This window comes from Protomyctophum parallelum (genome assembly GCF_964188405.1).
Source record: "Protomyctophum parallelum genome assembly, chromosome: 11".
NCBI classification, from domain to species: Eukaryota; Metazoa; Chordata; class Actinopteri; order Myctophiformes; family Myctophidae; genus Protomyctophum; species Protomyctophum parallelum.
Genome location: NC_139707.1, coordinates 46,102,610 through 46,239,501, shown reverse-complemented (window position 1 = coordinate 46,239,501; position 136,892 = coordinate 46,102,610). Strand labels below are relative to the sequence as shown.

At 43.4% G+C, this 136,892-nt stretch overlaps 7 protein-coding genes and 1 long non-coding RNA gene across 10 annotated transcripts in view; all 8 read left to right on the top strand.

Moving 5' to 3' along the window:
• Positions 1 to 2,559, top strand: part of sympk (symplekin) — a 34,314-nt gene extending 31,755 nt beyond the window's left edge. Inside the window, exons 26-28 of the mRNA XM_083777067.1 lie at positions 26 to 193; positions 741 to 989; positions 2,203 to 2,559. Coding sequence (XP_083633193.1) covers positions 26 to 193; positions 741 to 989; positions 2,203 to 2,373 — 588 coding nt within the window. The 3' untranslated portion in view covers positions 2,374 to 2,559. The remainder of the gene's footprint in view (positions 1 to 25; positions 194 to 740; positions 990 to 2,202) is intronic.
• A 2,898-nt stretch (positions 2,560 to 5,457) lies between these two features.
• Positions 5,458 to 13,565, top strand: LOC310866598 (glucose-1-phosphate adenylyltransferase-like; the record flags this gene model as incomplete). Its single annotated transcript, XM_083776258.1, has 9 exons — positions 5,458 to 5,505; positions 6,725 to 6,926; positions 8,191 to 8,280; positions 8,391 to 8,470; positions 9,040 to 9,155; positions 9,826 to 9,923; positions 10,829 to 10,897; positions 11,429 to 11,487; positions 13,445 to 13,565. The coding sequence occupies exons 2-9, from the start codon at positions 6,735 to 6,737 to the stop codon at positions 13,563 to 13,565; spliced, it is 825 nt and encodes a 274-aa protein (XP_083632384.1). The 5' UTR covers positions 5,458 to 5,505; positions 6,725 to 6,734.
• Positions 13,566 to 16,151: 2,586 nt separating this feature from the next.
• LOC310866754 lies at positions 16,152 to 26,785 on the top strand. The gene is made up of 3 exons (XR_014569952.1): positions 16,152 to 16,257; positions 21,970 to 22,067; positions 26,543 to 26,785. It is a non-coding gene; the product is annotated as an uncharacterized lncRNA (long non-coding RNA).
• A 318-nt stretch (positions 26,786 to 27,103) lies between these two features.
• LOC310866409 (NACHT, LRR and PYD domains-containing protein 3-like) lies at positions 27,104 to 51,628 on the top strand. Its single transcript, XM_083776014.1, has 13 exons — positions 27,104 to 27,188; positions 28,497 to 28,610; positions 29,952 to 30,065; positions 30,979 to 31,092; positions 32,346 to 32,459; positions 33,713 to 33,798; positions 39,381 to 40,654; positions 41,741 to 42,246; positions 44,778 to 44,951; positions 45,742 to 45,915; positions 45,997 to 46,152; positions 48,564 to 48,604; positions 50,608 to 51,628. Exons 1-13 carry the CDS (start codon positions 27,109 to 27,111, stop codon positions 51,174 to 51,176), a joined length of 3,516 nt encoding a protein of 1,171 aa, XP_083632140.1. The 5' UTR covers positions 27,104 to 27,108; the 3' UTR covers positions 51,177 to 51,628.
• A 5,361-nt stretch (positions 51,629 to 56,989) lies between these two features.
• Positions 56,990 to 71,794, top strand: cyp4f3 (cytochrome P450, family 4, subfamily F, polypeptide 3). Its single transcript, XM_083776191.1, has 15 exons — positions 56,990 to 57,056; positions 57,585 to 57,638; positions 57,749 to 57,895; positions 58,443 to 58,587; positions 58,719 to 58,772; positions 59,290 to 59,417; positions 61,407 to 61,528; positions 61,856 to 62,002; positions 63,451 to 63,580; positions 64,682 to 64,748; positions 65,729 to 65,858; positions 66,505 to 66,638; positions 68,720 to 68,784; positions 70,664 to 70,746; positions 71,508 to 71,794. Exons 2-15 carry the CDS (start codon positions 57,621 to 57,623, stop codon positions 71,755 to 71,757), a joined length of 1,620 nt encoding a protein of 539 aa, XP_083632317.1. The 5' UTR covers positions 56,990 to 57,056; positions 57,585 to 57,620; the 3' UTR covers positions 71,758 to 71,794.
• Positions 71,795 to 73,079: 1,285 nt separating this feature from the next.
• Positions 73,080 to 87,799, top strand: LOC310867201 (uncharacterized protein). 2 transcript variants are annotated; one of them, XM_083777078.1, is made up of 12 exons: positions 73,080 to 73,469; positions 76,088 to 76,240; positions 77,157 to 77,288; positions 78,106 to 78,275; positions 79,067 to 79,175; positions 80,366 to 80,467; positions 81,105 to 81,125; positions 84,599 to 84,619; positions 84,771 to 84,794; positions 85,463 to 85,507; positions 86,566 to 86,616; positions 87,072 to 87,799. In XM_083777078.1, exons 1-12 carry the CDS (start codon positions 73,382 to 73,384, stop codon positions 87,104 to 87,106), a joined length of 951 nt encoding a protein of 316 aa, XP_083633204.1. In that variant the 5' UTR covers positions 73,080 to 73,381; the 3' UTR covers positions 87,107 to 87,799. The 2 variants fall into 2 exon arrangements, with proteins under 2 accessions (XP_083633204.1, XP_083633203.1); XM_083777077.1 differs by having other exon boundaries at positions 76,085 to 76,240.
• A 16,247-nt stretch (positions 87,800 to 104,046) lies between these two features.
• Positions 104,047 to 121,323, top strand: LOC310866829 (uncharacterized protein). Its single transcript, XM_083776584.1, has 11 exons — positions 104,047 to 104,258; positions 108,960 to 109,264; positions 110,087 to 110,210; positions 110,829 to 110,981; positions 112,470 to 112,673; positions 114,248 to 114,321; positions 114,745 to 114,942; positions 116,063 to 116,200; positions 118,130 to 118,219; positions 119,337 to 119,480; positions 121,156 to 121,323. Exons 2-11 carry the CDS (start codon positions 108,983 to 108,985, stop codon positions 121,288 to 121,290), a joined length of 1,542 nt encoding a protein of 513 aa, XP_083632710.1. The 5' UTR covers positions 104,047 to 104,258; positions 108,960 to 108,982; the 3' UTR covers positions 121,291 to 121,323.
• A 5,920-nt stretch (positions 121,324 to 127,243) lies between these two features.
• Positions 127,244 to 136,892, top strand: part of poglut2 (protein O-glucosyltransferase 2) — a 17,492-nt gene continuing 7,843 nt past the window's right edge. Inside the window, exons 1-6 of one of the 2 annotated variants that reach the window (XM_083777073.1) lie at positions 127,244 to 127,879; positions 130,981 to 131,186; positions 131,781 to 131,986; positions 134,177 to 134,254; positions 135,519 to 135,691; positions 136,417 to 136,654. In XM_083777073.1, the coding sequence (XP_083633199.1) occupies positions 127,605 to 127,879; positions 130,981 to 131,186; positions 131,781 to 131,986; positions 134,177 to 134,254; positions 135,519 to 135,691; positions 136,417 to 136,654 (1,176 nt within the window). In that variant the 5' untranslated portion in view covers positions 127,244 to 127,604. Of the gene's footprint in view, positions 127,880 to 130,980; positions 131,187 to 131,780; positions 131,987 to 132,194; positions 132,244 to 134,176; positions 134,255 to 135,518; positions 135,692 to 136,416; positions 136,655 to 136,892 lie in introns of those variants that run through there. The other variant, XM_083777074.1, reaches the window with a different exon arrangement.

The following is a 136,892-nucleotide window of genomic DNA, read 5'->3' as shown; positions in this document are numbered from 1 at the left end:
ATTGTGTCGTTTGCGGTGCGAACAGCAAGCCCACATCCCGACCTCCATCATGTCCGTCCTGGAGGCTGACAGGAAGGCCCAGGAGCCAGAACCCACGCCGTCCGTGGTGGAGAGAGAGGTGATGGAGGAACACGTCACGGAACATATCAGAATACATCAGAAACCTGCTCCTGCGCCTCGCCCTGTCCCAACGGTATTCATCAACAGATACTCAATACTCACAGTTCGCAGCCACACAATTAATTAACACTTAAACATCGAATACATGAACATTAGGGTTGGGATCCTTTAGGATTTTAACAATTCTGATTCCTTAACCCATTTAGACCTGAAGACGATTCTACAAAGTTTTCTGAAAAACCAATGTTTCTAATGTCAGTCGTTCTCAAACATTTTCATGTCAAGGAGCCCCAAAAATATATGTATTTGGGCACCGACCCCCATCTGAAAATATGAAATATGTAGATCGGCTATTTTCAGCAAGTGTCATTTTACGACGGCATGAAGGCCTCGCCAAAACACATTTTGTTCGACTAAATCAACTGTAGGTTTTGTCGACTAAAATCTTATGACATTTAGTCGGCTAAAACTAGACTAACACTAGAACATTTCCAGGTGACTTAAAATGTGACTAAAACTAAATGAAAACTATTCATTCGAGAGACTACTACGACTAAAACTATTAAAAAAATCCAAATTTGCTGCCAAAAAACAACCACTGATTCATGCCTATGTGACAGGTTACGGCTCCGCCCCCCGCGGCGCCTATCCCCGTGGCTTTAGCCCCGCCCCCGGTGGCGGTGGTCGTGGTAGAGAAGGTCGTGGTGAAAGAGGAACCGCCGCCGCCGGTCCAGCAGCCGCCACCGGCGGCCGCCAGTAGCCAGGAGGAGGAGGAAGAGGAGGAGCCTGAAGCCATGGAGCAGCAGCAGGAGGAGGAGGAGCCTGAAGCAGCTGGTCAGGAGGACGCCAGTCACACGGTGACACCACCGGTACGTACTGGACTGTCTAGGGCTGCTGTCACCGTTACACATTTAAGTTGACGATGATGATGATTAAAGTTTCTTTATTAGGAAAAAGACCCCTTGAGATGTACCATCTCGTTTTCGAGGGGCTCCCAACACAGATACATGTCACAACATTATTGTACATGTAAACAGTAAAACAAAACAAATGACATACAACTAACATGGACAGGACAAAACACTAAACATTGAAAACCTTACAACCTCATTACGGCTTTGAATCCAATAATATACTGCAGCACATTATGTAAATTCTATGTCCTGTGCAAAAAATAAAATAAAATAAAATAATGATAATAGTAATACAAATACAAAATAAAATAATGAATTTAAGGAATAAACATGGTGATATAATGGCATATTTACCGAAAGCAAGAACATAAGACTTTGAAGTAGGAAGAGAAGACAGTGCACTTTTGAAAACTGGGAATGTTGAGATGGATCTAATGTTATTTGGTAAAGTATTCCAGTCTGTAGGGGCTTTAAAGGAAAAGGCATATTTACCAAATTCACGATTAACCCATTTTGGGCGGGACCCCTTCTAGTGTTTTAAGCATCATGTTATACTTTAGCTATTAAAAAATAGCAGATCTACAAGCTCGTAGCGCGGCACCGAGTGCCGCACTACAAGCTTGTAGGTCTTCTATTTTTGAAAATTTGTGAAAGTGTCGTACAAATCTTTGAATTATATATTATATATATATATTCATTCAGAGCGAACGTTTTTAACTCAAAACATTGCTTCTGGAGGAGTCCCTGGAACAACATATTTTTAGATGGGGGTCGGCGGCCAAATACATATATTTTTGGGGGTCCCTGACATGAAATAGTTTTCTGAAAAACCTATGTTTATGTCAGTGGGTTCTCAAACTATCAGGATTTAGAAGACATTTGTAGAATCGTTCCCAGGTCGAAATGGGTTAATTTAATTGTCTCTCAAATCATTGCGATTGACGATTTAAATTCTGTTTTTGGCATTGAACAGTGGAACATAATGAATAAAGAATGCATTTCTGTTTTCCTGGTAATCAAGAAATGCACAGGGAAGATATGACAAATAACTGAAATGTACAAAGAAATTACCAACATAAAAAAAGGGGCAATATCTGATCTACAAGTTTACAACGCATCACAAAGTGACCACAATCAGAAAGCGTGTGTTTGTGTATCATACATACAGGTGGAAAATACGCCGTCGCCACAAGAGCAGAAAGCTGAGGAACCAATGGAGACGTCTCTCCCCCCCGCCGCCGCCACGGACTCCCCGGAAGCAGGAAATGATGTCACACAGGAGGAGCAGAGCGCCGAGCCCGAGGCTGACGCCGACCCCGGAGCCGAGGAGGCTGACTGAAGAGGAATGCATACTGTCGCTCTACTCTGGTTTTTGTTTTGTTTTCATTTTTCTATTCGTTCAAATTAATAAGAGTAAATGTATTTGTTTTTGTGAGGAAAGACGAAAAAAAGATTATGTGCGTGGAAAGCTTAAGCATTCCATTTGAATTAAGTCGGAGAATCAATAAATAAAACGTCAACTGTGTTCTCTCTCTTTTAAGTTGTGCTAGTTCTGTTGTTCCACAGCTCAACTTGGTCTGATTTTCAATGTCGGTAAAAAAGTATTTTCATTCACGCGTCGCCGATTCTGCGAGTTGATGGCGAGCTCAGACAGATCTGTCATTTTGCTCTCTTCTGGTGTTGGAGCTCAGAGGAATTCACTGTGGAGCCGTTTCTCACACACCTGTTGTATACCCAGATATGATTGTATAATGAGACAGAAGACCAGGTATGGTTTAGCCTCGGTCCCAGGCTTACTTATCTGCGAAAAGAAAAGCCTGGTCACAACCTAAGGCAGAGAAGCTATCGGCGGTTGTATCCTCAGGAACAGCCGTCAAATGTATTTCCCCCCGGATACGATATTTTCCCGACCAATCACAACACTTGTTTCATTCACGGAGAATGTAAACTGATTTGTAAAGCATCAACGATTTCACATCCGCTAAAATCCCGCAACTTCCGCTGATAGTCTTTTCAGCTTAGGTCTTGCCCAGGGTGGGTATGGTTGCACTGTAGCTTCACCTTTGCTGTCAACATAAAGGTCCTTTCAAAGCGGGCAGTGGTTTAACGCGCCTATAGTTCATTTTCACTGAGACCTGCGTTTTCTTTCTGTACGCGCGGAGAAGTCGCGGGGCAACAACACAACGCAAGCGTATTTACCTTGTTAAATTGTCCCGCGCGTGCTCGTTTCGTGCACACACACGGCCGCGACTCACCAGACCTGGATTCTGTTTAGCTTTTCTTTTTTTTAACGCTTTTGTTGTCACGCCCCTCTTGAGCAGAGCTGGAGCAGACCTGTCGTTGATCCAGACGACAGACAACGTCTGCGTTCATCGCTGGCCGTTTGGAAAGTACCTTTTAGACATGCAGGTACAAGGAATGGAACAAAGGACAGGGAGGCATGACCGTAGCTCAGGGCTGCCCAAAAGGTAGACCGCGATCTACCAGTAGATCACAAAGGCTGTGCAGGTAGATCACATGACATGCCCCTAAATAATATTTAATTTAAAGGTATATTCAGTGATTTCACTCAAAAAACCTTAGGTTTCGTTTTTGGCTGTGGGACCCAGCCTTTCGTCCAATCAGGATAGAGAGTCAAAAACGAAACCTAAGGTTTTTTGACCCCCAGGGGTTAACTGGGGACAGGGAGGAACTCCTTATATGGCCAGCACACTCTATAGTAGGGAGGATTATCACAACAAAACAAAAAAATAAGTGATATTTGAATTAAGTGAAATCACTGAATATACCTTTAAATATAAAAGAAAACTTGATTGATTGACATCAAAAGGGGCCTGTCAGCTCAAACCCATAATGCAATACTTGCACTTGCTCACAAATGTCAGTATAATTACAAATTAAATCCAAAACCCTAATACCTATTCCATTTTTCTCCCTCTATTTACCATTCCAAGTGCATTTGTCTTATAGGCCTACTGTACGCAACGCCAGTGCCACTATTCCAAAGCCGCCCCAGCTAAATTTTTAGCTACTGTATTTTCAGCAATGGAATTATATTTTTTTCGGTGAGTAGATCTTGTCTAACTGGTCATTTTCAAAGTAGCGCTCAAGTCCAAAAAGTGTGTGCATTGTAGCATCAGGTACAAACTAGGGCTGTCGATACACAACACACCACACATGTGCTTCATAACTACTACTGTAGTTGAGACAACAAATGGCCAGATTACATTTTGATCCACGGCACCCCAAATTACATCATTACTTTAAGACCCTACTATGTGTATCATTATGATCCTGATTATTTCAAAACGATAACAGCATTCAAATGAAGGCACACAGTTTAATTTAAATCATGTCCACTCATTATATTATGCCCACTGTCTTATTTTTGAGGGGTGCTAGCTAGCCCCTCCTATGTCCAGCTTGTAGTGTCCACAAACTTTGTCCTGTACAAACATTAAATCCCTGTTGACAATGACTGGACAATTTTACGTCAAGCTAATTGTGATTGGCCGGAATGAGATGATGTATGATAACAGCGTCCCTCACTTCACACGTGTGTGATTTGTTTTTGAGGGTCGCCCCTCCTATATACAGGTTGTTGTCCTTCACTCGATCGTGTCACATTTGTCATTGACAATGAAAGGATAATTTACATTTAATGTGGATATGCAAATCGGCTTTTCTAAACACTGAAACTGTTTTAATTGGGGCTTTCATATAAAACTCAGCTTTTCACCATGATCATGTAAGACAAGTTAGACAACTGAATGTATACGATGTATAAAGAGTTTTTTTAAACATTGTATCATGGTTAAAAAGACATAAGTTGACAAATTAATATTAGTATATATTTTTTTTTATGGGATGACAAGAGTGCACCTCACTTCACACGGGTGTGATTTTTGAATTTCAACATTTGTCTTAATAAAAATGAATATTATTTTAACTTAAAATATTCAATGTCTTCGGACAGTGTCTTGTGTATGACGTCACATCCAGGTCACCAGTCCGTGATGCTGTGTTTGCAAACTTTGCTGCCAGAGAAACAAGTCAAGTTTATTATTTTTGTCTTATTTTGTAACATTGTCTTTGACAAGCAAGTTGACCAGACTCCTGAAGCAATCTAACCAATCAGCGCTCTCATCGTGCCAGCGGGGCGTGGTTTGCTCACTTGAGGAAAGAAAACGAGGCGTTATATTTACATTGGTAACCTATAGAATATTGTGACGCTCGGTCTCTTTTTTTAATTTTTTTATGAAATGATTAATGAATGAACGCAATGCATTGTGAAACGCTACCCAATCACGATTAGTTATTTTTCATATGGTTTCGTGCTATAAATGAAACATTTTCTTTATAGTTATATAGTTAATAGAATAGAGACGTAACCGCGACCGGATTCAATAGGTCACCAATTCCGCCAGACCCGCTACACAGAGAGGATAGGCTGAAGTCCAACTTTGGGTTTGTATGTTTTACCAATAACAGCTAAATAGTGTCTAATATTTGTCTACGGCAGTTAGTCAGAGAATCTCTTTATTGTAACATCCAGGATGAATGAAACCCGTGGTTCTGGTTGAGGAGGTCGGTCCAGTGGGTCCACTCTAATAGCTCTAGGTACCGGTAACTTCTTCTGATCCTGTTGTGAATGTGTTGTGTTAACTTGTATAGTGTGAAAGCTGTGTTGCCACGTCTGCTTATTATAAGCTACTTAGTGTTTGTTTTAAAGTTGCTTGTAAAGTAAATAGTAAAGTAAATATTTGTGATTGTGAATTTGTGCGTTGCTGTTTTTGGGGGCTTTATTGTTTCTAAAGTGTAGGTAGGGACAGTGCTTCCTAATGCATTATGATGTTTCTTTGAGTAGGCCTATTAACAATTTGCAGAATTACAGTACATTTCAAGCACAACTCAATATCAACACCATAAAGCATTACACTTAGGGTCCACCATTTTCAATTCATCAGAACATTTAGAGACGTACAAATATACACTTAAATACAGGAAATCATCATAAAAGGAGATAAAAAGGGGAAAAGAGTTGTGCTGTCCACGTATCACCTTCTGAATCTAATTTGTCCCAGGATTTCCCAGGTTTAAAGTGTCCTTGTTCTCATTCTGGTTCAGGCGAGTTGCTTATTTCTCTCGCTAGACATGGCAACACTGTCTGGCTGTGAAGTACAGTACAGTACAGTAGCCTACAGTACAGTACAGGTGTTACAATGATATCTGTGATCCTAGCTGATAACTCTTGTAGATGTATTTCTCTGTGAGAGTTATTTATATATATATATATAATATATATATATATATATATATATATATATATATATATGAGAGAGAGAGAGAGAATACCAAACGACTCGCCCCCACTTAACAATGATAAATTCATATGATAATACCTTTTATATAATCACCATTCACCAACATGAATTATGTTTATTTACAACTAGGTAGAGTAGTGGGGCGAGATGGAAAAGGGGCGACCGTACCTGTTACCGTTTCAATGACGTACACATCTATCATTGACGTGTACGGCCAGGTGTTCCGTTATGAGAGCTGTGATCCTATCATTGACGTGTACGGCCAGGTGTTCCGTTATGAGAGCTGTGATCCTATCATTGACGTGTACAGCCGCAGGTGTTCCGTTATGAGAGCTGTGATCCTATCATTGACGTGTACAGCCGCAGGTGTTCCGTTATGAGAGCTGTGATCCTGGCGGCGGGCTATGGCACGAGGCTGCAGAGGGACGTGGAGCGGGACGCCAGCGGTCAGTTCAGCCACCTGTCCGGCAGAGCCAAGCCTCTGCTGCCCGTAGGACACTGTGCTCTGATATCACACTGGGTGCACGCGCTGAGCGCGTCCGGCTGCGTGGAACACATCTACGTAGTTGTAAGTATTAACACGGTTTCTTCTAATAGGTCTGTTTAAACAGACTATAGTTATTGTCACACTTTCTTTTCCTTTTCCAGGAGCAACCTACCTAACTTCCGCTGTGATTGGCCGAGCTTTGCATAACGCTGTTTTACAAGGGGCGGTGGTGGCTCAGGGGGTAGAGTTGCCGGATGGCAACCGCAAGGTTACCAGTTCGAACCCTGTGGGCTCCCCCAGAGTTAGTGTCGAAGTGTCCTTGAGCAAGACACTGAACCCCTCCTCCCCAGCTCCTGATGTGCTGGTTGGTGCCTTGCATGTTTCCGCCACCATCGGTGTGTGGATGGGTGAATGTAATGCACAATCTATGTAAAGCGCCTTGGATAAAGGCGCTATATAAATGCACCATTTACAATCGTTTATAGAGACATAAATTCCCTTGCAGAGGCAGAAGACCAAACTATTCAAGCGTTATAGAACATAACAAATTTGGGGCCTATGTAAGCGACTGCAGCAACCACACTTTGCAATTTTTCAAAATTGCGACTTTTCTAGTTATATACGTTCTAGTACGTTCTAGTTATAAGTTGGTTATTATAACTTATTAGACATAAAACATATATTTGTGTATAAAGGTAGGTTCTGTTTTTATTTTTGGCCACTAGATGGCAGTGTCAGTCTGGAGACTTATACTAGCTCAACTTGTATCTGCTGCTGTTATTTCATGTCTCTTGTGCAAATACAAGAGACTGTGGAACTCTCACACTATTAGTATGTATGGAACTCTCACACTATTAGTATGTATGGAACTCTCACACTATTAGTATGTATGGAACTCTCACACTATTAGTATGTATGGAACTCTCACACTATTAGTATGTATGGAACTCTCACACTATTAGTATGTATGGAACTCTCACACTATTAGCATGCATTATGTTTCTGATTGTGTCTGATTTTGATTATAATGGATTTGTTTTTAAATAAATAGCTCTTCCAGGACGGGCCTCCTCAGAGGCCTTGGCTCAGATCTGAACCCATTTGATTTTGGCGTTACTACACTAGGGTAGAAACTTTAGATTTATACTGATGTTTAAATATATTTATATATTTTTTAATTTGTTATTATATTATTGTTTCTTCCATTTAGAAAAGCCACTGGACAGGTGTTGGCCAATTACATAGGTTAATTAAAACATGAGGTTTTTCAGAAAACTGTCAGGATTTAGAAGGCATTTGTAGAATCGTCCTCAGGTCTTAAATGGGTTAATGTGACGTTCTACAGACCAACAGTGTCTTCCATGCTGCGTTCGAGGAGTGGGCGGCCGGGTTCTCCATGGTCCACATCCTCAACGATCAGACCCGGAGTAACGACGTAAGAACCACCGTTTAGATCACATTTAATTCATTGTGAAACGTTAACATAGTGAGACTTTAACGCAGCTTTTATCTGTTAACAACTACGGCCATTTCTTACCACCTCAGGAGCGTCTTGGAGCCGTCGCCTGCTTGCAGCTGGCAGTGAAGCACTTTGAGATAGAAGATGATGTCATGGTGATTGGAGGGTAGGTTTTTACTATGACCATCCATTTTCATAACCTTTATGTGTGGTGTATGTATGGAATTACCAAATGTCCTACAATGGGTATCGATAAAGATGATGATGGAAGCTTTTCTAATGATGATGATGATGATGATTAACCGATTTTGACCTGACATCGAAATCCTCTAAATCATGACAGTTTTCTGATTCTGAAATACCTATGTTTCTACCTATCAGTGGTTCTCAATATTTCATGTCAAGGACCCCAAAAATGATATGTAATTGGCCGCCGAGCCCCATCTGAAAATATGTTGTTCCAGGGACCCCCCCAGTAGCAAGGATTTGAGTTAAAAACGTTCGCTCTGAAAGAATATTATATTCAAAGATTTGTGCCACATTTTCATTCACGATTTTTCTAAAATAGCAGACCTTCAAGCTCGTAGCGCGCCACTCGGTGGCGCGCTATGAGCTTGTAGATTTGCTATTTTTCAATAGCTAAATGATAACATAATGTTTAAAACACCAAAAGGGTACTTAGTTCCCGCCCCAAAATGGGTTGATAGATGAACCCTCTCTCCTCTGTATAAACAGGGACACGCTGTTCAGAGAAGACTTCAGTTTGGGTCGGCTGAAGGAGAGGTTCTGTGAGCTGCAGGCGCTGAGTGACGCCAACTGTCTGCTTCTGTCCTACCAGTGTAAAGATGAAGGTATCCTTATTATTATTATTATTATTAACTGTCTGCTTCTGTCTTACCAGTGTAAAGATGAAGGTATCCTTATTATTATTATTATTATTATTAACTGTCTGCTTCTGTTTTACCAGTGTAAAGATGAAGGTGTCCTTCTGAATGTTCTATTGAGATATTTATCCAGTGTAAAGATGAAGGTGTCCTTCTGAATGTTCTATTGAGATGTTTATCCGTCCCACTTGGATATTCAATGTGTCAGGATATTGTCAAGTTTCCTCAGAACGTCACAGCTCCCAGCGACCGACAGTACAAGACTGTGGTTGTACTGGTCAGCTCCCCGCGACCGACAGTACAAGACTGGTTATACTGGTCAGTTCCCAGTGACCGACAGTACAAGACTGTGGTTGTACTGGTCAGCTCCCAGTGACCGACAGTACAAGACTGTGGTTGTACTGGTCAGCTCCCAGTGACCACAGTGGGAGACTGTGGTTGTACTGGTCAGCTCCCAGTGACCCAGCATTTAAAATACTTTCTAAAATCTACATCTGTCTTTCCCCACACAGAACCAATGGTTTACAGTAGAATTATGTCTGTCTCTCTCCCCACACAGAACCAATGATGTACTCTCTCCCCACACAGAACCAATGGTTTACAGTAGATGTTATGTTTTGTCTTTTTCGCCACACAGAGACTCATAAATATGGGATACTGGAAGTGGACGAAGACCTGAGGGCGATCTGCATGAAGGAGAAACCACTTCCTACAGACACCACGTCTAGGAGAGCTGTAAGCCCTCTTCTAACACATCTACGTACTGTACATGTACTGTACATGTACTGTACATGTACTGTACACGTCTAGGAGAGCAGTAAGCCCTCTTCTAACACATCTACATGCTGAAATGCTGAAGTGCTATTCTGGAACACATTTTGTAAATATTTGATAGTTTTGGCCTTTAATGTCTTTGTGAGATTAGCATTGCCAATAGTGTCAGTCCCGCCCCCCTCTCGAGAGACCCGGAAAATAAATCCTGTTCATTTTCCTCATAGACTTTTCAGAAAGTCGTTTACGCCGCGGACAAAGCCAACTCTTGTCGTGACAAATCATGACAATAAACGCAATGTTTCGGGCCAAACAAAGAATTAGAAAGTAGAAAAAAACACTTTTTTTTGTTGTTTTTCTTCTTTGTAATTATTTGTTTCGTCCAAAATAGTCATGATTTGTCATGATTTGTCACGACTCGAGTTGGCTTCATGCGACTCTTAAAAGGTCTTTAAACCATTTTGGGGCGGGAACCCCTTTTGGTGTTGGCATAACGTTATGCTTTAGCTATTGAAAAATAGCAGATCTACAAGCTCATAGCGCGCCACCGAGTGGCGCACTATGAGCTTGTAGGTTTGCTAATTTTGAAAAATCGAAGAATGACTGACATAGAAACATAGCTTTTTCAGAAAACTGTCATTTTCAAACGGACATTTTTAGAATCTCAGGTCAGAATGGGTTAAATAAATACTTTTTGAAATGTCTATGGGAAAAATGCATTGGGATTCATTTCCTGGGCTTGGTGTTGTCATGAAAGACTGTAATTTTTGAGAGATGCTATCAGTCAGAATTCTCTAATGGGAAATCAATCAATCATGTCTGGATGAAAGCTCTGGTAACAAACCAAGAAACTGTCCCTTTGTCCTCAGTGTCCCTGTTTCTATGTGTTTTCCAAGAGAAGCCTTCCACAGTTAGACACCTTTCTAGAAGAAAACAGGGTAAGTTGCCATTCGTCAGTGTTTGAATGTAATTTTCATCCATAGAACAGGTGGTTTGCCTGCAGTTTTACCAGAGCCCTTAAACTGTACCTGTATGTGTTCTTACTCTGTGAGCCCTATTGTTATCCTACTGTATGTCATTGTAGTGAGTGAAAAAAGTGAAGTGAAAAAAGGTAGTCGACGAACATTTGTTGTCATAGTTTTAGTCGACGAAAACAACACTGATTGGGTAGATGTTTTGGCCTGGGGGGAGGCTGGCATGAGCATCCTTACATTCACAGAGCTAAAATATCCACCCCCCCCCCCCCCCCCAGTTGGCTAGCTAACACCTCATGGCATGTGCATTACACACCCACGTCTGTATTTTGTCAGGGCCATCTTGTTTTCCCCTCTAGACCAAATATCATTGCTTATTATGACATGCCCTGAATAAGGATGCGTTCTATACGTTTAAAAGAGAAAATAAATACAATAAAATATACATTTTGATATACCACATAATTTTAATAGATTTGTTTGACTGTCGTACAGGAAGCTCCTATAGAACGGAAAGATGCTCCAGGAAACTTTGTATCTTGGCTCATTCCAAGGTAAGATGTTTGTTTACCTTTATCTATTCTACACATTTGGAACCTGTCCATTAATACCATATCTAGACATCTGGAACCTGTCCATTAATACCATGTCTATACATCTGGAACCTGTCCATTAATACCATATCTACACATCTGGAACCTGTCCATTAATACCATGTCTACACATCTGGAACCTGTCCATTAATACCATATCTACACATCTGGAACCTGTCCATTAATACCATATCTACACATCTGGAACCTGTCCATTAATACCATATCTACACATCTGGAACCTGTCCATTAATACCATATCTACACACCTGGAACCTGTCCATTAATATCATATCTGTTTCTATGTCAGTCGTTCTTCGATTTTTCAAAAATAGCAGACCTTGTAGATCTGCTATTTTTCAATAGCTAAATCATAACAATGCTAACACCAAAAGGGGTTCCCGCCCAAAATGGGTTAATACCACATCTTCTGTATACCACATCTGTAAACCCATATAATATTGACCTTAAATGAGTGTATGTTCAGTAACAGAAGTTTCCCTGTCTCTCCATCCCTGTCTTAATAATTGCTAGAGTCTATAGAGCTTTAAACTTTTAACAAAACGCTTTTTTTGAGACGACATCATATGGCAGCCGAGTCTATGGCATTTTTGTTCAGAGCTTAACTTGTGCCGTAAATAGTTTGCCAGCCAAGTCTATGGACTTTGAGGATATTACAATGTTTGTTTAGAGCACTAAATGACGATGTAAGAAAGCATGTGGCTGATATAAATACAGTGGGCGCCCCTCTCTTCACACGAGTGTGATTTTCTATTTATTATTTTCATTTCCATTTCCATAATATCCCTAACACTACACGTTCAATGCAATGTATATAATTTACGTGGGATTTTGCAAGGAATGCTCATTTCCATCTGTAGTCCCCAAACAAACAGAGAACAGGCAACAAAACAAAACGAGTACATGAAGTAATGACCTTAAATACAAGGTACAAAATACAAGACTTAGGTCACATTCATACCAGAGAGCTTTGCTGCGATTAAAACGAATCCTGCCGCGCATTTTCAGAAAGTGCACTTCGTTTGGCAGGTGTTAAGGCTCATTCGAATCGTAATGCGTATCAAAGAACCGCATTATACTCCGAGCAAAAACGGGGGTTTCGCTTCGCTTCCAATCGATTCGGTGCAGGTGTGAATGCAATCCGCAGTAAATAAAGGAAATTAAGCAAACAATTCTCAATAAACGTGTAAACATCTTGCGCTGCTGTCTGTTATATCAGTGCGCTTAGCGCTGTGCCTCCATGCCCAAAAGAACAGTGTGTGGCTGCGTGCGTATAGTGAGAGAGCGAGAGGGGGGGTCCAGTCCCAGACGGCACGACACATGCACGTTATGAGTATAATTTTATCACCATAGATGTCACTGTGTAGGCTAGTTTATGAATGGAACACATTGATAAAGGTCCCCCCTGCTGCGTTTCCAATTGCTGCGGATGACAGCTGTGTGGAAAGGAGACACACCTGCACACCGCCACTAGCTGGGTTATTTAAGAATAAGGTGGCGGTGTGCGGGTCTCTCTCCTTTCCACAAAATACAAGACAAAATGCAAGACACTCAAGAATAAAAACTATATTTTTGCTTACTTTCAGCGCCACCTGGTGGTCACCAGTTTAGGCTCTGAGTGCCAATTCTCCCATTATAAAGAAAGAGAGAATTTGTAATTATATTATGCATGTAATGTGCATGTCATCACCTGTACACCAGATTAGAGGAATTTTAAAAATATGGATGAAAAAAAAAAAGAATTTTGAATTCCCAAGGGAGAGACGTCTTGACGCCCGTGGCATCCATTACTTAATAGGCAATTAGACGTCTTGACGTTTTTGGCTACTAAACAGTTTAAAAGCGTGTCTTGTTTCAGTTGTTTGAGACATGAGTTTTTGCTGTTGTTTGATTTCAGGCAACCGGTGTACGTTCAAGAGATATGTGGGCGTTTCGACGTTGGCAACTTGGCCTCCTACGTTGAGTGTGACCAGTACTTCAGAGCAAAGCTTCAGGACGTGACCTCATACATGGTGTAGAATCAGAACAAAGCTTCAAGACGTGACCTCATACATGGTGTAGAATCAGAACCGGGTTCTATTCAAAAAGTGCTGAATTATTTTCAGTGCAGGAAGGAACCCTTTAGCTGAGAGAGAGAGAGAGAGAGAGAGAGAGAGACAGATGAAACAGGGACCACTACATATTGTATACAATTGTTGTAAATACAGTTTTCATATAGTTCATAGACTTGTTTCACAGCACTATCATATTTTTTTTTATTTTTAGTCATTTAGACCTGAGACCAGATTCTACAAATGTCTTCTGAATCATGACGTTTTCTGATTTATGTTTATATCAGTCGTTCTCAAACTAAACCCTATGTTTATACCAGTTGTTATCTATTTCATGCCAAGAACCTAAAACAATAATATTATATGTAATTGGCCGTGGACCCCCATCTCAAAATATGTTGTTTCAGGGACCCTCCCAGATGCAAAGATTTGAATACAAAATGCCTGCTGTGAAAGTATATATTGTATGTTCAAAGATTTGCGACACATTTTCACGATTTTTCAAAAATAGCAGATCTACAAGCTCGAGTGCCGAGCTACGAGCTTGTAGATCGTAGCTTGTAGATTGTGTTATTACGATCGAAGGTTGCAGTTAAACTAACATGATGTTAATTATTTCTCGAATAAACTACACAATCATTCCATTCTTATTTAAACAACCTCATGTCTCCTCTGAGCATTAGCCTACTGTGTGTGTGGGTGTGTGGTGAACCATGCAAATAAAAACAGGGCAATAATATAATGATATGCCAGCCAGCCTAGCATATTTTCCGTTCACAAAAAGTATTGCTATAGCTAAGCTGGTTTTGCATCACAGACGAGAGAGGTAACTTCATACATATATAGGGAAATGTAAAAATGTGTTTTTACTCCCCGTGGGGTATTGCCCACGGGAAACTCTGATGTTTCCATCAGAGTTTAGAAGCACTCGTTTTCTGTAAAGCAACGTCCTGCTTCAAAACAGGTGGTACCCAGGGGCAGTTGAGTGATAGCCTATCTAACGAGCGCTTCCAAACTCCAGCACTTAGAAAAAGAATCAGCTGCAAGGACCCAAAGTAGCTCATAACATGTCTACACAGTGGACTTTTATGAAACAAACACTTTGAGAGAAAAATTCAAGCTTTCCCTACAGCTGCAATGTAGGTGAGTTTGATGTTGTTTAAAGGACCTATAACATAAAATTCAACTTTTTCAATTTCTTTTGTGTTTTTGGGGCTCCCATGTGTGTTTTCTATCCCCACAAATAACCAATTTTGAACAATCAGGCCTTCATGTCATATGGGTGTTTTAATGGAAATTTCTCTCAGAAACAGCTCGACTGATTTTGGCCTCATCGTGATGTCATCAATGTCACCCTACTTTGTATAATTCCTCCTTTTCTTCAGTCTTCAGTTGCAAATTTGCATTTCCACTTTGTTTACAATGTCCACCATTGTTGATTTTCCAAGCTGGCATGGAATGGAAACAAGCCTGGTTTTATCTAGCATGAGTATTATAATGACTCAAATATTAAATAATCTGCATATCAGCACCCTCTCCACCTCAGGACAGTGTGGTACTGCAGCTAAAACTGCTTTCAAAGTCCAGAAAGAAATGACAAGGCCTGGTTATATCAGAGTGGTGATTGAGGCTCAAACCATTAGAAATAACTTTGAGGGACATAGACAATATGATTATTACATATTAAAAGCAGTTTTAAAATGCATGTTATTTGCACTTTAATACAATCAGATAGGACTTTTCTGTTTGGATGAATGGGCTGCCATTGCACCTATAGGTAGCACCTTGCCATTAATGGTAAGATGGACGCGGTCTGCAAGCAATTTGCATTCTCTCTGTCACCAGGCTGGATTGTCCTGTTTTTAAACGTCGCAGCCATCAGATCTACAAGCTCACAGCGCGGCGTGATGCAAGCTTGTAGATCTGCTCTTCTAGTGTGGGAGGAACAAGGAAGTGTCTCGTTCCCTCCCCCCAAACCAATACTCTATGCCCCAAACAGTCAGAAGATCATTTGGGCGATCTTTTCCCTCTGTGCTCTCCTGCTCTGCTCTGCTCAACAAGGTGTACAGGTATATATAAAAGCTACTTTATGCCGTTAGTATGTTGTGTTTACACTTACAACAATAAGCCTACTGTATACATGTATCTCTGAATATTGAATACTTTACTTTTTCTAATACTAAATTATTAAGCAACAGCTACCTATCCTTAAATATTTTTCAATATTATTAGCCTGCACTTGTATTATGTCTTCTGTAATCTCAGCATCATTGAAAATGAAGACTTTGTCCTTTTATAAGAAAACAAATAAAGGTTAAATGTACTTTTCTGAGTTTAAGTTAGTGACAGTGCAATATAATTTGTATTAAGCCTATACACCAAAGACAAGCCCCTGTTCAATTAATCTAAACATTAAAGACATGACATACAAATACACACTTCTATGAAAAAAGGAATAACAGTTAAATAAAGTGTCTGTCTGTCTCTCTGTCTCTCTCTCTGACCCTCACTCTGTCTCTCTCTGTCTCTCCGCCCATCTCCACTTTATCTAATCAGGACACAGAAGTCATTTTATTATCCAGTCCAAAGTCTACAGTACAGAACCAGAACCAAGGGTGGTCTACAGTACAGGACCATGGGCGGACAGGATTCATGACAGGTAAATAGGCCGTGTTGGGACCCCAGAAAAAGTGCCTAGAAAATGAATTTCGTTCCCGCGTCATGGGCACTACTCATTCAATGCATTTTTTCAAAATCTTGTGCTGCTGTTTTTGCTTGTAAAATGTGTTGATTTTGGCAACACAAAATCTTTATATGTCATAAATACATATACCTAACATCTGTAACAAGTACTGGTGCCTTAGTTTACTCATACGCTAATCTATATCATGAAATGTAGCAAATTTGTTAAAGAAAAACGCTTCAACTAACGTTATTGGCACCCAGCACACTGAAACATACATATGCTTATATTTCATAAATTAAAAATTTCACAAACTACTGTGTAATGATGGGTAGAAAAGAAAAGCAGCACACCGTGGCCCAAAATGGCTGGTCTATCAAAATGTTACCACGCCCCCCTAATTTGGAATAATGCAAAAAATGTGCAAGACTAAAAATAAATGCAATAAAGGTCAGAATTATTTCAACATATTGTATGCAACATCTATTAAAGTACCACAAACTGTCACAGCATCTGACATTTCAGCAATAGTCCCGGGCCTTACGGATATTTCCATGGCAATCAATATTAAAGGGACCAAATTTGGCCCTGATGTAGCCCAGGGCATGCTCTAATGATTAAGCTAGGGCCAATATGGCTGCCACCTAAAACAGTTTTGGCTATAACATTTGAACCAAATGAGCTACAAATGCGGTGTCTATTTATTTAGTTATTTGACCATTACAAACATGTTGGACTACTTATCATTACAATGGGGTGTGTCTGGTACCCTAATTTGCATTTCCATGTGAAAACGAGTTATAACTTAACTTTTGACACTTTCAGTCAAGTCGATGCATGTATTTTAATCATTAGAAACACATTGGAATGTTCCAATAATTCATGATTAAATCTATCTAGAACACTCAGGTTTGCCATTATGGTAAACCTGCTTCATCGCTGTATGCACCTAAACCATCCACTCCATGTGAGCTCCCCACGACGGAGCCCGCGTCTTCCTCACCAGCCATTTGCAGCATCTTGTTGCATACGCTAAAATATCTGAGCATTCGAGAAGAACACATCATCAGTGCATCAGAGTAGTCAGAAACGGGTCTCATGGTCGCAGCTTACGTATTTCCTGTAGGCGGACTCGACATAGCTGCAGGGTTTAAACCCTCACCAGGCGCACCTCTTCTACTACAGTGAACGGTAGAGTGACTGATGTTAGTCTGCCTCAAGTCAAACGTTACTCTTTTACCTGCTTTTTACTAACACTAACATTACAAAGATCAAAGAGATTAACCTGTTTAGTTTATGGCTGCTCGAACAGCAATGGCAACATTCCAAAAAAAACGGATTGTCAAAATATCCACCGTGGGGTCTGAGACCAGAGCCATTGAGTAATGGTTGAGGCGAAGCAGTGAAAGGTCATACTAAGCATTTAAAGTAGCATTTAAATGACTCAATGGCTCTGGTCTCAGACCCCGCGGTGGATATTTTAACATTCCGTTTGTTTTGTTTTTTGGAATGTTGCCACTACTGCTGGAGAATAAACTAAACAGGTTAATCTTGATGTAAGCTGCGACCATGAGACCCGTTTCTGAATTCGTCTATAGGGTGAGCAGTTAAGGTGGGGAGTGCCTGTGATGTACACCAGCACCTCTGAACAGACGACCCTGCAGTCTCACATTGGCTTAGATAGCATTTGACACAGACTTATAGCATGTTATGTAGACAGCACTATAATTGTATTGTATATAGTCATAGCACGCCATAGTACATATGTATAGCATAGTAGTGAATATGTATAGTTTATTATGTATAGTGTATGTATAGTTTCATCATATAGATATTCCACTGTTACCTTCTTAGCTTACGCATGTTTCATGATAAATGCTTTTATGTGATGTATTCCCATGCTTTTGTTCTTGCTTAAATGTAAGTCGCTCTGGATTAAGAGCGTCTGCTAAATGCCTAAATTGTAAATTGTAAAATACTGCAGTCTGCCCCAGAGATTCTTACATCTTAGATCCATGCCACCAAACCAAGCCCCCCTCCTCCCCCCATCAACTCAAGCTTCTGCAAGCAGCTGTGTCTGGATAGTTTTGAAGACATTGGAGAAGTTTAAAAAAAAGCATGATTCTAACTGTATTGCCCAGGGTGTCAAGGTGTATGAATGCCTTAATAGCATGTAGAATAGATGACATCATCAAACATCAAACCCAATGTCCACCTATATGCAAACTGAAGGGGGCCAATGTAGTCACTCACCATCGGTGAGTGACGATTTTATACATGTGGGGAGCTCAGAGTGGAAAGTAGGCTTTCTAATAACACAAGCCGCCTTTGTATTGGTGAGTATAGGTAAAACGTATTTATATTTCCGTAACAGAGGAGAGGCTGGTCTGCATTTCATGCGAGAGCAGGAAGACAACAGTCCCATAGCTCTAATGAAGGCATTAGACTAGATCTATACTAGATCTATATTATTACTGTACTGTACTATACTATACCATACTATACTATACTGTTACGCCAACACCTATGTATGGGCTACCTATCCAATCAACTCGACATCGGACATAAAAATGTACCTGGAGTAAGCAGCAACGCACATGCCGAGTTTGAAGTTGGTCGGTTGAACGATTTTAGAGATACGTCTACTAGATGGACGTGTATATGCACGTACAGAGATTTTGTGCATTCATTATTTAATACTCCTAAATGTATCAATAGGAATGTGTATATTAGAGTGTTCTAGATAGATGTAATCATACATCAGAGCATTTCACTGTGTTTAAAATAGACACCACGTTTGTCAAACATTAAAAAAAATCACTCATATTCACATAGCCATAGGGTTCCAGACACACCCAATCATAGTGATAAACATTCCAACGTGTTTGTAATGGTCCAAGTGGACTAAACTTGTGATGCTTGTTTACAGCCACACCCTGGCCTGCTCTAACATTTCATGTTAGGGGTTCATGTATCTCTGAATATTGAATACTTTACTTTTTCTAATACTAAACTAAGCTACCTATAGCCTAAGTTTAAGTTAGTGACTGTGCAATATAATTTGTATTATACACCAAAGACAAGCCCCTTGGCATTTTATCTGTTGAATTATCCTCCATTTTCAATTAATCTGAACATTAAAGACATGACATACAAATACACACTTCTATGAAAAAAGGAATAGCCTAATTACAATACAATAATTATTGCAGATTTACAGTTTGTCCACACAGCCTTACATGATCCTGCCAAAACATTTATGATGAATATAACATAATATCAATTAAAGGAAAAAACTAATACTTGTGACAGGAATTGACATATTTTGCAGCCAAAACTGCACATTCTTTCTGTTCCCCCAGAAGGAGTGGTAATTTCTCCCTTTCTGTCATTCTGGGAAATTTGGGAAAAACTCCTCTAATATTTGTGTAGTTTTTACATTGTGTTAAGAAGTGTAGCTTCGTCATCATTTTACAATGGCTGGGGGGGGTAACCTGAGACCTCTCGTGACTTATGAGGAAGTGTCTCGTTCCCTCCCCCCCCCCCCCCCCCCCATCGCCCCAAACAGTCAGAAGATCATTTTGGATCTTTTCCCTCTGCTCTCCAGCTCTGCTCAACAAGGTTTACAGGTATGAGGTATATATATAAAAGGTACTTTTATGCCGTTAGTATGTTGTGTGTACACTTAACCTGTGGTTAACAATAAGCCTACAAAGCAAAGCAAAGTTCTTTGTTTACCAAGGAAAGTGGACTAAACTTGTGATGCTTGTTTACAGCCACACCCTGGCCTGCTCATAGAACATTTCATGGTAGGGGTTCTGGGTTCATGTATCTCTGAATATTTTTCTAATACTAAACTAAGCAACACCTATAGCCTTAAATATTTTCAATATTATTAGCCTGCACTTGTATTATGTCTTCTGTAATCTCAGCATCATTGAAAATTAAGACTTTGTCCTTTTTATAAGAAAAATAAATAAAGTTTAAGTTAGTGACAGTGCAATACAATTTGTATTATACACCAAAGACAAGCCCCTTGGCACTTATCTGTTGAATTATCCTCAATTTTCAATTAATCTGAACATTAAAGACATGTATGACATACAAATACACTTCTATGAAAAAAGGAATAACAGTTAAATAAAGTTACAAATTACAATACAATAATTATTGCAGATTTGCAGTTTGTCCACACAGCCTTATATCCTACCAAAACATTTGAACTGATGCTGGAAAAACATGCAGGGAAGATGGCCCATTTTTAGCATTTCAATTAATTCAGTGAGTGAGAGAGACAGTCATTTGAATGCTTAGCATAGTAGCCTAAACCCACCATCACAACTTGTTTAGAAGTCAATTCAAATCATTAGCATCTAAACACTCACTGGCAGACAGTTGATCACAGCCTGACAGAAGTGGTTATGGGTAAGGGAGGCAGTGCTCCACCTTGTGGTACCAACTGGCATTGGCTGTGCATCGAAAACTGAAACTGTGCTCACAGTAAGACACACATAGAGACAGATGTCATTGAATTGAGCATTATCTATACACAACAAAGTGTGAATATCTAGCTATAAAGCAAGTCTTCTCACTTTGTGCTATCTAGATCTAGCATAGTAAGACAAGACACAACACAACAGATACAATGGTTCTTCTCAATGAAAGGTCTTAGTATAAGACAAGACACACCAGATACAACCATTCTCAATGTGTGAAGGTCTTAGTTTAAGACAAGACACACCAGATACAACCGTTCTCAATGTGTGAAGGGCCGTCGTTTGGCTTGTTGTCATCAACATTCTGTGTAGACGTGTCATGATCAGTTGTTTGTGTGAACCAGGTAACCAACCAGTTTGACAACCTCTTCTCTTTCCTTGTCTGTCTCTCTGTCTTTCAGTCTCTCTCTGTCTCTCAATTTTCAACAGGCTTTATTGGCATGACATTTTACAAGTGTTGCCAAAGCACAATCACAGATATGACAAACAACATTATAACAACATAATATCAATGAAATGAAAAAAATAATATTTGTCACAGGAATTGACATATTTTGCAGCCAAAACTGCACATTGTTTCTGTTCCCTCAGAAGGAGTGGTAATTTCTCCCTTTCTGTCATACTTCGGAATTCTGGGATTTTTTTTTACATTTTGGGAAAAACTCTAATATTTGTGTAGTTTTTACATTGTGTTAAGTGTAATTCTGTCTCTATAGCTCCGTCATCACAGTGTGTAGTTTTTACATTGTGTTAAGAAGTGTAATTCTGTCTCTATAGCTCCGTCATCACAGTGACACCACAGCCTCTCCTCTCTGGGCAGCCAGAGAGGAGTCTGTCTGTCTGTCTGTCTGTCTGTCTGTCTGTCTGTCTGTGCACATTGTCAAAGTCTTTCTCAGGTTTGTATCAGTTACTGTGGTTAGGTAGTCTGCCACAGTATACTGTCTGTTTAGAGCCAAATATGTTTCTAGTTTGTGCTGTTATTGTGTGAGTTCGTTCCAATATGTGATGCATTTATCTTTTTCTTTAGTTATAATCTAATAGTCTCTGTCTCTCTCTGTCTCTCCTCTCTCTGCCTCTCTATCTCTGCCTCTCTCTCTCTCTCTCTCTCTCTCTCTCTCTCTCTCTCTCTCTCTCTCTGTGTGTGTGTGTGTCTCTGTCTGTCTCTCCGCCCATCTCCACTTTATCTAATCAGGACACAGAAGTAATTTTATTATCCAGTCCAAAGTCTACAGAACCAGAACCAAGGGTGGTCTACAGTACAGAACCATGGGCGGACAGGATTCATGACAGGTAAATAGGCCGTGTTGGGACCCCAGAAAAAGTGCCTAGAAAAAGAATTTCGTTCCCGTGTCATTCAATGCATTTTTCATAGATAATACCCTTCTGAACTTTGGGTTAAAAGTTCTACTCATAATATCCTGCAGTATTTTGTCACAGGCCAGAAATGTATAGAAAAGTATATAACCAAAAAACGAAAATCTTGTGCTGCTGTTTTTGCTTGTAAAATGTGTTGAAAATGATTTTGGCAACACAAAATCTTTGTCATAAATACATATACCTAACATCTGAAACAAGTACTGGTGCCTTAGTTTACTCATACGTTAATCTAGATCATGAAATGTAGCAAATTTGTTAAAGAAAAACGCTTCAACTAACGTTATTGGCACCCAGCACACTGAAACATACACATAGTAAATTTAGCCAAAAGCTTATGTTTCATAAATTCAAAATTTCACAACCTACTGTGTAATGATGGGTAGAAAAGAAAAGCAGCACACCGTGGCCCAAAATGGCTGGTCTATCAAAATGTTACCACGCCCCCCTAATTTGGAATAATGCAAAAAATTTACAAGACTAAAAATAAATGCAATAAAGGTCAGAATTATTTCAACATATTGTATATATTAAAGTATCTATTAAAGTACCACAAACTGTCACAGCATCTGACATTTCAGCAATAGTCCCGGGCCTTACGGATATTTCCATGCCAATCAATATTAAAGGGACCAAATTTGGCCCTGATGTAGCCCAGGGCATGCTCTAATGATTAAGCTAGGGCGCCCGAGCCTGTGACCTTCGGGGTCGCCATGGCGGACAAATCCAATATGGCTGCCACCTAAAACAGTTTTGGCTGTAACATTTGAACCAAATGAGCTACAAATGCAGTGTCTATTTATTTAGTTATTTGACCATTACAAACATGTTGGACTACTTATCATTACAATGGGGTGTGTCTGGTACCCTAATTTGCATTTCCAAGATGGTGGCTATGTGAAAACGAGTTATAACTAAACTTTTGACACTTTCAGTCAAGTCGATGGATGTATTTTAATCATTAGAAACACATTGGAATGTTCCAATTCATGATTAAATCTATCTAGAACACTCAGGTTTGCCATTATGGTGTACAGCTTCATCGCTGTATGCACCTAAACCATCCACTCCATGTTTATTGTTTATTGAATGGATCCCCATTAGCTGACGCCGTGGCAACAGCTAGTCTTCCTGGGGTCCATATAAAATACATACAAAAAATACATACGGTAATTACAAATACATTCAACGAAGGTAAATTCATGAAAATACATAATAACAATTTATTCTATAAAATGAATTGCAACATAATGAGAATAACATTATGGTCACGTGGTCAGCTGTAGCAAGTGTTCCTTTAAAGCATATTTGAAAGATAATTTATGTTGTGTTATATTAATGTGAGGTGGTAACATGTTCCAAAATGATATTGATCGATACATAACAGTTTGTTTAAGGAGGTTCGTTTTTGGAGCAGGGAGTGATAAATGACCGAATGTGAGCTCCCCACGACGGAGCCCGCGTCTTCCTCACCAGCCATTTGCAGCATCCTGTTGCATACGCTAAAATATCTGAGCATTCGAGAAGAACACATCAGTGCATCAGAGTAGTCAGAAACGGGTCTCATGGGGCACGGTGGCACAGTTGGTAGTGCTGTCGCCTCACAGCTAGAAGGTCCTGGGTTCGATTCCCGCTCGGGGCGCTGTGGGTGCTGGCGGCGTGTTTCCTCCTCCGCGTCATCAGTGCCCATACCCGAAGGCGGGGTTGGCGAAAGGGCCTTTCTGTGTGGAGTTTGCATGTTCTCCCCGTGTCCCCTAGGGTAGATACCCTCACAAAAACATGCAGTAATCCTGGTCTCTAAACTGCCTCCCCCTGGCCAGCCGGGGCACCTGATGGAGGGGAAAGGAACTGGTTGGAATAACGTGTTCCTTCCACGCGCTACGTCCAACCAGGGAAACTCCCCCCTGTCAGGTGTAAAGGAGCAACTTGGACACTCAAGCATGAAGGAAGCATGAGTTAAGTCCGTTGCTCTCCCCAGGTTGGCGGAGGGTGTGTAGAGCCCAGGATCACATTAGATGATTGACACAGGGGTGAAAAATGGGTTACAAAATTGTGGGATAAAAAATATATATTAAAAAAAGAAACGGGTCTCATGGTCGCAGCTTACATATTTCCTGTAGGCGGACTCGACATAGCTGCAGGGTTTAAACCCTCACCAGGCGCACCTCTTCTAGTACAGTGAACGGTAGAGTCACTGATGTTAACATTACTAACATTACAAAGATGCCCAGAGCATCGAGATGAACCTGTTTAGTTTATGGCTGCTCGAACAGCAATGGCAACATTCCAAAAAAAACGGATTGTCAAAATATCCACCGTGGGGTCTGAGACCAGAGCAATTGAGTAATGGTTGAGGCGAAGCAGTGAAAGGTCATACTAAGCATTTAAAGTAGCATTTAAATGACTCAATGGCTCTGGTCTAAGACCCCGCGGTGGATATTTTAACATTCCGTTTGTTTTGTTTTTTGGAATGTTGCCACTACTGCTGGAGAATAAACTAAACAGGTTAATCTCGATGTAAGCTGCGACCATGAGACCCGTTTCTGAATTCGTCTATAGGGTGAGCAGGTAAGGTGGGGAGTGCCTGTGATGTACACCAGCACCTCTGAACAGACGACCCTGCAGTCTCACATACTGCAGTCTGCCCCAGAGATTCTTACATCTTAGATCCATGCCACCAAACCAAGCCCCCCCCCCCCCCCCCCCATCAACACAAGCTTCTGCAAGCAGCTGTGTCTGGATAGTTTTGAAGACATTGGAGAAGTTAAAAAAAAAAGCATGATTCTAACTGTATTGCCCAGGGTGTCAAGGTGTATGAATGCCTTGTTTAGCATGTAGAATAGATGACATCATCAAACATCAAACCCAATGTCCACCTGGTATGCAAACTGAAGGGGGCCAATGTAGTCACTCACCATCAGTGAGTGACGATTATATACATGTGGGGAGCTCAGAGTGGAAAGTAGGCTTTCTAATAACACAAGCCGCCTTTGTATTGGTGAGTATAGGTAAAACTTATTTATATTTCCGCAACAGAGGAGAGGCTGGTCTGCATTTCATGCGAGCGCAGGAAGACAACAGTCCCATAGCTCTAATGAAGGCATTAGACTAGATCTATACTAGATCTATATTATTACTGTACTGTACTGTACTGTACTATACTATACTATACTATACTATACTATACTATACTATACTATACTATACTATACTATACTATACTATACTATACTATACTATACTATACTATACTATACTGTTACGCCAACACCTATGTATGGGCTACCTATCCAATCAACTCGACCAATCAACTCGATTATCGGACATAAAAATGTACCTGGAGTAAGCAGCAACGCACATGCCGAGTTTAAAGTTGGTCGGTTGAACGATTTTAGAGATACGTCTACTAGATGGACGTGTATATGCACGTACAGAGATTTTGTGCATTCATTATTTAATACTCCTATCTGTATCAATAGGAATGTGTATATTAGAGTGTTCTAGATAGATGTAATCATACATCAGAGCATTTCACTGTGTTTAAAATAGACACCACGTTTGTCAAACATTTCAGAAATTCACTCATTTTCACATAGCCATAGGGTTCCAGACACACCCAATCATAGTGATAAACATTCCAACGCGTTTGGAATGGTCCAAAAACATGACAGACACAAAGTTTGCATGTGTAGCTCATCTGGTTTTACAGCCAAAACAGTTTTAGTTAGCAGCCAAAGGTCACCAGCTGTACATTAATGTCAGATGCTGTGACACTTTGTGATACTTGAATAAATGTTGAATAAATGTATGTTGTAATAATTCTGACCTTTATGAGAGTAATGGTGCTTTCCCCACTGAGGACAGGGCCAAGTCTAGTCAGTCACATTTATCATACACCATTCCAACTAACTGTCTTTAACCCATTTTGGGGCGGGAAGCCCTTTTGGTGTTTTAAACATTGTTATAATTTAGCTATTTTTGAAAAGTCGTGAAAATGTGACGCAAATTTGGAATTTTTATGTTTTTAACTCAAATCTTTGCTTCTGGGGGGGGGTCCCCTGGAACTACATATTTTCAGATGGGGGTCCCTGGAACTACATATTTTCAGATGGGGGTCCCCTGGAACTACATATTTTCAGATGGGGGTCCCTGGAACTACATATTTTCAGATGGGGGTCGGCGGCCAAATACATATAGTTTCTGGGGTCCTTTACATGAAATATTGAGAACCACTGATATAGAAACATGAAGTTTTAAAAATATATACTTCCTAGTTTAATGTGTTTTAAATTCAGAGTGCTACAATGTAAGAGATGTGTGACCAGTGGCTGTAGATTCAACATGGATTATAATGATTCACTAAATATTGTTCATCCTTTCTTTTCTACCAGGAGTCATCAGGAGATAAGCCGCCATCATTTTCAACAGCACTGCATGGGGCCAGAAGAGAGTGTCCCATTCATTTTGCTTCATAGATAGATAGATGGATAGAACATTTTAAAAAATCCTTATATTAAGAGTTTGAAGGCTGGAATCAAGCCAACCAGCGAGCTGCTAAATTATCTCGTGACACATTTGATTCCATTCACAAGAACTTTCCATCCAGGCTCATTCATTCCAATGTAAATATCATGGATTTTACACATTAAATACTGGTTCATTTTTGGAACCAGACCATAAAAATCTCTTCCAAATACAACAACAAGGCCTACCATACTGTATGCACTGGAAAAATATGTGCATGGCATTTATTTTTTAAAACAATGTTTTATCATATAGGAAAACTATTGGTGGAGAGGTTTATCTAACCCATGATATGCTTAGCTGTGATTGGACCATAGCAGTTTGGGGAGGGGCTTGGGATAGGTCTATTACTGTCAATGGTGTGACGTCAAGTTCTCTTTCTAAATACTGGATTGTTACGTCATTTTACTGTAGCTGATAATACAATATCTCTATGGAGAAAATGAGTGGGAGTTCTGCTTCTGGCATGTCATCGTTGACCTCTAGTGACGGAGACGACCCGACCGATGAAAGGTTTGAATTTACTCATTTCTCGTGCGTGTTTACAGATGCGTGCATGTTGTTACCGATCTAGCGCGACGCTGCTTTCAACCACCTTATCGCAGACGCACCGCTCTGTTCCTTATCGCAGACGCACTGCTCTGTTCCTTATCGCAGACGCACCGCTCTGTTCCTTATCGCAGACGCAGTGCTCTGTTCCTTATCGCAGACGCACCGCTCTGTTCCTTATCGCAGACGCACCGCTCTGTTCCTTATCGCAGACGCACCGCTCTGTTCCTTATCGCAGACGCACCGCTCTGTTCCTTATCGCAGACGCACCGCTCTGTTCCTTATCGCAGACGCACCGCTCTGTTCCTTATCGCAGACGCACCGCTCTGTTCCTTATCGCAGACGCACCGCTCTGTTCCTTATCGCAGACGCACCGCTCTGTTCCTTATCGCAGACGCACCGCTCTGTTCCTTATCGCAGACGCACCGCTCTGTTCCTGCAAAATACACTGAAGCATCATTAATCTACTCCATCGTGCAGCCGTGTTGCTCGTCAAAATAATGAAAAAGTTGTCAGGAGGACAGACGAGTGATGGATGTAAATAGATTTACAAGCTTACACTGACTCCGACTCATAAAACAATGTTTTCTCATAAAACAACGTTACATATGATTTTAACCGTTTTAAATTGTAATGTTGTTGTGTATATCCAAATAATAATAATGGATTATTTTTTTTATTTAGCTGGCAATATTAAAACTTAAAACACAACTATAGTTTTTTTCAACCAAGGTTGATGTTTTAGGTTGTTATTAGATAAAGTAAAAGATGAGTGTTTTCATTTGCTGCTTTCTTTCGTTTTAGGGATTTTAGCTGATTTTGACAGGGGGCGGGGGCATTCGAGCATGGGGCTAAATATGTATTTTCTTTTACAACATTTTATAGCAATTTATTTTTTGATTATTTATATTTATATTTATTTATATAATAAATTACATCTGGCCACAAAAGATCACAGGATCTACTGAAAGGGAAGGCTCACTGTGTGTATAGGCTCAATATGTCAGTTTGACACATTCAGTAGATCCTGTGATCTTATGTGGCCAGATGTAATTTCTTGGGGTCTATAGTAAATAAATAAAAAATACATCGCTATATATCTTTTTAAATAAATACATATTTAGCCCCATGCTTGAATGCCCCCGCCCCCCTGTCAAAAACAGCTAAATTCCTAAAACAAAAAGCTGCAAAATAAAAATATATATACACTCATCTTTTACTTTCTCTTATTTATAAATAAACTAAATCCTGTTGATCCTCTCTTTGTAGCAGGGTTGATCATCACAGAGCAGTCTCTCCTGTACCCAGCTGTGTCTCCATGAAGAGTGACTCGTCCATGCATGGACTTATTGATTTCAAAGATGGACACCACTCTACTGATCAAAGGTTGAAACATGAACTCCATTACAACGAACAGCTCCATCTGGTGTCTGAATTGTGTACTCCAAGTCAAATCAAACTTTATTTCTAAAGCATCTATCAGAGCAGATCTAATGGGGAGGGGCAGAAATGGCATCTATCTTAGCAGATCTAATGGGGAGGGGCAGAAATGGAGTAATGTGTTCACGTTTTATAGTGCCGGTGAGAAGGCGGGCAGCTGTGTTCTGCACTAGCTGTAAACGCCTAAGTGACGCCTGGTCGATGCCAATATACAAAGAGTTGCAATAATCTATTCTTGATGAAATCAAAGCGTGGATAACCATCTCCAGCTGTTTTTAGGGGAGGTAGGATTTGACCGTGGCGATGATTGGAAGAAGAGAGTTTTAACGACGGAGCTGATTTGTTTATTAAGTTTAAAATCTTTATCAAAAATAAAACCAAGAGGGGGGACAGTGGGACAGTCGGTAGTGTTGCCTCACCGCTAGAAGGTCCTGGGTTCGATTCCCGCTGTGGGCGCTGGGGGCGTGTTCTCTCCTCTGCGTCATCAATGCCCATACCCGAGGCGGGGTTGGTGAAAGGGCCTTTCTGTGTGGAGTTTGTATGTTCTCCTCGTTTCCCCTAGGGTAGGTACCCTCACATGTTCTCCCTGTGTCCCCTAGGGTTGGTACCCTCACATGTTCTCCCCATGTCCCCTAGGCTAGGTACCCTCATGTTCTCCCTGTGTCCACTAGGGTAGGTACCCTCACATGTTCTCCCCGTGTCCCCTAGGGTAGGTACCCTCACATGTTCTCCCTGTGTCCCCTAGGATAGGTACCCTCACATGTTATCCCCGTGTCCCCTAGGGTATGTACCCTCACATGTTCTTCCCGTGTCCCCTAGGGTAGCTACCCTCACATGTTCTGCCCGTGTCCCCTAGGGTAGGTACCCTCACATGTTCTCCCCGTGTCCCCTAGGGTAGGTACCCTCACATGTTCTCCCCGTGTCCCCTAGGGTAGGTACCCTCACATGTTCTCCCCGTGTCCCCTAGGGTAGGTATACCCTCACAAAAACATGCAGTAATCCTGGTCGGAATGTGTTAAGGAGATAACTGTTACAATTGCTCAATTCAACAGACCCATTCAGGATTCTAAAAACGCCTTCTCAATCCTGACCTAAATTTGAAGTGTTTAGAGAGGCACTTGTCTTTATCTCCTTGGGCAAATCATTCCATTGCACCGTTTGTACTACATGAAATACAAGCTACTGTTATGCTAATTACTGTCTGTTATTTACTTAGTAGTATTTCTAGTAGTATTATTCACTGTCTCTGTTGTTTATGTATTGTTATTTCTGTCTGTATGATTCCAGAAGTGTCCACCACAGAGCAGAGTCTCCAACTCCCAGCCTTCTGTCTGTGAAGAGTGACATGTCTAAAGGAATGCCTCCTGAATTCAGTAACGAACCTGGACCTCCTGATTCACAGTATGTCAACCCTCCTATAAATATATACAACACTGTAACACTATACAATATACACTATAACACTATACAATATACAGTATAACATATTTTATATTGCCGGTGAGAAGGCGGGCAGCTGTGTTCTGCGCTAGCTGTAAATGCCTGAGTGATGCCTGGTCGATGCCAATATACAAAGAGTTGCAATAATCTATTCTTGATGAAATCAAAGCGTGGATAACCATCTCCAGCTGTTTTTAGGGGAGGTAGGATTTGACCGTGGCGATGATTGGAAGAAGAGAGTTTTAACGACGGAGCTGATTTGTTTATTAAGTTTAAAATCTTTATCAAAAATAAAACCAAGAGGGGGGACAGTGGCACAGTCGGTAGTGTTGCCTCACCGCTAGAAGGTCCTGGGTTCGATTCCCGCTGTGGGCGCTGGGGGCGTGTTCTCTCCTCTGCGTCATCAATGCCCATACCCGAGGCGGGGTTGGTGAAAGGGCCTTTCTGTGTGGAGTTTGTATGTTCTCCTCGTTTCCCCTAGGGTAGGTACCCTCACATGTTCTCCCTGTGTCCCCTATGTAGGTACCCTCACATGTTCTCCCCGTGTCCCCTAGGGTAGGTATACCCTCACAAAAACATGCAGTAATCCTGGTCGGAATGTGTTAAGGAGATAACTGTTACAATTGCTCAATTCAACAGACCCATTCAGGATTCTAAAAACGCCTTCTCAATCCTGACCTAAATTTGAAGTGTTTAGAGAGGCACTTGTCTTTATCTCCTTTGGCAAATCATTCCATTGCACCGTTTGTACTACATGGAATACAAGCTACTGTTATGCTAATTACTGTCTGTTATTTACTTAGTATTATTTCTAGTAGTATTATTCACTGTCTCTGTTGTTTATGTATTGTTATTTATGTCTGTATGATTCCAGAAGTGTCCACCACAGAGCAGAGTCTCCAACTCCCAGCGTTCTGTCTGTGAAGAGTGACATGTCTAAAGGAATGCCTCCTGAATTCAGTAACGAACCTGGACCTCCTGATTCACAGTATGTCAACCCTCCTATAAATATATACAACACTATAACACTGTAACACTATACAATATACACTATAACACTATACAATATACACTATAACATATTTTATAGTGCCGGTGAGAAGGCGGGCAGCTGTGTTCTGCGCTAGCTGTAAACGCCTGAGTGATGCCTGGTCGATGCCAATATACAAAGAGTTGCAATAATCTATTCTTGATGAAATCAAAGCGTGGATAACCATCTCCAGCTGTTTTTAGGGGAGGTAGGATTTGACCGTGGCGATGATTGGAAGAAGAGAGTTTTAACGACGGAGCTGATTTGTTTATTAAGTTTAAAATCTTTATCAAAAATAAAACCAAGAGGGGGGACAGTGGCACAGTCGGTAGTGTTGCCTCACCGCTAGAAGGTCCTGGGTTCGATTCCCGCTGTGGGCGCTGGGGGCGTGTTCTCTCCTCTGCGTCATCAATGCCCATACCCGAGGCGGGGTTGGTGAAAGGGCCTTTCTGTGTGGAGTTTGTATGTTCTCCTCGTTTCCCCTAGGGTAGGTACCCTCACATGTTCTCCCTGTGTCCCCTAGGGTTGGTACCCTCACATGTTCTCCCCATGTCCCCTAGGGTAGGTACCCTCACATGTTCTCCCTGTGTCCCCTAGGGTAGGTACCCTCACATGTTCTCCCCGTGTCCCCTAGGGTAGGTACCCTCACATGTTCTCCCTGTGTCCCCTAGGATAGGTACCCTCACATGTTATCCCCGTGTCCCCTAGGGTATGTACCCTCACATGTTCTTCCCGTGTCCCCTAGGGTAGCTACCCTCACATGTTCTGCCCGTGTCCCCTAGGGTAGGTACCCTCACATGTTCTCCCCGTGTCCCCTAGGGTAGGTACCCTCACATGTTCTCCCCGTGTCCCCTAGGGTAGGTACCCTCACATGTTCTCCCCGTGTCCCCTAGGGTAGGTATACCCTCACAAAAACATGCAGTAATCCTGGTCGGAATGTGTTAAGGAGATAACTGTTACAATTGCTCAATTCAACAGACCCATTCAGGATTCTAAAAACGCCTTCTCAATCCTGACCTAAATTTGAAGTGTTTAGAGAGGCACTTGTCTTTATCTCCTTGGGCAAATCATTCCATTGCACCGTTTGTACTACATGGAATACAAGCTACTGTTATGCTAATTACTCTCTGTTATTTACTTAGTATTATTTCTAGTAGTATTATTCACTGTCTGTTGTTTATGTATTGTTATTTCTGTCTGTATGATTCCAGAAGTGTCCACCACAGAGCAGAGTCTCCAACTCCCAGCCTTCTGTCTGTGAAGAGTGACATGTCTAAAGGAATGCCTCCTGAATTCAGTAACGAACCTGGACCTCCTGATTCACAGTATGTCAACCCTCCTATAAATATATACAACACTATAACACTGTAACACTATACAATATACACTATAACACTATACAATATACACTATAACATATTTTATAGTGCCGGTGAGAAGGCGGGCAGCTGTGTTCTGCGCTAGCTGTAAACGCCTGAGTGATGCCTGGTCGATGCCAATATACAAAGAGTTGCAATAATCTATTCTTGATGAAATCAAAGCGTGGATAACCATCTCCAGCTGTTTTTAGGGGAGGTAGGATTTGACCGTGGCGATGATTGGAAGAAGAGAGTTTTAACGACGGAGCTGATTTGTTTATTAAGTTTAAAATCGTTATCAAAAATAAAACCAAGAGGGGGGACAGTGGCACAGTCGGTAGTGTTGCCTCACCGCTAGAAGGTCCTGGGTTCGATTCCCGCTGTGGGCGCTGGGGGCGTGTTCTCTCCTCTGCGTCATCAATGCCCATACCCGAGGCGGGGTTGGTGAAAGGGCCTTTCTGTGTGGAGTTTGTATGTTCTCCTCGTTTCCCCTAGGGTAGGTACCCTCACATGTTCTCCCTGTGTCCCCTAGGGTTGGTACCCTCACATGTTCTCCCCATGTCCCCTAGGGTAGGTACCCTCACATGTTCTCCCTGTGTCCCCTAGGGTAGGTACCCTCACATGTTCTCCCCGTGTCCCCTAGGGTAGGTACCCTCACATGTTCTCCCTGTGTCCCCTAGGATAGGTACCCTCACATGTTATCCCCGTGTCCCCTAGGGTATGTACCCTCACATGTTCTTCCCGTGTCCCCTAGGGTAGCTACCCTCACATGTTCTGCCCGTGTCCCCTAGGGTAGGTACCCTCACATGTTCTCCCCGTGTCCTCTAGGGTAGGTACCCTCACATGTTCTCCCCGTGTCCCCTAGGGTAGGTACCCTCACATGTTCTCCCCGTGTCCCCTAGGGTAGGTATACCCTCACAAAAACATGCAGTAATCCTGGTCGGAATGTGTTAAGGAGATAACTGTTACAATTGCTCAATTCAACAGACCCATTCAGGATTCTAAAAACGCCTTCTCAATCCTGACCTAAATTTGAAGTGTTTAGAGAGGCACTTGTCTTTATCTCCTTGGGCAAATCATTCCATTGCACCGTTTGTACTACATGGAATACAAGCTACTGTTATGCTAATTACTCTCTGTTATTTACTTAGTATTATTTCTAGTAGTATTATTCACTGTCTGTTGTTTATGTATTGTTATTTCTGTCTGTATGATTCCAGAAGTGTCCACCACAGAGCAGAGTCTCCAACTCCCAGCCTTCTGTCTGTGAAGAGTGACATGTCTAAAGGAATGCCTCCTGAATTCAGTAACGAACCTGGACCTCCTGATTCACAGTATGTCAACCCTCCTATAAATATATACAACACTATAACACTGTAACACTATACAATATACACTATAACACTATACAATATACACTATAACATATTTTATAGTGCCGGTGAGAAGGCGGGCAGCTGTGTTCTGCGCTAGCTGTAAACGCCTGAGTGATGCCTGGTCGATGCCAATATACAAAGAGTTGCAATAATCTATTCTTGATGAAATCAAAGCGTGGATAACCATCTCCAGCTGTTTTTAGGGGAGGTAGGATTTGACCGTGGCGATGATTGGAAGAAGAGAGTTTTAACGACGGAGCTGATTTGTTTATTAAGTTTAAAATCGTTATCAAAAATAAAACCAAGAGGGGGGACAGTGGCACAGTCGGTAGTGTTGCCTCACCGCTAGAAGGTCCTGGGTTCGATTCCCGCTGTGGGCGCTGGGGGCGTGTTCTCTCCTCTGCGTCATCAATGCCCATACCCGAGGCGGGGTTGGTGAAAGGGCCTTTCTGTGTGGAGTTTGTATGTTCTCCTCGTTTCCCCTAGGGTAGGTACCCTCACATGTTCTCCCTGTGTCCCCTAGGGTTGGTACCCTCACATGTTCTCCCCATGTCCCCTAGGGTAGGTACCCTCACATGTTCTCCCTGTGTCCCCTAGGGTAGGTACCCTCACATGTTCTCCCCGTGTCCCCTAGGGTAGGTACCCTCACATGTTCTCCCTGTGTCCCCTAGGATAGGTACCCTCACATGTTATCCCCGTGTCCCCTAGGGTATGTACCCTCACATGTTCTTCCCGTGTCCCCTAGGGTAGCTACCCTCACATGTTCTGCCCGTGTCCCCTAGGGTAGGTACCCTCACATGTTCTCCCCGTGTCCTCTAGGGTAGGTACCCTCACATGTTCTCCCCGTGTCCCCTAGGGTAGGTACCCTCACATGTTCTCCCCGTGTCCCCTAGGGTAGGTATACCCTCACAAAAACATGCAGTAATCCTGGTCGGAATGTGTTAAGGAGATAACTGTTACAATTGCTCAATTCAACAGACCCATTCAGGATTCTAAAAACGCCTTCTCAATCCTGACCTAAATTTGAAGTGTTTAGAGAGGCACTTGTCTTTATCTCCTTGGGCAAATCATTCCATTGCACTGTTTGTACTACATGGAATACAAGCTACTGTTATGCTAATTACTCTCTGTTATTTACTTAGTATTATTTCTAGTAGTATTATTCACTGTCTGTTGTTTATGTATTGTTATTTCTGTCTGTATGATTCCAGAAGTGTCCACCACAGAGCAGAGTCTCCAACTCCCAGCCTTCTGTCTGTGAAGAGTGACATGTCTAAAGGAATGCCTCCTGAATTCAGTAACGAACCTGGACCTCCTGATTCACAGTATGTCAACCCTCCTATAAATATATACAACACTATAACACTGTAACACTATACAATATACACTATAACACTATACAATATACACTATAACATATTTTATAGTGCCAGTGAGAAGGCGGGCAGCTGTGTTCTGCGCTAGCTGTAAACGCCTGAGTGATGCCTGGTCGATGCCAATATACAAAGAGTTGCAATAATCTATTCTTGATGAAATCAAAGCGTGGATAACCATCTCCAGCTGTTTTTAGGGGAGGTAGGATTTGACCGTGGCGATGATTGGAAGAAGAGAGTTTTAACGACGGAGCTGATTTGTTTATTAAGTTTAAAATCTTTATCAAAAATAAAACCAAGAGGGGGGACAGTGGCACAGTCGGTAGTGTTGCCTCACCGCTAGAAGGTCCTGGGTTCGATTCCCGCTGTGGGCGCTGGGGGCGTGTTCTCTCCTCTGCGTCATCAATGCCCATACCCGAGGCGGGGTTGGTGAAAGGGCCTTTCTGTGTGGAGTTTGTATGTTCTCCTCGTTTCCCCTAGGGTAGGTACCCTCACATGTTCTCCCTGTGTCCCCTAGGGTTGGTACCCTCACATGTTCTCCCCATGTCCCCTAGGGTAGGTACCCTCACATGTTCTCCCTGTGTCCCCTAGGGTAGGTACCCTCACATGTTCTCCCCGTGTCCCCTAGGGTAGGTACCCTCACATGTTCTTCCCGTGTCCCCTAGGGTAGCTACCCTCACATGTTCTGCCTGTGTCCCCTAGGGTAGGTACCCTCACATGTTCTCCCCGTGTCCCCTAGGGTAGGTACCCTCACATGTTCTCCCCGTGTCCCCTAGGGTAGGTACCCTCACATGTTCTCCCCGTGTCCCCTAGGGTAGGTATACCCTCACAAAAACATGCAGTAATCCTGGTCGGAATGTGTTAAGGAGATAACTGTTACAATTGCTCAATTCAACAGACCCATTCAGGATTCTAAAAACGCCTTCTCAATCCTGACCTAAATTTGAAGTGTTTAGAGAGGCACTTGTCTTTATCTCCTTGGGCAAATCATTCCATTGCACCGTTTGTACTACATGGAATACAAGCTACTGTTATGATAATTACTGTCTGTTATTTACTTAGTATTATTTCTAGTAGTATTATTCACTGTCTCTGTTGTTTATGTATTGTTATTTCTGTCTGTATGATTCCAGAAGTGTCCACCACAGAGCAGAGTCTCCAACTCCCAGCCTTCTGTCTGTGAAGAGTGACATGTCTAATGGAACGCCTCCTGAATTCAGTAACGAACCTGGACCTCCTGATTCACAGTATGTCAACCCTCCTATAAATATATACAACACTATAACACTGTAAGACAATACAATATACACTATAACACTATACAATATACACTATAACATATTTTATAGTGCCGGTGAGAAGGCGGGCAGCTGTGTTCTGCGCTAGCTGTAAACGCCTGAGTGATGCCTGGTCGATGCCAATATACAAAGAGTTGCAATAATCTATTCTTGATTAAATCAAAGCGTGGATAACCATCTCCAGCTGTTTTTAGGGGAGGTAGGATTTGACCGTGGCGATGATTGGAAGAAGAGAGTTTTAACGACGGAGCTGATTTGTTTATTAAGTTTAAAATCGTTATCAAAAATAAAACCAAGAGGGGGGACAGTGGCACAGTCGGTAGTGTTGCCTCACCGCTAGAAGGTCCTGGGTTCGATTCCCGCTGTGGGCGCTGGGGGCGTGTTCTCTCCTCTGCGTCATCAATGCCCATACCCGAGGCGGGGTTGGTGAAAGGGCCTTTCTGTGTGGAGTTTGTATGTTCTCCTCGTTTCCCCTAGGGTAGGTACCCTCACATGTTCTCCCTGTGTCCCCTAGGGTTGGTACCCTCACATGTTCTCCCCATGTCCCCTAGGGTAGGTACCCTCACATGTTCTCCCCGTGTCCCCTAGGGTAGGTACCCTCACATGTTCTCCCCGTGTCCCCTAGGGTAGGTACCCTCACATGTTCTCCCTGTGTCCCCTAGGATACGTACCCTCACATGTTATCCCCGTGTCCCCTAGGGTATGTACCCTCACATGTTCTTCCTGTGTCCCCTAGGGTAGCTACCCTCACATGTTCTGCCCGTGTCCCCTAGGGTAGGTACCCTCACATGTTCTCCCCGTGTCCCCTAGGGTAGGTACCCTCACATGTTCTCCCCGTGTCCCCTAGGGTAGGTACCCTCACATGTTCTCCCCGTGTCCCCTAGGGTAGGTATACCCTCACAAAAACATGCAGTAATCCTGGTCGGAATGTGTTAAGGAGATAACTGTTACAATTGCTCAATTCAACAGACCCATTCAGGATTCTAAAAACGCCTTCTCAATCCTGACCTAAATTTGAAGTGTTTAGAGAGGCACTTGTCTTTATCTCCTTGGGCAAATCATTCCATTGCACCGTTTGTACTACATGGAATACAAGCTACTGTTATGCTTATAATTACTGTCTGTTATTTACTTAGTATTATTTCTAGTAGTATTATTCACTGTCTCTGTTGTTTATGTATTGTTATTTCTGTCTGTATGATTCCAGAAGTGTCCACCACAGAGCAGAGTCTCCAACTCCCAGCCTTCTGTCTGTGAAGAGTGACATGTCTAAAGGAATGCCTCCTGAATTCAGTAACGAACCTGGACCTCCTGATTCACAGTATGTCAACCCTCCTATAAATATATACAACACTATAACACTATACAATATACACTATAACATATTTTATAGTGCCGGTGAGAAGGCGGGCAGCTGTGTTCTGCGCTAGCTGTAAACGCCTGAGTGATGCCTGGTCTATGCCAATATACAAAAAGTTGCAATAATCCACTCATGGACCAATCATGATCTCCCACTCCATATAAGGCCTCCTGAGACACTCCTCTGGTGCTTTTTGCCTCTGCCCAGAAGTCAGGGAATATACTGTGGTAAAACAAGAAACAAAAGTCATAACCTTGATACATACAATGGTAAATAATAAAGACAAAATAACAATACATTTGGAAAACAGCACAGGGACAATGTTAATACCGGTTTTAGTGTGTGCACCCACCAGACTATTGAACAAGGCCCCTGGCTATTGTCTCTTGGTGTATTGTAGTGGAGTGTTATGACTGTGATGTGCTGTTAGTGCCGTTAGTGGCACGGTGAACTGCCACAGTTGTCACTGTACAATACTTTAAAACAGTTGTCATGTTGCACACATGCCTAAAATTGCTGTTATTTGCGCCGCCCAGCTTGTCACACTCCAGGCTGCATGAACAGTGCTGCTCGGGCGCTGTTTTCTGCCCCCTCAATGTCCCAAAGTTCTCTGTTGTACTCCGTCTCCCCACACTGGCACGGTTAGCCAAGTTAGCCATGTGCTATCCATGTTTGAGGGTTTTCTCTTCAGTGAAAAGTCAACAAACAGAACACGGTGACATGCATGCTGATCTTCCTTAATAATAAAAGAAAGGCTTAGCCCGTCCAGTGGCTTTATAGTTAGGCTATAGGCTGCTCAGATCTGGACTGGACTTATTTATGTTTTAGAATAGAACCGGCGGACCTCTGTACTGTAGACACGCAGATGCATGCATGCAGTTGTTTATTGATGATTAAGCCTACAACAATTTATTTATATATATACCGTTAGATACATATGTATAATTATATTCTATTGTCTTCATATATATGTATCTATATATTCTATTGTCTTCATATATATGTATATATTCTATTGTCTTCATATATATGTATCTATATGTATATATTCTATTGTCTTCATCTATATGTATAATATTCTATTGTCTTCATCTCCACAGAGAGACATTCAGAAACACACCTGGACAGAAGACATTCAGTCAAACCACACCTGGACACAGTAAGACTTGACACATTTTACACTAACATTTTATTTCAATGAATGAAATGTTTAAATAGCAGCAGACTCATCAGATTAAATATACTCGTTGTATTCCTGTCTCATTGTCCAAATCCAAATATAAAATATGATAAACACATACATTTAGACAAAAAAAACGATCCAATGTTGTTTATTTTAGCCAATTTTCTCCTTTTTTCTTTTACAAATTTAGATTTTCTGGAGGATACATACATAGTTGTTTTAATGCTATGGATTGTTCAATGTAAAGTTGTAAATGAAGCATAATGTTTAACATGTATTAATTGTCTCCTCATATCAGATGTCTGTCTGCCGGAGTATGTAAAGGTCTATAAGGTCACTTTGGACGGTCTTGATCATGCGACATACGTCACTGAACATCCCTCCCTCTCCAACATCTACACAGACCTCCACCTATCAGCGGGAGGGAGTGAGGGGGTTAATCAGCAACATGAGGTGTGGCAGCTTGAGACCGCCTCCAGCATGAAGACCCTCTATGACGTCCTAATCAAGTGCCGTGCCATCTTTCAGACCGTCCTCCCTGGCAGAGACACACCCAGCAGCAGAGTTCTGACCAATGGCATCGCTGGCATCGGGAAGACATTCTCTGTGCGTAAGTTCGCTCTGGACTGGGCAAGAGGTTTGGAGAACCAAGATATAGATCTCCTGCTTCCCTTCGCATTCCGGGAGCTGAACTTGGTCCGAGATGAGCAGCACAGTCTTCTCTCACTGATCCATGGTTTCCATCCAACGTTAAAGAAGGTCACAGCAGAGCAGCTCGCTGCCTGGAAAGTTGGCTTCATCTTCGATGGTCTCGATGAAAGCAGGTTTCCGCTGAAATTCCAGAACATCGACGTCTATTCTGACTCCTTCGACAACAATGACGTCGTCTCTGATGTCATGGTGACATCATCGGTGGGCCTGCTGTTGACGAACCTCATCAAGAGGAATCTGCTCCCCTCGGCTCTCTTCTGGATAACCACCAGACCTGCAGCAGCCAATCAAATCCCTCCTGAATGCGTTGACATGGTGACAGAAATACGAGGGTTCACAGACCCCCAGAAGGAGGAGTTCTTCAGGAAGATGTTCAGTGATGATGAGGAGCTGGCCAGCACCATCATCTCACACGTGAAGACATCAAAAAGCATCCACATCATGTGTCACATCCCAGTCTTCTGTTGGATGACCGCTACTGTTGTGGAGGACCTGGTGAAGACAGACCAGACAGGACAGATGCCCAAGAACCTGACCGGGATGTTCAGCCTCTTCATATCGCTCCTGATAAAACGGATGAAGACGAAGTATGATGAGACTGACAGGGATGTTCTTCTGATGCTGTGCCTGCTGGCGTTTAAACATCTGAAGAAAGGCAGCGTCACGTTCTACCAAGAAGACCTGGAAGAGTGTGGTCTGGATGTGAACCACGCCGCGCTGTACTCGGGAGTGTGCACAGAGATCTTCAAAGAAGAGACCGTTCAATCTCAGAGAAAGATCTACAGCTTTGTTCATCTGAGCATCCAGGAGTTCCTGGCTGCAGTCTACCTGATGCACTGTTTCACACAGGAGAACATGAAGGTACTGAAGTCATCCCTGGGAGGAGGAGGAGGAGAAGGAGAAGGAGGAGAAGAAGAAGAAGAAGAAGAAGCCGTCACTGAAACTGTCAGTTCCTCCAAGGAACTGACATCTGATGTCAGTTTCTTGAAGGACTTGACACATGACCTGCAGAGGAGAAGACAGAAACTGACATCTGATGTCAGTTCCTTGAAGGACTTGACAGATGACCTGCAGAGAGCCAACGAAAAGGTTAAAGAAGCCCTGAAGAGTTTGGGAGAAGGAGGAGGAGGAGGAGGAGGAGGAGGAGGAGGAGACGTCTTCCTGCAGAGAGCCATGGAAGGAGGAGGTGGAGAAGAAGAAGAAGAAGAAGACGTCTTCCTGCAGAGAGCCATTGAAGAATCCCTGAAGAGTATGGAAGGAGGAGGAGGAGGAGAAGACTTATTCCTGCAGAGAGCCATGGAAGGAGGAGGAGGAGAAGAAGGAGAAGACTTATTCCTGCAGAGAGCCATGGAAGGAGGAGGAGAAGAAGGAGAAGACTTATTCCTGCAGAGAGCCATGGAAGGAGGAGGAGAAGAAGGAGAAGACTTATTCCTGCAGAGAGCCATGGAAGGAGGAGGAGGAGGAGGAGGAGAAGAAGGAGAAGACTTATTCCTGCAGAGAGCCATGGAAGAATCCCTGAAGAGTATGGGAGGAGGAGGAGGAGAAGAAGAAGAAGGAGAAGACTTATTCCTGCAGAGAGCCATGGAAGAATCCCTGAAGAGTATGGGAGGAGGAGGAGGAGGAGAAGAAGAAGAAGGAGAAGACTTATTCCTGCAGAGAGCCATGGAAGAATCCCTGAAGAGTATGGAAGGAGGAGGAGGAGGAGGAGGAGGAGAAGACTTATTCCTGCAGAGAGACATGGAAGAATCCCTGAAGAGTATGGAAGGAGGAGGAGGAGGAGGAGAAGAAGAAGAAGAAGCCGTCACTGAAACTGTCAGTTCCTCCAGTTCCTTGGAGGACTTGAGACAGGACCTGCAGAGAGCCATCGAAAAGGTTAAAGAAGCCCTGAAGAGTTTGGGAGGAGGAGGAGAAGGAGAAGAAGAAGAAGACACACAGAGGAACATGAAGGTACTGAAGACATTCCTGGGAGATGATGTCAGTTCCTTGGAGGACTTCCTGCAGAGAGCCAGCGAAAAAGCCCTGAAGAGTAAGAACGGCCACCTGGACCTCTTTGTCCGCTTCCTTCATGGCCTCTCACTGGAGTCCAACCAGAGTCTGTTAGGAGGCCTGCTGGGTCACACAGAGAACAGTCCAGAGAGCATCCAGAGAGTCATCAACAACCTGAAGGAGATGAAACTGAAAGATGGGAGTCTCTCTCCTGACAGATTCATCAACATCTTCCACTGTCTGATGGAGATGAACGACCACTCAGTACATCAGGAGATCCAACAGTACCTGAAGTCAGCGGACAGATCAAAGACAAAACTGTCTGAGAGCCAGTGTTCAGCTCTGGCCTTCATGCTGATGACGGCAGAGGAGGTTCTGGAGGAGTTTGACCTGCAACAATACACCACATCAACATTATGGGGGACATCCAGACTACTCCCAGCTGTGAGGAACAGCAGAAAGGCTCGGTTAGTAGTCATGTGGATAGAAAACCTGTTAGAATCAATCTACCATCACACCTAATTACTATAATAATAATCAGGTCACTGTGTGTGCGTGTGCGTGAGAACAAAGTAAAAAGAATAAATAAGATAACATTCATAGATCAATAGATCAAAGTTACACACTGTAGTATTAAACCATTTTGGCGGGAACCCCTTTTGGCGTTAGCATTATGTTATGCTTTAGCTATTGAAAAATAGCAGATCTACAAGCTCATAGCGCGCCACCGAGTGGCGCGATATGAGCTTCTAGGTCTGCTATATTAATCGAAGAACGACTGACATAGAAACATAGCTTTTTCAGAAAACTGTCAGGATGTAGAAGACATTTTTAGAATCTGATCTCAGGTCAGAATGGGTTAATACAGATTATCTGTCTTTCACTTTGATGTTTTCTGGTTCCCTGTTCTTATTAGGGCTGTCAGTTCACCTCTATAATCCAATTCGAATTTCATTGCTTCATTATTTGTAATTTTCGAAAATATTCGAATATTTACATTGTTTATTTTAGCTCATATTTAGCCTATAATAATACACAGAATATAATACGATGCACGTTCTGTCCACTAGAGGGCCCCCCCTTCCAAACGACAAAGCAGTACTTTCAGCACACGTAATAATGGTTTTCACGGCACAAAATAGCGTTTAAACTGTTTTATTGAGCACAGTGCACTCAGCACGGTAAGATTGTTGTCTGTCTATAGTGCAAATGCATTTTACAGTGAACGTGAAACGTAAAACGACAGGCCTAGCGCGAGACCCACCGAATGCTTGTGTTTCCACGGACATTATGTCATGTCATTGCGGTCACTCTAAGCGCCGCCGCTCCTCCGGACATTTCGGAACTTTTCGGGGGTACCGCCTGGGTTCTGCGCGACGGGCTTGACCATGCGGAGTAGCCCTCGTCGCCCCGCTCAGGACCCACGGAACCGCGGGCTTGTCAGCGGCGGTACCGCGAGGCCACGGGGCCTAGAACGCACGAAAATCGAGCCTCCGAAAATATTCTCGAGACATTTCGACGTTTTTGACCGCGTGCTCAGCCTTTGCAATCGGTGCCCTTGTCACCTTCGTGTAGCTGGCTAGTCTCCGCTCATTTATCACCGGGCCACTAAGCCGTCTCTATTACGGTCGCGAGGCCACGGGGTCCGGAACCCGGCCCACATTCGCTCGAGACGTAAACGTGCACGTTTTCACATGCAGTGGAAGCGGCCGGGGAGATTTCACAGCGGTAGATTCGTTACTCAATACATTTATTGAGCGGATAAAATAACATAAAACAAAATAAAAATATTAAATAGAATTAATAAATGATAAAAGCTCCATTCGAATGGCAATTTTAGCTTTCGAATATATATATATTTTTTAATATTCTAATTTCTTTCATATTATTCTTATATGACCTGTCAATATCTGACCAACTAGACTGTTCTTATATGACCTGTCAATATCTTTACATTACACTTTATAGTTCATTTCATTGTCTCCACCAGGCCGAAGGCATGGGGGGAGAGTATGTTTTGCACTCCGTCCGTCCGTCCGTCCGTGTGTCCGTCCGTCCGTGTGTCCGTGAGCAGCTAATCTCGGCCACCGTTAACCCGGTCGATGCCAAATTTTGCACACACACTCCCTGGATGCCAACGATGAACCTCTGCCCCAAACTTTCCAGAACGGCCTGTTATAGCGCCACCAAGAGGCCGCTTTGTGCAAAACAAGTTTTTGCACAGTACACCTACAGATTTTGTCCAAACATCACGCAAATTGGTACACAGTCTCTCTAGAGCCATTCAACGAAATCGGTCTTTCAGATTTCCAGAACGGCCTGTTATAGCGCCACCAGGAGGCCGCTCCAGGAGGCCGCTTTGTGCAAAACAAGTTTTTGCACAGTACACCTACAGATTTTGTCCAAACATCACGCAAATTGGTACACAGTCTCTCTAGAGCCATTCAACGAAACCAGTCTTTCAGATTTCCAGAACGGCCTGTTATAGCGCCACCAGGAGGCCGCTTTGTGCAAAACAAGTTTTTGCACAGTACACCTACAGATTTTGTCCAAACATCACGCAAATTGGTACACAGTCTCTCTAGAGCCATTCAACAAAACCAGTCTTTCAGATTTCTCAGACTCCATCCTGATTGGTTAAGATTGGCTTCCAAAGTTCACAGGAGTGCTCAGTTTCAAACAAAATGCTGCAAATCATGAACACATCGCGTGATTTCCGTGAAATTGTGCACCCACATTCCCACTAGGCCGAGGACGAAATGCGACATGAACAATTTCAACTCAGCCTCAAGGTGGCGCTATAACTGGCCGAAAACTGTTTTTACCTCTAACTGCACGGATCTGTGGATAACTTTGTATGCCAACTCCCTAGAGGCCAAGGAAAAACCTGCTCATCCTGGTGGAGACCTGTGCCCAGAAGGGCACTTTTTCTAGTTGGACATGCATTTGATCTAATCTGTGTTAATGATCACTGATTTTACATCATCTACATTTACAGACTTGTTGGCTGTCGACTCAACAAGGCAGAATGTGAGATTGTGGCTTCAGCTCTCAGCTCTAATCCTTCACATCTAAGAGAATTGGACATCAGTTATAATGACATAACGGATCCATCCATGGACCTGCTCTCTGCTGCATTGAAGAGTCCAAACTGTCATCTGGAGATACTGAGGTCACATTATTATTTACATTAGTTATGTTTTATTATTTATAGTTTCATTCTTAATAATAAGAGTGTTGATAAATTTGACATCATGGTATCCCACTGATTAGAATAATAATATGGTCAGAGTTTGTGTTGTCTAGTTCACACTCTCACATCACAATGCTACGGTACAGTAACTACAATATGTGATCCATCATGGCTGCTAGGGGATTATCATTATCAATGCTACGGTACAGTAACTACAATATGTGATCCATCATGGCTGCTAGGGAATTATCATTATCAATGCTACGGTACAGTAACTACAATATGTGATCCATCATGGCTGCTAGGGGATTATAATTATCAATGCTACGGTACAGTAACTACAATATGTGATCCATCATGGCTGCTAGGGGATTATCATTATCAATGCTACGGTACAGTAACTACAATATGTGATCCATCATGGCTGCTAGGGAATTATCATTATCAATGCTACGGTACAGTAACTACAATATGTGATCCATCATGGCTGCTAGGGGATTATCATTATCAATGCTACGATACAGTAACTACAATATGTGATCCATCATGGCTGCTAGGGAATTATCATTATGTGAACTAATGGGGTACAGTGATTACAGTATGTAGTCATGTTGGCACGCACACTTACACACACACAATTCCTATGTTGGAAGATTAAGATTATGATGATTTACTTCATATTATCCCTGCCTGCCTTCTCTTTCCATCCCTTGGGGTCTTTACTCCAAACCTCTGATATTCAGTCCAGATATTTCATGTGTAATTACAGACTTGCTGGCTGTAAATTCACTCAGACAGGATTTGAAGTTCTGCTCTCAGCTCTCAGCTCTAATCTGCTCCATCTGAAAGAATTGGACCTCAGTTTCATCTGCCTGCAGGAATCACAACTGCTCCAGCTCTCTGCGTTACTGAAGAGTCCACAGTGTGGACTGCAGATCCTGGGGTAAAGAATGTGTGTTCTCTCTGTGTGGATCTCTACTTGAACATCAACACAGCACTTTGTTAAATGTGTATTTCTCTGCAGGTTGTCAGGCTGTGGAGTCACAGAGGAAGGCTGTTCTTCTCTGGCTTCAGCTGTGACCTCCAACCCCTCCTCCCAGCTGAAACAGCTGGACTTGAACTTCAGCCACTTGGGAGACTCTGCTCTGAAGAAGCTGTCTGCTGCCCTGGAGACTGTCAAGTGAGTAGACTTGTGTAGAGCGGCCGTCAAAGGTTCCAGGTTAAATTCCAGGCTCCTCCTGGCTGCTACATGTCCAAGTGTCCTTGAGCAAGAATCTCTGAACCCCTAACAGCTCCCGATGAGCATGCATGTTTTCCTCTGCCATCGGTGGGTGAATGTGAACTACATTGTAATGTAAAGCACTTTGGAGAAAAGCGCTTTATAAATGCAGTTTCCCATATTATCATATCATATTACCATATGATCCATGGTTCATTCTAGCAGAGATTTAATATACAGTAGATAGTGTTTATGTTCCATGGTTCTATAACATATATTAATATACAGTAGATATTGTCTATGTTCCATGGTTCTATAACATAGATTTAATATACAGTAGATAGTGTCTATGTTCCATGGTTCTATAACATAGATTAATATACAGTAGATAGTGTCTATGTTCCATGGTTCTATAACATAGATTAATATACAGTAGATAGTGTCTATGTTCCATGGTTCTATAACATAGATTAATATACAGTAGATAGTGTCTATGTTCCATGGTTCTTTAACATAGATTAATATACAGTAGATAGTGTCTATGTTCCATGGTTTCTATAACATAGATTAATATACAGTAGATAGTGTCTATGTTCCATGGTTCTTTAACATAGATTAATATACAGTAGATAGTGTCTATGTTCCATGGTTTCTATAACATAGATTAATATACAGTAGATAGTGTCTATGTTCCAGGTATATATATCCGAACATTGATATATTATTGTCTATTTTTTATGTCCAATGTATTTGTATTTGGTTCATAAAGTTAACATAACTATAACTAAATGCATTTGAAATTAAATAAAAAAATTACTTTTCAGGATTCCAATAAAAAAATAGCAAAATAATTATTCAGGATTTCAGTTCAAATAATAGCAAAAATAGCTGATCCACAAGCTCAAAACGCGTCTCATTGCGGCGTGTTTTGAGCTTGTAGATTGGCTGTTTTTGCTACGACAGTAGTGTGCAATGTAATGTGTAATATGTGTCCCTCTGGGGTGAGGGTGGAAATATAGCAGAACTCTGACTAGGGAGATAGGTGGGTTATTGTTCTGAGTTTCCATTAATGTAGAATGTAATTAGATGTAATTACTTACCTCTGTCATCGGTGTATGAATGTGTGTGTGAATGGGTGAATGTAATGCACATGTAGTAAATCGCCTTGGATAAAGGTGCTATATAAATGCACCATTTACCATTTACATACAGTACGTGAGGGACTTCATATATATATATATATTTTTTCTTTTCTTTTTTTAATATATAGTTTATTTTAAACCAAAAAGGCTCTTTCACACACTTATGCCAGTGACCACCCTCCTTATTTGTGCCAATGTTGGCACTGGTGCCTAAGGTTGCCTATAGACAATTTTAAAATGGCCAATTACAAGCTCCGTTGTAACCAAATGGACCCAAAACAATCTCAGATTTAAAGGTGCAATAGACCACTAGATGTTGCTCTCTGAACACCTCTGTTGCATGAGGGTTCTTGCTTGACTCACATCTGTTCTGTAGGGCAGAAATATTATGCAGTTTGCAACGCTGCAATATGGTAGCCTGGCCAGTGTTCATTTTGACAGCTAATTCCAATTTAGTCTTTTGAATAACACACGCTTTAGTTTTAGTCCTATTTTACTCATCTGAAATCGTCTAGTCTTAGTCTAGTCTTAGTGTTAGTCAACAAACCTGGCGGCAGCTGCCTCCAAGCGTTCCTTTAGGGGGGAAAGTACAAAGTTGCCCACCCCTGTATTATAACATTAATATACAGTAGAGTCGGTGTCTATGTGTTCCATGGTTCTATTTCTAACATTTGGAATGTACAGTGATTGATACAGACAGTGATTTACAGTGAGTGTTATGATGTTCACCATGATATACTAGAATGATAAACAGCATCTAAATCTAAACGGTGTTCTAAATGACATCATAGTCTAAAGACATGAGGATAGAAGTATTGATATATTTAACTTGTCTATAATCTATCTATAGAGATGATAGAAGTATCAGTGTTATAAATAATATCTCTAATTTAACACTGATTGAACTAGAAACATGTGCTCCTCAGAACACAGGTCTCCACCAGGACGGCTAGCTTATTGTGGGCCAGCAATGTTTCACAGGCAATCGTTCATGATTTGAAGCATTTTGTTCAAAACGAGACACTCCTCAATCTAATCCAAATCTGAGAGATACGTCTTAATCACATGACCATAGAGATATGGTACCAATGTGTGTGATGTTTGGACAGAGTCTGTGGGAGAATGATGACAAAATGTGTTTGGTAAATATTTGGTGGGCCTAAAACAGGCCGATGTGAGACATTAAGCAGCAGGTTTTGACTTGATTCATTGTTGTTCTACTTCCTACAGTGTGAATCATGGAGGAGAACACTGGACTAAAGCTCAACGCTGTGAGTCTGTCTGTCTGTCTGTCTGTCTAACCCATGTAGACCTGAGGACGATTCTACAAATGTCTTGTAAATCCTGACAGTTTTCTGAAAAACCCTATGTTTATATGTCAGTGGTTCTCACAGGGTCAAACCCTATGTTTCTATGTCAGTGGTTCTCACAGGGTTAAACCCTATGTTTCTATGTCAGTGGTTCTCACAGGGTTAAACCCTATGTTTCTATGTCAGTGGTTCTCACAGGGTTAAACCCTATGTTTCTATGTCAGTGGTTCTCACAGGGTTAAACCCTATGTTTATATGTCAGTGGTTCTCACAGGGTTAAACCCTATGTTTCTATGTCAGTGGTTCTCACAGGGTTAAACCCTAGGTTTATATGTCAGTGGTTCTCACAGGGTTAAACCCTATGTTTCTATGTCAGTGGTTCTCACAGGGTTAAACCCTATGTTTCTATGTCAGTGGTTCTCACAGGGTTAAACCCTATGTTTATATGTCAGTGGTTCTCACAGGGTTAAACCCTATGTTTATATGTCAGTGGTTCTCACAGGGTTAAACCCTATGTTTATATGTTAGTGGTTCTCACAGGGTTAAACCCTATGTTTCTATGTCAGTGGTTCTCACAGGGTTAAACCCTATGTTTCTATGTCAGTGGTTCTCACAGGGTTAAACCCTATGTTTATATGTCAGTGGTTCTCACAGGGTTAAACCCTATGTTTATATGTTAGTGGTTCTCACAGGGTTAAACCCTATGTTTCTATGTTAGTGGTTCTCAAACTATTTTCATGTCAAGGACCCCCAAACATATTGTTTACACTGTTACACCCACACTGTTACACCCACACTATTACAGCCACCATCATAGCAGGTACTTTCTGAAAACTGTCAGGATTTAGAAGACATTCGCAGAATCTACAAATGTCTTCTAAATCCTGACAGTTTTCAGAAAAAAAGCCATGTTTCTGTCAGTCGTTCTCAAAGATTTTAGTTAAAAACGTTCTGAAAGAATATATATATTCAAAGATTTGTGCCACGTTTTCACGTTTTTCAAAAATAGCAGACCTACAAGCTCATAGCGTGGCACTCCGCAATGAGCCCGCGCGCATGTGTGCGCCCGCACGCATAATGTGCGTGTGTGCGCCCGCACGCATGTGTGCGCACACGCATGTGTGCGTGTGTGTGCACGCATGTGTGCGTGTGTGTGCACGCATGTGTGCATGTGTGTGTGTGCGCGCGTGCATATGTGTGTGTGTGTGGGCGCGCGCACATGTGTGCGTGTGCGCGTGCGCATGTGTGCGCGTGCGCATGTGTGCGTGTGTACGCACGCCCATGTGTGCGCGCATATGTGCGTGTGTGCGCGAGCGCATGCATGTGTGCGCACGCATGTGTGCGTGTGTGCGCGTGCACATGTTCTGAAAGAATATATATATTCAAAGATTTGCGCCACATTTTCACAATAAAAAAAAAATAGCAGACCTACAAGCTCACAGCCCGCGCGCATGTGTGCGTGTGTGTGTGCGCGCGTGCATGTGTGTGCGTGTGTGTGTGTGCGTGCATGTTCTGAAAGAATATATATATTCAAAGATTTGCGCCACATTTTCACAATTTTTAAAAAATAGCAGACCTACAAGCTCATGAGCTCATGAGCTATGAGCCCACGCGCATGTGTGCGCTATGAGCCCGCACGCATGTGTGCGTGTGTGTGTGTGTGCATGCGTGTGTTCTGAAAGAATATATATATTCTTATATTATATTATTAAGATTTGCGACACATTTTCACGATAAAAAAAAAAAAGCAGACTTTCAAGCTCATAGCGCGGCACTCTGTGTGTGTGTGTGTGTGTGCGCGAGCGTGTGTGTGTGTGCACGCACGCATGTGTGCGCGTGCGTGCGCATGTGTGCGTGATGATACGTGTGCGTGCGTGCGCGATGATACGTGCACGTGCGTGCGCCGTGAACGTATCATTCAGTGAAGGATGTATTTAATGTGTACTGTGTTGTTTTCTCATCAGATTTCCAGCGTCTCACTCTGGACACAAACACAGCAAGCTGTGACCTCTCTCTGTCTGAGAACAACAGGAAGGTGACTCAGGATGGTCAGCGTCATTCATATCCTGACCATCCTGACAGGTTTCAGTACTTTGATCAGGTTCTGAGTTCAGAGAGTCTAGATGAACGCTGCTACAGTGAGGTACAGTTCAGTGGAACGGTTTGGATAGGAGTGGCTGACGGAGACATCAGTAGGAAAGGAGACAGTCTGGACTGTATGCTTGGATACAATGAACATTCCTGGAGTCTGCTCTGTGATGATGGTCAGCATGGTGACCATTACTCTGTCTTTCACAATAGTAAGCAGACTGTCCCTCCTATCCGTCCCTCTGGCTCCAACAGAGTAGCTGTGTATCTGGACCGTCCCGCTGGGACTCTGTCCTTCTACAGAGTGTTAGAGGACACTCTGACTCACCTGTACACCGTCCAGAACACGTTCACTGAACCGCTATACGCTGGGTTCCATGTTAGGCCTGACTCCTCTGTGTCTCTGTGTGAGGACAGACGGGCTGTGAGGACAGACGGGCTGTGAGGACAGACGGGCTGTGAGGACAGACAGGCTGTGAGGACAGACAGGCAGACAGGCTGTGAGGACAGACAGGCTGTGAGGACAGACAGGCAGACAGGCTGTGAGGGCAGACAGACAGGCTGTGAGGACAGACAGGCAGACTGTGAGGACAGACGGGCTGTGAGGACAGACAGACAGGCTGTGAGGACAGACAGACAGGCTGTGAGGACAGACAGACAGACGGGCTGTGAGGACAGACAGACAGGCTGTGAGGACAGAGAGACAGGCTGTGAGGACAGAGAGACAGGCTGTGAGGACAGACAGACAGGCTGTGAGGACAGACAGGCTGTGAGGACAGACAGGCAGGCTGTGAGGACAGACAGGCTGTGAGGACAGACAGGCTGTGAGGACAGACAGGCAGGCTGTGAGGACAGACAGACAGGCTGTGAGGACAGACAGGCTGTGAGGACAGACAGACAGTGTGTTGTATCATAATGTATAATAATCAGGAACAGGTGTGGTGGGGGGGGGGTGTTTACATAATCAATATGTTTTGGTTTCCATGGAGTCACTGTTAGGGTCATCTGGGGTCACGGTTAGGGTCATCTGGGGGTCACCGTTAGGGTCATCTGGGGTCACCGTTAGGGTCATCTGGGGTCACGGTTAGGGTCATCTGGGGGTCACCGTTAGGGTCATCTGGAGTCGTTGACATGTAAAAGTAGCACAGTGGTTCTCAACCTGTGGGTCGAGACCCTCGGGGGGTCCCAACAGGTTTTTTCTCATCATATACCTTAAGGAAACATACACACACACACACAGTGTGATATGCATTGGGTCCAGATGGTTCAAATGGAACCAAATGGACCGCGACGGGGCACGGCACCTCCAATAAACATCCACCCAATCCACTTCTCTCCACCTGAGTCGTGCCCTGAGAGACAAAGACTTTGAGAAGCTCTGATCCTATATTATACATGATGTGTTGTCGTCTGCATCCTATATTATACATGATGTGTTGTCGTCTGCATCCTATATTATACATGATGTGTTGTCGTCTGCATACTATATTATACATGTGTTGTCCAGTGTTGTTATATTTGAGATGTGTTGATTAAAAATAAAAACATATTTACATTTCGTGCTGTTGAACGCCTTCTTTGACCCTCCTATGACCCTTCTTTGAGGGGCGCTAGTCCCTCCTATGAGCAGCTTTTCAGGCTGAGTGTAACCCTCCTATGAGCAGCTTTTCAGGGTGAGTGTGACCCTCCTATGAGCAGCTTTTCAGGGTGAGTGTGACCCTCCTATGAGCAGCTTTTCAGGGTGAGTGTGACCCTCCTATGAGCAGCTTTTCAGGTTGAGTGTGACCCTCCTATGAGCAGCTTTTCAGGGTGAGCGTGACCAGAACACAAACATTGAAGCTAAAAGTGAGGGCAGAAAGATTGAAGACGGAAACGGTGAGGAAACAACATTGCGATTGGCCGGAAATGACATTCCGGATGATTTGATTGGTTGAACACGGAAAGTGATGTATGATGAATGATAAGAGCGCCCCTCACTTCACACGGGTGTGATTCTTCTTTTCCCTAACCCATTTTGGCCTGACGTCGAAATTTGAAAAATGTCTTCAAAATACCTGACAGTTTTCTGAAAAACCTTATGTTTCTGTGTGCTCAATATTTCATGTCAAGGACCCCAAAGTTATATGTAATTGGCCACCGACCCCCATCTGAACATATGTTGTTCCAGGGACCCCTCAGAAGCAAAGATTTGAGTTAAAATGTTCACTCTGTAATATATATTCAAATAATTGAGGTACATTTTCACGATTTTTCCAAAATAGCAGATCTACAAGCTCATAGCGCGGCACCGAGTGCCGCGCTATGAGCTTGTAGATCTGCTATTTTTCAATAGCTAAAGTATAACATAATGCTTAAAACATCAAAAGGGGTTCCTGCCCAGAATGGGTTAATGAAATATGTTATACTTCCAGTCAGATTACTTCCATGTGTAACTATCATACCATGCGTTGTTACACTATAAACTCCAGCTTCTCGCTCAAATGTTTTCAAAAACATTTTTCAGAGCAATGTTTAATTATAATAAACAAACATTGTTTAGCTGTAAATGAACATTGCGTGTGTGTTTACGTCGTGGCTGTCATGTTGGAAACGGCAGTAAATCAAGCGGTCCGAGGCTTTGATTAGGCATCGGTCTGTGTTACGGTTACGTAAGAACTTAATCACACCCGTGTGAAGTGAGGGGCACTAATATATTAACCCATTCTGACCTGAGATCAGATTCATACGAGGTTTCCACTGGACACACACTGGTCTGATTAACCCATTCTGACCTGAGATCAGATTCTAAAAATGTCAGTCGTTCTTTGATTTTTCAAAAATAGCAGACCTACAAGCTCGTAGCGCGCCACTCGGTGGCGCGCTATGAGCTTGTAGATCTGCTATTTTTCAATAGCTAAAGCATAACATGATGCTAACACCAAAATGAGTTCCCGTTCAGAATGGGTTAAAGTAATCAAAACTCATGTTGATTAATAGGTGATGTAAAACAAACATTACATTCTCTTTATTGTTAATGGCCTTTAATGTTTGTGTTTAGGGACAAGATGACGTACATTTTCCCTTCGTTGTCAAGGGTTATAGGGTTAGTGGCGTAATGGCGTTTATAAAACAAACACTGAACTAAAAACAAACATTAAACCTGTATATACTCACAAACATTAAGGAAGTATCTAGACAGGTACATGCTATCTTGGTGGTGTAGTGAATCTTGTGGACCAGACCCATTGCTAGATGCAGAACTCTGTCGTCGACCCTAAAGCCATCCAGCCTGTCAAAGTGGGCACTGGGTAGGGGTGAGGTGGGTTCGGGGGGTGAGGCCAAGTGTAGAGAGAGAGAGAGAGGAAGGACAGGCCAGTTCTGATGAGTCAGATTAACTGACTGTAGTTTAAACTGTAGTTTTACAATGAGTCCACTAGGTGGTGGACAATGAACACATTAAATTTAAAAAGAGTATACGTTTTGATTGATTGATTGAAATATGTATTTACAGTTTGCAGAATTACAGTACATTTCAAGCACAAACTCAATACAAAGACTGTTAACTGTGAGTGGACGACCCAATTAAGCATTACACTTGTTTACAACAGGGTCCACATTGTTCAATTCATCAAAACATTTAGAGACATACAAATAGACATTTCTATGTAGCTAAAGAACAGAACAGGAATTCATCATAGAGATTCATCAGAGTATACGTGCAGTACTTATCTTTTCTGACACTGGACCGTGAGAATGATGGAGTCTAGTAAGGTTTGGGGGAGAGAGACAGAGAGACAGAGAGACAGAGAGATAGAGAGACAGAGAGACAGAGAGAGAGAGGCGGACCTGGCAGGAAAAGCTGCAATGGCGCCGCCCACTGGCTGAGAATAGTGCCTATAAAACCAGCTATAAAGAGAGGAAAACCAACGCGAGAGAGAAAGAGTTGAGACGTCATCCATCAACGTTATGAAGAAGTTGTGAGTTTGTGACTGCCTAAGTTCAACTAAACTAAACATGGTTAGTAAAAATGGCTTTGATTATCTGTTTATTAAACATGTATTTAATTAACAGACAGTTATGATACAATTGGAACAGCAATTTAATTAAGACTTTTCTGCCCAAACATATGTGTTTAACAGCCCATCCAATGAACAGAAATTAAGTGTTGGTAAATGTAGCCTTTGAAATAACATTTTTTTCAGTGACTTATTGCATTGTTGATTTCTAACATGCAGGCCTTTATTGCTGTTTCTCAGTTGATGATGTGTGTTATTTTGTGGTTAATGTATTTTGTAAAAGTGAAAAGAAGGCTTAGACTGGTTTAGGCACCAACACTTATTGACTCACATTGGCTGTTTGTTCAGAACTAAGATGTTTCCCGGTCATTACTGAGTCAGTGAGGGTGCAGTCAGTAATACTGACTGCACCCTCACCTGCGGTATACTTTCAACCAACTGTAAACTACATTACATTGCATAACCTCTCTCTCTCTCTCTCTCTCTCTCCCTCTATCTCTCTCTAAACAAGAACTACACACACACACACACATTCTTTGCATATTTTGCAACTATGATTTGACTATTTGATACGTAGTTGACATATCTGACTGTATCTGTAGGCCTACACTGCTGTAGCTTTTCTTAATAATGCTACATTTGAGATAGACTATACGTAGGCTAGGCTTTTTGCCAGAGCACATCAGCATCTATATACATTTCACACACATTTAGTTACAAAAGTTTAAGATACGAAGCCATATATGGATCCCCAGAGGCAAATTCAGGAGACCAAAGAGTTTTATTATTACTATTATTACTTGCACAAGCAGATCACGCAAGTATTGTGGTCGGCTGGACGTACAGTATGTACATAATGGTATGCATGGTAGGTATACTGGATGTTGATGGTCACGCTAATTAAGATATTTGATGAATTGATTTTTGATTTTTGATGAATTGATGAATTGATGAATTTTTGATGAATTGAACAATGTGGACCCTGTTGTAAACAAGTGTAATGCTTAATTGGGTCGTCCACTCACAGTTAACAGTCTTTGTATTGAGTTTGTGCTTAAAATGTACTGTAAATTCTACAAACTGTTAATAAATATTTCAATCAATCAATCAATATGTTTCAATGTCTGGCAGTGGCGTGCACAGACATTTAGAGGGGCAGGTGCTCAGCGGCGTGCACAGACATTTAGAGGGGCAGGTGCTCAGCGGCGTGCACAGACATTTAGAGGGGCAGGTGCTCAGCGGCGTGCACAGACATTTAGAGGGGCAGGTGCTCAGTGGCGTGCACAGACATTTAGAGGGGCAGGTGCTCAGCGGCGTGCACAGACATTTAGAGGGGCAGGTGCTCAGCGGCGTGCACAGACATTTAGAGGGGCAGGTGCTCAGTGGCGTGCACAGACATTTAGAGGGGCAGGTGCTCAGCGGCGTGCACAGACATTTAGAGGGGCAGGTGCTCAGTGGCGTGCACAGACATTTAGAGGGGCAGGTGCTCAAGTGGAAAAAAAGGGCACCTATAGCACGTGGAACCGGCCGGTTGCCTTAACCCATTCTGACCTGAGATCAGATTCTATAAATGTGTTCTACATCCCCACAGTTTTCTGAAAAAGCTATGTTTCTATGTCAGTCGTTCTTCGATTTTTCAAAAATAGCAGACCTACAAGCTCGTAGCGCGCCACTCGGTGGCGCGCTATGAGCTTGTGGATCTGCTATTTTTCAATAGCTCTAAAGCATAACATAATGCTAACACCAAAAGGGGTTCCCACACTTTTTATTTTCTCAAAAGAGAAAAGGGCCAAAAGGGCTCTAGCACCCCCTGGTGTCTATCTGTGCACGCCACTGATGTCTGGTTACACAGCCTTCAAACAAGACTGTCTTGTCAAACCATGTGACCTCCATTGGAAATGCATTGGAGCGGCCATTAAACACAGACAAGACTCGGACAAGACAGGTGTCTTTTAGGTGTGAATGAGGCCTATAACTATAACCCCTTCTTTTCACTTTTTTACTAAATACATTTCTACAAAATAACACTTCAACTATAAGAAACAGGCACAACAAGGCCATGTTAGAAATCAACAACGCAAGTCTCTGAGGAAATAGTTATTTCAGGCTACATTTACAACGTGCTGGAAATGATAAAAGTTTTAATTAAATTGCTGTTCTAACTGTCCTCCATCTCTATGAAGATCAACCTCATAGGAGGGTTCGGGGGTCTCCTCTCCTCCCTCTTAGGAGGGTTCGAAGGTCTCCTCTCCTCCTTAGGAGGGTTCGAAGGTCTCCTCTCCGCCCTGCTGCGTCCCATCTCTCTCCTGCAGGCTGCCTGTCTCTCTCAGGTCAGTGTTTTCATTTTGTCGACTAAAGCTATATGACGAAAAACTACCTTTTTTCACTGAGGAAAACAAAATAAAAACTAAGCTATGATGATGGAGACTAAATATATTGAGGATTTCGTCAACAAATAATTTAAACCTAGACTAAAATGTTAGGGAGGAACTATAGTGAACAAGAGATCTAGTGGAACTAAAAGACAAGTCATTTCATGCTTGAGCAGATCTACAAGCTCACAACGTGTTGTGAGCTTGTAAACATAATGTGAAACATAATGTAAACAACATGTGAAACATAATGGACCCTTCTGTGCAGGTGGTGGGTGTGTTAGATGAAAATGTGCTGTGAAACATGGACCCTTCTCTGCAGGTGGTGGGTGTATTAGATGAAAATGTGCTGTGAAACATGGACCCTTCTGTGCAGGTGGTGGTTGTATTAGATGAAAATGTGCTGTGAAACATGGACCCTTCTGTGCAGGTGGTGGGTGTGTTAGATGAAAATGTGCTGTGAAACATATGGACCCTTCTGTGCAGGTGGTGGGTGTATTAGATGAAAATGTGCTGTGAAACATGGACCCTTCTGTGCAGGTGGTGGGTGTGTTAGATGAAAATGTGCTGTGAAACATGGACCGTTGTGTGCAGGTGGTGGGTGTGTTAGATGAAAATGTGCTGTGAAACATATGGACCCTTCTGTGCAGGTGGTGGGTGTGCTGGCGTTGGGGCTGCTGTGTGCGCTGGTCCTCTGTGTGGCCCGGCTGTTGGCCCGTCACGCCTGGTTCTGTCACAGGCTGTCCTGTTTCAGCACGCCCCCCACACACTCCTGGCTGCTGGGACACCTGGGACAGGTGAGGCGCACGCACGCACGCACGCACACACGCACGCACGCACGCACACACACAAACCAGAAAAGTGGGCAGCAAAACATTGTGGGCACTATGGAAATCTGGGCAACCAAAACAGTGTACACACACACACACACACACACACACACACACACACACACACACACACACACACACACACACACACACACACACACATCCTTTCAAAACGCACTTATTATTACAGTATTTCCAGTTAAATCTGTTTCACACAGAATCTTGACACATGACTGCAGGCTGTTTCCACAGAACATTAGAAACAGGATTCTGTTGCAACTGTTGTCCTCACATGTCCTTACTGACGCCATCTTGTCGCATGCGTGCGTGCGTGCGTGCGTGCGTGCGTGCGTGCGTGCGTGTGTGTGTGTGTGTGTGTGTGTGCGTGCGTGTGTGTGAGTGCGTGCGTGCGTGCGTGTGCGTGCGTGCGTGTGTGTGTGCGTGCGTGCGTGCGTGCGTGTGTGCGTGCGTGTGTGTGTGTGTGTGTGTGTGTGTGCGTGCGTGCTCACGACAGATGAAGAACACAGAGGAGGGTCTCCAGGAGGTGGATGCTCTGGTGGAGACCCACAGACACTCGTGCTCCTGGTTCCTGGGTCCGTTCTACCACATGGTCCGAGTGTTCCACCCCGACTTCACCAAGCCCCTGCTGATGGCCTCGGGTAGGTGCACATACACACACACACACACACACACACACACGCACACGCACACACACACACACACACAGATGTTCACATAAAGACACTGATTAATTAATGTTATTTCTGTTATCTTCCTGTGCTTCACGCAGCCTCCATTACTGTGAAGGACGAGTTGTTCTACGGCTTCCTGCGCCCGTGGCTCGGTGAGTTCATCACAGGAACCCTTTGTCGAAAACAGCAGATCTCTAGTTTTGCACCGCAATGCGAGCTTGTAGATCGGCTGTTTACTAGTGGGAAACACTGGCATTACTAGTGTAGAGCCCTGAGGAACCCCCTTCTACTGAGTATAGGGTTTAAGTGGTTAAAGGGATAGTACACACCCCCAAAATCTTCCTAATTGATTACCGGTACTCATGGATATTTATTTTTGTCGCATTCCTAAGCCAATAATTTGAGGAGAATCTTTGTGTCTCCATAGGGAACAAATTAGACTCTTTGTGTCTCCATAGGGAACCACGGCAGGTCATCAAAGATCTCGTTTGAATATTTGCTAATATTTTTTTTTAAATGCAACTCCGTTGCATGAAATATTTAGAAATGTTTTGAAATATCTTTCTTCAGATGGGGGTCCACGACTCCACGTGGCAAATGCATTTAAACTTGACATGAAAAGGTCCTTTTCCAGATAATAACAGCCTTCTGTTAAACGGCCTCTTCCAGGACAGAGTCTGTTGCTAAGCATCGGAGAGGAGTGGTCTCGCAGGAGACGTCTGTTAACGCCGGCGTTCCATTTTGACGTTCTGAAGAACTACACCACTGTGTTTAACACCTCCACTAACATACTGCATGTAAGACACATACACACACATACATACACGTGCACATGTGAACACTAATTTAGAGCACTAACATCTAACCTTATACTAACCGTTGCTGTACGTGATCTTTCCATTTTTGACAATGCAACATAATGTCTGCAATTTGATGACTTATGAAGGCTCATACATAGTCTGGATTCTCGGTGGTGAGGTGACCACCGCTCCGGTGGTGAGGTGACCACCGCTCCGGTGGTGAGGTGACCACCGCTCCGGTGGTGAGGTGACCACCGCTCCGGTGATAACGTTGAGCGGTGGTGAGTAAAAACAGAGATTAAGGGCTGGGGCGGTGGCGGTGGTTTGCTCTTCACCGCGGCTCAGTGACGTCATGTTGTAGTTCGGTGGTCACCTCAGTGACATCATGTTGTAGTTTGGTGGTCACCTCAGTGACATCATGTTGTAGTTCGGTGGTCACCTCACCACCGAAAATCCAGACTATGAATATGAGCCTTGACTGTATGTCTAAAATCTCTTCAGTGGTCTCGCATGAATAGTAGGACAAGAACACATCAACACGCGCGCGCGCGCGCGCGCACACACACACTAAAGCTTTGTAAAAGCTCTGTCTACACATTTGAAAGTCATGGGTTTGGTCTTCTTGGGCTAAAAGCATGCAGTGATGTAAACAGGTTTTCAATGTAATGAGTCCCGGGATGCAGGGATGGTCTTTTAGAGATGAGTCCCAGGGACATTTTATCAGTCCCACTTCAACAACATTAGGAGTCATATTTTGCCATTTTTACAAATTGCAGCATTTAACTCCCATTTTCATTTTATCTGGCTATAATGTGGTTATATTCATGTAGAAAACAGAAGAAGAAATGATTATTATAACTAAAGCTAGCAAAATAAACTAAAATAAAAAACAGTACAGCAGTGCACCCCGTGGATGCAGATTGTCGTTGTTTTATTGAGTCCCTTAACTATAAACTGTGTTTTGGGATGCAAAATGCACCCTATTTTAACACATTTTTGGCGTGAACCGCTTTTGGTGTTAGCATTATGGTATGCTTTAGCTATTGAAAAATAGCAGATCTACAAGCTCATAGCGCGCCACCGAGTGGCGCGCTACGAGCTTGTAGGTCTGCTATTTTTGAAAAATCGAAGAACGACTGACATAGAAACATAGCTTTTTCAGAAAACTGTCAGGATTTAGAAGACATTTTTAGAATCTGATCTCAGGTCAGAATGGGTTAATCTCTGAGCATGTTAGAACTGGAAGTAGAAGTAATCGTGTGATGAGAACTCACAGGGCCACGTATCAGATGATCAGATTGGCTCTACTGGTGGAATGCTGGCGTTCCTCTGCTTCCTCTGTGGTCAGACGGTTTCGTAACTGAACACTGAGAAACAGAAAATGTGCCAACCATCTGCCGCAATGCCACTACATACTGTACATAGTAAACAACCATCTGCCTCAATGCCTCTACATACTGTACATAGTAAACAACCATCTGCCTCAATGCCTCTACATACTGTACATAGTAAACAACCATCTGCCTCAATGCCTCTACATACTGTACATAGTAAACAACCATCTGCCTCAATGCCTCTACATACTGTACATAGTAAACGGGGCCATTTGTGCTTGACAACTCATGCCACCCCCTTTCACATTCAACCTCAAAATGCAGATTTTATTTTATTTTATTTTATTTTATTTTATTTTATTTTATTTTATTTTATTTTATTTTATTTTTTTTTATTTTTTTTTATTTTTTTTTATTTTGTTTTGTTTTGTTTTGTTTTGTTTTGTTTTGTTTTATTCAGATCAATCAGATTTTAGATCAACACTGACTGTAGATATAGACACTTGTTATTTTGCTTTTGTTATTTTTTCTCCTTTCTTTTCTTACTGTACTCTTCATGTTTGATTTCTTTCCTCCTGAATGTTACATGAAACATCTCCTCTCTCTCTCTCTCTCTCTCTCTCTCTCTCTCTCTCTCTCTCTCTCTCTCTAGGCTAAGTGGCGCCGCCTGCTGGCAGAAGGCAGTGACAACATGGAGATGTTTCATCACGTCAGTCTGATGACCCTGGACAGTTTGCTGAAATGTGCCTTTAGCTACAACAGCAACTGTCAGGAGTAAGGATTCTATTCCGTTATATCCTTTAATATATCCTTTAGCTACAACAGCAACTGTCAGGAGTACTAAGGACACTGATTCTATTCCGTTATATCCTTTAATATATCCTCGGTCGGAATGAGATGGTGTATGATGTCATAAGAGCGCCTCTCACTTCTTCACACAGGTGTGATATTTATGAAGCATCATGAACAAAACCACATTGGCACTTAATTGTTAGCCTTCATATGATGAAAGCAAGGCTGAAGGTGCACAGTTGAACCGTACATAATGTCAACTGAAGCAACATTTCAATGACACAAATGTGACATGATGTGTGTATGCAGGTCTTCCTGTGAGTATGTGTCTGCCATAGAGGAGCTCGGGGAGCTGATCATCGCCCGGCGCCAGATGATTCTGCACCACTGGGACTGGATCTACTGGAGGTCTGAGCCGGGCCAGCGCTTCAGAAAGGCCGCCGACGTTGTCCACGGGTAAAAACATCACATGCATGATATACTATCACATTGTCCACGGGTAAAAACATCACATGCATGATATACTATCACATTGTTCACGGGTAAAAACATCACATGCATGATATACTATGACATTGTTCACGGGTAAAAACATGCATCATATACTATCGCATTGTACATTGGTAAAACATAAACATGTACGATCTACTGTATCTCTTCACCACTACATTCTTCTCCCAAACATTTTCTAGTCTAGTTTGTTGGTGAAATTGTCAATATTTTATAGTCTTTAGTTTTCGTAATTATAGCTTAGATTTTATTTCGTTTTTATTTAGTTTTCGTCTGGGTCGCCTGAGTGAGGGGTATGATGTTGGGTTAGGGTTAGGGTGTGGCCTCCATGAGGAGGTGAGCAGTGTGGGTTAGCGCCCCAGCCTGTGTCCTCCGTGAGGAGGTGAGCAGTGTGGGTTAGCGCCGCAGCCTGTGTCCTCCATGAGGAGGTGAGCCGTGTGTGTTAGCGCCCCGGCCTCTGTCCTCCGTGAGGAGGTGAGCAGTATGGGTTAGCGCCCCAGCCTGTGTCCTCCGTGAGGAGGTGAGCAGTGTGGGTTAGCTCCCCAGCCTGTGTCCTCCATGAGGAGGTGAGCAGTGTGGGTTAGCGCCCCAGCCTGTGTCCTCCATGAGGAGGTGAGCAGTGTGGGTTAGCGCCCCAGCCTGTGTCCTCCATGAGGAGGTGAGCAGTGTGGGTTAGCTCCCCAGCCTGTGTCCTCCATGAGGAGGTGAGCAGTGTGGGTTAGCGCCCCAGCCTGTGTCCTCCATGAGGAGGTGAGCAGTGTGGGTTAGCTCCCCAGCCTGTGTCCTCCATGAGGAGGAAGCCCAACAACCCTCTGTGAGGCCTTTAGGAGGGCCATGCAAGCAGCAAGCGGAGCCGCAGCACCATTGCCCTGCGGAACCATTGCCCACCACTCCTGAATGAAGTGTCTGGTGCTGGGACTCTGGTGCAACGCACAGGTCCTGGGCCTGGTGAGAGCAGGAGTGCACCTGGTGAGACGTAGGAGGGGCCCGGACAGGAGACAACCCACAGAGCCTAGTCCTTCCATGCGCCAGAAGTGTACCTCCCAGCCCTGGCAGAGTAGTTCTTGAGTAGTTCCAACGGATTGTGTGGCCCTGGTTTTTCCCTAGTAGGACTGATTGAGGGTAGCTACTGGGACGTAAGTCGGGACTTGATCACTCCCGGCTGGGTCGCCTGAGTGAGGGGTATGATGTTAATAGACCCAAAACCCTGATGACCTCAGGATACATCACTGAGGATACGTCCCAGGTGCATCCATGCGATGCATTTTTAGTAATAGATTTTATTTAGTTTTTATTTAGTTTTCGTCAGTGAAAAAAAGATAGTCAACGAAAGGTTTTCGCCATAGTTTTTAACTTTTTATCCAACGAAATGAACCCTGGTTTGTTATTTGCAGGTTCACCAGGGGTATAGTCCAGCAGCGTCGCGCCATTATCAACCACCGGAGAGAGACAGAGACAGAAGATGAGCATGCAACAACAGCGCACAGAAAGAAGGATTTCATTGACATAGTGCTGATGGCAGAGGTACAGTACAGTAGGAGGCAGGAGAGATGCTGTAACCATGTATCTGTACTTTACTTGAGTAAAGTAAAGTATTATTTTTGAATATTTATGACTTTAAACTACTCCATTACGTTTCAAAGACAAATATTGTACTTTTTACCCACTACATTTCTAGAAATTGAATGAATTATCTGTCTAACTAACTATAGCTATCTAGATTACATTGTAACCTTTGCACTCTCTGATTATACATGTGTAAAAACAGTAAAAAGTACAGTCTGTTTTGTCAAGAATAGAGGGGTTGGGGTCACGGTGGCACAGTCGGTAGTGCTGTTGCCTCACAGCTAGAAGGTCCTGGGTTCGATTCCCACTGGGGACGCTGTGGGCGCTGGCGGCGCTGGCGGCGTGTTTCCTCCTCCGCGTCATCAGTGCCCATACCCGAGGCGAGGTTGGCGAAAGGGCCTTTCTGTGTGGAGTTTGCATGTTCTCCCCGTGTCCCCTAGGGTAGATAGCCTCACAAAAACATGCCGTAATCCTGGTCTCTAAACTGCCTCCCCCTGGCCAGCCGGGGCGCCTGATGGAGGGGAAAGGAACTGGTTGGAATAACGTGTTCCTTCCACGCGCTACGTCCAACCGGGGAAACTCCCCTCTGTCAGGTGAAAAGAAGCAGCTTGGACTCCTCATGCATAGAAGCATGAGGTCAGTCCGCTGCCCCCCCAGGTTGGCAGAGGAAGTCTAGCGCCCAGGATTACATTAGATAATTGACACTGGGTGAAAAAATGGGTTACAAAATTGTGGGATATATAAAAAATAAAAAAAAGAATAGAGGGGTTTAAGTGATTAAAGGTATATTCAGTGATTTCACTCAAAAAACCGTAGGTTTCGTTTTTGGCTGTGGGACCCAGCCTTTTGTCCAATCAGGATAGAGAGTCAAAAACGAAACCTAAGGTTTTTTGACCCCCAGGGGTTAACTGGGGACAGGGAGGAACTCCTTATATGGCCAGCACACTCTATAGTAGGGAGGATTATTACAACAAAACAAACAAATAAGTGATATTTGAATTAAGTGAAATCACTGAATATACCTTTAAATGTGTGTGTGCGTGTATGCGTGCGTGTCAGGATGACGCGGGTGTGGGCCTAACGGATGCAGAGATCCAGGCTGAAGCCGACACCTTCATGTTTGCAGGTCAGTGGTGGTGAAGGTCAGCCTGGCGTAGCGGTCAGTGTTGTTTTCGTCGACTAAAACTACGACGAAAAATGTTCGTCGACTACCTTTTTCCACTGACGGAAGCTAAATGAAAACTAAGCCATGATGACTAAAACTAAGACTAAATATATTGACAATTTCGTCAATAAAAACTAGACTAAAATGTTATAGGACTAGTGTTAGGGACTAGTGGACAAGAGATCCAGTATAAGTCATTTTGCATTTGCTTGCAAGCTGAAAATAGCCGATCTACAAGCTCACAACGCGTCGCAGCTCGGCTATTTTCAGCTAGTGTAAAAACAGTCATTACGACGGCATCAAAGCCCGTCAAAAAACATTTTAGTCGACTAAGTCAACTGTAGATTTATTAGCCTTTATTATCTAGACAGGGCTATCACATATCAAAACAAATAAAAAGCGTTTGGTGGTTTTTTAATTTGTTTTAATATGTGATAACCCTGCCTACTAGACTGGAGTCATCACCTTTTTGTACCTCAGCAGCACTTGACTCGCCTCTGTTCTTTTTAAAGGCCCAGACAGAAGACAGTTAGCTCTTTGAATATTAAAAATCACACCCGTGTGAACCGAGTGGTGCAACTCTCTCTCTCTCGCTCTCTCTCTCTCCCCCCCCTCCTCTCTCTCTCTCTCTCTCTCTCTCTCGACTCTCTCTCTCTCTCTCTCTCTCTCTCTCTCTCTCTCTCTCTCTCTCTCTCTCTCTCTCTCTCATTAGCAGGCAACAGTGCAGCACTGTCTCTCTCTCTCTCTCTCTCTCTCTCTCTCTCTCTCTCTCTCTCTCTCTCTCTCTGTTTCTGGCAAACAGCGCCCCTACTGGTACTAATTATGGTGCTCATTAATACATACATGAACACATAGGTGAACACATAGGCGGACGCGGACATTGCTGTTCCTTGGAGTGGTTGCACCACTCAAAAATAACCTCTCTTTCTCTCCATGTTCAGGTCATGACACAACCTCCAGCGCCATCTGCTGGACGCTGTATAACTTGGCATGTCACCCCCATTATCAAGACAGATGCAGACAGGAAGTCACTGAGCTGTTGAGCGGACGACAGGAACAGGAAATACAGTGGTGCGAAACAGCAGGATGCATAGTAGAGAGAGCTACTTGGGAATCGTATAGACTTTAAGTGGTTACGTTAAATAGTTTTCAATCTGCGAGTGTGCGTGAGTGAGTGCTTGCGTGCGTGCTTGCGTGCGCAATGAATGAATGAATTCAAAATGTTGTGTCTTTTCATAAGACCCATCCCTTACGGGATTATAACTGACCCCATAAAACATCGCTAAACAATATCACTATGCTAACATTTGGTCAATACGCAGAAACAGAAATAGATATGTCACAATTATGTGTTCTTTGTTTGTTTGGGCCCATGCTTTCAACCATATCAAGTCTGAATTTTTATACCTGTTTACCCTTTAAAACCGGGAAAGTATCCGTGTCATTTTAGATGTCTTTGGCTATTAAAGAATCGCGAGCATTCAAATGTTTGAATATATATATTTTGAAAGCGAACATTTTTAACTGAAATCTTTGCTTCTGGGGGGGTCCCTGGAACAAAGAATCTTGAGATGGGGGTCCGGTGATCAAATTCATATAGTTCTTGACATGAAAAGGCTTGAGAACCTGCACTGATATACTGTATAGTAACGTGTGTGTGTGTGTGTGTGTGTGTGCGTGCGCGTGCGTGCGTGCGTGCGTGCGTGTGTGTGCGTAGGGACGACCTCTCCAGCCTTCCCTTCACCACCATGTGCATCAGGGAGAGTCTCAGACTGCACTCCCCCGTGAGTGCAGTGACCAGACAGTACAGCCAGGACATGAATCTGCCCGGCGACAGGACCATACCCCACGGTGAGTTACAGTGCCATCGGACAGTAGATCACAAAGGCTATGCAGGTAGATCACATGACATGCCCCTAAAGAATATTACATTTAAATATAAAAACTATTTTTGGCATAGATCTGCCTCTTGAATTAAGTTGATTTGATTGATTGACTGACATAAAAAAGTGCCTGTCAGCTCAAACCCATAATGCAATACTTTGTTTTCAAGAGTGTTGCTGCGCACAAATGTCGGTAGGCCTATATTGCAAATGAAATTCCATTTCTCCCCTTTCCCATTCCAAGTGCTTTTGCCTTAAATATAATGCCAGCGCCGCGCTATATTCCAAAGCCATTTTCAGCAATGGTATTATAATGTTTTCAGTGAGTAGATCTTGTTGAGCCGTTCATTTTGAAAGTAGCTCTCATGTAAAAAAAAGAGCGGGCACCTCTGGTATAGAGCGTTGCAGTCCAGATGTTTCAAAGAATGAGTTGATTATTATTGAGGTGACATCAACAGCAGAACACAGACTTACAGTTCAATGCATCCACAGTTGAAATGTATTTGGAAAACCCAGAGCCGTGTGTCACCCAGAGGACTCTAGATATACCGACTTAAGTCCAGCTAGCCCCTCACAGGAGGCAAAGGGACAATAAACGAATTACAACAGGGGGTAATTATCTCACAAAACAGCATGACCTACCCCAGGCTTAACTGATAACCAAGGGTTAAGAAAAGGTTAAGAAAACACAGCTGGCTTAGCTGGCTTAGGGCTCTTTAAAGTTTAACCCAAAATTCCTTGACAATTTCCCCCGTTCATTTTCTCCATAGGCTTTTCAAAAAGTATTTATTTAAAGACGTTTATACGCCGCGGACAAAGACAACTCTTGTCGTGACAAATCATGACAACAAACACAACATTTTTGGGCCGATTGTTTGAAATATTTATTAACAGTTTGCAGAATCACTACATTTCAAGCACAAACTCAATACAAAGACTGTTAACTGTGAGTGGACGACCCAATTAAGCATTACACTTGTTCACAAGAGGGTCCACCATGTTCAATTCATCAAAACATTTAGAGACGTACAAATAGACACTTCTATAGTTAAAGAACAGAACAGGAATTCATCATAAAGGAAGCAAAAACGGAAAAGAAACATATACAGTGATGGGAAAAGGGGGGGATTCAGATTTTACGGGGGCCAGTTTCGAATTGCAGCCGTCCGTAGGTGCCCTTTGAGAGCTTTTTTGAAGGAGTCAAGGGATTCACATGTCTTAATGACTGTTGGTAGGGCGTTCCACATTTTGGTGGCATAGGAGCGAAAATAATTTAGTCCCTTGTTTGTGCCGAATCTGGGTTGTACATGGTTTGTTGCACTCCACACTTGGTGGTGTATCGAATCTTGTGGACCAGACCCATTACAAGATGCTGTACTCTGTCGTCGACCCTAAGGACGTAGACTAGAGTCTACGGTGTCCTCCCGGTGGGGGCTCCTCACTGGCAGGTGAGTCAGTAGGTTAAAGTACAACCACAGTAAAGTATAAGTAAAGTACAACCACAAACAAACAAAAGAACACACACTTAGTTTTCATTGCCTATAGTCAAGGAGCTGGCTTACCATTGGCACGCACAACATTCATTCTGAGTGTTCATTTATCTCTGAGTGTGTTTTAAATGGAACCAAAATGAACCCGAACAGTCATAGTCTTTATGTGTTTAATTTATGACCAGCCCTGACGGAAACTAACTAGGGTCATAGGTATGTGAACATGCAGCTAAAATAGGCCAAGGAAACAACCTCTGGAGGACTCTCTCTGTTAACAGGATCTGACCGGGCACCCATTTTGGTGTTAGCGTCATGTCATGCTTTAGCTATTTAAAAATAGCAGATCTACAAGCTCATATCGCGCCACCGAGTGGCGCGATACGAGCTTGTAGGTCTGCTATTTTTGAAAAATCGAAGAGCGACTGACATTTCTAGAATCTGATCTCAGGTCAGAATGGGTTCATCAGGACCAGTGTGTGTCCGGCGGAAACCTCGTATGAATCTGATCTCAGGTCAGAACAGGATCTTACAGAGTAGTTTTTGTGTGAACCCTCTGCAGGCACTATCGTTCTGGTCAGTATTTATGGAACTCACCACAACCCAATCATCTGGACAAACCCAAAGGTACAAGAATGTCCTCTTCTCTTGCTATTTCTTTTATTTTTTAACTCTGTCAAACTGTTTAACTCGGTTAAACTTTACTCTGACCCGATCAAAGGCATTGTTTTTTTTTTTTTTAATTAGCGTACGTCTTGATGACATCTAAGGGCTCCATCTTGCGCCACCCTTATCCCTTCTCCCTTATCCCTAAACGTATTTGCCATTTTTAAAGTTTTTTTTTTTAAATAGTAAAAAAAATTGTGTAGGGTTAAGGGGTGGCACAAGATAGGCTATAGCCGCCCTAGACCTTCGGAAAAATGTAGAAAATAGTGAAATTGGCACCAGCCAATGTAAGGATGCAGCGATTATCTCTCTCTCTCTAAATGCACCATGTCTCTGTACGTCTGTCTGTACATACGTACAGTACGTACGTGTGTACCATAGACTGTAAGAAATATGGACAAAGCGTTCCCCGGGTCTAACATGAACGTAAAATGAAGCCTGTCAGTCCTTGAATTGTAAATCGCCATCTTTCTAGATCCGTTTGGGCCCAGCTGGCCCATTGGCTGGCCCAGACAACGAGGCGGGACTTCCCCCCTTCTTCTCCGTTGATTTTTATTTTGACTCGAGTGGGTGGGGAATTCCCGATCATAGACTGTAACGGTAGCCACGCCCCTCAGAACATACGCGACTTTATGGTCATTTTTTTTAATAAATGGGACCATCATTTTCCAAAAAGAATATTATGACATTAGAAATGAGACTTTAAACTAGTGACGGGAAGCAGAAAGTATTCATGACCATGTTTATTAAGGTAATACAGTCTACAGTAGGTGAAGTTGGGCCCAAATGGACTTCTATGGGGCTATGGGTTTTTTTTGGGCCCAATGACAGCGCCACAACAAGCCATTATATGAACTTTCAGGAAATCCCGATTTCCTTAGTGGCTTCACAAAATATCTGTCTGACTGCCCCCCTGGTGTGTACAGCTGTGATGCACGTAACTCGAGAACTGTTCCACACACACGTTCCACACCCCCACAGGGAGTGACATCAGACACACATACTTCCCACAGATCACAACCACACACGGAGATTTTGAAAACACGACCAAGAAACTCCCATATCTGCTGGGCGAAGTACAACAATGTGCAAACACGTACAGCAGCAAGATTTGTGAGTTGCTGTGATAGGAGAGGGATATCAAACGGAACACAACCACCCTATAAAGACTAATCATTGTGTATATTCCTGCACTTTATACCTGCATCGAGTGATCTTGGTACATAGAATTTGATCTATTGAAGATTCTGACCTTCAAATGTACATCATTTTTTGTATTGTTGTATTGTGCTTTCTGCTTTGGCAATGTTAAACGTATGTTTTCTCATGCCAATAAAGCCCTTTGAATTGAATTGAATTGAGTGCAGTGCCCGCCCCGTTGTCGAGTCTGTCGGATCAACGGTTGTCCAGAACCGCCACAAAAGGCCTCTCTCTGCCCGGAGCTGGCCTGTTCTGACATCACATCACTCCATATTTGGGCATGCCTGACACAGAACTCCATATGTAGGAATAAAGGGAAACAGAGAGACAGATACAGAAATCTCCATATATGGGTATAAAGGGTACTCATAGACACAGGTATCGCATAGCCAGGAGGGGCATGGATCTTCAACCTCCATCGTTACCGACTCTGTAACGATGGAGGTTATCGGGCACCATTCTAGTCTCATTATTTATACAAATATGCCATTTAGGGGGTTGTGATTTTGTGAATTGAAACCCCCTGATCTAGAGTGTGAACCACTATTCTGATAGTGAGCATAATTGATGATAATAGCAGCATTATCAATATTGATAAAATAATGTGTGTGAAGCTTATGTCTTATGCTCTGTGTCTCAGGAGTTTGATCCGCTGCGGTTTGACCCTGCCAACTCAAGGGGGCGCAACCCCCACGCCTTCATCCCCTTCTCTACTGGCCCCAGGTACAGTGAAGTGAAGTCACTTAAAGGGCCTATAACATATTAAAACAGTTTCATAACAACCAATTTTGAACAATAAGGCTTTCATATCATATCAGGTGCTTTAATGGAAATTGCTCTCAGGAACAGCTCAAATGATTTTCTCCTCATCGTGATGTCATCAATGTCACCCTACTTTTGTAAAATTCCTCCTCTTCTTCAGTCTTCAGACTTCAGTTCCAAATTTGGACATTGTAAACTTTGTTTACAATGTCCACCATTGTTGGTTTTCCAAGCTGGCATGGAATGGAAACAAGCCTGGTTTTTATCTAGCATCAGTAATAAAGACTAAAATATCATTCCAAGTAGGCCAGTGTCCATTGTCCAATGGGCACCGCAGCAATTTTGTAATCCATTCCCCCCCCCTGTGTCAATCATCTAATCATGTGATCCTGGGCTCTACACACCCTCCACCAACCTGGGGAGAGCAACGAACTTAACTCAACTCAACTTCATGCCTGAGTGTCCAAGTTGCTCCTTTACACCTGACAGGGGGGAGTTTCCCTGGTTGGACGTATAGCGCGTGGAAGGAACACATTATTCCAACCAGCTCCTTTCCCCTCCATCAGGCGCCCCGGCTGGCCAGGGGGAGGCAGTTTAGAGACCAGGATTACTGATTTATTCCATTTCAACTCACCCTATATAATGTAATGTGTGTGCGTGCGTGCGTGCGTGCGTGCGTGCGTGCGTGCGTGCGTGCGTCTGCGTGTCTCTCAATTTTACAGGAACTGCATTGGCCAAAAGTTTGCCATAGCAGAGCTGCGTGTGGTGGTGGCCTTGACCTTGCTCCGGTTCCGTCTGACCCCGGGCGTGAACCCCGCGGACCCCCCCGGGGCCGGGGCGGCGGCGTCCGGAGGAGGAGGCGGCGCCGCTCGCCGTCTGCCTCAGGTGGTCCTACGGGCCGAAGGAGGCCTCTGGCTGCGTCTGGACCTTCTGACCGCTACCGGACAGGACGACGGACCGCACGAAGAATGACCCGCCGACCGGCATCTCTGACCGCTACCGGACAGGACGACGGACCGCACGAAGAATGACCCGACCTTCATTCAGTGTTGTTTTGCTGGCAGCACATTTTGATTTTAAGTTTTTAGTCGTAGTCTCTTGAATAGTTTTAGTTTTAGTCACATTTTAGTCACCTGGAGTGTTTATACTGGATCTCTTGTCCACTAGTCCCCTTCCTAGCATAGTCTATATATTATTTTTTTGTGAAATTGTCAGCATATTTAGTCTTAGTTTTAGTCATCATAGCTTAGTTTTTATTTAGTTTCCATTTAGTTTTCGTCAGTGGAAAAAGGTAGTCGACGAATATTATTCGTCTTAGTTTTAGACACAAAACAAATCCTGATAGTTTTCTGAAAAACCTTATGTTTCTATATCAGTGGTTCCCAAACCATTTCATGTCAAGGACCCTCAGAAATGATATGTAATCTAGGCTGCCGGCCCCCATATGTGTTGCGAGCTTCTATTTTCACTATTATTGATACTTTTGTACTTTGCATTTTTGTACTTTTTATACTTTAGTTTTGCTGTTTTGTTGCACTGTTGTAAGTTTACAGGTTGTTTGAGTGTTAGATGTGTAGTGGTTCTCATCCTGTTCACTGTTTTATTTTGGTTATCAGTTCATGTACAAAACTACGGACTTATAAATATAAATAATACATTGTTATGACGAAAAAATAACACAGGATTCATATTTAAACTGCAGGGGACCTCCCCAAAAAAAGCATTGTATTAAAATGGTCTTAAAAGTCATCAAATTGTCACATGTCATCTGTCATCTACTTTTTATTTACTTCATTCAATTTGTTTTACCCATAGCACGAGTCACTAAATAACGACATCAGAGGGAAAAATCAACATTGTAGATCTACTCAATTGTTATATTATATAAATCAATAAGTTGGGAGTGGGATATGCAGTGACACACACACACACACACACACACACACCAGTATTTTCAATATAATTTTGCGCACAATGAGTATACTTTTCACTTTCTTACTTTTTGTACTTTTACTCAAGTACATTTTGAACACTGGAATTTGACTTGTAACACTAGTTTTTTAATTAATTATTATTTATACTTTTACTGGAGCAAAACATGCGAGTCTGTATAGTCTACTAGTAATTCTTCGCTTTCATAAAGTTGTCATTGATGTAGTAACTGCATATGAACACTAGATGGGGCGAGAGCATCATCCTGTGCATAGAACTCGGATGGACAAAAGCTGCAAGAAGTAGGTTGATTTCATTTGAATCAGTGTCAGTGAGTGTGTCACAGTCAGTCAGTATCAGTCAACAACAGTTCGCATTGTCAGGGTGTCATACATACTGTCATGTATATTTAATGACAACACATGACTCGAAACGCAGATAAAGTTAACTATTACTAGGCTAAACTTTCGTTTTCACTTCAACATGCTGGTCGTAAGAATGCAAGTCGACTGTCTCTCGGCTCTTTGTTGTATGTGAAAAAACAAAACACATACAACACCGTTGTAATGGATTCGTAAAGAAGAAGAAGACATTCAGATGATCGCCGCCAGGACGTTTTAATTAATATAAGCTCGTCTTTTAAATCTTTAAACAGCCAGACATTATGAGGCGTTCTTCTCCATTGCATCAGGCCGCTTTGTGGCGGTGCGTTCTTCTCTGCCTCGCCGTGCGGATCAGCAGAGCCCAGTCACGTAAGTTTGTTTCACTTCTTTGACTGTCTCTGTCTCTGTGTCTGTTCTGTTGACTTGTTGACTGTTGTTGTGGGGTTTTTGTTTAGCAACTGTTCACACAGAGGAGGGTAACAAACAAACTCGTTCGCTTTGGTTTGCAGCCTACTGTCTGAACAACCAGTTTAATATCTCTAGCCCTTCATAGTTACGAGGAGGGAGATCTGGAAAAACATCACGTCATATAGCCTCTAACGTTTTATGCGACCGCACCCATTCCATGCATGCTCGATTTCTCATGTGGGATCAGTGTTAACTTTTTCACAATATTTTGATTTAGTCTTAGTCTTTTGAATAACACACCATTTAGTCTTAGTCCCATTTAGTCTTCTGAAAAACCTTAGTCGACTCAGTCTTTACTGTTAGTCTTAGTTAGTCTCAATGCAATGTTAATTGTGCCAGAAAATATTTAGTCCTATTTAGTCTTCTGAAAAACCTTAGTCGACTTAGTCTTTAGTCTTAGTCAACAAAATTAACACTGTGTGGGATTCATATGGGCTATAATAATAACTTCTGACAACTATTGTATTTATCACATACACACACACACACACACACACACACACACACACACACACACACACACACACACACACACACACACACACACACACACACCAGTGTCCATAGGTAGACACAGCCATGTGAATTAAACTATAGCCTATGCAAGCTTGTCTTCTTTGAGTCTGGCAAAATAGTTAAGTTCATACATTTATTATTATATAGTTTTTATTTTATTTAACTAGTAAAAACCACATTGAGACTGAAGTCTCTTTTACACAGTGTGAACTGGACAAGAGAAGTCTCTTTTACACAGTGTAAACTGGTCAAGAGAAGTCTCTTTTACACAGTGTGAACTGGCCTAGAGAAGTCTCTTTTACACAGTGACCCCTTTTCCACCGGTTAACCGGTTCAGTTCTTTTTGGTTTTCAGTCCATGAGCCAGAGCTCCAAAATTGGTGGGCAAACTATACCCTATATTAAATTGTTTATAGGATCAATACAAGTAAATTAATACATGATAACCCTTCCACAGTAGTAGCTTTTTCATGTTTTTGATTATTTTGCATATTTTCCTACATAATGCCTCATTTGCATATTTAAAAATGTAAAATTTGTAATACAATAAATCATTGTCTTCGTGTAAGTACTCAATTGGGAGAGTTTAATGGTGATAACAATCTAATATAGGTATGGTTTTGCCCACTCAATTCATAATTCACGTTTCAATTTTGGAGCTCTGGCTCATGGACTTAAAACCAAAAAGAACTGAACCGGTTCCCACTGGGAACCAACCGGTGGAAAAGGGGCCAGAGTGAACTGGACAAGAGAAGTCTCTTTTACACAGTGTGAACAGGACAAGATAAGTCTCTTTTACACAGTGTGAACTGGACAAGAGAAGTCTCTTTTACACAGTGTGAACTGGACAAGAGAAGTCTCTTTTACACAGTGTGAACTGGTCAAGAGAAGTCTCTTTTACACAGTGTGAACTGGACAAGAGAAGTCTCTTTTACACAGTGTGAACTGGCCTAGAGAAGTCTCTTTTACACAGTGTGAACTGGCCTAGAGAAGTCTCTTTTACACAGTGTGAACTGGCCTAGAGAAGTCTCTTTTACACAGTGTGAACTGGCCTAGAGAAGTCTCTTTTACACAGTGTGAACTGGCCTAGAGAAGTCTCTTTTACACAGTGTGAACTGGACAAGAGAAGTCTCTTTTACAAAGTGTGAACTGGACAAGAGAAGTCTCTTTTACAAAGTGTGAACTGGACAAGAGAAAGGAGACATACGTGACACAGCTCTGCCAGTAACAATAAATACAAGACAAAAAACAGGACAAAACATACAATACTCATAAATACAGAACCCACTACCGAAGAAGCTCAGAGGGAGAACAGGAACATCTAGTTATGCAACCAATAAAGACTAATAAATAAAAACTAAGCAACGAAATATGCTAGTAAAACTAAAAAGGAAGAGAACATTTGCTATACGTCAAAGCAGGAGCAGGGTTTGGGGAGTGTGACCATGATGGCAACCCTTTTAAAGCTCACTAGGGGAATCACAGCAGCCAGTTTGAGTCTGGTCTGTAGGTCATTGATGACCAGGGTCCGAAATAAGCAAGGCTTTTTTTCCCCCCAGCCTCAGATTTTGTTGGGGGCATTATTACTACTACTCCTGGTGAGAGCAGGAGTGGACCTGGTGAGACGTAGGAGGGGCCCGGCCAGGAGACAACCCACAGAGCCTAGTCCCTCCATGTGCCAGAAGTGTACCTCCCGGCCCTGGCAGAGTAGTTCTGGAGTAGTTCCAACGGATTGTGTGGCCCTGGTTTTTCCCTAGTAGGACTGATTGAGGGTAGCTACTGGGACGTGAGTCGGGACTTGATCACTCCCGGCTGGGTCGCCTGAGTGAGGGGTATGATGTTGGTAGACCCAAAACCCTGTTGACCTTAGGATACATCACTGAGGATACGTCCCAGGTGCATCCATGCGATGTTTTTTTTTTTTTTTAGTTATATGTGCATGTTCTTCACATACATTTTCTGTTACAGCCTTTTGTAATTTGCTTTGTTGGTTTTTTCCAGAAGATCTGTACCGGAGAGTAGGAGACAGCGCGGTGCTGAGACCAGACCTGTCCTCATCTGAGCCCATCACCTCCATATCATGGAAGCACGGGGACCACTTGGCCATCGAGTGGGACCGAGACGGAGGGGTTATTGAACCCTATCGTCAGTTCAGAGGTATATTCAGATTAGGGATGTCCCGATGCACTTTTTTCGCTTCCGATCCGATCCACGATACCTCGATTTCTGTGTTAGCCGATAGCGATAGCGAATACCGATACCAGTGTCGTGATCTCGTGTTGTGTTTATAGCTATAATATCTCGTATTGTGTTTATAGCAGACTCCTCACTCAAATGTGCATGTAGAAGCCATCCGCACTGATTTGTATGTCTATTTATTGTTATTATTATCACACTTGTTGTAGTTATTATTTGGCATTATTGGGCATTGGTTTGATGGGTTGTGTCACTGTTTGGACACCAAGGGCATGCCTCCCCAGGCCTAATTGATTGATTGAGAGAGCATATGTAGGCCTGGGTGATTGGGGAGCGGCATGCACCTGGTGGACAAACCAGTTTTACCAGATAGACAGATAGACAGACAGACAACACAGAAGAGACAAATGCTTGTAATGTACCATCACTGCACTTAAAAGGAAAGTAAATACAAACTACAATGACATTGAACCTGTGGACAATCTACTTCTTATATCTGCGTACATCCATAATCCCTATGTGCATCAGTGGGTTTGTTGGCTATAAGGTTGAAATGTTTGGAACCAACAAAGAGCCACAACAGTGCACTTGCAGTTTTGGCAACACCAAATCAAACTCCACATGTCCCAACATTTTATTTGCCTGCCATAGTGTCGACTCCTTACCCCGGTGTCGGATCGGCTTTGTAAACAAATATTGTACAGGGCAGTTATGACAAATGACTGACAAAGACGTTACTGACAATGATTTGTTTTACGAATGAAATTCTTTCAACACATTTATTTTTTTACAGGTGAATAGAAAAGATTCTGACACATTGTGATTAATGATAATTGTGACAGGCTTAAACAACAACCATGTCAACGCATTCCTCTAGGGCAGGCTACCCTGAACATCACAACCGCAGAGTTGAAGATCTCGGGTTTGACTGGAAACTTCAGCGGCAAGTATGAAGTGGAGGTCAACGGAAAACCAATCGCCAGCAGCAGCACAGTCCTTAAAGTTATATGTAGGTATATTATGTATAAAACTAGTTTAGGTCGACCTTTTGTGTGTGCGAGTGCGTGCGTGCGTGTGTGTGTTTTTTAAGCTTGTGAAGTTGTTTGTCATATCTAATGCAAGATCTTATTTAGGAACCCCCTTTTGGTGTTAGTGATGTATATTTTCTACCAACTTAAGAGAGAGAGACTGACGACGGACAGGCCAATGAAAGTTTCCAAGTCCATTTTATTATCAGAGTGTAGTACAAAAACGGCATCGCACGGACGAGCTCCTTCAGCCTGTCGGCTTGTGGGAGACTAACACACATTTAGACATTTCAGTAGGGTTTAAATACAACTCAAGACAAAGACAAAAGGTGGTCTCCTCGGGTTTCCCAAAACCCCCACTGTCCCCCCATATGGTAATAGCTAGGAACACAGTAGGTGCATGTCCTAACACAGCAAACAAACAACCCCCAACCATTTGTTTGTGGCCACTGGCTATTCTGAGATTCCTGGCCTGCTAAGTCATGACATGTTTGCTCAACTTAGAACAGTTATTTAAGTTATATTATTGTGAATTGTGATTTCCATATACATCATTCATTATGTTATGCTTTAGCTATTGAAAAATAGCAGATCTACAAGCTCATAGCGCGCCACCGAGTGGCACGCTAGGAGCTTGTAGGTCTGCTATTTTAGAAAAATCGAAGAACGACTGACATAGAAACATAGCTTTTTCAGAAAACTGTCAGGATGTAGAAGACATTTGTAGAATCTGATCTCAGGTCAAAATGGGTTGGTTACAAAGAAGCACTAATAACTATTAGTTTATTATCCCGTCAGTTCCTGTGTCCAAGCCCACCGTATCCTGGAGATGTGACGAGGGACTGACCAGCTGTCTCCTGAGCTGTGATGGCGGAGACGTCTCGGCCCAGGACGGTCAGGACCAGGTCATCTGGAGGAGAGACGTCCTCAAGGAGACGGACTTACCAAAACAGCTTAATATCACTAAGGTACGGACGGGGCAATTTGGACAAAGTCAAACATCACACCATTTTTGACGAAATACCTTTATCCACTGTGGTAAGATAATTGTGCACTTTTTACTATTTCAAAAATAGTGAAATGGTGGATCTACTAACATGCAGCTATTATTAGATATTTTGATTGAGTACTTTGTTAGTCAGAAATGAAAACGGCATGATGGTACAGTCGGACATTAAAGGAGAATTCCATACTAAAAGGCTTTCTTACCTTTCTTTGTAGTTGTTACGTCCCCACCAAAGAGGTCCGTGTGTTATTTTGTGCAAAAGCTCCTTATTAGCTATTTCCCCTAACATAAGCCCTAAATGAATTGCATTGGATTGAATGGAGCTATGGGGTGTTGTGCTAATTCGCTTATTTCCATCGCTCAAATTAATAATTTTTTGGTATATATGTTTGTATATCTTCATAATGTAAATACTATCCTAAAGTGGCACACTTTAGCAAATTAGCACAACGCCCCATTCAATTCCCATTCAATTCAATGCAATTCATTGAGGGCTTATGGTAGGGGAAATAGCCAATAAGGAGCTTTTACACAAAAAAACACCTGGACCTCTTTGGTGGGGACGTAACAACTACAAAGAAAGGTAAGAAAGCCTTCTAGCATGGAATTCTCCTTTAAGGCTAAAATGATAACGCAAAGAAGCTCCTGGGGACTAGTTTCCATTGTGGTCCTCCTGTGTATGTATTCAATTACCCTTCCTATTCCTACCTGAACTGGGAAACGGCACTTTAGCTCTTTTAATTGTTCCTCTAGGAGAGAGATGCAGACTACAAGGAGTTCAGGTGTGTTCTGGTGAACCAGGTCAGTGAGGAGAGCAGTGAACCTGTTGTCAACCCTCTGAGCAAAATGAGCAGAGCTCCTGGTGAGTTCAAGTTCAGCCACTGAAACCAAACATCGCTCACATACTGTAACCTTGTATCTTCTTCATATCTCAAATCAAACTCTATTGATGAAGCACATTTAAAACAACCAAGATTGACCCCCATTTAATGGCATTTCTATCTCTGGGACCCCCAACTCTGAGAGTGTACAAATGTACACTCTAGTCTAAGAGTTACAGACCCATAAGGGTCCATTTGGTTCCTAACTATCATTTAGCTGGGGACCCCCTGGAACTCCCTCAAGGACCCCTGGGGGTCCCCGGACCCCACTTTGGGAACCACTGGCCTACAGACAGTGTGGTACAGTGATGAATGAAACATCATTTCAAACGGCGCATCTTACCACGTAGCAGCCGTAGCCTACTGAAAATGGTTGATTCAATAACGGCTGTAACCAATTAAAGCCAACTGCATTGCGCACCGCAAAGCCGCGGTAAAAGTAAAACTTCTCGTAGTGCTCCCTCGCGCATGTGTCTAAATCGTTAAAGTAAAACTTTAGTGTGCGTGACTGCCATCATCACAAATGTGATGATGTTAGCTCAAGTGGGCATGGCTGTTTTTAGCCCAATGAGTGTTGAGTTTACAAAACTAATGCCTGGAATGGATCATGAAAACCTCCTAGTTTGACACGTCACATGCTACATAAAGCATAATACAATTTTGAATATTTTGCCTTCTATAGGTTAGTTTAAGTGCCATAAACATCAAGACGTCTAATTGGCAATTAAGTACCGGATGCCATTCCCTTGGGAATTTTCTTTAATTTAAAAAAAATATATATATATTTTTTTTCATCCATATTTTGAAAATTCCTCTAATCTGGTGTACAGGTGATGACATGCACATTACATGCATAATAGAATTACAAATTCTTTCTTTCTTTATAATGGGAGAATTGGCACTCAGAGCCTAAACTGGTGACCACCAGGTGGCGCTAAAAGAGGTATGGTCACATATTATGCCAATTATGAAAATTGCTCAACATAATGCAAGTTAGCATCCGGCAGTTTCTACATGCTGTGGACCCATACTCGACATTTCTAACATACAACCTTGGTGTACTCGACATGATGTCCGGGTTCACATCCTGGCAAGTGGACTATATACTGTACTATTATGACGCAGTCTTTAGAATACAGTGTGAAGCTGAGCCACTTGTTGTCATCTGTAGAGAAACTAGTGGAGGGTCAGAAGTGGATGACAGGGCTGACCGTCTTCATCTGCCTGCTAGCTGTCCTTGTAGTGGTGGCTCTAGTCCACAGATCCAAAGCAGGTAAGGACCACGGTTATCATATGGTTTAGCATCGGTGCTTTCTTTTAATTTTATTTTGACTTTGTTTTCAAGTTCAGTGGTGTTTTTAATTAAAGTGGGTTTGATAGTTCAGTTTAGTTTTTATTTTGTGAAAACGCATATGTTTTAATTTCGGGTTTTTTATTACGTTCAGTGTTAGTGTTTTTATAATTAGAATGGATTAGTCGGGGGCGAGATTCAACAAGGTCAGAATAAAATGCAGTAATATGCAACAGGCTAGAAGATCTTCAAGCTCTCAACACGTCACAGTGCAACGTGTTGTGAGCTGGTGTCATTATCTGCTGGCTTTGTCCATTTAGTTTTTATCAAGTGGACACTTTTCTGAGAGAGTAGGTTCCGAAGCACTTGTGTGCCAATTTCAAGTGAACGATTCTCATGGAATATTGACTTAATCTGCTGCACTACTTGTTTTTACAATTCTAGTTATTTAAAAATAATATGGTTATCTATAATGGCATGGTAAGGACCCAGCAGATGGTATATTTTAAATTTGATCAACATTTAATACTTTACATCTGATTTGACTTTTTTTAAATCACAGTGTTGGTTTGATATTATATACTAGTATCTGTCTGACTTATTTGTTTGTTCTTTTCAGGCTTCTGGTTCTACGACACAGGTAAGAAATCACACAGGTTGTGATGCTCTGCCCTTCATTCATTTGTTTGCTCTTTAATTAAAGACTTTAGGCAGTTTTTGCTCTATTTTATCTATTTATTTAGAGAGATGTGAAACTGACAGCAGAAAAGTGTCTTTGGGGTTCTTCAGTGGTTCTTGGGAAAAAGAAACTTGTAGCTTGTAGGTCGGCTATTTTTGAAAAATCGTGGAAATGTGGCGCAAGTCTTGGAATATTCTTTTAGAGCGACCGATTTTAACTCAAATCTTTGCCCCTGGAACAACATATTTTGAGCTGGGGGTCGGCGGCCAATTACATATAATTTTCCTCCTTGACATGAAATATTGAGTGATGTAGGCCTAGAAACATCAATCAATCAATCTTTATTTATATAGCTGCACATTTCAGACAACGAGTGCAGTTCAAAGTGCTTCACTGAAAGAGCAAAAATATAACAAGAAATAGCAAAAACAGAGAGAGAGCATCAACTACATAGTAATAGTAATAACAAAAACAAAAGAAGCAACTAAAACAGGAAACGGACATGCAATGATCTTAGGTAAAAGGCCTCATGGCTCGGCAAGGCTACTTTGTGCTGTCTCTCTCAAGTAACCTTGAGCTCTTCATGCCAAGGACGACTAAAATGATAATGCATTTGTCTGCGGAGACCCATCTTAAAACATGTTGTGACGGGGACCCCCAGAAGCAAAATTGTGTGTTGTATATACATATACAAATATTTTCACAATTTTGTGATGCCCTATACAATTTTCAATTTAGCAGACGCTCTTTTTTTTTTTTTGCGGCTTATGCCTTTTATTGGTTTTTGAAGGGACAGACAGTAGGCTGACAGGAAACGGGAGAGAGAGATGGGGGGAAGACATGCAGTAAAGGCCGTGTCGGGATCGGGAGTCGAACCCGCGGCACACTGCGACTGGACTACCAGTCGGGTGCCCAAGACGGTTACGCCACCGCCTGGGCCTTAGCAGACGCTCTTAATCCAGAGCAATTTTCAGTAAGCATTAAGCAAGAACAAAATACATAAAACATTTATAAAAATAAAAAAAGCCACCTGGCATTGCATACTGACTAAGTAAGCTAAGAATCAGTGGAATATCTCTATATAATGAAACTATGCACATAGAGAGATATGTCTACATAAAATGCTATCTAAGTTACATAAGTTGAGTTAGAGCCTTTTATTAGGTGCTAAGTAGACGCCTATACAGTCGTTCTGTATACTTTAGCACCTAATAAAAGGCTCTAAATGTCCGTGATGCTCCAGTGTCCTCTCCTCCTTCTGAAACGTATGTCCTTGTGCCTGTGAACTGAAGCAGCCGTTCCAGCCTTGAGGCGCGTTGGTAGGTAGACTCCCTTTGTTACATAAGTTGAGCCTTTGCATTCGCCTGTAAGGTCGTCAAGCCTCAAGGCGGAAGGTTGGGAGTGAGTCTGCAGTTCTGACTGCAATGGGAAGCAGTGCATTCCATGGTTTTTGGAGCCAGAAGGGAGAAGAGTTTGGGACGTGTGGAGCGTTTTGAGCTATGAGCTTGTAAATCTGCTGTTTTTTTAATAACCAAAGTATAATATGTGGTTTTACTGTAAGTGGTTGAAATGATCGTGACTCTATATTAATTAATACATTCTGGGCGGGAACCCTTTTTGGTGTTTTAGCTATTGAAAAATAGCAGATCTACAAGCTTGTAGGTCTGCTATTTTTTAAAAGACATTTTTAACTGAAATATTTGCTTCTGGGGGGTCCCTGGAACTACATATTTTGAGATGGGGGGGGGGGGTCCGTGGCCCAATAGAGATAATTCTGGGGGTCCACTGTGCACTGTCCACTGTGCACTGTCCACTGTCCACTGTGCACTGTCCACTGTCCACTGTGCACTGTCCACTGTCCACTGTGCACTGTCCACTGTCCACTGTGCACTGTCCACTGTCCACTGTCCACTTCTGCATACCGATAGGCTAGGAGTCATAACAGGACATGGGATCTGCTCTATCGCAGTGGTTCTCAAAGTGGGGTCCGGGGACCCCCAGGGGTCCTTGAGGAAGTTCCAGGGGGTTGATGGATATATTTAGGAAATGGAACCATGGATATGTACAGTATGTAACTCTGAGAGTGTACACATGGAACCAAATATACCCCGTCAGGGTCCAGAGTTAAATTAACACTGATTATAATACAATATAAATTGGGGTCCCAGAGATAAAAATGGGGGTCCGTAGCCTAATGCATGTCAAACTGGGGGGGTCCTTGAAATTAATATGGTTGACAATCACTGCTAGAGCCGTGAAGAATCTTCTCTTATGGGGGTCCCTCCCTCCCTCCCTGGCATATCTTTTTTCAAATGGGGGTCCGCGGGCTAACAAAGTATCAATTTGATTGAATTTGACAATGAGAAAGATTGAGAATGCGTAGTACAATGTTTGGTGTGTTCTAGCTCTGGTCCATAGCTCTAAATGAGCTATGGACCAGTGCTAGGTGTGTTCAGGCCTTCACACCAGTGGCTCTCCACTTTCTATCATGTCAATCAAGACAAGGACCTCCCAATTAATTTGCAACCTATTTCATTGAAATCCAATGAGACCATCGTCTCTTTCTCAATGGCTCCCTGTGTAGAAATGGGTGCCATGTATTGTATTTATTTGACCACGCGGAAATATGTTGTTTAATTGTTTAAATGCGTTGTGAGATTGTACATGGGCGATGTATTGGGGTTGAAATGGGTCTGCTGCATTAACCCATTCTGACCGGGCACCCATTTTGGTGTCAGCATCATGTTATGCTTTAGCTATTTAAAAATAGCAGATCTACAAGCTCATATCGCGCCACCGAGTGGCGCGATACGAGCTTGTAGGTCTGCTATTTTTGAAAAATCGAAGAGCGACTGACATTTCTAGAATCTGATCTCAGGTCAGAATGGGTTAATCAGACCAGTGTGTGTCCCAGTGGAAACTTCGTATGAATCTGATCTCAGGTCAGAATGGGTTAAAGGACCACTTCACCACTTTTCAACCTAGCTTCATATAATAGGTCCTCACTAATCATCATGAAAAAATGGCGCAATTTTTGTCTACTCGGTCTGTGTCTCATAGGAGGGCTGTGGGCAGTTCAGTAACCGTCTTCCAGTGACATCATCGATGGGGAAGACAAGCTAATATACACTGCAGGCTTTCTAGTCCTGGAAAGTTGCAATGCGAAAATGGAAGCCATCGTTCTCACGATAATGAAAATCTTTTTTTTTTTTTTTGTAAAAAAATCTTGTTTAAAAAAAAGATCTGCCTAATGATGATGTCACTGGAAGACGGTTTCTGAACTGCCCACAGCCATGCTATGAGACACAGACTGAGTAGAAAGAAATTGTACCATTGTATCATGATTATTAGTGAGGACCTATTATATGAAGATAGGTTGAAAAGTGGTGAAGTGGTCCTTTAACAAAATGACTGATTTTCTTTTTCTTCTGCAGAATTCATGCCGTGGGAAGCAAGTGAGTAATTATATTTGTGTGGTGTTATGGATAAAAACAGACACAATGAAATAACAGTGATGGCAACAGATTAAAGAACATTAGTGTGATCCTGAACCCAAGTCGAATTTAATGTCCCACTTTGATTTCTTGTCTTGCTTCACCATTCTAGACTTCTGGCGACGATCGGAGACAGGCAAGTTTCAGCCGTTTGTTTTCGATTCTGTGTTTCTGGTTTTTATTCAGCGTTTCTCATTCTTTGCTGTCACCAGTGTTGTTTTTGGCAGCAAATTTCTATTTTAGTTTATTCATAGTCTTTGGACTGAAACTTAATTTAGTTTTCATCATATTTTAGTCACCTGGAATGTCTTAGTGTTAGTCTAGTTTTAGTCGGCTAAATCTACAGTTGATTTAGTCGAACAAAATGTATTTTGGCGGGCCTTGATGCCGTCGTAATGAGTGTTTTTACACTTGCTGTAAAAACACTCATCTACGATCTACAAGCTCACAACGCGTTGCGCTGCGACGCGTTGTGAGCTTGTAGATCGGCTATTTTCAGCATGCAACCAAGTGTAAAATGACTTATACTGGATCTCTTGTCCACTATAGTCCCTTCCTAACATTTTAGTCTAGTTTTTATTTGTCTACGAAATTGTCAGTATATTTAGTCTTAGTTTTAGTCATCGTAGCTTAGTTTTCATTTAGTTTCCATTTGTTTTTGTCAGTGGAAAAAGGTAGTCGACGAGCATTTTTCGTCTTAGTTTTAGTCGATGAAAACGACACTGGCTGTCACACACCGTACTGTCTGTCATGATGTCGTTCTGTGTACATTTATGTCCTCCTCTCTCTCCTCCTCTCTTTCAGCGGGGGCAGATCACGCTGCTAATGGCAGAGCCGTGTCAAATGCAGGCAAGTACTTTACTCGACTTTAAAACCCATTTTGGGGTGGGAACCCCTGGCCTGTTGGTGTTTTAAGCATTATGTTCTACTTTAGCTATTGAAAAATAGCAGATCTACAAGCTCATAGCGCGCCACCGAGTTGTTTAATCGATTACTTCCCTCTGCACTAATACTGTTTTTCTATGTTCTTTAATGAATGTTGGGTAATTAACTGTTAATTAACAGCATATTGTACTTAACTTCAAAGTATTGCTCTTTGTCTTTGTACTTAACTTCAAAGTATTGCTCTTTGTCTTTAAGGGCTGTATTTTGCGTGTCTTAAGTACCAGGTCTTATTCCCTAACTTGAGTAAACTAAAGACCTGGAGGCGTGGTCAATGCTCTTTGGCCACTCAGAATAGCCAAATGGCATTGACCACGCCTCCAGGTCTTTAGTTTACTCAAGTTAGGGAATAAGACCTGGTACTTAAGACACGCAAAATACAGCCCTAAGTGTCTAAATGGTTTGGCACCCATTTATTTATCTGAACTGCTGAAACCCTATTCTCCGACACGGACGCTCAGGTCCTCTGACCAGCTCAGAGGTTACCAAGCTTTTGCAGTGGCAGTCCCAAGCTCTGGTATGAGCTGCCTCTGCACACAAGACAAGCCCCCACCCTCCAGGTGTTTAAGTCATTCTGACCTGAGATCAGATTCATACGAGGTTTCCGCCGGACACACACTGGTCTGATGAACCCATTCTGACCTGAGATCAGATTCTAAAAATGTCAGTCGCTCTTCGATTTTTCAAAAATAGCAGACCTACAAGCTCGTATCGCGCCACTCGGTGGCGCGATATGAGCTTGTAGATCTGCTATTTTTAAATAGCTAAAGCATAACATGATGCCAACACCAAAATGGGTGCCTGTTGCATGTCGTTTGTGGTTGTTTTGTGGTTTTTCAATGAAGTTGTGTTTTTTTAATGCTTTTTATTGTTTTACTGTAAAGCACTTTGGTACAACGTTGTTGTTTTAAAATGTGCTATATAAATAAAGATGGTATGGTATGGTATGGTTAACCTGCTTTCAGAGGCTGCTGAGTCCAACGGCACCAACGCTGCCAGAGAACAGAGACATGAAGGCAAGACACACACACACACACACACACACACACACTTTAAGAATTTATTTATGTCCACACAAAGGAAAAAAAGGACACAAACATTATGGGTGCAGTTATGTTACAATCACAAGCCTATGACACATGTCTTGGAATCATGAATGATACAGCAAGAATGTCACTCAGCAGCGTCTCTGATAGCCACACACACACACACAGACACACACACACACACACACACACACACACACACACACACACACTACCACTCTGCAACACACACGAGTGACTAATTCCTGTGCCAGTTATTATAATATATGATCGTCATTTTCATATACTTTATTTCTATAGAGAGTGAGTGACAATTATATTGAATTTTAAAAACAAAATTAGTTGTTATTTATAACTTTATTTATCATTTTCTTGCATGTGCCAAGATGGGTTTAAATATAGTCATGTATTCATTTATTTGGCAGAAGCTGAACTCATGGCGGAAACTGCGATCCCGTAACTTTTGACTCCATAGAGCTACCAGACCTCAACCAAGACACAGTAACTCTAGACTCCATAGAGCTACCAGACCTCAACCAAGACCCAGTAACTCTAGACTGCATAGATCTACCAGACCTCAACCAAGACCCAGTAACTCTAGACTCCATAGAGCTACCAGACCTCAACCAAGACCCAGTAACTCTTGACAGCATCAAAAGCAGAGACATGCATTTGATTTGCACCCCCCCCCCCCCCCCCCCCCACACACACACACACACCCACACCTTACTTTTCAGGATTCAAATTCAAAATGAGCGAGCGCTAAACCCTTGTAGATCTGTTACCGTTTGTCGTTTGATCAAGTAGGGGGGAAAAAAAGTAAATACACAAAAAGTTAAGAATATGGAGAGATCTATACAGCAATAAGTTATAACTAAAAATGCCACAGGCGTTCCGAGCTTGAAATGTTAGAACAGTATATTGGTGTAAATTAAAACCCCACCAGGGTTCAGTTTAAACCTGTTTTGATCCGTTACACTTTAACGGATCAAAACAGGTTAACCCATTCTGGGCAGGAACCCCTTTTGGTGTTTTAAGCATCGTTATGCTTTAGCTATTGAAAAATAGCAGACCTACAATTTCACGAGCTTGTAGGTCTGCTATTTTTGAAAAATCATGAAAATGTGCCTCAAATCTTTGAATATACAGTATATTATTATTACAGAGTGAACATTTTAACCCATTCTGACCTGAGATCAGATTCATACGAGGTTTCCACTGGACACACACTGGTCTGATTAACCCATTCTGATTCTAAAAATGTCAGTCGTTCTTTGATTTTTCAAAAAATAGCAGACCTACAAGCTCGTATCGCGCCACCGAGTGGCGCGATACGAGCTTGTAGATCTGCTATTTTTCAATAGCTAAAGCATAACATGATGCTAACACCAAAATGGGTGCCCGTTCAGAATGGGTTAACTCAAATCTTTGCTTCTGGGGGGTCCCTGGAACAACATATTTTGAGATGGAGGTCGGTGGCCAATTACATATAATTTTTAGGATCCTTTACATGAAATATCGAGCACCACTGACATAGAAACATGGGGTATTTCAGAAAACTGTCAGAATTTAGAAGACTTTTTTTTTTTTTTTCGACGTCAGGCCTAAATGTTTCGATCCGGATCAAAACGGGTTAATCCATTTTGTGCGGGAACCCCTTTTTGTGTTTTAAGCATTATGTTATGCTTTAGCTATTGAAAACATTGCAGATCTACAAGCTCATAGCGCTACGAGCTTGTAGGTCTACTATTTTTGAAAATGTGGCGTATACATTTGGAATATACTGTGTATTCTTTCAGAGCGAAGTTTTTAACTCAAATGTTTGCTTGGGGGGGGGGGGGGGGGGGGCAACATATTTTCAGATGTGGGGTTAGCGGCCAATTACATAATAATTTCCGGGGTGCTTGACAAGACATGAAATATTGAGCACCAACATGAGGTTTTTTTCAGAAAATTGTCATGATTTAGAAGACTTTTTTTCTTTTTTTATTCCGACGTCGTGCCTAAATGGGTTTTAAACTGAACCCTGGTTGGTGTACCTGTGTGTAACTCATGGTCCAGTAGAACCTGGGACCGCCGTGTTCTGTGCTGTGAAGAACACAGAGCAGTTAGTTCAGTTCACAGCAGAGGAAACCAAGGAGGAGAAGAAAGAAAGGTCCCCATTGTCGTGTGTTCTGTCTGTCACTTTGCTCAAACGACAACCGAGGCATTGTGTGTGTGTGTGTGTGTGTGTGTGTGTGTGTGTGTGTGTGTGTGTGTGTGTGTCGTGCATGTTAATTGTACTTGAAACGGGCCTTCTGTCTATCCAAATGCATACTTTTCTTTCTGTGAGACTATTCTGATTTGGAACATGCTAGAAGTGTCATTGAGTAAATATGGTTGTTGCGATGAATGACTGTACTAATGGCAAGAGATCAATCAAAAATAGTTCGAGAATTGTGTTTTTAAGCTCTGTTGTTGTTATTGTTGTTGTTTTTAAAACGAATGCTAATGATCACATTATGTTGTACTAGATGTTATAAATACCAATATTTCTACAATGCACTCCCCAAGTGTGTAGTTAATGATGGAGGCGTTTGTCTATAGGCTTAACTGCTGTTAATTCTTCTTATTTTTATGATGCCATTTAATGTATGTGGTTTTATGGGCGGTCCTGTAATTGCAAACACGGAACAATTGTATATAAAACGGCGTGCCCTTTCTGATATATTTGAGCGTGTACTACAGTAACCTGCCTTCGGAACGGTAACGGGTACGGTCGCCCCAATTCCATCTAGTTTTACTGAGAATAAGGTTAGAAATAAGTTTAGGGTTAGGCATAGTTTTACCGGGGTTAAGTTTAGGAAATAGGGTTAGGTTTAGGCATAGTTTTACTGAGGTTAAGGTTAGCAATAGGGTTAGGTTCAACCGTTTAAGCATAATTTACTTAGATTACTTTAGGAATACCAGGCGCGCTGTTCTGCCGGGGCGAGTTTGTTAAAGGTGTGAGTTGGTAAAGGGGTGAGTTGTTTGGTATTCTTTGGAACAACATGCCTTGTCAACATGCCTTGTCAAAATCCATTCATTTGTATTCTGCACTGTAAATGTTTTTCTTTTGTTTTTAGTTGGGGTTTTTTTCCCCTTATTTACATAAAAGTGTATTGTCCCAAACTAATGTGCTGAAAAAATATATATTTTGAAATAACATTTCACCTTCAGTTGTTTGAGCCCAAACATTTTCAGTTAATATCTTCCTTCACTAAATCTGATCATCTTAGTAAAAGTACTGACTGACGAGAGAATAGAAATCTCAAGCAATATCTGTATGTGTATTTTGTGGTTATTACAATATCCTCCACTAGATGGTAGTAAAACTAAACACCTATGTCTGGTTCGGAATATTACTTGCACAGGTCAGGAGAGCCGGCTCCGTCTTTTGAGCTAATTTAGAACTTCCTGTCTGAGAGCTAGCTAATTTAAGACATCCGGTTGTCTTCAGAATAAAATAAGGTTATTTAATTAATAATTATTACATTACATTATTAGTATTATTATTACATTACAGTTATTGTAAAGACACATTATGTTTCTGTGTAAAAATAAGTAATTAAATAACATCAAAAAGTTATCTAAATGGATAAATGCTATTCACTGGAGTGAATATTCTATTATATTCTAAAAACGACTTATAAATCCTAAAGCCTTGTTTATACTTCACTGTGCAACGGTCCTATGCTGGACAATAGCAGATATGCAAACTCACAGCACATCTCATTCAAGACACTGAACTTGCAGATCTGCCATTTTTGAACACACTATAAAGTTAACCATTTATCATGCTGCTCTACGTGGCACTGCATTCTGTGACATTAAACCAAATGGCATTTTCCACTATGACACTACTGTTCTACATTTTTGTCTAATAAAATAGGCTATTAATTTAATCAATCAAACTGCATTAACTAACATAGATACTACTAACCAAGCTATCCATGTCAACATGCTCTATAGGAGTCTCAATAACAGGTATAAGTAACGTTTAATGTTTAGTAATTTTTAATGTAGCAGAAGAGGCCATTTATTGAACAGAGTTTTGCACAATTTTAACATCCCAGATCGATTGAAATATGAATCTACTGTGCTGTGCTACACCATGATATATTAAGAGTACAATAACATTCCATTGTGAATAAAAACGTATTAACCACAGTGTAATGCTAAAGGTTTCATCACAGGGCTGTCTGCTTCATGTAATATCATTAAAAGTGTTGTTGGTGACAGTTATATGAGTTGGAAGCATTAAGACCCATTTTAACCCCCAATGGCTTCCTTTCTGACAAATAACGTTATTGTAAAAAAAAAAAAAGATTCACGCGTTCATATGTAGCTTGGTACCCTGATAAACCCTGATAATAAACCCTGATAATGCGCCCAGAGAGGCAACACGATTCCAACGAGCCCACCCCCGTCCAAAACGGTTGAGAAATGACAGAATTACCATTTGGGGGTCCCTGGGGCGTCCCGGGGGGTCCCCGAACCTACAAAACCCTGAGAACGCCCCCAGGGGGGCGACACGATTCCAACGAGCCCACCCCGTCCAAAATGGTTGAGAAATGACAGAGTTACCATTTGGGGGTCCCTGGGGGGTCCCGGGGGGTCCCCGAACCTCCAAAACCCTGAGAACGCCCCCAGGGGGGCGACACGATTCCAACGAGCCCACCCCGTCCAAAACAGTTGAGAAATGACAGTTACCATTTGGGGGTCCCTGGGTGGTCCCGGGGGGTCCCTGAACCTTGAGCGCCCTAAATACGCCCCCATGGGGGCGACACGATTCCAACGAGCCCACCCCCGTCCAAAACAGTTGAGAAATGACAGAGTTACCATTTGGGGGTCTACATGCATGATATATTATTAGGAGTACAATAACTTTGCATTGTGAATAAAAAGGTATAGCCACAGTGGGGTTGCAGTGTAATGCTGAAGGTTTAATCACAGGGCTGTCTGCTTTATCTATTATGATTAAACGTGCATTCTGGTATTGTGAATCAATGATTGAGAAAAACATCAGAGGGGTTTGAACCCGTGAAGTTATATAAAGTTGTATTCAAAGTCGGGTGTATACACCGCTAGACCACTGAGGACGCTGCCAGGAAGGGGACTCATGTCTGTATTGACTATTTAAGCCGTGACGTAACCCGCTTCCGGGTCTTACAAGAAAATCGCGGCAAAAGACTCGCAGGCGTGGCCTCACGTCACACCCGGAAGGAAGTGACGGCCCCCTCAAATACGGAAGAGACGCGTGGAGGGGGTTTTGCTCAGTGTTGTTTTGATTCTGCCACGTCACCATGTCGGTCGTCCTCGTGTCCGCAGCAAGCAGGTACGTTAAATGTTATTTAATACTTAACGTTGTTGTTGTTCAAACATCTGTGATCACTTTATATGTTAACTTGTTGTGATGTTTATATATTATGTTCGTGCCACTGAGTAAAACCGTGTTCCAGTAGCCCAATGGTTACCCTCGGCGCTTAGTAGACAACAGGGCCCGGGTTCGAATCCCCATCGAGGACTGAGAGTTAGCTTCATTCTTACCAAACTAGCACAATTGTTTTAGCTTTTCTCGTCGAGGTCCATTATTCATTCAGTATTTGAGGCAAAAAATGGTGGTCCCGTGGCTCAGATACTGAATGAATAAAGGACCTCGACTTGATGCAAACAAACAGTGTTGTGTTTGTTAAGAAGAAAAGAAACTCGGTCATCGACTGTTCTAACCATTCGGCTACTGGATCATGGTTTTATAAAGTAGTAGTAACATATATGAACACAACACAGTAGGAACAGAGCATTCTGGGATGCACGCTAGTTCGTTAGCTAGCTAGCGTGCTGCCGTCGTGAACGTGCACAATGATAGTCAACGGACCAGCGCGTTCATGTGTTTGGGGCCAGGCTGCAATACCTTCATTCGGCCACTATGTCCATTTTGCCTCAGGGTTTCCTCTGGGTGCCTTCTCTATTCATAATATACTCTATGCTCACAATGGTGGTCAGTGGCTCAAATGGGTCTGAGAGGCTAAATGGCCTCAAATGGTGGTCCGTGGCTGAATAAATAATCGACTAGAGGTGAACAGAGTAGTGTTTAGATGGTTCTGTTATGACTGCATGCTGTAGTGTTTAGATGGTTCTGTTATGACTGAATGTTGTAGTATTTAGATGGTTCTGTTATGACTTCCCCTCTGCATGTTGTAGTGTTTAGATGGTTCTGTTATGACTTCTCCTCTGCATGCTGTAGTGTTTAGATGGTTCTGTTATGACTGCATGTCGTAGTATTTAGATGGTTCTGTTATGACTTCCCCTCTGCATGTTGTAGTGTTTAGATGGTTCTGTTATGACTTCTCCTCTGCATGCTGTAGTATTTAGATGGTTCTGTTATGACTTCTCCTCTGCATGCTGTAGTATTTAGATGGTTATGTTATGACTTCCCCTCTGCATGCTGTAGTGTTTAGATGGTTCTGTTATGACTTCTCCTCTGCATGCTGTAGTATTTAGATGGTTCTGTTATGACTTCTCTGCATGTTGTAGTATTTAGATGGTTCTGTTATGACTTCTCCTCTGCTAGCCCTCCAAGCAGAACCCAAATGCTACTGAAGTTTCTGACATTTTGTTGACACAGATAGCATTGGGTCCTGTAGCACTACTACCATGCCACCTGGGACGCACCCATTTTAAAACATAAACAACATGTTTAGCGGCTCCCCGCGCTCTTTGACGATATTTTTCAGTGTGAGGCTTTCTGAATATGTAAAGTATAAGTACCCATACATGCCGCTGCGAATATCTCCTGTGGCGCGGAAGCCGTTAAGTATTTTTAATATATGTTTGCCCGATTTGGAAGCTTGGATTCTTCTCTTCCTTCCTTGTTTATTGACACCTCATTGTACCGCCTATCTGGCTAGCTAGTGGCGCTATAGCTATGACACAGCAGATCAGAGGCAGGGACGTAGCCTCACAAGCCAACCGCACACCGGGAGGCGGTACAATAAACGGTGAACAAACAAGAAGAAATAAAGGTCAAACAAAGATTAAAAATACTTAACGGCTTCCGCGCCACAGGAGATATTCGCAGCGGGATGTATAGCTACTTAAAGTTACCGAATTCAGAATAACTCAAGGAAAATAATGCCGTCACTTGGCGCAGATCCTATTTTAGAGATAATTTCTACTTCCGTGTACTGGAATTTCCATACGAAAATATAGGTCTGACCAGGGACCCAACATAAAACTCATAAAAAATTCAGAAAAGCTTTATGTAGGGTCCCGAGAGGGGCTACTCCTCTGCATGCTGTAGTGTTTAGATGGTTCTGTTATGACTTATCCTCTGCATGCTGTAGTGTTTAGATGGTTCTGCTATGACTTCTCCTCTGCATGTTGTAGTGTTTAGATGGTTCTGTTATGACTTCTCCTCTGCATGCTGTAGTGTTTAGATGGTTCTGTTATGACTTCTCCTCTGCATGCTGTAGTGTTTAGATGGTTCTGTTATGACTTCTCCTCTGCATGTTGTAGTGTTTAGATGGTTCTGTTATGACTTCTCCTCTGCATGTTGTAGTGTTTAGATGGTTCTGTTATGACTTCTCCTCTGCATGCTGTAGTGTTTAGATGGTTCTGTTATGACTTCTCCTCTGCATGTTGTAGTGTTTAGATGGTTCTGTTATGACTTCTCCTCTGCATGTTGTAGTGTTTAGATGGTTCTGTTATGACTTCTCCTCTGCATGTTGTAGTGTTTAGATGGTTCTGTTATGACTTCTCCTCTGCATGCTGTAGTATTTAGATGGTTCTGTTATGACTTCTCTGCATGTTGTAGTATTTAGATGGTTCTGTTATGACTTCTCCTCTGCATGTTGTAGTGTTTAGATGGTTCTGTTATGACTTCTCCTCTGCATGCTGTAGTGTTTAGATGGTTCTGTTATGACTTCTCCTCTGCATGTTGTAGTGTTTAGATGGTTCTGTTATGACTTCTCCTCTGCATGTTGTAGTGTTTAGATGGTTCTGTTATGACTTCTCCTCTGCATGTTGTAGTGTTTAGAATGGGGGTGGGCAACTTTGACGATAGAGACTATATTTCCACTATATTTCCACTCTCACTCCAGAGGGCCACGTTGCATATTACTGTTGTAGCAAAAATAGCCGATGTACAAGGTCAAAACGCGTCGCAGTGCAACGCGTTTGGGGCTTATTGATCAGCTATTTTTTTCCCCCAAGACGGTGGATTGTGGCCCATGCCTTCCTGCTGTTATTTGTCATGTTGGTGTTCTCTATATCTTTTCGTCCTGGGCATGACGTTAAACTGTTCCGTTCGAGAGGACCGGCGACCCTCGAATGTAAACAGCCACGAAAGGAAACTATGTGTGTGTGAGGTGTTCTCTATCATTTCATTCCAGTACTACTACTTTGGGTAGTGGCTGGACGTTTGTGTAGATATTGAAAAGGAGGGGGCGAGCAGGCTACCTTGTGGTAGGCCGTTCTTTTGGGCTTTCCATTTACTCCTATGGTCATTTAACTGGACATAGAAGCGCCTGTTGTTGAGGAGGCTTTTCCTGACCATTGTGCGGTGTTGGACAGTGTCGTAGGCAGCAGAGAGATCTCTGAATGCTGCTCCAGTTATTTGTTTCCCCTCAAACCCATCCTCAATGTGTTGGGTGAGGTTGAGCTCTGTCCAGCACAGGAGCGGCTGGGACGGAAACCAGCTTGGTCTTTAGTCAGCTTGGTATCTATGAGTGGCAACGAGGCGTTGGAGTAGCAGCTTCTCATATAGCCTTGTAGGTGATGCAGAGGGAAATGGGTCGGTAGCTCTTTGTGGATAATGGGTCTTTGCCAGGTTTAAGGATTGCAACCACTTTGGCCTTTTCCCAGACAGAAGGGATGGTTTTCTGTGCTATGCATGTGTTCAGCATCCCCACAAGCCAGGTCTTTGCGTTGGGTCCCAGGTGCTGTAACATTTCTGCCAGTAGGTCATCAATCCCTGCTGCTTTTCCGGGTTTCAACTTTCCCATTGCAGTTTCAAGTTCTTCTAGGTCGAAGGGTTTGGTTTGAGGGCTGGCTGATTGTGGTTGGTCTGATACCACTGTGCGATGGTATTCTCCTGTGGGTCGGTGGCGGTCTTGGTCACAACTGGTGGCCAACAGTTGTAACCAACACCGCCACCGACTCACATAGAATACCATCGCACAGTGGTATCAGACCAACCACAATCAGCCAGCCCTCAAACCAAACCCTTCGACTTAGAAGAACGTGAAACTGCAATGGGAAAGTTGAAACCCGGAAAAGCAGCAGGGATTGATGGCATACTGGCAGAAATGACACAGCACCTGGGACCTAACGCAAGGACCTGGCTTGTGGGGATGCTGAACACATGCATAGCACAGAAAACCATCCCTTCTGTTTGGAAAAAGGCCGAAGTGGTTGCAATCCCTAAACCTGGCAAAGACCCATTATCCCCGAAGAGCTACCGACCCATTTCCCTCCTGCATCACCTACAAGCTCTATGAGAGGCACTAACATTTCTGAACAGACTATATTTACATCAATATGTCTGGGTCCCCACCTACTCACTCAGGGTTGACGTGTCACACCTGCAGTGATGGGAGGGGCACCAAAATGTGGTGTTTTGATTGGTTGATGGGGGCACTCCCTTAGTATAAAAGTGTATGTTTTGTGTACACATGACCTGATGAAGATCAAATAGATCTAAACGTTGTCAGTATTTCAATACAGAACGTTTTTTTTATACCTGTGATGTGCGGGCTCCATCCAATACCTACACCAGTTGTGATGCAACAGAGTTTGCTGTGACCGTTGTGAATTATGGGTGGTGTGGTCTTTGCCAAGACGGTGGATTGTGGCTCATGCCTTCCTGCTGTTATTTGTCATGTTGGTGTTCTCTATATCTTTTCGTCCTGGGCATGACGTTAAACTGTTCCGTTCGAGAGGACCGGCGACCCTCGAATGTAAACAGGAGTAGCAGCCTCTCTTGTAGGTGATGCAGAGGAGGGAAATGGGTCGGTAGCTATTTGAGGATGATGGGTCTTTGCCAGGTTTGGGGATTGCAACCACTTTGGCCTTTCTCCAGACAGAAGGGATGGTTTTCTGTGCCATGCATGTATTCAGCATCCCCACGAGCCAGGTCTTTGCGTTAGGTTCCAGGTGCTGTATAATTTCTGCCAGTATGTCATCAATCCCTGCTGCTTTTCCGGGTTTCAACTTTCCCATTGCAGTTTCGAGTTCTTCTAGGTCGAAGGGTTTGGTTTGAGGGCTGGCTGATTGTGGTTGGTCTGATACCACTGTGCGATGGTATTCTCCTGTGGGTCGGCGGCGGTGTTGGTTACGACTGTTGGCCACCAGTTGTGATGCAACAGAGTTCGCTGTGACCGTTGTGAATTATGGGTGGCTCCCTGAGGTCCTTGATCGCCATTGGGTCCAACAGTGGTCATTGAAGCGTGCGCACACATGCACCTACACACGCACAGGCGCACATGCGTATGCACACCTGGACCTTTAAATGAACAACAACACAAAAACTAAGGCACTGGTGTCGGACTTCTGGTTTACCGGAACGGGGTTCAACTCCCTGCAGTGCCCTGCTCAATGTGTTGTATTTCATTCATTGGTCCATGGTCTCAGAGGTCATTGAGCGGCGCGCTATAGTGCGCGATTCTTCATCATTGTTGAGGATTAAAAAAAAAGGTGAAAATCAAGGAAAAGCAAAAGGCTATAGTCCATGGTCACAGACCGCATACTGGTCAAGGTCATTTATACTGGTGAAGATCATTTACTAGTCTTATGAAGGTCATTTATACTGGTCAAGGTCATTTACTAGTCTCATGAAGGTAATTTATAATGCCTTCCTGATGTTATTTGTCATGTTGGTGTTCTCTATATCTTTTCGTCCTGGGCATGACGTTAAACTGTTCCGTTCGAGAGGACCGGTGACCCTCGAATGTAAACAGCCACGAAAGGAAACTATGTGTGTGTGAGGTGTTCTATCATTTCATTCCAGTACTACTACTTTGGGTAGTGGCTGGACGTTTGTGTAGATATTGAAAAGGAGGGGGCGAGCAGGCTACCTTGTGGTAGGCCGTTCTTTTGGGCTTTCCATTTACTCCTCTGGTCATTTAACTGGACATAGAAGCGCCTGTTGTTGAGGAGGCTTTTCCTGACCATTGTGCGGTGTTGGACAGTGTCGTAGGCAGCAGAGAGATCTCTGAATGCTGCTCCAGTTATTTGTTTTCCCTCAAACCCATCCTCAATGTGTTGGGTGAGGTTGAGCTCTGTCCAGCACAGGACGGGATGGAAACCAGCTTGGTCTTTAGTCAGCTTGGTGTCTATGAGTGGTATGAGGCGTTGGAGTAGCAGCCTCTCTTGTAGGTGATGCAGAGGAGGGAAATGGGTCGGTAGCTCTTTGGGGGTGATGGGTCTTTGCCAGGTTTGGGGATTGCAACCACTTTGGCCTTTCTCCAGACAGAAGGGATGGTTTTCTGTGCCATGCATTTATTCAGTATCCCCACGAGCCAGGTCTTTGCGTTAGGTCCCAGGTGCTGTATCATTTCTGCCAGTATGTCATCAATCCCTGCTGCTTTTCCGGGTTTCAACTTTCCCATTGCAGTTTCGAGTTCTTCTAGGTCGAAGGGTTTGGTTTGAGGGCTGGCTGATTGAGGTTGGTCTGATACCACTGTGTGATGGTATTCTCCTGTGGGTCGGTGGCGGTGTTGGTCACAACTGGTGGCCAACAGTCGTAACCAACACCGCCACCGACCCACATAGAATACCATCGAACAGTGGTATCAGACCAACCACAATCAGCCAGTCCTCAAACCAAACCCTTCGACCTAGAAGAACTTGAAACTGCAATGGGAAAGTTGAAACCCGGAAAAGCAGCAGGGATTGATGACATGCTGGAAGAAATGATACAGCACCTGGGACCTAGCGCAAAGACCTGGCTTGTGGGGATGCTGAACACGTGCATGGCACAGAAAACCATCCCTTCTGTCTGGAGAAAGGCCAAAGTGGTTGCAATCCCTAAACCTGGCAAAGACCCATTATCCCCGAAGAGCTACCGACCCATTTCCTTCCTCTGCATCACCTACAAGCTCTATGAGAGGCACTAACATTTCTGAACAGACTGTATTTACATCAATATGTCTGGGTCCCCACATACTCACTCAGGGTTGACGTGTCACACCTGCAGTGATGGGAGGGGCACCAAAATGTGGTGTTTTGATTGGTTGATGGGGGCACTCCCTTAGTATAAAAGTGTATGTTTTGTGTACACATGACCTGATGAAGATCAAATAGACCGAAACGTTGTCAGTATTTCAATACAGAACGTTTCTTTTACACCTGTGATGTGCGGGCTCCATCCAATACCTACACCAGTTGTGATGCAACAGAGTTTGCTGTGACCGTTGTGAATTATGGGTGGTGTGGTCTTTGCCAAGACGGTGGATTGTGGCTCATGCCTTCCTGCTGTTATTTTTCATGTTGGTGTTCTCTATATCTTTTCGTCCTGGGCATGACGTTAAACTGTTCCGTTCGAGAGGACCGGCAACCCTCAAATGTAAACAGGAGTAGCAGCCTCTCTTGTAGGTGATGCAGAGGAGGGAAATGGGTCGGTAGCTCTTTGGGGATGATGGGTCTTTGCCAGGTTTGGGGATTGCAACCACTTTGGCCTTTCTCCAGACAGAAGGGATGGTTTTCTGTGCCATGCATGTATTCAGTATCCCCACGAGCCAGGTCATTGCGTTAGGTCCCAGGTGCTGTATCATTTCTGCCAGTATGTCATCAATCCCTGCTGCTTTTCCGGGTTTCAACTTTCCCATTGCAGTTTCGAGTTCTTCTAGGTCGAAGGGTTTGGTTTGAGGGCTGGCTGATTGAGGTTGGTCTGATACCACTGTGCGATGGTATTCTCCTGTGGGTCGGTGGCGGTTTTTCGCGTCTCGGTTCCTCAGGTGCAAGCTGCATAGTTGGGTTTGTGTGTGTCTTTCTTTTTCTGTCTTTCTTTCTTAGGACGGAGATCAAGGTAGACGCCGTTGGAAGGCTCAACACAAGCCGATGCCCCTAGAGATACATCCCAAAGCTTCCCTCAGGGAGTTCAGCAAGCCAGCTAGCCAACAAGCCTGCCCAGTCAGCGAACGCAGCCAGTCAGCTCCGCCAGTCAGCCAGTGTAGAAAGTCAGGCTGCCAAGCCAGAGCATATCAGCCCTTGGAGTCAGCCACTGCAGCCATACCAGCCTTGCTCAGTCAGCTCAGCCAGGCCTCTCTCGAGGCCTGGCTCTCTGTCTGCCTGGCCCGGTCTGCCCTGCCCTGCCTTGCAGCAACAGAACCAGCCTTTCTGGCAAGCCAGCCAGCTCAGAATGCGAGCTGAGCAAGCCAGTGCAGCAGCAAGCCCAGACTAGGTTACCGCAGCCTTACTGTGCAGCCACAGCCACTCAGCCAAGACCAGCAGGAGCTGGCCAGGCTCCAACCCTTGCAGCGCAGCCTTAGGCCGGATAGTCCCCCTGCCTGCACTTTGTTGCCTTCCTGGCCTGTCTGCCTGCCTAGGCGCCTCGGTCTTCCTGTCTGTCTGCCTTGGCCTGCCTGTCTGAAACTGGTTTAGACTAACTGCGTGCTTGCCAGCTGCGTTGGCTTGCTGAGCTCGTATTCTGAGCTGGCTGGCTTGCTAGCAAGGCTGGTTCTGTTGCTGCAAGGCAGGGCAGGGCAGACCGGGCCAGGCAGACAGAGAGCCAGGCCTCGAGAGAGGCCTGGCTGAGCTGACTGAGCAAGGCTGGTATGGCTGCAATGGCGGACTGCAAGGGCTGATATGCTCTGGCTTGTCAGCCTGACTTTCTACACTGGCTGACTGGCGGAGCTGGCTGGCTGCGTTGGCTGACTGGGCGGGCTTGCTGGCTAGCTGGCTTGCTGGGCTCCCTGAGGGAAGCTTTGGGATGGATCTCTAGGGGCATCGGCTTGTGTTGAGCCTTCCAACGGCGTCTACCTTGATCTTCATCCTAAGAAAGACAGACAGAAAAAGAAAGACACACACAAAGTCAACTATGCAGTTTCCACATGAGGAAGGCAGGCAGGAAGGCAGGCAGGCACGCAGGCAGGCACAAGCTGCCTGCGTGCTTGCTTCGCCCTCCAGTTGCTGCTCCAGTTATTTGTTTTCCCTCAAACCCATCCTCAATGTGTTGGGTGAGGTTGAGCTCTGTCCAGCACAGGACGGGACGGAAACCAGCTTGGTCTTTAGTCAGCTTGGTGTCTATGAGTGGTATGAGGCGTTGGAGTAGCAGCCTCTCTTGTAGGTGATGCAGAGGAGGGAAATGGGTCGGTAGCTCTTTGAGGATGATGGGTCTTTGCCAGGTTTGGGGATTGCAACCACTTTGACCTTTCTCCAGACAGAAGGGATGGTTTTCTGTGCCATGCATGTGTTCAGCATCCCCACGAGCCAGGTCTTTGCGTTAGGTTCCAGGTGCTGTATAATTTTTGCCAGTATGTCATCAATCCCTGCTGCTTTTCCGGGTTTCGAGTTCTTCTAGGTCGAATGGTTTGGTTTGAGGGCTGGCTGATTGTGGTTGGTCTGATACCACTGTGCGATGGTATTCTCCTGTGGGTCGGCGGCGGTGTTGGTTACGACTGTTGGCCACCAGTTGTGATGCAACAGTTTGCTGTGACCGTTGTGAATTATGGGTGGCTCCCTGAGGTCCTTGATCGCCATTGGGTCCAACAGTGGTCATTGAAGCGTGCACACACACATGCACACATGCACCTACACACGCACAGGCGCACATGCGTATGCACACCTGGACCTTTAAATGAACAACAACACAAAAACTAAGGCACTGGTGTCGGACTTCTGGTTTACCGGAACGGGGTTCAACTCCCTGCAGTGCCCTGCTCAATGTGTTGTATTTCATTCATTGGTCCATGGTCTCAGGTCATTGAGCGGCGCGCTATAGTGCGCGATTCTTCATCATTGTTGAGGATTTTTTAAAGGTGAAAATCAAGGAAAAGCAAAAGGCTATAGTCCATGGTCACGGACCGCATACTGGTCAAGGTCATTTATACTGGTGAAGATCATTTACTAGTCTTATAAAGGTCATTTATACTGGTCAAGGTCATTTACTAGTCTCATGAAGGTCATGTATACTGGTCACAGTCATATACTGGTCACGGTCATTTCTACTGGTGAAGGTCATTTATACTGGTCAAGGTCATTTGTACTTGTCAAGGTCATTTATACTGGTCAAGGTAATTTACTAGTCTTATTGAAGGTAATTTATACTGCTCAAGGTCATTGATATTGGTCAAGGTCATTAAGTGGCACGCTATAGTGCACGATTCTTCATCATTGTTGAGGATTTGAAAAAAGGTTAAATCGCAGAAAAGCGAAAGGCTAAAGTCCATGGTCACGGAGGGCATACTATAGTATGTTGTTTTTCTTTTTTTGGTGGTGTGCGGGCTCCATCCAATAACTACACCAGTTGTGATGCAATAGAGTTTGCTGTGACCGTTGTGAATTATGGGTGGTGTGGTCTTTGCCAAGACGGTGGATTGTGGCCCATGCCTTCCTGCTGTTATTAGTGTGGTTGCCCGAATGGGCAACCAGACTCTAGTAATTGTAACACTTTATTATTAGTGTGGTTGCCTGAAGGCAACCATACTATTGTTTTTGTGACCTTTTATTGTGGGCTCGCCACAGCGAGCACACAATAGTTCTTGTCAGTTTATATTTATTCTTCTTTATTCCACCCTTTTTTTTGCGACCTTATAACTTCCACATACTTTACACTAGAAATTTAGTTCAAACTTCAAACTGTTCAGCTCTTTGCAGTGATGTGTGCTTGTATTTTTATTTTTACAAAGTTTTATACTTTTTAACTTTTTAACTTTTTTTTACATTCTTTATAGTGAGAGTCGATGGAAGAAAGGTCCCATTTTTCACAGTTAACTTTTTTGAGCTCTTATTACTCCGTCATACTTTCACTTTGAAACTTCATTCAAACTTTATAATGTTCATCTATCTTTGAACTTTAATTGGTGAAAAAGTTGTTTTGAAAAAGTTTATACTTTTTAAAATATTTAACTTTATTTATAGTTTTTTCCTCCCATTGACAATGTATGGGATGCAAAAACACGATTTTGGGGGGGAAATCCCCTTTGAATGACTTACGCATGATCACAAAGGGTGACTTGACATTGTAATTGGCTGGCAAAATTACTGGGAGGGGCCTATACCCGTTTGTTGCAAAAACATGATTTTGGAGGGTGGGAAATCCTCTTTGAATGACTTATGCATGATCACAAAGGATGACTTGACATTGTAATTGGCTGGTATAATTACTGGGAGGGGCCTATATCAGCCAACCTATCCGATTAAAACAGCGATCTTCTGTATAGTTCGGTCGTAATCGTCTTCCCAAGTTAGTGGGAGGGGCCTATTTTACAAAAAACGCCACAATTCACGCACGGAATGTCCGATCCATCCCAAATTTGAATCGCATGTCGAGGGTGGTTTCATCAACGCAGAGACAAAAGCGATTCCATTTTCGACGGGTGCGATGTGGGCAACCACACTTTGCAATTTCCCAGAATTGCCTCTTTCTAGTTTGCCAGTGTTGCCACGTCCACTTTACTTTATTATAACCGACTTTGCGCTTGTTTTTCCTGTAAAGTTGCTTGTAAATTTTGGTAGTTGCAGCTAGCTCTTTTAGGGGCTTAATTGTTACTAAAGTGCAGTTGCTTATTTGGGCTTCCTTGCACGTTTAAACCAGTATTTCTAAAAGGCTTACATGTTAAGGACCCCAAATTATACAGTATTTGTCCATGGATTGGATGGACCAACATCTGTCATCATTGGGCCTGAGTTGCTTTTTGGGGGTCTTGTTTTCCTACCCGCAATACCAATGGCAATATTTATTGCAGATGTGACTTATAGGCTATATTCCAATGAATACATTTGTAAGTCACAAGCAACATTACAGTAAAACAAGCTCAAATGCGCTTATAATAAGCAGACATGGCAACACTGGGTGTAGGAGAACCTAATGTATTTTATTTTGAAGGTGTCACCGGAACCGTAGTCGTGTTGTTATTGGTGTTTTGACGCTCTTTTGGTCGGTTGCGTTGCCAATTGTCCGCTTATTATAAGCGATTTGGGGTTTGCCGTGTTTGCGTGGGGATTGTTTAAAAAGAGATTATTATTATTTTCTTTTGTACTTTTAAGTATATTTTTGATACCGATACTTTGCACTTTTATTGATGTAAACGTTGAATTCCGGCTTAGTTCCGTTGTAACAGAGTATTTCAAATTTTCTACATCGCAGTCGTAGGATGCTTTACTTCTCGCAAGATCTGGCAACACTGCTCTGTTGGTTGTTTAGGTACAGACAGTAACTATCCTCATGCAAGATGTGTGTTATTGTTGTGCAAGCTAACGGTTAGCTCACACAGATCCATCCTCCTGCCCAATAACGGCCAGCAGCAGCATAACGATGTTATGATCATCCAGGCCAGCTATGCTTCTGTAACTGCATGAGGGAAGCCAGTCTGTCTGGGACGTTGACATCGTTTGAGTGTCAGACAAAACCACGGAAGGAGCTTGACTGAGAGGTAAGCCCATGCCATTGATTGATTAATAATAATAATAAAACTTTATTTGTATAGCACCTTTCATGACATGAAATGCAGCTCAAAGTGCTTTACAGAGCAATGGAGGAAAAAAAAGAAAAGCAAGGCAACGACATTAAACAACAAGCAGTAATGCAATACAGTGAGGACATGAATAACAAAAAATAAAAGATCAATTATAAAAGCAATGTTGTAGAAGTGGGTCTTGAGCTGAGCTTTAAAAATGTCTACAGAGGCTGCCTGACGAAGGTACAGTGGGAGCTTGTTCCAAACCGACGATTGATTGATTGAAATATTTATTAACAGTTTGCAGAATTACATTACATTTTAAGCACAAACTCAATACAAAGACTGTTAACTGTGAGTGGACGACCCAATTAAGCATTACACTTGTTTACAAGAGGGTCCACCATGTTCAAATAATCAAAATCATCAAATTACATACAATTAATATTATTATTATAGCTTTCAGTCGCTGTCTTACTTAATTTGTGTCATAGGGTAATGCTGTAAATTCGATCATTAATTATTTCTATAAGGTTCTTAATAAGTTATAAACGCATGGTTGATTGGGAAAGTTCAGTTCAATACAAGGTTCTGCTGATAGGATCTAAAACCCAACAAAGTACTGGCTTAATTGTTTCCATTTGGGTCCTTTATTGTCCTCCTTTATTCAATTCATCCGAAGTCTCTTTAATGCTTAGTCACAATGACATTTTGCTATAATGATTACATTACAACTGCAATATTGATTTGGCCTGTATTTATTTTACTCTAATATTGGTAGAAATTGACAGACGGGCACACTACTCTTAAACATTTGTTTTCATTTATAATTACTGTTTCGGAGAATCATAATCTTTCAGTGAATCTTGAGTACCCAGAAGCAATAAAGCATAACCAGTTTTATTATCACATCACACTGCTGGTAAGCCTATAACATTCTTTGTTTTATACAAGCTCAACATTTGCAGTAAGAGTTAGCAAAGCAAAGCAAAGTTCTTTGTTTACACAGGGAAGTGGACTAAGCCAAGAACAGCCACACCCTGCTCATAGAACATTTCCTGGTAGGGGTTCAATGCCTTGCTCAAGGGCACTTCAGCGGTGGTAATTTTAACATGCCGGTCCGGGGATACGAACTAGCGACTTTCAGGTATTAAGACCGCTCCGCAAACCGTTCGGCCACCGCTGCCCCAAGTTAGAATATAGGGAAGGAGAATAAACAAGGAACACATGCAGTCAAATAACCAGAAGGAACAGCTATTCAAATTAAATGTTTGTTTATATACCCATTAAGACCTGAGGCCAATTTCACAAATGTCTTCTAAAGCCTAGCCTCGATACCCAGGCTTTCATTTCGTCTGCGCGAAAGATGAAAGCCTGGAAAAAGCCGTGGGCTGAACCAGTCTAAAAGTGGGAGTCAACCCTTCCGGGTGGGCGTCGCTCTAAATGATCTGACGTAGCGCTGCACTAGGGGGGAGAGGAGGGGCCGGGGGTGACGGACAGATCGATGAGATCCAATCAGGGTGCGCGCATTTCTGAGGCGCGACCCGCCCCTCTAGACCAGAAATGTCTCTGCTTAGGTCAGGCTATCTAAAGCCTAACAGTTTACTGAAAGACCTTCTATATCGGTGGAGCGCAAACCGTCTGATCATGTCGAGGACCCTCTATTTGGCCACGGACCCCCAACCCCCATATCAAAATACTTTGTTCCAGGGACCCTATAGAAGCAATAATTTCTTTGCTTTAAAATATATATTCAAAGATCTACAAGCTTGTAGATCTGCCTTCTTTTTTTTTTTTGAAGTATAAAATAATGGTGAAAGTGGTTAAAAACTAAAAAGACAGGTGCTTTCTACATGACCATCATGGTCAAAGGTGTGTTTTATTGCTTATGTAGTGTAGACCGTGACACAGCAGTCTGCATCGACTCCAGACTATTTGACTCATATAATATAAAACTGATGAATCATGATGAACCAGTGCTCACCGATCACCAAAGGTACCTTAAGCAAAGTAAAGTTCTTTGTTTACCCAGGGAAGTGGACTAAGCCAAGGACTTGTTTACAGCCAGGCCCTGCTCATAGAACATTTCATGGTAGGGGTTCAATGCCTTGCTCAAGGGCACTTCAGCGGTGGTCATTTTAACGTGCCGGTCCGGGGATGCGAACTGGCGACCTTCCGGTATCAAGACCGCTCCGCAAACCGTTCGGCCACCGCTGCCCTTAGGCTTAGTTACGTCATCAAGAATGGCGGTCCCTTATTGGCCGGTGGACAACACCGACTTATACATACATACCCAGCCGATCGCAGTAATTGCATGTACTGAGGAATAGGCTATAACTTATAAGCCTTTGAGCAACACTGTTGGATGTTGACAAAGTAACAGTTCCTACCAATGGCATACTTCTCAACTGTTTTATATATATATATATATATATATACAGTATATATATATTTATTTTTTGTCCAGAGATCCGTCACTATCCTCTCAATCAGGAACTTAAAACACACTAAACCTTCACAACAGAGAAACCAAAGACCATAACATTAACACACAACTGTGGCGCAACTGTGGCGCAATTAAAACAGGAGTTGTGCAAAAAAGAAGTTTACAAAGCACACAGGGGTTGGTCAGATGTGAAAATAGATGTTTTTCAGGGCTTGAGAGTTCAACCGCTTGAACTCTCACAACTTAAATGTAAACTTTACCTTTGGCTGTGTACTGTCTGCTCTTTTCCCCTTTATACACACAAAATCTCGTAGCCAAAAATAGATCTAAAAGCTCACAGTGTGCCATGCTGCAATGCGTTGTTGTGACCTTGTAGATCTGCTGTTTTGGTGGATTTTTGCCCCAGAATAGAGGATGCTGGTGATTAATGTAAAAATAACACCCGCGTGAAGGGAAAATGTACGTGTCTCATTACGTCATTATTGTCTCTTTATTGTTAATGGCGTTTAATGTTTGTTTTACATCACCTAATCAACATGAGTTAGACTTTAATATATTAATAATAATAATAATAAACTTTATTTATATCGCACCTTTCAAAAGGCTACTGATACACTAGCTCAAAGTGCTTTACAGAGCAGAAAAGATAACAAAAACAAAAGCAAAACAAAACGACATTAAAACAGGCATGCCGTTAAAACAATAGGACAATAACGCAGTGTCAAATCAGGCAAAGGCAGTGGTACAAAGATAAGAACAGAATGATATGTTAAAAGTTAAAACTCAACTGAAAGCAAGAGTAAAAAGGTGAGTCTTAAGCTGTGTCTTAAAAATGTCTATATTAGCGCCCCTCACTTCACACGGGTGTGATTTTTATTTTTTGGGGCATTGAATATTGGAATTTGGAACATATAGTAAATATACATTACATTGTACATACATTAAAAAATGTCGACGCCATTATCAGACGATTATGTGGGAAGATAATGGTGATTATCTCAAAATAATTAGATTACAGGGCAGGTGATCATGTAATAATTGTGGCAGGCCTATACTGTAGGTGATTCTCATTAACACATTCTGACCGGGCACCCATTTTGGTGTTGGCATCATGTTATGCTTTAGCTATTGAAAAATAGCAGATCTACAAGCTCATATCGCGCCACCGAGTGGCGCGATACGAGCTTGTAGGTCTGCTATTTTTGAAAAATCGAAGACACTTTTAGAATCTGATCTCAGGTCAGAATGGGTTAATAATGAAACTGTCAGGATGTAATAGACATTTTTAGAATCTGATCTCAGGTCAGAATGGGTTAAAGTTACTATGGGTGCATGATCCAGTGTGTACCGTGGACTATATTTCACAATTTCACCTCAAGCCATTGAACCCATTGAATGTATGTGGGTCAAGGCAGGGAGTGTTATGGTGGTCTTTGACCAATCTGTGTAAGCAAAAGGCTACTGATACACTTGTCAGTGCTTTATCAGAACACTGTAGCCTACTGTACGCCCTGTGATATGAGACGCATTGTGTTGTTGTGTTACCTTGTACTCTTTTCTATATCTGTTGACTAAAGGCTCATACATAGTCTTGATTTTGGGTGGTGAGGTGACCACCGAACTACAACATGACGTCACAAGCCGCGGTGAAGAGCAAAACCACCACCACCGCTCCAGCCCTTCTCTCTGTTTTTACTCGCCACCGCTCAACGTTATTTCAGCTCTGGTGGTCAGCTCACCACCGGAGCGGTGGTCACATCGCCACCGAAAATCCAGACTATGAATAGGCCTTAATATCTCCTAGTGCTCATGTGATGTGCTCAGCAGGCTACCATATATTCTATAATGTGTTTAATGAACTTCAGACCTTTGTCGTGTCGTATGACACTGCTTTGGTGTCATAATATTGTTCTCCGAGCTCCTGCAATTCGAAACTGGCCCCCCCTAACCTGAATCGCCCACCCACCCCCTTTTCCCCCCTCACTGTATATGTTTTTGAGTGGTGCAACCACTCCTACAACCAGCAATGTCTGTGCGTATGCGTGTGTATCTGAGCACGAGTATATGACTTATTAGTACCAGTAGGGGGCGCCAGAAACAGAGAGAGGGATAGTGCTGCTAATGAGAGAGAGAGAGCGAGAGAAAGAGAGCCAAGCCAGCACTTTATCTGTAGTTTTTGCCTCTCTTCAGACAAAGTTGTGATGTCTGTCTCTCCTCCCTGGTTCTCTCAGAGCGCGGCGGGGGCCACATTACGATGGGGGACAACGGCAACAGCAGCAGCAGCAGCAACGCGAGCGGAGACGACGGCGCCGGCGGTGCTCTGGGCCGGGTGACGGTCTACTCCATCCAGGGATGCCCGCACTGCGTGCAGGCCAAGGGCAGCCTGGGCCGCCTGGGCGTGCCCGTGGTCAGCGTGGACATGGGCGAGCACCCGGAGCTCAGGGCCGCGCTGAGGCAGCTGACCGGGCGCAGCACGGTGCCACAGGTCTTCTTCAACGGCGTGCACGTGGGCGGCAACGACGAGCTGCAGAAACTGGTATGGAACACCCTTTTGGTGTTAGCATTATGCTATGCTTCATAGCTATTGAAAAATAGCAGATCTACAAGCTCATAGCGCGCCACCGAGTGGCGCGCTACGAGCTTGTAGGTCTGCTATCTTTTGAAAAAAATCGAAGAACGACTGACATAGAAACGTAGCTTTTTCGGAAAACTGTCAGGATGTAGAAGACATTTTTTTAGAATCTGATCTCAGGTCAGAATGGATTGGTATGGACTCATATCTTGTTATCTTGTCTGTGGCGATGCAGTGTTGATTTCGTCGACTAATTCCATGACAAATAATGTTCGTCGACTACCTTTTTTCACTGACGAAAACTAAATGGAAACTAAAGCTAAAACTAAGCTATGATGACTTAAAATTGAGACTAAATATGTTGACAATTTCATAAACAAATAAAAACTAGACGTAAAATGTTAGGAAGGGACTAGTGGAAGTCATTTTACACTTGTTTGCATGCTGAAAATAGCAGATGAGCTTGTAGATCTGCTATTTTCAGCAAGTGTAAAATCAGTCATTACGACAGCATCAAGGCCCGCCAAAATAAATTTTAGTCGACTAAATCAACTAGATTTAGTCTAAATCTACAATCTTATGATATTTAGTCGACTAAAACTAGAACACTAAAACATTCCAGGTGACTAAAATGTGACTAAAACTATTCAAGAGACTGACTAAAACTAAAATCAAAATGTGAGGTTTGAAATCAACACTGCAGTGACGTGGCTTCAAAATACGGCCCGGGGACTTCATTCTGTGTGTGTGTGTGTGTGTGTGTGTGTGTGTGTGTGTGTTGACCAGTCTCCTGAGGCGCTGGCCAAGCTGGTGGACCTGGTGAGGAAGGAGCCAGTAGCGTCGGACGCCTTGCCCCTTCCAGAAGAGACCTCCGCTGAAGGCTCCGAGCCGCCTGGGGAGCCCGACGGAGGTGAGAGTCCACCTGCATGTAAACCCAGATTCGGCACAAACAAGGGACTATTCATTGTTTTCGCTCCTATGCCAACCAAATTGTGGAACGCCCTACCAACAGTCATTAAGACATGTGAATCCCTTGACTCCTTCAAAACTGCTCACAAAGGGCACCCCCCCCCCCCTTTTCCCCTCACTGTATATGTTTCCTTTCCCTTTTTCCCTCCTTTATGATGAATTCCTGTTCTGTTCTTTGACTATATAGAAGTGTCTATTTGTACGTCTCTAAATGTTTTGATGAATTGAACATGGTGGACCCTCTTGTAAACAAGTGTAATGCTTAATTGGGTCGTCCACTCACAGTTAACAGTCTTTGTATTGAGTTTGTGCTTGAAATGTACTGTAAAACTGTTAATACATATTTCAATCAATCAATCAATCACACACACAGCGAAAAGCAGACATTACTATACGTTGTGGAGTGTAAAACAGAAGCGTGTGTGTGTGCGTGCGTGCGTGCGCGTGTGTGTGTGTGTGTGTGTGTGTGTGCGTGCGTGCGTGCGTGCGTGTGTGTGTGTGTGTGTGTGTGTGTGTGTGTGTGTGTGTGTGTGTGTGTGTGTGTGTGTGTGTCCTGCAGAGTTTAGCTGTGAGAGAGATGAGTTGGCGAGCCTGGTAGAGGAGCTCAAACAGAGCACTGTGATTGGCTCCCACTGGAAGGGGCTGAGTTTAATCAGAAAGAGCTTCTCAGGTGATGACCTGATTGGCTGGTTGCAGAGAGAGAAGGGCATGGGTAAGTAAAGGCAGTTAGCAGCAGTTAGCATTAGCATTAGCAGCTCACTAATAGGATGACTAGTAGGATGGAGGGACTGTATGGGAAACTCCCCCCTGTCAGGTGTAAAGAAGCGACTTGGACACTCATGTCAAATTGTTAAAAAGTTAAGAATATAAGTATGCTTATGAAAATGTTCTGAAACAATATAAATATGCACGATTTGAACATGCATAGTACCATCCTTATCAGAACTAGATTTACCCTACAACAAAAATGACTGACTATCTGCAGGTTTTGTAGCAGTTATTGAAATATTGGGCCTTAAATCAATTGTCAAATGTTGTCAAGTATGTTCAAATATATATACCTATTATTATTTCACCATTTTCCAAAGTATACATTTATTCTTTGGTAAAAATAAATGCCCAGTGACCGGTCTTCTCAGTTACCCACTCTTCCGGTTGCCCTTACAAACTAGCCGGACACGTGTATGGTCATTCCTAAAATGTAGAAGTAATAATATGCACTGCATACATTATCTCATCAAATCCCCAAAATAACATCCTTAATACCGGAGGTGTGGACTCGAGACTTGGACTCGACACACACATTTGAAGACTTTAGACTGACTTGATCAAATAAGATAAATATACACAGACTCAACTTGGACTTCAACGCCAATGACTTGACTGGACAACTTTTTTTCAACCAAGGTTCATGTTTTAGGTTGTCATTAGAGAAAGTAAAAGGTGAGTGTAATCGTTTTTTCATTTGCCGCTTTCTTTCGTTCTAGGGGGCATTCGAGCATGGGGCTAAATATGTATTTCTTTAGAAAATGTTATAGCGATTTCCTTTTTTTATTATTTACTATAGTCCTACTAGACTGCAGTAGGCTACCTTCAAATTCAGTAGATCCTGTGATCTTTTGTGGCCAGATGTAATTTCTTGCGGTCTAGTAGGACTATAGTAAATAATAAAAAAATTAATCGCTATAAAGTTTTGTAAAAAAATACATATTTAGCCCCATGCTCGAATGCCCCGCCCCCCTGTCAAAAACAGCTAAAATCCCTAAAACGAAAGAAAGCTGCAAAGAAAAAAAAAATGAACACTCATCTTTTACTTTCTCTAATAACAACCTAAAACATGAACCTTGGTTGAAAAATATTAAAGTTGTCCTTTAACCCATTCTGAACGGGCACCCATTTTGGTGTCAGCATCATGTCATGCTTTAGCTATTGAAAAATAGCAGATCTACAAGCTCATATCGCGCCACCGAGTGGCGCGATACGAGCTTGTAGGTCTGCTATTTTTGAAAAATCGAAGAGCGACTGACATTTTTTAGAATCTGATCTCAGGTCAGAATGGGTTCATCAGACCAGTGTGTGTCCGGCGGAAACCTCGTATGAATCTGATCTCAGGTCAGAATGGGTTAACTTGTACTGCAAAAACGGCGACCAAGTCCCCCCTCTGCTTACGTATACGTCCTACTGGCTGTGTCTGCTATAGCTAGGGCCGACGCCGGTGAGACCGGCCGTGCGTTGCTGCAGAAGAAGTACGTGGTCGGCGTGTGTGCCTCGGACAAACGTCACCAGGAGGGCCACTTTGAAGAGGAGGGGGGCCCCAACGGGGACACCCTGTACAGGCTCCTGGAGCACGACCCCCACTCGGCCCTCAATGCAGGACAGACGGCGGCCTGCGCCCCCCAGAAGGGTATGGTGTCAGGGCGTCGAACATTATGTTCAGAGGTCTTTATTGGGCTTGTCAGCTTCCAGTGTCTGTGCGTAGAAGAGAGTTGTTTTCTTCCAGTGTCTGTGCGTAGAATAGAAGAGCGTTGTTGTTTTTGTGGTGGTGGGAAGCATCCCGTCGTGCTTTTTTGTGGTGTGTGCTTCGCTCTGTGTGTGTGTTTTACTAATTACCCAGTGGAGGCTAAAACTAACGAGTTTATCTTCATTGTACTGCTGCTGCAGAGAGGGACATGCTGTGTGTGTGTGTGTGTGTGTGTGTGTGTGTATGTGTGCGCGACTGTGCGTGCATGAGTGATTGAGCGTGCGTGTATGTGTCTGTGCTCTTAGATCTATCAAACACGGCTTCTTTTCAGGTTGTCTGATTCTCCCTGATAACACAGTTTACAACATTCTGCCTTTGAAATCCCTGCCAAAAAAACTCTGCTGTTGTCTTCCTTGTTAGAGGCTTGCCTGTCGCTGTACTGCAAATTGTTGACCTTTTCTTACGTTTCAGATTTTTTAATTTCTTAGTTTTATTTGTCACGTCACAGTCTTGGAAGGTGTGAAGCAGTGTGTGCTCCATTGTTAGACAAGAGGGATGTTTTATTTATTTAAAAAATAAATAATAATTTTTAAAAAAGGAAGCGAGTGGAACTGGAACGATATAAAACTGAAGGTGATAGATTATCTTTGTGGGGTAACCTTTCTCTGCTGATTAAAAAAAAAGGTGTATAATCTTGTTTATAGTGGAATATGGAGCTTTAACTCATTGTTTGGTTTTTAGAACTACACCTCTTTAAAATTACAGTCCAGTGTACCGTAAACCAGTGTTTTGAATTCATCGTCTCCACGTCTCTCCCCTCTCTGTCTCTCTGTGTCTCTGTGTCTGTTTCTCTGTGTCTCTGTCTCTGTGTCTGTGTCTCTGTGTCTGTTTCTCTGTGTCTGTGTCTCTGTCTCTGTCTCTGTGTCTGTGTCTCTGTGTCTGTTTCTCTGTGTCTCTGTCTCTGTGTCTCTCTGTGTCTCTGTGTCTCTGTGTCTCTGTCTCTGTCTCTGTGTCTGTGTCTCTGTGTCTGTTTCTCTGTGTCTGTGTCTCTGTCTCTGTCTCTGTGTCTGTGTCTCTGTGTCTGTTTCTCTGTGTCTGTGTCTCTGTCTCTGTCTCTGTGTCTGTGTCTCTGTGTCTGTGTCTCTGTCTCTGTGTCTGTCTCTCTGTGTCTCTGTGTCTCTGTCTCTGTCTCTGTGTCTCTGTCTCTGTGTCTGTCTCTCTGTGTCTCTGTCTCTCTGTGTCTCTGTCTCTGTCACTGTGTCTCTGTCTCTGTCTCTGTGTCTGTGTCTCTGTGTCTCTGTGTCTCTGTCTCTGTGTCTCTGTGTCTCTGTCTCTGTGTCTCTGTGTCTCTGTCTCTGTCTCTGTGTCTCTGTGTCTCTGTGTCTCTGTGTCTGTGTATCTGTGTCTCTGTCTCTGTCCCTGTGTCTCTGTCTCTGTGTCTCTGTCTCTGTGTCTCTGTCTCTGTATCTGTGTCTGTGTCTCTGTATCTGTGTCTGTGTCTCTGTGTCTCTGATCAGCTGCTGAACTCTCAGCTCTTCTGAGGGAGATGATCCTGAAGCTGTTCTCTGAGTACCTGTCTGCTGATGGCAAGGTAATAACTCATAACCTCTGTGTGTACATTGGTGACTATAACTATAATCTACCTGATCTTGAGGCCTACAAACATTATGTTTTTCTTAGCAACTATAGTCAACTAGTACCAACAAGGTCGACTAGTGGACTTACTAGTCGACCAGTTGAATAGTCGACTAGTCGCTTAACCCATTCTGACCTGAGATCAGATTCTAAAAGCGTCTTCTACATCCTGACAGTTTTCTGAAAAAGCTATGTTTCTATGTCAGTCGTTCTTCGATTAAAAAAAAAATAGCAGACCTACAAGCTCGTAGCGCGCCACTCGGTGGCGCGCTATGAGCTTGTAGATCTGCTATTTTTCAATAGCTAAAGCATAGCATAATGCTAACACCAACATGGGTTAAAGCCCTACCCCCCACTAACTGTAGTCCTCTCTCTCTAGAGTGTGGACTACAAGGGCATGTCGGCGAGTCCTCTGTTCGAGCGCTACGGTGAGCTGGCGGTGCAGCTCCAGAGGGTGGAGCTGTTGTCCCTGAGCCGCGAGGAGAAGCTGGCCTTCTTCATCAACACCTACAACGCTCTGGTGATCCACGGCTACCTCCGCCTGGGGCCGCCCACCAACCTGTGGCAGAGATACAGGGTATGTACGCAACGCACCGACAACGCTCTGGTCATCCACGGCTACCTTACTTATTTTGACCCTATTAACAATTTAGTATTATTTAGTACATGTAAGGTTTTGCCCACTCAAATGGTACCTCGTCAGATAATCCCCCACATATCCTACAACAACTTCTGTGAACAGACTTCACTGTAGTAGCTTTTCATAAATTATATTTGTACTAAGGCTGTTCTGCTGTCATGGAAGTTTATAGTTAGAGAAATTCAAAGTCCAGCCGTCCAAGGACCCCTGGGGGTCCTTGAGGGAGTCCTGACGACCTCATTAAAGGCTGTTGATAATGAAGGGCCAGTTTTGAGTGTATTGTATAAACACACAAACACTAAAAGACTAATGATTGGCAATGAATGAGATGACGTATGATGATAAGAGCGCCCCATGTTTGGGCGGGAACCCCTTCTGGTGTTTTAAAGCATTATGTCATACTTTAGCTATTGAAAAATAGCACTCGGTGCCGCACTATGAGCTTGTAGGTCTTTGAATATGTATTCTTTCAGAGCCAACGTTTTTAACTCAAATCTTTGCTTCTGGGTGGGGGGTCCCTGCTGGAACAACATATTTTCAGATGGGGGGTCGGCAGCCAATTACATAATAATCCTTCATTCCTTGACATGAAGTAGTTTGAGAATGGTTTTTTTCAGAAAACTGTCGTAATTTAGAAGGCATTTTGTAGAATCGCCCTCGGGTCTAAATGAATGAATGAATGAAACTTTATTGACAGCCGTAGCCAGTAGATGACAAACATACAAAACAGTTACAAATAAATACATTGGTTCATAAAACTCTAAAACTCTCTCGTAAAAAAAAGAAGAAAATCTATAAGAGGCACTCGTACCAATGTTTCCACATCAAAGAGCGGTATCTAACAGTGCTAAACCTGGGATTGGTCAACACCTTAATCACGTTAGTAAGTGACCCATCAAGTCTGCTTTTAAAGCTGAACATGAGGTTTCTCAAGAGAGCCTGGAAGGTGGTTAGACCAGAGTCACAGCACTGCCACCCCTAGGCTTCTTCAGGAGAATCCTGAGAGCATAATGGGTTAACAGGGGTGTGATTGTTTATCTTTCTCTCCATCGTGCAGTTCTTTAACTACGTGAGCTACCTCATCGGAGGGGAGGTGTTCACCCTGCAGGACATCGAGAACGGGGTTCTGAGAGGGAACAGGAAAGGCATGGCCCAGCTCCTCAGGCCCTTCTCCAAGACCGACCCACGCCTACAGGTACACAATATGCAGATCCATATCCATACACGGACACATCCTTTTTCCCATATACAGTACAGTTGTTACGAAGGCTTTCACCAAGAGCTCCATGTATGGAGACAATATAGTTCCATGTATGGAGACCGGCTCAGTGGTTAGAGTGTCCGCCCTGGGTCTGGGAGGTCGGGGTTCGATCCCCGGCCGGGTCTAACCAAAGACTGTAAAAATGGGACCCAGTGCCTCCCTGCTTGACACTCAGCATCAAGGGTTGGATTGGGGGGTAAGTCCCTGCGACATACTAGTGTCATGTCCAGGGGGTGTACTTGTACATCAAGCTGCCTCACGCTACAGAAACAGGAGATAGGCTCCTGCCCTATGGGCCTCATGGCTACAGAAACAGGAGATAGGCTCCTGCCCCTATGGGCCTCATGTCTACAGAAACAGGAGATAGGCTCCTGCCCCTATGGGCCTCATGTCTACAGAAACAGGTGATAGGCTCCTGCCCCTATGGGCCTCATGGCTACAGAAACAGGAGATAGGCTCCTGCCCCTATGGGCCTCATAGCTACAGAAACAGGAGATAGGCTCCTGCCCCTATGGGCCTCATGGCTACAGAAACAGGAGATAGGCTCCTGCCCTATGGGCCTCATGGCTACAGAAACAGGAGATAGGCTCCTGCCCTATGGGCCTCATGGCTACAGAAACAGGAGATAGGCTCCTGCCCCTATGGGCCTCATGGCTACAGAAACAGGAGATAGGCTCCTGCCCTATGGGCCTCATGGCTACAGAAACAGGAGTTACAGTAGGCTCCTGCCCTATGGGCCTCACGCTACAGAAACAGGAGATAGGCTCCTGCCCTATGGGCCTCATGGCTACAGAAACAGGAGATGGGCTCCTGCCCTATGGGCCTCATGGCTACAGAAACAGGAGATAGGCTCCTGCCCCTATGGGCCTCATGGCTACAGAAACAGGAGATGGGCTCCTGCCCCTATGGGCCTCATGGCTTGGCAAGGCTACTTATTTTATTTATTTTTTTTATTTTTTATTTTTTTTGCGGCTTACGCCTTTTATTGGTTTTTTGAAGGGACAGACAGTAGGCTGACAGGAAACGGGAGAGAGATGGGGGAAGACATGCAGTAAAGGCCGTGTCGGGCTCGGGAGTCGAACCCGCGGCACACTGCGACTGGATTACCAGTCGGGTGCCCAGACAGTTACGCCACTGCCTGGGCCAAGGCTACTTATTGAGACAACAGCGATATCCAGCGCTGAACCATATATAAGAAGAGTCCGAAGAGGTTTAGGCAGCTAGCAACATAAATTGCTACGCTCCTTGCGAGAGACTATTGCTTTACGTACGAGACAAGGATATTTGGCCTTACAACCCAAAAGTCCTCAAGCGATCCCAGATGTTTCTGCATCCCGGTTAAGTTCGGATCGGACACGACCATGTCAGTCGTTCTTTGATTTTTCAAAAATAGCAGACCTACAAGCTCGTATCGCGCCACTCGGTGGCGCGCTATGAGCTTGTAGATCTGCTATTTTTCAATAGCTAAAGCGTAACATGATGCCGACACCAAAATGGGTGCCCGGTCAGAATGGGTTAAATGATGTGCTTCGATTTGGTAGACACAAAATGGTGCTCTCAAGGCAGACTGTTTCACATCAATGGAATGCGGATATGGACTCGACTATGGACTTGACGTGTCACACCTGCAGTGACGGGAGGGGCACCAAAATGTGGTGTTTTTGATTTATTATAAGAAGTACGAACTTTTGTGTACGTTCACATGACCTGACGTTGTCAGAGTTTTCAATAAAGAACGTCTTTCTTGTACCTGTGGTGTGCAACAGGGCTCCAAGATCCAATATCTACCGCAATATGCATTCCCCCATGTGTTCTGTGAGGTGACCTTGCCTTCCATAATGTGATTCTCCTGCTGTCCACTAGGTGGCTCTCCCTGACGCCGAGCCCCTCATCCATTTCGCCTTGAACTGTGGAGCTAAGGGCTGCCCACCCATCAAAACGTACTCCCCACAGGTAGGTCCACCCATCAGAACATACTAGTTTTAGTCATAGTCTCTTGAATAGTTTTCATTTAGTTTTGGTCACATTTTAGTCACCTGGAATGTTTTTAGTGTTAGTCTAGTTTTAGTCGACTAAATATAAGATTTTAGTCGACTGAAATGTATTTTGGCGGGTCATAATGACTGTTTTTTGCACTTGCTGAAAATAGCCGATATACAAGGTCGCGTTGTGAGCTTGTAGATCTGGTATTTTCTGCATGCAACAAAGAGTAAAATGACTCATACTGGATCTGACTTCCACTAGTCCATTCCTAACATTTGAGTCTATAGTTTTTTATTTGTTGACGAAAGTGTCAATATATTTAGTCTTAGTTTTAGTCATCATAGCTTAGTTTTCATTTAGTTTCCATTTAGTTTTCCTTAGTGAAAAAAGGTAGTCAAATCAAATCAAATCAAATCAAATCAAACTTTATTTATAAAGCACGTTTTAAAACCAAAGTGCTGTACAGATCAGTGGCAAAACAGAGAACGGGCGAGAGAACACAGAATGTAAACGAGAAAACACAATCAGAAATGACAAAAATATAAGCATGAAAGGTTTAAAATAAGCAAAACAAAAAAGAGCTAAGATAAAGAAAAACCTAAAATGGACTCGAGAGGGGGATTGAAAGCCAGGGAGAAGAGATGAGTCTTAACCCATTCTGACCGGGCACCCATTTTGGTGTCAGCATCATGTTATGCTTTAGCTATTGAAAAATAGCAGATCTACAAGCTCGTATCGCGCCACCGAGTGGCGCGATACGAGCTTGTAGGTCTGCTATTTTTTTGAAAAATCGAAGAACGACTGACATTTTTATAATCTGATCTCAGGTCAGAATGGGTTAATCAGACCAGTGTGTGTGTCCGGTGGAAACCTCGTATGAATCTGATCTCAGGTCAGAATGTGTTAATGGCAGATTGAATGTGAAGGGGGAAAGCTCTTCCAGAGCCTGGGAGCTGCAGCCGCGAAAGAGCGTGCGCCCCCTAGTGCTAGTCGACGGACGTTTTCCGTCTTTAGTCGAGGGAATCGACGTGTTCTCCTTGGGTTCTCCTCGGTTCCCCTGACGTGTTCCTCTTGGTCCCGCCGTCAGGACATCGACAGCGAGCTGCGGACGGCGGCCGAGGCCTTCCTGGAGAACGACGACGGCTGCGTGGTGGATTCTGGGAAAGGAGAAGTGAGACTGAGCCAGATCTTCAAGTGGTACAAAGCTGATTTTGGAGGAACCGACGAGAAGGTAATGGGTTCTGTTCACGTCCCTATTGGACAACATTAGGCTTTCTGTGTGGAGTTTGCATGTTCTCCCCGTGTCCCCTATAGGGTAGGTACCCTCACATGTTCTCCCCCGTGTCCCCTAGGGTAGGTACCCTCACATGTTCTCGCCGTGTCCCCTATAGGGTAGGTACCCTCACATGTTCTCCCCATGTCCCCTATAGGGTAGGTACCCTCACATGTTCTCCCTGTGTCCCCTAGGGTAGGTACCCTCACATGTTCTCCCCGTGTCCCCTAGGGTAGGTACCCTCACATGTTCTCCCCGTGTCCCCTATAGGGTAGGTACCCTCACATGTTCTCCCCGTGTCCCCTATAGGGTAGGTACCCTCACATGTTCTCCCCCGTGTCCCCTAGGGTAGGTACCCTCACATGTTCTCCCCGTGTCCCCTAGGGTAGGTACCCTCACATGTTCTCCCCCGTGTCCCCTAGGGTAGGTACCCTCACATGTTCTCCCCGTGTCCCCTAGGGTAGGTACCCTCACATGTTCTCCCCGTGTCCCCTGCAGTAATCCTGGTCTCTAAACTGCCTCCCCCATGGCCAGCCGGGGCGCCTGATGGAGGGGAAAGGAACTGGTTGGAAATAATAACGTGTTCCTTTCTACGTGCTATATACTTCCAACCAGGGAAACACATTAACATAGTGGCAGAGACCCGCATTGTAAAAAAAAGAAAAAAAAAAAAAAAAGATACATGACACTGACCATGATACTGACATGATGGATGATACTGACATGATACTATTATGACGTTTTCATGGTCGGTATGATTATTTTGGGGGGGGTCGCTGTCTGGAAAGTTCTGGAACCCTGGATCTAGGCCAGGCGTTCCCAAACTGTGCTTGTGCGCGCACCCCTTGTGGAGCGCGGACGCCCTCTAGGGGGTGCATGACATGAAATGGGTCATGGCGGTTTTAGGGTGTTATTTAACACAAACGTCAAATCCAGTCAATTCTGTGATTATTTGCCATAATCATATTAACCCATTCTGGACGGGATCCCCTTTTGGTCAGATCTACAAGCTCACAGCGCTGCCCCTCCTATACAGGTCATGGTCATTAGTGAGGACCGATTATATGAAGATAGGTTGAAAAGTGGTAAAAAATGATAAAGGACCACTTCACCACTTTTCAAGTACTACTTTATAGTACGTTTTCCACCACTGCATGGATGCTGTAACCTGACTTTGTCAGATGGGGGTGGTATTGGGTAACCATGTTCCCCAACACCACAACCATCTGGGACCTCTCAGGGAGTTCAGCTAACACCGAACCGCTCCGTGGTTCGAACCAATCAGCGTGAGCTAAGGGCGGGATATGTGCGAAACCGGATGTGAAGCTATATAGACACGTCAATATGATTGGTTGTGTTTGCACGCCCACACGGTGATAGACAGACGGTCCCATCCAATCATCTACCAAGTGTCTTGAAAAAAAGGAACAGCCCCGTCATCGAATTTGCTTCCGCGATCCCAGATCCCAATAAGCTGTGAAACAAATTTGTGTAGCAAGCTTCTTGGATCTGGCAGCGTCAGGTTATGGATGCTGGGGTTCAAAGCACTTAGAGTGTGTGTGTGTGTGTGTGTGTGTGTGTGTGTGTGTGTGTGTGTGTGTGTGTGTGCATGTGTGCGTGCATGTGCTTGCAGCTGTTGCACTGGGTGATGGAGCACATGGGGGACTCTCCTAAGAGAAGCAGCCTGCAGACGGTGCTCTCTGACGGGAAGAAGACCAAGGTCACCTACCTTCCTTATGACTGGAGCACCAACAGCAGCGCACACTGACGCACGCACACACACTGACGCACACTCACGCACGCACACACACTGACGCACACTCACGCACGCACACTGACGCATGCACGCAAGCAAGCACGCACACAGAAATGCAAGACGCATGTGCATTTCTAAGCGTTACTGTCCTTTTATTTACGTGTGATTCATTGAACAAAGTGTCTTCCAGGTCCAGTGTGTTCTCCTCCAACCTGGAGGGAGACGTTTTAAACACTGTTATGCAAAACAAATCAAGCACACCTCTTCATAGTCCCATCCACCCATCATCCATCCACCCATCCACCCATCCATCCACCCATCCATTCACCCATCCACCCATCTATCCATCCATCCATCCACCCATCCATCCACCCATCCATTCACCCATCCACCCATCCATCCACCCACCGGAAATATACCTTTTATGGGCTGTTCACTTTGTTGCTGTTTGGCAGAAACCTTTTATTATTATTTTTTTATGTTTTATTTTTTTTAACAGTATATAGATTTTTTTGCTGGTATTGGCGAAGCATGCCATTCTGATTCGATTCACCCACATGATGATTTTTCACGTACAGTCATATTTTGAATGCTTCAGATGATGTTGCACTATCACTGTTTTATACTCTGCTGCACTAGTCTATTTACATTATTATTTTTTACTAACTTGTAGCTGCACACAAACGATTATTAATGCCATTTTATGCTATTTATTCTTACTGTATATCAGTGGTTTTTAAACCTTTTAATGGACACCACTTTGTGACCCACTGTGCTAGATTTAAGCAATATTACCCCAGAGGGTGTGTTTTAACCCATTCTGACCGGGCACCCATTTTGGTGTCAGCATCATGTTATGCTTTAGCTATTTAAAAATAGCAGATCTACAAGCTCATATCGCGCCACCGAGTGGCGCGATACGAGCTTGTAGGTCTGCTATTTTTGAAAAAAAAAAAAAAACGACTGACATTTTTAGAATCTGATCTCAGGTCAGAATGGGTCAATCAGACCAGTGTGTGTCCGGCGGAAACCTCGTGTGAATCTGATCTCAGGTCAGAATGGGTTAACGTGATTATTGCCACAACAGTGATGCGGTCAGGAACGAGACGTAGTCGAGTTCCGCAAGCATCACTGAAGTGGCAATAATCACGTTAAACCACACCCTGGAGTGTAATATTGCAATTATACAACAGTTACCCTTAAAACTAAGAAAATCGCTAATTAACGCTAAAACGCTAAATAACGCTAAAATTTCAGGTATAGTCACTACGACCACAAATGTCCCAAGAAACTAGCTAGCCTAGCCACCGAGTTTGCTGCGCTCTGGGAAAACAGAGCAGCTGAATTATTGGTTTTGATTAGGTGTGGAGTGGTGCTTGTTTGAACCACGGCTAGAAGGCTGTTTCAACCAATCAGATTCCTTCCTCGAAACGACCTGTTGTATAATTGTTTAAATTACACACTGGTGTCGAATCGGTATATACCATAGACTGTAAAAAATATGTATAAAGCGTTCCCCGGGTCTAACATGGACGTAAAATGAAGCCTGTCATTCCTGCACTGTAAGTCGCCATCTTTCTAGATCCGTTTGGGCCCAGCTGGCCATTGGCTGGCTCCGTTTGGGTCCAGCTGGCCATTGGCTGCCCAGACAACGAGGCGGGACTTCCCCCCCTTCTTCTCCGTTGGTTTTTTATTTTGACTCGAGTGGGTGGGGACTCCCGATCATAGACTGTAACGGTAGCCACGCCCCTCAGAACATACGCGACTTTATGGTCATTTATTTTATAAATGGGACCATAATTTTCCAAAAAGAATATTATGACATTAGAAATGAGACTTTAAACTAGTGACTGGAAGCAGAAAGTATTCATGACCATGTTTATTAAGGTAATACAGTCTAGGTGAAGTTGGGCCCAAATACATGGACTTCTATGGGGCTATGGGTTTTTCTGGGTCCAATGACAGCGCCACAACAGGCCATTATATGAACTTTCAGGAGTTTCAGGCTTCACAAAATATCTGTCTTTTGCCCCCCCCTGGTATATACTCGTATCGATTGATGTGCAATAAGTTGTTGGTATCGGAATCCGGTACATCTCTGCCTACTGTATATGTAACATATCACCATGCTGTACTGTAATCTTTCATTTGAGACCTCGGTAAATGTGCTGCTGCATTTTCATATCCTATTTGTTATTATAGATAAATTCATTAAAATAGTCATATATTTGATTAGTGAAATATGTATTGATACTTAACCCACCACTGAGACACTTGTTTGCATGTGTATGGTCAACGTGTAATGCAGGGCCAGATTAACACCTCTGAGGGCCCCTGGGCCCTGAAGCTCGAAGGGCCCCCCTTCACATGCACACGTAAATCTTTGCGAGCGCTTATATTGTGCATGCAAAAAAATTGCGGCTGTTTTGGGGCGGTTTTATGCTGTCGTATTGGCCTATTTCCGGTCTCCTATCCCCCCAGAGTGACAGCCAATTTAGCACATTGCTGCTTTACACACAATTGCACTTTTCAGCTGCCTTCCAACAATAAAACACATCTATTTAATTCGGATTAGCAGGGACATTTTCCGTGGAGCTAAAAAAAAAGAAAAGAAAATAAACATTTATTTTGAGGCACGTGCCAATATGGTAGATCCGGCCCTGGTGTAATGCCATGTGCACATTTATTTATTTTTAACAAATGGAGAAATAAAAGCTCACCTAACATGTCTGGGAACCTCGATTTTAAAGAGACATTTCTTTTCCCAAAAGTGTACACAAATATAAAAAAATATATGCTTGAATATGCATTGGAAAATGGTCTGAAATATTAAGTTAAGTGTACATGATTTGAGCTTGAACATTTAAGGCATAATATAAGTGCTAAAAAAAAAAAAAAAAAGTCAGTCAATAGACAATAAATTGAAGGTTAAATTTAGGTCTGATAATGATTTTCAAATTATATACTTTATTTTGTTTTAACTTTTTTTTTTCACTCTTCCTGTATCCAAGCTAATTACTATTTAGTCAGTCTAGCGTGATATTTTATTTGTTGTTGTCAGAAAGCTATCATCCTCTCAATTCAATTCAATTCAATTCCAAGGGCTTTATTGGCATTTATCCCATTCTGAACGGAACCCATTTTGGTGTTAGCATCATGTTATGCTTTATCTCTTGAAAAATAGCAGATCTACAAGCTCATATCGCGCCACCGAGTGGCGCGATACGAGCTTGTAGGTCTGCCATTTTTGAAAAATCGAAGAACGACTGACATTTTTAGAATCTGATCTCGGGTCAGAATGGGTTCATCAGACCAGTGTGTGTCCAGTGGAAAACCTCGTATGAATCTGATCTCAGGTCAGAATGGGTTAAATTGCCAAAGCAAAAAGTGAAACAATACAATCAAAACAAAATGTATGTACAATTGGAAAGTCAGAATCTCCAATAAATCAATTTCTATGTGTACGGTTCGTCTCCATGCAGATATACTGCACTGTGTCAAACTTTTACTAGTTATAGTACATGATTAGTACATGCTTTTCTATATAGCTATAGGGGGTGTGTGTGTGTGAGACGCAACTTGGCCTGTTGTAGCGCCACCATGAGGCTGATTTGAAAACTGTCAAGTGGCATTTCTTCCTCAGCCTATAGTGGGAATAGGCATGATTGGCTTGGGAAGCCGTGGATATGCACGGCTTGTCATAGCCTATCTGTGAATATGCACGGTTTGGGATATCCGTGGATATTTGGGATATATCCGTGGATATGCTCCTGAGGAGGACGATAAATCCTAAAGCCTTGTTTATACTTCACTGTGCAACGGTCCTATGCTGGAAAATAGCAGATATGCAAACTCACAGCACATCTCATTCAAGACACTGAACTTGCAGATCTGCCATTTTTGCCATCCAAATGCATTATATGGTTAAATGGGCCTATATAAGAGATGCAGAAATTAACTAGAAAAAGTGCCCTTCTGGGCACAGGTCTCCACCAGGAGGATAGGAGAGTGTGTGATGTTTGGCAAAATGTTTAGGAGTAAGAGTAATTTAAACATGTTTGTTTGGGTTGTGTGTGTGTGTGTGTGTGTGTGTGTGTGTGTGTGTGTGTGTGTGTGTGTGTGTGTGTGTGTGTGTGTGTGTGTGTGAGAGAGAGAGACGCAAGTTGGCCTGTTGTAGCGCCACCATGAGGCTGATTTGAAAACGGTCAAGTGGCATTTCTTCCTCACTCAGCCTATAGTGGGAATAGGCATGCACGGCTTGGGAGGCTGTGGATATGCACGGCTTGGGATATCCGTGGATTAGCTCTGGTCCATAGCCTTCTACTGCTTCTACGATTCTGCCCTGAAACGCATTTAGAGCTATGGATCAGAGCTATCCGTGGATATGCACGGCTTGGGATGATTTACACGGGATTCCAAGGGATTCGATTTCCCAAAAGTTGCGTAACTGATCTGACGGTGCCTGTTCCTCTCCGACGCTGATGTGCATCACTTAAATGTCCACAACTTCACTTATGATATTTAGCGTGGTGACTTCTCCTTGCACCAGCCATCCAAATACACTTTCCAGTGCAACTACAGTAGTCCTTCATTCAGTCTCTCCATTTTTCCTGTGACCATTTTCCAATATTGGTCTCCCCAAAGCCAATTAGGACTAGTCCTAATTCCACTGCATCCATCCCTATGATGGGTAGGGCCTATACATGATTGCTATGGGCATTCCTTTTGCTTCCAAGTCCCTCCTTATCTTTCCGTTTGGCGCTTTAATCATAGAAGAGCTCAACTTGGGTGTTTCCAATAAATGGACATCAATATTCTTTGATTGTTCTTAATATTTCTCAAACGAGCCTTCACTTTCCTGCAGGTAATTCTCTGGGGTGTTTTGGAACCATCTAGCACCTGGCTATACTTGGCTTTGCGTTGCGTTGGTGCATCTATCCAAATGGTATAGCTGTCTGCAGTAATACTGTATTGTCAGAGTTCTTGCTACACTAGGCCTACTAACTGCATCTGCAACACTGGTCACTGGTCAGCCTGTCTGTCGTTGCCGTGGTCGGCGCGTCTATCATGCGCTGTATATTGACTGGCTGTTTGATTGCAAACCGTTTTGTGGTGTCTGTCTGCGCCCGCACTCTTCACAGTGAATGCCCTGCGTTCTACAATTACGCGCGACATGCCTGCCTACCACCAGAGTCCAGACATACAAAAACACCTGCCTTGTTTCCTCGGTGTTTCTCTGCTTATTTCAACAGTCAGTTCAATACAGTTCTTGGATTTGTGATTAACATTACAGAATATGCATTTTGAATCCTCTCTGAAACTTCGTTATTTTCTCCCATGCAGTTGCGCTCTGAGGAGCGCTCCCTTGATTCTCTCATGCGTTCCTTGCGTAATATTGGCCGTTCTCTTTCTCCACTTCTTTTTGTACAAATGACATTAGTTTTTTTACACTGAACAATGAACATTGTTCTTTCCGTCACCATCCTCATCACCGCCAGTTTGACGAGTGAACCCTAAATGTGATTTCCTCCGGTATCATTTTCATGAGAATTGGGCCCACAATACGTTTCCATACGTTGTGTGTGTGTGTGTGTGTGTGTGTGTGTGTGTGAGACTGTGTGTGCGCGCGCGTGCGCGTGTGTGGCTGGTTATGGAGTCTACAGGAGCCTTTTGCTTTGAAAAGCACTGACCGGACGCTGTTATTTTTCGTGCAGACTGAGACTCGACTCCGCTTTGCTCGGCTGGTCGGCGGTGGGGGCGGGGCGGCCAATGGGAACAGAACACTACACTATACACCCAGCATGCATCTGCCCCCCCCCCCACACCCCACCCCCCCTCTCCCAGGAGGAGTTGATCACTCACTCTGTCTGTCTGTCTGTCTGTCTGTCTGTCTGCACGTGAACGATATAACAGTTCCTAAAAACAAACAATGCATTAGAGAAAGTCTATAGGGACGTTTATAGGTAATAACGTCGTAACTTAAATGGATACAACAACACCACCAGAAGCTCAGCGGGCGGCACGTCTCTCTGAAGAAGCAGACAAGAAGAAAAGACACATTGTTGTATCGAATCCACCGGCCTCTTTAATCTAGTCTATAGGAGGGGCGAGGGAAAAAACACACCAACCAACCACCAGATGATTCTTCTCCTTGATCTCCGTCTCCCCTCCTCCTATTGCTTCCATCGGGATGATCGATCATCATCATCACGTCGTCGACATGATGGCAAGTTTAAGGGTTGAATAAATCCAACTTGACAGTTGACGCACAGTCACACATCATCATCATCATCATCATCATCATCACTTCAGCGACGCTGCAAACCATGTTACATAAAGTATTTTCGTGGCTGCTGCTGCTGCTGCTGCTGGGACTGGGACTCGAACCGCCTGGACTTTGTCTGCTTCTGGTTCTCGGCGCCACCGGCGGCGGCTCGTCCTCCTCGCCCTCCCCGGACCCGGCGCCCTCGGACCCGCCGCCGGCGCCGCAGCAGCGGCAGAGAGCAGCGGCCGGTCTGGTGTGGGGACCCGGACTGGAGGCGAACATTGTCCTGCCCGCCCGGTTCTTCTTCATCCAGGCGCTGGACGGCTCGGGGAGAAAGTGAGTAGGAGTCGGACACTAGAGAGAGATCAAGGGCCTAGTATATTACATATTATATAGTAGTACAGTAGGCTTATACTGAGAGTATTTATTACACCAGTATATAGTCTAGTCTACAGTATATTATATACTGTATATAGGCCATTGCTTCCCAAACTTCTTCATGTCAAGGACCCCCAAATTGACACTAATTAGCATTGGGGACCCCCATTTGAAAAGACATGCCAGGGACCCCCCATAAGAGAAGATCTTTACGGCTCTAGCAGTGATTCTCAACCTTTTTAATGTCAAGGACCCCCGACATGCATTAGGCTACGGACCCCCATTTAATGGCATTTCTATCTCTGGGACCCCCAATTTATATTGTAAAATCAATGTTATTTTAACTCTGAGAGTGTACACATGGAACCAAATGGACCCTAACGGGTCCTCTGAGTTACAGACCCATAATGGTCCATTTGGTTCCATTTGTACACTCTCTGAGTTACAGACCCATAAGGGTCCATTTGGTTCCAAACTATCATTTAGCTGGGGACCGCCTAGAACTCCCTCAGGTACCCCTGTTGGTCCCCGGACCCCCCATTTGGGAACCACTGATATAGGCTAGATTCTGTGTTACTTGAACGTATTGGCATCAAAATATAATTTAAGTACCAAAAGTAAAAAGTACAATTTTTCTTTTGGCAATAGCTGCAGCAAGCACACAATAGCGATATCCTATGTAAAATGTTTTATAATATAATAATTTGTATCTGCAACGTAACTATAGATGCCTACTATAGTAGACTACAATACTTTCCTCTGAGAAGTATAGTGGACTTAGCCTAGAAGTAAAAATGTAGAAAATTGGAAATACTCCACACATTTGTACTTAAGTAGGCTACTGTACTGTACTGTACTGTACTGTACTGTACTGTACTGTACTGTACTGTACTGTACTGTACTGTACTGTACTGTACTGTACTGTACTGTACTGTACTGTACTGTACTGTACTGTTGGTGTTATAATCCTGTTTCTTTAACCCTGGGTGTACAAATGGAGGCAAACGTGTACACTCATGAGTCACAGACCGTTATGTTAGTAAGTGGACCATATATTGTCAAGGACCGGACTATTAACTAAGTGGTTAAACTGTATTATAAAGTCATTTAGCTGGGGTTAACGCCCTCTTCTATTTCCCTCCTGAATGCCACATTTGTCATTGGGGGGATCCTGAGGTGTTTGTTTCTTCCCCAGGCCAGTATGGCCTGTTCCTGGCTGGGTGGGCCTATAGTGGGGGGAAAAAAATCTTCTAACATTTTATTCCCCAAAACAATTTCCCGATTTGTTTTAATTGGAACTCGGACTCTGAGCATGGAGCCCAACGCTTCGTTCATGTTCTTTTGGTACATTGTGTCCATTTGTTTGCGTTTTGCGTGTCGGCCAATTAAGTACAATGTAGCGACGGGAGCGTAGTAAATACACAGAGGTGTAAGATGTCAGAAAGCTGAACCAACTGCTGGCGTCACAGGCTAGACATGAAAGGGCGTCTTTCGAGGACATCCTCCATTGATCATTCTTTTCACATGAACAACTGCCCTGGGGCCAGATGTTGGGGCCCAGTCAACGTGTCCACTTACAGTACGGCAGTGTGGGTGTCCTGTTTACCGTTTAGTCATATTTCTTGTCACTCCCAAAGATGAATTATGATACGGTTCCAGTCCTGCTTGTGCAAGCACAGGCAGGACATTGATTGATTGACATATGTATTAACAGTTTGCAGAATTACAGTACATTTCAAGCACAAACTCAATACAAAGACTGTTAACTGTGAGTGGACGACCCCAATTAAGCATTACACTTGTTTACAAGAGGGTCCACCTTGTTCAATTCATCAAAACATTTAGAGACGTACAAATAGACACTTCTATATAGTTACAGAACAGAACGGGAATTCATCATAAAGGAGGTAAAAATGGGAAAGCCCTTGCTTTTTGTTCATGATATCTGTTAAGTTTAACAGTTTGGCTCAGCACCAAAAGTCCGGAGGATGTGCTGTTGTCTGTTCTATCTATTCTTATTCTGAAGCTCTGTCAGATGCACACACTGGACGGGGGATGGTCCAGACAGAGATTCAAAGTCGTACGATTTGTCACACACGTTTACCGCGAGTGAAATTTGTTCTCCGCATTTGACCCATCTCTTTGGAGCGGTGAGCCGCAGCCAAGGAGCGGTGAGCTGCAGCTCGGGAATCATTTGATTAGTAGATTTGACCCCCCCAATCCAACCCTTTGATGCTGAGTAGTGCCAAGCAGGGAGGCATCGGGTCCCATTTTTTTACAGTCTTTGGTATGACCCGGCCGGGGATCGAACCCTGACCTCCCAGTGTCAGGGCGGACACTCTAACCCAGGGGTGCCCACACTTTCTTAACTTGAGAGCCACTTTCAAAAATGACCAGCTCAACAAGATGTACCCACCAGAAAAAATATGATCCCATTGCTGAAATGTGTTCAACCCATTCTGACCGGGCACCCATTTTGGTGTCAGCATCATGTTATGCTTTAGCTATTGAAAAATAGCAGATCTACAAGCTCATATCGCGCCACCGAGTGGCGCGATACGAGCTTGTAGGTCTGCTATTTTTGTAAAAATCGAAAAACGACTGACATTTTTAGAATCTGATCTCAGGTCAGAATGGGTTAATCAGACCAGTGTGTGTCCAGTGGAAAACCTCGTATGAATCTGATCTCAGGTCAGAATGGGTTCAAAATGTACCTGAGGGGGCTTTGAATAGCGTCGCTGGCGTTGCATACAGCAAGACAAAACACAACGACACTTGGAATGGGGAAATAGAGGAAAATGCAATTGGTAGGGTGTTTTTATATATAACTTTGTAATGCTGTACTGACAACAAATGTCAGATTCCAAAAAGTTTTTTTTATATTTAAATTAAATATATGTTTAGGAGCATAGGGTGATCTACCTGCACAGCCTTTGTGATCTATACTGGTAGATCATGATCTACCTTTTGGGCAGCCCTGCAGAGTCTAACCACAAGGCCATGGAGCAGGTGAGGCTGATTCATTCATTTTCTTCCCCCCCTGCCTTCCTTCGCAACAGCTTGACGAGGTCGCCCGGCGAGAAGACGTTCGAGGTGAAGATCGTGTCCCCGTCGGAGCAGTTCACCAGGATCTGGGTCCAGGTTCTGGACCGCGGCGACGGCTCCTTCCTGGTGCGCTACCGGATGTACGCCAGCTACGACCACCTGCACGTCCACGTCCTGCTCAACCAGCAGCACGTCCACACGTCTCCGTTCACCGTCAAAGGTAACGGCGGCGTCGATCGGTCCCGCCGGGGATGTTTTTGGCACAGTCTCTTCAATAGTTTTCATTTAGTTTCAGTCACATTTTACCTGTCACCTGGAATGCTTTATTTTTAGTGTTAGTCTAGTTTTAGTCGACTGAATATCATAAGATTGTAGTCGACTAAATCTACAGTTGATTTAGTCGTCTGAAATGTATTTTGGCGGGCCTCGATGCCGTCGTAATGACTGTTTTTACACATGCTGAAAATGGCCGATCTACAAGCTCACAACTTGAGCTTGAAAACGAGCCCTAAACGTACAGAATATAGGCAACACACGAACGTCTATTTACAGCCAACATTGGTCACTTCAGTCTGTCATTATTACCAACAACCTGGGAGAAGAAAAAACATTGCGGGTACAAAAAAACACCTGCTCCTCCAAATAGACCGACTGCCTATAATGGAGGAGATTGAAAAGTATGTTGCGAGCTGCTTTGCGTGCGCGCGCACACACACACACACACACACACACACACACACACACACACACACACGTCACTCCGCACCTGCACGGATCCCATTCATGTCACATTAATGTCCTGTGTCTCCTCCAGGCCCGGTCTACCACGAGGGCTGTGACTGCCCCCAGCCCAGCGGCTCCGCCTGGCAGCGGGACATGCACTGCCCCTCGTCCTACCCCCAGATAGAGGCCGACCTGGCCCGGTTCCCCCGCGTGGACCTGGAGCGCAACGCCCAGGAGATCACCCAGCGCTTTGGACAGAGGCAGAGCCTGTGTCACTACACCGTCAAAGACAACAAGGTAAAAACACTACACCGTCAAAGACAACAAGGTAAAAACACTACAGGTCACCCAGCGCTTCGGACAGAGGCAGAGCCTGTGTCACTACACCGTCAAAGACAACAAGGTAAAAACACTACACCGTCAAAGACAACAAGGTAAAAACACTACAGGTCACCCACTACACCGTCAAAGACAACAAGGTAAAAACACTACAGGTCACCCAGCGCTTTGGACAGAGGCAGAGCCTGTGTCACTACACCGTCAAAGACAACAAGGTAAAGACACTACAGGTCACCGTCAAAGACAACAAGGTAAAAACACTACAGGTCACCCACTACACCGTCAAAGACAACAAGGTAAAAACACTACAGGTCACCCACTACACCGTCAAAGACAACAAGGTAAAAACACTACAGGTCACCCAGCGCTTTGGACAGAGGCAGAGCAGAGCCTGTGTCATTACACCGTCAAAGACAACAAGGTAAAAACAAAAGAAAGAAATCTGATATCTGATGTGAGGGAAAGGAAATGAAAGGTACTATGTTTACCCAGGGTAACTGGACTAAGCTCAAGAACTTGTTTACAGCCAGGCCCTGCTCATAGAACATTTCATGGTAGAGGTTCAATGCCTTGCTCAAGGGCACTTCAGCGGTGGTAATTTTAACGTGCCGGTCCGGGGGATACGAACTAGCGATATCAAGACCGCTCCGCAAACCCTTTGGGCCACCGCTACCCCAAAGGGGAATCCGTTTTACTTGTATGTTTTGTGGTAAAAAGCTTTGCTCAAATGGACCCGTAAGGGTCCGTTTGGTTGCATTCGTACACTCTCAGAGTTTTAACTGAAATTAAAAAGTTTGGAGAACCACTGATCTAGGAATAGATAATAAAATAATAATAATAATAATAATAAGCTTTATTTAAATAAAAAGCACCTTTCATACGGGGTCGCAGTTCAAAGTGCTTCACAGGCAGGGCATACATGATCAAGTGCTTTACAGTTAGGTCATAGGTCATATATAGGTTATATCAAACACAATACAAGACAAGACAGTGAATGTGCATGAAGTCAGACTTTGAGATAAAAATAGGCATGAGAAGGTCAAGCATGTCTGTCTGTCTCACACACACACACACACACACACACACACACACACACACACACACACACACACACACACACACAGAGAGACATTCCTCCTGGTTTCCCCTGCGTGCAGCATCATGTATATTCAGTTCCTAGTAACTCGGAGGGCCCATAAAACAGACACAAAGCAGAGCCGAGCAGAGCCCTGCCTGGCGGGGCTTTCTTTGTGCAACAGGACATCCAGGTGACATCCAGGTGACCCTGGACTTCCATTTCAGGTCCTTGTTGTAACGGCGATATTACGTTTTGACGACCATTCCCCTGCCCGAGGGCGTCTAGTCATTCCTAGTGATTGATGGTTGTGTCTGTGGTTTCAACTGGGTTCCCATGTCAACTGGTATACCGGTGTGTCTGGGGGTAGATAAAATAATGCAAATGGATTCTTTTGAAAAAATGAAAATGCCTTTTTTTTAGTTTTTTTTTAAGGCTCATTCATAGTCTGGATTTTCGGTGGTGAGGTGACCACCGCTCCAGTGGTGAGGTGACCACCGCTCCGGTGGTGAGGTGACCACCGCTCCAGTGGTGAGGTGACAACCGCTCCGGTGGTGAGGTGACCACCGCTCCAGTGGTGAGGTGACCACCGCTCCGGTGGTGAGGTGACCACCGCTCCAGTGGTGAGGTGACCACCGCTCCGGTGGTGAGGTGACCACCGCTCCAGTGGTGAGGTGACCACCGCTCCGGTGGTGAGGTGACCACCGCTCCGGTGGTGAGGTGACCACCGCTCCGGTGGTGAGCCGACCACCGCTCCGGTGGTGTGGTGACCAGCTGAAATAACGTTGAGCGGTGGCGAGTAAAAACAGAGAGAAGGGCTGGAGCGGTGGCGGTGGTTTGCTCTTCACCGCGGCTCAGTGACGTCATGTTGTATAGTGCGGTGGTCACCTCACCACCGGAAATCCAGACTATGAATGAGCCACAGATATTCATTACTTTTATCATGTTATTTATGATTGTCTGCATCTGGCATACAGTGGCTTCCTATGTTATGAGGCCAGTTAAGTACCATTCATGATTTTGATATCATGTAATAATCATATGACTGCTACTGTATGCGTGTCGTTTCTCAGGTGTACATCCAGACGATGGGAGAGCATGTAGGTTTCAGGATCTTTATGGATGCGTTTCTTCTGTCACTCACCAGAAAGGTAAGAGTGTCTTGTATAATGGAATTTGCATAATATGATCGTAAAATGATATATGATATAGTACTTTATTGTCAGTTCACACTGAAATGTGTCTCGCGACACAGCAGCCATGTATGCAGAACACATACACATACATTTGACACAAAGAACAAGACAATTTACATACATAAAGACAAGAGATTACCCCGTGGCTACTACAACTCCTGATTAAGCCTCAAGGTCGACTGGTGGACAAAGGACCTCTTTAGTCTGACCTTATTGTATGCTGGTACACCATATCTCCTTCCTGAAGGCAGCAACCTATATTCTCCATACAATACATCATGCTTAGTATTAGAGGGGATATTCCTTGCTAACCTTAGGATGCTGTTATCATACGTGGATGTATAAAGTATCTGAAGTTGTTGTCCGACAATCTTTGAACAAATTATTTTGAACAAAAAAATCACTATGTGTACCATTGAAGTTGACAATTAGGCATTCGATCAGTTATGCGGCACATAATTGCTGTCTAACTAAAGGCATGTATTGTGTAGTAGTGCATTTATTGTGCTTTACTGACGGAACCTGTCTTTTTATATGACAAAATGACCGACTTGTCCCAGAGTGATTTTCATGTCATGAAAAAAAGATAGTCTACAAACATTTTTCATCATCGTTTTTTAATCGACGAATTAGCACTGTCACTATAAACCGGGCTTAACCCATTTTGGGGCGGGAGCCCCTTTTGGTGTTTTAAAGCATTAAGAGCTTGTAGGTCTGCTATTTTTGTGGTGCAAATCTTTGAATATATATTTCAGAGCGATTTTTTTTTTTTAAGATATTTTTTTGCGGCTTACGCCTTTTATTGATTTTTGAAGGGACAGACAGTAGGCTGACAGGAAACGGGAGAGAGATGGGGGGATGACATGCAGTAAAGGCCGTGTCGGGCTCGGGAGTCGAACCCGCGGCACACTGCGACTGGATTACCAGTCCGGTGCCCAGACCGTTACGCCACGGCCTGGGCCAGAGCGAACATTTTTAACTAAAATATTGGCTTCTTTGGGGGGGTCCCTGGAACTACATATTTTGAGATGGGGTGTCCGTGGCCCCAATAGAGATAATTCTGGGGGTCCTTGACATGAAAAAGGTTGAGCACCACCTGACATAGAAACATGGGGGTTTTTCAGAAAACTATTAGGATTTAGAAGACCTTTTTTTTTTGTATCGACATCAGTCCTAAAATGGTTTAACTCCTCCTCCTGCTATCGTGTGTGTCCTCCAGGTCCGGCTGCCTGACCTGGAGTTCTTCGTCAACCTGGGCGACTGGCCGCTGGAGAAGAGGAAGGACCCGGAGAAGCTCCACGCCATCTTCTCCTGGTGCGGCTCCAACGACACCCGGGACATCGTCATGCCCACCTACGACCTCACCGAGTCGGTCCTCGAGACCATGGGCAGGTAATAAGGCACCATGTCCCCCCCCACCCCCCCCCCCCCCCCACACCATTTCTTTTACCTAAAGCAACGTTTAAATTGTCAAATGTAAATCAAATGTACTGCGCCCACACAGACGTGTTGATATGGTAAATATTAATAATGAATGTCACCAGGTGTTGTAGCGACTACTTCTTCCCATCAAATCAAATTAGAAGTAGTGCTATGAGGCTGAGCTTGTCGGCAGGAACTGTACGACGCGTTTCTTTCAATCAAATCCAGAAAGGTTCTTATTGTAGTTAAGGTGATTTATTGACAAATAAACAAGGTCCAAAAATGTACTGAAATGTTGATAAATGAAAACGTACTCTGTTGGTATAAACGTTCAAAACGTAGATAAACGGTCAGCAGAAAATATTGAGTCTAGAGAGCTCACCCCCATTCTCTCACTGAATGCCACTGCCCGGACACACACAGCTGACATAAGTAAAGTGATTAGCAGACACACACAGCAGGAGCTCATCAACCAGGTAAGGGCTGTGGCACAACGAAAACCCAAGCGTGGGGAAAAAACAAAATGTATATTTTGGCTCCTACACTAGGTCCGTGGGAACTTTCTTAACCCATTCAGGACGGGAACCCCTTTTGTTTCTCTGTCTCTCTGCCGAGCCAGAGTGAGTCTGGACATGATGTCGGTGCAGTATGAGTACAGTATCTCTGCCTCTCTGTCTCCCCCTCCTGGCCACCAGAGTGAGTCTGGACATGATGTCGGTGCAGGCCAACACCGGCCCGCCGTGGGAGCAGAAGAACGCCACGGCGTTCTGGAGGGGGCGGGACAGCCGCAAGGAGCGCCTGGAGATGGTGAAGCTGTCGCGCGCGCACCCCGCCGCGCTGGACGCCGCCTTCACCAACTTCTTCTTCTTCAAGCACGACGAGGGCCTCTACGGGCCGCTGGTCAAACACATCTCCTTCTTCGACTTCTTCAAGGTGAGACCCCCGACTCCCCCCCCGAGACCCTCCTGAGACCCTCCTGGCGTTCCAGGGGGCTCTGCTCTGACCTCACAGTGGTGGAAAGTAACTTAACCCATTCTGGACGGGAACCCCTTTTGGTGTTTTAAAGCATTATGTTATACTTCAGCTATTGAAAAATAGCAGATCTACAAGCTTCGGTGCCGCGCTACGAGCTTGTAGGTCTGCTATATTATTTATTTTTATCGTGAAAATA

Excerpts from the sequence above, each read along its gene's own strand:
- LOC310866409 (XM_083776014.1), top strand. The coding sequence starts at position 27,109 with ATGGAGAAAATGAGTGGGAGTTCTGCTTCTGGCATGTCATCGTTGACC. Across the intron at positions 45,916-45,996 it reads TGTGGACTGCAGATCCTGGG|GTTGTCAGGCTGTGGAGTCA; the intron begins GTAAAGAATGTG and ends ATTTCTCTGCAG. Across the intron at positions 48,605-50,607 it reads CTGGACTAAAGCTCAACGCT|ATTTCCAGCGTCTCACTCTG; the intron begins GTGAGTCTGTCT and ends TTTTCTCATCAG.
- cyp4f3 (XM_083776191.1), top strand. Across the intron at positions 62,003-63,450 it reads GCCGCCGACGTTGTCCACGG|GTTCACCAGGGGTATAGTCC; the intron begins GTAAAAACATCA and ends TGTTATTTGCAG. Across the intron at positions 65,859-66,504 it reads CAGGAACAGGAAATACAGTG|GGACGACCTCTCCAGCCTTC; the intron begins GTGCGAAACAGC and ends GTGTGTGCGTAG.
- LOC310867201 (XM_083777077.1), top strand. The coding sequence starts at position 73,382 with ATGAGGCGTTCTTCTCCATTGCATCAGGCCGCTTTGTGGCGGTGCGTT. Across the intron at positions 77,289-78,105 it reads CACAGTCCTTAAAGTTATAT|TTCCTGTGTCCAAGCCCACC; the intron begins GTAGGTATATTA and ends TTATCCCGTCAG. Across the intron at positions 79,176-80,365 it reads CAAAATGAGCAGAGCTCCTG|AGAAACTAGTGGAGGGTCAG; the intron begins GTGAGTTCAAGT and ends TGTCATCTGTAG.
- LOC310866829 (XM_083776584.1), top strand. The coding sequence starts at position 108,983 with ATGGGGGACAACGGCAACAGCAGCAGCAGCAGCAACGCGAGCGGAGAC. Across the intron at positions 109,265-110,086 it reads ACGACGAGCTGCAGAAACTG|TCTCCTGAGGCGCTGGCCAA; the intron begins GTATGGAACACC and ends TGTGTTGACCAG. Across the intron at positions 114,943-116,062 it reads ACCTGTGGCAGAGATACAGG|TTCTTTAACTACGTGAGCTA; the intron begins GTATGTACGCAA and ends TCCATCGTGCAG.